This window comes from Stomoxys calcitrans, chromosome 4, assembly GCF_963082655.1.
Source record: "Stomoxys calcitrans chromosome 4, idStoCalc2.1, whole genome shotgun sequence".
Taxonomy (NCBI): Eukaryota; Metazoa; Arthropoda; class Insecta; order Diptera; family Muscidae; genus Stomoxys; species Stomoxys calcitrans.
Genome location: NC_081555.1, coordinates 183,283,138 through 183,427,316, shown reverse-complemented (window position 1 = coordinate 183,427,316; position 144,179 = coordinate 183,283,138). Strand labels below are relative to the sequence as shown.

Genomic DNA, 144,179 nt, shown 5'->3' with positions numbered 1-144,179 from the left:
AGTTTTGTGTTTAATGTTTTTGTTCGTCAACATATTACTCAGTTTGCTCCAGACTTTTTGCTCCTTTGATGATTTTCTAAGTATTCCTTCTCTTTTTAATCTGCATCCTGCGTCTTGTATTTTTAGTTCAACTTTTCACTTTTTGTAGATCTGTAAGAAACCCGCAGCTTAGAATACATCCACTTACTCCCTAACTAGAACGATATTTTCATGTCAGGGTGGGTCGGCTTCCACTGGGTCCACTATCCGCAACCAGTGGACGCGCCCGGTAGCTCACAGCTTAGCTTCTAGTGACAGCGATGAACACATCGAAGCCGAATACACTGTTACCGCGGCAATCGGTCCTTTCGACCAGAACGAGCTTGCTCACCTACAGGAGCCGGATGAGGATCGCCACCTTCACATGAAAATGTGGCTACTACAACAACATACTTTCTTGGTCCTGTGGCTATATATTGATTTCTTTAGAAAAATCTAAACAATTGTGAACCGGAAATTATTAAAAACAATTTTTAATTATTGTGTGATCTTTAACTTAGACCGTTTTGGTTTTACATTTAACCTCACTCCAAAACCTTTTTTTTTTTGTATTATTCCACAGACAATTATGAAACACTTCAAGACTATACCAATCAAGGAAAAGGAAATAATAACGTATTTCGTGTACATGGTCAAGTCGAATTCCAACAAACTAGACCTTTAGAATGGCATGAGTAACGACACAACTTGAGGCACTGGTTTTATGCTGGTGCTCCAATCGCATTAATTAAAACAATTTCTAATAGCTGTAGATGATAAGCAATTGTGACCATTTAAGTCGCATTCGTGTAATATTTTTTTAATAATATATACATACATATTTAAACATTAAAATTACGTTTATTGCATATTCACGTCGGTTCACCAGTCCAGCAATGCTCTCATCGGAATATGACATGTAGGAGGCGTCTTAGCACAAATAACATTTTAATGATTGTGATAAGTTATTGAGTTTGAAAAAATAGAACAATTTGCTAAGACAAAAAAAAGCAAATAAAAATGGGAAAATATGATTTTATTTTATTTTTTCTTAATAGCACCAAAAGTTTTATAAAATTATTTGCTCCTCTTCCTCAGAATCACTTGGCAAATCTGCTGAAATTAAAAAATAATAATAAAAATAATTCTTCCCGGCAATCGGCAAAGCACCTAAAGACATACTTGAACTTGAATTACGTTTTTGGGAAGAAGAAATTTGTTGTTGTGTTGGCGCATTAACTTCTGTATCGAAAGAAATTTCCTCTCGATTCTGTAAGCTTTCAATGTCACAATTTTCAACTCCAGACGTTTCCCATTTGTCACCAGCGGTGTTTTCCACTGAATCTGTAATACGTACATCAATATATAACAATTAACAAATTTTTTTATTGTCTTGTATGTTGGTATGGCAAAATGTTAACCCACCCTGAAAAGTTTCTTCCATTGTGACAGGCTCATCTTCACAGAATCCCTCATTGAATTTGCGAAAAACTTCTTTGTCTTCAAATGTAAAGTTTCTCAATTTGAGAATTAATCGGTCTTCTGCCAGACTTGTTATTGTGTTTTTCTTCAAGCATTCGGTAAAGCCAACATTGCAGCGCGACTCTCTTGCAGCAAGATCTTTTTCTAGTGTAGCCTTTACCAGTTCAACGACATATTTGGCATGGTGTGCAGCTCTTTTAGAGCACTGAAGAAGTAGCGCTGAGCTAGTTAGCGACGATCCACCCAGATTTAGACAGCACAATTCCCTAAAGGAGTTTATGCCAAATATCATCTGTGAGTCGCTTGTCCGTTCCTCAATGACAGTGGGATCAGCCACAGCAATGCGCCCTTCATCAAAGGTGCAGTAACTGACACAAACAGGATAGTGGTGCATAACCATAGGTAAGGGATCCTTTTCAGACTCCTTGTGTATTACCACATCATCCTCGATTATACTCACTTCAGGACGTCTATAGTGCATGAGTGCGCATAGGGTGGCTATAGAACAGCAGTCGATTAGGTTACCCTCATGGTTCAGTACATTTAGATCGACTCGTAATATCCAGACTCGTTCCTCGGCTGTTATACAAAGCGATTCCAAATCAAGACTCTTTGAATCTTTGAATGTCCTTTCTAGAGTTCTATTTATTTGAACCGTCAGTTCACAATTTCGCCCTGATTCAAAGTGAGGGGCGGCCATAGGACCCAGTTCAACGTTTATATAGAACATACCCTCATTAGGACGCGTAGCTTTCGGTTCACCAAGTTCACTGGATACTTGGCCCAGCACCTTCGTTTCTCCTAATGCAACCATAACACTTCCCCAATCTGCTCCATAGTGTATCTTTATATTTCTAAATTCATCATTTTTGCGGCCATCTAAACGCTGGTATCCATACAATAAAATCCATTATAAGTCAACAACGAAAAAATTCGCCTGTTCTCACCTGGTTCTGCTTGATGGCTTGAATAATAAAATTCTTCTCACAGGTGGACAAGGGAATTTCTTTCATATTTAATAAAAATCGAAAAAGATGATACAAACTGCGACAACCGCGTGAAACAACACAAATAAAACAACAATGATTCAAATCGATTATATACAATCGATTAATTGAGTTTGAAAAAGGTAAGGTCACTAGCCCAGCTGATGGAATTTTCCAATGTCTTAAGTTGTAGCCAATACCACTAGAACGTCAAATGCTTTGTTTGGGTTTTAATGCAGAGTTTACATTAATGGTCATTGTAATAGTATTGGTGAAAACAAAGCTGTATACATCACATGTACACATAACCATCAGTCATTACTGAAAAACCAAAATCTTATGGCGCTTTTAGACGGCACATCATGACCGCACTCATCGTGTATACGTGTTGATTACATGTTTTGCCAAAAACGTTACATCAATTTTTTTATTTTCTTTGAATTTATATAATTTTTCATACTTTACTTCTCATTTCTTACCCTTATTTGTCAATTACTGATTACATATTTCTTTGTAAACGGTAATCGGTAGACGTCATTCATCAAAAACAATCTAATGATTTTGATTTTTTAGCCACGACTGATGGTTATGTGTACATGTGACGAAACACCTTTGTTTTCACCAATACTATTACAATGACAACACATTGATGTGCCATGTAAACTCAGCATTATGATTTTTTTCGACAAATGACGTCTGTCGATTACCGTTTACGAAGAAATGTGTAATCAATAATTGACAGATATTGAAAATCACATTATGTGTCAAATAAAGTTATAAAAGTAGAAGTGAAGTATGAAAAATTAACTAAAATCAAGGAAAAGAAAAAATCGACGTACCGTTTTTTGCAAAAGCTGTAACCAACACGTACACACGATGAGTACGATCTTGATGTGCCGTTTAGAAGGGCCATAAGGCTTGTATTGTATAAAAAACTTGCTGATTTCATTCAGTGTGATTTTCATTTCATTATTCAGATAATCCAACTTGAAGCCACGCAGAGGCCAATATAAACAAATTACAATGAACTATTCCTTATGTTTAATATTTGTTGTTGAATGAATATATCTTGGCAATGTGCACCTCTGGCGAAATTTTCGTTACCATAAGAAATACATTGACCGGGATGCACTTTAAAGATGAGGACATGCGAACATCGAGTAAATTTTTTTAATGCTGGTACTACGTTCTTTTTTACGGAAAATTTTCCGAAAATCGTTCTTTCGTTGGTTTGAAAAGGTTACCACATTAGATTGTTTTGGGTTCTTTGACCAAAATGGTGCATTAACATATAAAAATTAATATGGCATCAAACAATTTATCAGCTGCTTACGAGCTGTGTACACAAAATGTGTGTGTGTGTCGTATTGAAATTCATGTATATTTTTATAACTTCAACCAATCATCGCGTTTATTTTGCGTAAGAAAATGGCTTGTTGTACAGCGATTGCGGTTGTGTTCTCAATGAGCGTCCCGAAATGTAAATTTACCCTATATGAAACAACAAGTTATGACGAAACAAACACACTTCGGCAAATTTTTCCGTTTGTTTTTCTTTTTATATGGAGTTTTAACATGAAAACCGAATATAGTACCGGCATTTATTTAGATTTTGGAATAAATCTAAATGTCAAAGGCTTGATAGAATACCTGTGATTCTTTCTGAAATCTTAAAAACATGTTCTATTTGATCCATAAGCAACAAAACAGTGTTATAATGATAAAAATACAAATATAAAAAACATTTGAAGAAAATAAGTTGTAAAACCAAGTTTTTTTCTAAAACAACTTCGACATTTCAATTTACGCCATTTACCACTCAAGGTAGTTTCTTTAGGGGTAGATTTTTGTTGTTGTGCTAATGACCCTACCTCTTAGTTGTACCATGTATATTGATATATCCTCAACGAAATTTTCGTTACCTGTACCGTTACCGAAAATTTCGCTTGGAGGTACGCCGTTCAAATAAAATTTTCTTTGCGTAATAAGATGACATAATAGACATTGGTAAATTTTTTCTTGCAACTGCGTATGAAAATGTATATTTAAATAGAATACAATGGCTCACACACAAAAATATGCGAACAAGCAAGCACAAAAAAGACAAAAACATTCGCAACGAGTTCAGACATCGTTTAGAATTCCTTTCGAACTGTTGGGAAAAAATGTGCCCTGTTTTAGGGCAAAAGAATCCAACACAGAGTTATCAATTCCATCAGAACAGTCGGAACAAAAATTCCTATAGGTTCAAATAAATAACTATGTGAAAAAGCCAGTTCAAAAACATCCGACCCAGAGTTCAGCCACCGTTCAGAATTCCTACCGATCTTTCGGTATAAAAATTAAAAAAACATGCGACTGGACGTTCAGATTTTTTTCAAAACTGTTGGAACAAAAATTTCTACAAACAGTCCAGAAATTGTTCAGAATTCTTTTCAATGCGTCGGAACAAAAAAATTTGTGCGACAAGACGATCAGTTATCGTTCAGAATTCTTTCAGCGCTATCGGAAAAAGAATCCTACAGACAAACACTTCAGAGATCGTTCAGACCCCTTCCTCAATGAACCAAACAGTATTCGGAGTGATTTCGGTAAAATCTTGTCTGAAGAGTTCAGCATTTGTACAGAAATGTCTGACATCCAAAATTTTGTTTACCGGGTCGACACATTTTTTCTCTCAATGTGGGAGCGTATTTTTATCTGTCAGAGATATCGATTTAAAACCGACTAATATCGATTAAAAATTATCTGCTATTTCTAGACAAAATTATCGAAGTTTATTCATCTTGTGGCATCTCTTTTTCCATCATAACGTTGACTTCAGACTTGGTTTAATCGTTTTCTCCTTCTTTGACCGGATAGTTAGTGGCTAATTTTAACAAAACATTCAACAAAACAACATAATATAATATACAAAACAAAAAAGAAAAACAAATAATTACATTTCAGATTTTTTTCTTTATTTACAAGTAATTTGAAAACAAGTTAACCGAAAAGAATAAACGTCACAAAAAAAAAGAAGCGAGCGAAAGTGTTAGTGAGAAAGAGTTACATACACACAAATAAAAACCCAACTACTTACTCAAGAAGGAATTGGGATAAGCAGATATGCATGATATTTGAAACAAATATAAAAGAGAAAACTTACAATTGGAAAAATATTTCGTAGTTTTAAAAAATTACATTTTATTTGTTTGCCACCAAACACTAAAAGAAACACGATAAAATGTCGATAAACAAATTCACAAAAGGCCTTTCAGTGGATGAAAAAGCGGAGATACAGGAGAAATTCATAGAGGTAAGATTTATGTGCTTCATCCACTCACACTATGGCCCCCCACTACATATACCATAATTAAATATTGTGGTTTTAAGTTAAGAGCAAACTACCTTCTTGATGAGTCACTTAAGTCACCATACCTACTTAGTGAAGAAATGTGGTAGGTGTTAGCTGAGGAGGGAGCAAAGCAGAGCCAAACATGTCGCTTGAGTTCCGAAATCGAAAGCTCATTTCTAGCCCACTCGTCACCCGTTAACTTTGTGTGCGTAGAGGGAGTGTACAAGGTAGAAAAGTGTGTTTACAACATTCAACCCCCCATTTGAGGATTTCTTTGTTCGTTCACAAATTCAAGGCCTAACTAACTAACATGCAGTCAGTCCCCACATCCATAATATTCATATACATATGTATTGACAATGTCAAAGGGTGTGAGACGAGGATGAGTTGGAGAGTAACAGCAAAAGCAATACGAAATACAAACAAATATTCACTCACAGCAACTACAAAGCATTGCATTCAGACAACATGGCACATGGGTGTTGCCGGCAAATTTTTGTTCGTACAAACTAAGCAGGCGCAGCATCAGAATGGGGGGTAGCCGCGAAGAAGAAAGAAAAATTCCAAATCCTATCCATCAACATTGCATGCGCTCGCTTTTGTATTTTATATCCGTTTGGGCGACGTATCATCGTGGATTTGTTGTTATAAAAGAGGGTGCCATGGGGGTGATAAATATCATGCAAACGCATGAGTGTATCATTGTGGTATAGTAGGCATAGTGGCCTTGCGGGGGGTTGGTGAAACTGTGCACCATTCTCTTTTATATTTTACTTTTGTCTTAGTGAGACAAGGGGTCCAAGCAATTTACGTTGAAAACTTAAACTAGGAAGAAGGATGTTCTTTTAATAATGTGTATTAAATGTTGGAGAACATTGTTACATTTTGACATCATTTTCTCTGGAAATTTAAATTTCGGAAATATCTGCAAGGCCATTGTAACACTAGACAAAAAAATTGTGTATTCCATGAACATTCCATTTAGGATCAGGGGCATACTTCCCACATATCAATGAGTGCTGTCCGATTCAAGTTTAAGTTCAATGATAAGGGGCCTCCTTTTTAATGCCGAGTCTGAACGGCTGGTCCCACTGCGGCGTTGAGAAGTTTTTACTTTGCTGCCCTACCCTAAATTATACAGTACGTCAAATTGGGTACATCAATGTCTTTCTGCTGCACACGGGTTAAGTTCTTGAACGATCTGCTGATAAAGGGGCTGAAGCTCATAAAAGCTGCATTTATTATCAGATTTTGCTGATATTTGAAGGAGTGAGTTTTTTAAAGCTTCCGATATCTGACCCAAATTTGGTTCAGATCGGACGATATTCCAATATAGCTTTATTATTACCTGATTTCGCGTAAAATTGGAAACAGTGACATGCGAGCCAAATATGGTTCAGATCGGACTATACCATATAGACCGACCTGCCGATAAAGGGTCTGAAGCCCATAAATGCTTTATTTACCACCCGATTTCGCCAAAATTTGAGCATTGGGTTCTAAGTCACATTTGGAAATAGCTGCTATATAGACCGATCTGACGATAAAGGGACTGAAGAGCGTAAAAGCTTTATTATTACCCGATTTTGCGTAAAATTGGAAACAGTGAGTGGCCGTAAGCGTCTTAACATCCGAGCCAAATATGGTTCAGATCGCACTATATTTAGATATAGCTACCATATAGACTGATCTGCCAATAAAAGCCCATAAAAGCTGCATTTATTATCCGATTTCGCTAACATTTTAAGCAGTGATTTGTTTTAATCCTCCCTACATCCGATCTCAGTATGTTTCAGATCGGACTATATTTACATGTAGCTGCCATATAGAGCGATCTGCCGATAGAGGGTCTGATTTCGCTAACATTTAAAACAGAGAGTTGTTTTAAGATTCCCGACATCCAATCCGAATATGGTCCAGATCAGACCATATATTTGCCATATAGACAGATCTGCTGATAAAGGGTCTGAAACTCATAAAAGCTGCATTTATTATCAGATTTCGCTGAAATTTGAAGGAGTGAGTTTTTTAAAGCTTCCCGATATCTGACCCAAATTTGGTCCAGATCGGACGAAAGTTGGAAAGGCTTTTTAATAAATATGTTTTATAAAATCGTCTGTAGTTGGTGCATAATAAAAATTGAACGAAATGTAAGTAGAAAACAAATAGAGTTATCCTAATGACTTTTTCTGCGTTTTGCAGATAAGACTGCGGTGAAAAAAAAAAAAATAATAAAAAAAAACAACCTAACTACCAGGATACCTTAGAAAGTTCTACGTCCAACATTTGACGTCATAGATAGTACTTCGGGATAGTATCGAAAAAAATACTGGTAAAAAATGTGTCGTTTGAGAACGGGTTGATGAGAGAATTTTCAAGGCTTCAGGTGGTCCGGGGGCCTGTTGGTTGGCATTTAAAGTTGGTTACATCGGCCTTTCGAAAATTTGTTTGTTTCCCATTTTTCGTTTACTTCGCACTTTTCTAATGTTTAAAAAATTGTTTAATTCTTCATCTTGGATACCTTTTTTGGAATTATAGCAAATAAAAATAAAATATTTTGTTGCTTTTTAACCAACGTTTCGTCAATAACTTTTGAATTCATCAGGGGATGTATTATTTCCATCTATTTAAACAAATAACAAAATAACGATTATGCACAAAAAGATTGTGTTCATATTTTCAAAAAAAAAAAAAAAAAAAATCTGGATAATGCTTAAAAACCACTACAAAAAAGTGCCCTTGAGGATTACCGAAACTCATCCAGATTTGGTTATATGCAAATTCATTTTTTTGCCCATGAACATTCCACTAAAGATCGGGCAAACTTATCACATATCAATGAGTGCAGTCCGATTCAAGTTAAGGCTCAAGGATAAGGGGGATCCTTTTTATATCCGAGTCTGAACGGCATGCCGTAGTGCGACATCTCATTGGAAAGAAGTTTTACATGGCATAGTACCTCGCAAATGTTGCCAGCATTAGGAGGGGAAAACCACCGCTGAAAATTTTTACTGATGGTCTCGCCAGAATTCGAACCCAGGCGTTCAGGGTCGTAGGCGGACATGCTAACATCTGCGCTGCGGTGGGGAAGTTTGGCCGAACAACAATTTTTATTTGTTTCCTGATTTGGATTGCTGACATTATTTTAAACTACTTTGCCTTATAGAGAGTTGCATCCGTTTTTTCAGTTTAACTGAGTAGTCATTCATTATTATATATTTATATTTAAGAAAATTTTTTTTATAATATTTTAACTTAAATTTAGTCTATTAGTCAAATGAGGTCTTAGGGCTTGGCTAATATTTAAGCAAATAAATAAAAAAGCTACACAATTTTGAAATCATAAAAGTTTTGGGACCATTACCAAAAATGGCGAGTTGGAAAACATTCGTTTTCGTGTTTTTCTTACAATTTTTTCACTTTGTGTGTTCGTTTCCAAAAAAATGTAATCGTACTACACGTGCACTGATTTTTAAAGTGGATTTATTTAAACATTTCTCCAAAGATTATTTTAGTCTTTTAATTTCTCTCATCTATGAAAATAACAGAATATCTACTCATTTTCTCGATGTAAGCCTTTTTTATTTAATGTTAGTTAAATAAAACAAGGGTAGATTTCTCTCCAATTAATAAGTTATGCCGATTCGATTCTTTAATAAACTTCATATTACAAACGTTTTGCCTTGATCAGTAATTCGTATGTGATTTCAAAGTTTGTCAGGAACACTAAATATGTGTCACAATTGATTTCAACAATTATAACGCTGGAGTTGAGTCTAAATGTTGAAAACTAATGTTCATATTCACAAAACTATAAGAAGCGTTAAAGTAGGCTTATTTGACAGATTTCCTTTATAGAGCAGTCAAATAAACCTTCCATAAAGCTGTTTTAAGTTTTGTGAATACATGTTGGATATTCATCCAATATAGTATTAGCATTTAACTAAACCGAAGTTTTAAATCAAATTGGTCAACTGGTCAAATAATTGACATTTTTGTTTAGAAACTCGATCCCATAGATTCTTGACACATGTTTTCTTTTGAATATCACAAGCAAAAAATTAAGACGCACTTATTAAAAGACAGATCAGCGATTTAGTGGTGAATCAATGTATGCCCACACATGCGAAGACAGCATTTATTTGTAGTAGAGTAGTAGTTGTCGATTTTTGTCGATGAATGCATCGCTGATTTCGCCTAGAACTCTTTATACACCTTCAACCACTGCCAATAGTTTATATCGGACCGTGTTTTGCATTCTTTGTTCGACTGAGAATCTTTATGATGATATTATACTGACCCAAATGGCATGATTGAATGATTGTGCATGCATGGCACTGCACTAAACAATGCACTTGCAAACATCTACATCTACATCTACACGAATATTTGTACATAAAGATATCGTGACATCACTTTGAAGCAGTGTCAAGTTAATTAAACAAATGACGGACTGCATTAAAGATCGCTTTCAGCAACACCATTCGATTGAGTCTTTATGTGAGTGACAGTGAGTGAATGTGTACCACCGTCACCTATATTAAATTTGTATGCATGCTATTCGTTTACTCGAATGAGAAGCGCGCGCTCTCGTTTGTAAAAAAAAGAAAAATAAATATCCATGTCCCTTCCGCAATACGTCAGTCCATCCATACAGTACGATTTTCCCAAAAGCCATTGTGGCGACACTCAACTACACTCAGGACAACAAGTAATGGCGCTTAATGGATAATGAATGTTACTCTGGCATGGCACCGTCGAATGCCACGCACACACTCATACATATTATTTATTACTTAAACATATCCACCCCAATGGGAGTTTAATGACACTTGAGAATATAGATAAGAGCCATTTGCTATTGTCGAATATGACATGGAACAGACGTTAGACTTACTCTTTTAAAATGCACGAATTATTTTTAATTTATAAGATTTTTAAGTATGCCATTGATTGCATTACTTTTTCAGTACACGGTAGTAGTCTGTCTACGAATAACGTACAGTATAGAAAATGACCGCTTTCACATTTAAAGGATATTACATGCGTATAAGAATTATTTCGAAATTAGCACGCGTGCCAATACCCCATAACAAGTGGTTAGTAACTTTAAATTGTGACAATAACACTTACCAACACAAAAGATAACAATCATTCGTTTTAGCCGAATAATTTACACGCAACATCGTAGTAATCTAAAGTTTGCCAAAAAAAAAATGGTTAAACAATTTGAAGGATTAACTTAAATTGTCACTAGATATAGAGGAAGCTTTTGACAGACTAGATCACTCGATTATTGTTAATAAAATGCATACTTATTTTGGATTCTCTGGCTCTGCTTGTTCTCTTGTTAAGTTGTATCTTTGTGGACGTTATCAGTACCAGTTTGCAGTGACGGTGTTTGTTCCGATTTACTGCCTGTTATTAGTGGAGTTCCCCAAGGGTCTGTCCTTGGGCCACTATTTATGAATGATCTGTTTGACTTAGTGTCGTCGCATAATTGTTTGCCTTTTGCATTTGCAGATGACGTTCAACATCTGTTTAAGTGTGATTCAGATTTTCCTGATGTACTCCAAAGTGTAATTGACTATTCATGTATGATTCTGTATGATTGGATGTGCATAAATAAATGGTCGATTAATACGGGCAAATCAAAGGCAATGAGATTTGGTATTGGGACAGTTGATGCTTCAATCCGTGTTAGTAATGGTAATATTGCCTTTGTGGATCATGTTTAATTATTTTAGACAGTGATTTGAGCTTTCAGTCTCATATAAACTCTGTTGTATGCAAGTTAATTTCATGTTGAAAAAATTATACAGTTTGGAATTGTGTCTGTCCTTGAAAATAAGAATAAAGCTTGCACATGGGTTAATTATGCCAATTTTTCTATATTGTATTGAAGTTTATTCGGGTGTTCCTGGGGTTGTTATTAGAAAACTCCAAAAATGCAAACGCAAATGCAAATTTTGTCCATGAATATTCCACTGGAACAGGGGCAAATTTCTCACAAATCAATGAGTGCAGTCCGATTCAAGTTTAAGCTCAATGATAAGGGGCCTACTTTTTTTTAGAAAACTACAGCTTATTTTTAATAGGGTTATTCGTTTTGTATACTCGCTTCATATTAGCGAACATGTAACGCCATACTTGACCGACGTTTTGGGTTGCAGTTTTCATGATTTTTTGAAGGCTCGTGTCATCTAGGAACCCGCAATTATCAATACCCAACATGTGTTAAAAATCCACGAACATTTAAACCATTTGAATGGCGTATCTTACAATTTTAAGTTTTTCTACTCCTTATGGTAAAATGTTAATGAGGATAATAAGGATTCGATTTGAGCAAGAAACAATTACGTTCCTCCTCACTAAGGGTGGGGCTTGGTACAACTCCGTGATATTTGTACTTAATCTAATCCATTCTCGAAGAAATTTACTTTAAATGATCAGTTGTTGTTGTTGTTGTTGTTGTTGTTGTTGTTGTTGTTGTTGTTGTTGTAGCAGTGTGTTTTACACCGAGACGGCAGCCCTTGCCGATGGAGGATTCCATCGGGTCAATCCGGTACGTACAACCGGCTGCCATGGGATTGAAATGATCAGTTGTTGGACAATGCTACACATCAAAGCACAGAAATTCGATCGATATTGGAAAACATATTCAAACAATTCGGAGGTTTTTAAGGCGTGTAGTAGCTTTCAAGATGTAATATAAAGCACATAATTTTAATTCATGGCCAAGAAGCTTAAACTTTATTATAAAAATAGGGATGGGGCTTTTGTTTGTGGCCAGTTTGAAAAATAGTGCCTGGGAGGCCTTATTTTGGACAATTTTCTTCGGCTTTCGGGTCCGTATGTTAACAAAAGTGTTATACATTATAAGAAAGTCTATTATGAAACGGCAAACTAAACTGATCATAAATCAAGCGACTGTCAAGTGAAGAGAATTGCGCCCTCTAGAGGCTCAAGAAGTCAAGATCCCAGGTCGGTTTTTATATGGCAGCTATATCAGCTTTTTTACCGATTTGCGACATATTTAGCAAAATTATTGGAAGTCATAATAAAACTCCTCATGCAAAATTTCAGCCAAATCAGATAAGATCGCCACGTGAGAAATCGGATAAGAATTGCGCCCTCTAGAAGTCAAGACCCCGGATCGGTTTATATGGCAGCTATATCACGTTATGAACTGATTTGAATCATACTTAACACAGTTGTCGGAAGTGATACCACAACACTATGTGCAACATTTCAGTCGAATCGGACGAGAATTGCCCCCTTTAGCGGCTCAAGAAGTCAAGTCCCAAGATCGGTTTATATGGCAGCTAAAGCAAAACATGGACCGATATGGCCTATTTATAGTCCCAACCGACCTACACTAATAAAAAGTATTTGTGCAAAATTTAAAGTGGCTAACTTTGCTTCATCGAAAGTTAAAGTGCTTTCGACAGACAGACAGACCGACGGACAGACGGTCGGACATGGCTAGATCGACTTAAAATGACATGACGATCATATTTCGCATATTTCGAGGTATTACAAACAGAATGACGAAATTAGTGTACCCCTTTCCTATGGTGGAGGATAAAAAAATGACTGGAATCAAAATTTGAAAGGATTTTTTTAAATATTTAAAATACTTTCAAATGTTTTTCAAATGATATTTACATTGAACAGAAAGGAGATTATTGAAAAACGGCCACGGTATTCAATTAATTTTGCATTTAGTATGTGCCTATTTTGTAGGTTGCTACAAACCGCATGATCCTTTAGTCAAACTCATAATAGAGTTAAAACTGCCTCGATCAACGGCGCTTCTTCTCTTATTTCTGATTCCAAGTCTCGAGGTATATTTATCCATTAAGTCTTTCCATCGGAGTTCTGGTCCTCACCTTCTGAGTGTACAGTCCCGTTAATATAAAACGACACTATGACCAATCGTAGTAGTTTTTAAACGCTTAACTATATCGAGGGTCATAATAGCGTTTGCATAGTCGGCTTTTCCGTTAGTTTAAAATGTTGTTTAATATTTAAAAGATTTCTGATATTATTGTCTTTTAGAATTTGGATACTAGGCATTAAGGGTGTATCCTGCCCTTCTCTGGATTTTGCATTGTGGGTCTAATAAGTCTACAATACTGAAGACTTTTTAAATTATCCAGTTTCGGATTCAAGGCAAATTTACTACTTGTAGTGAACATGTCGATTTGTAAATATGCGTTCCATTTATGAACAGGACGCAAACTTCTCACATGTGAATGGGTGTCGTCCGACAGTATATAGACTGAACGGCGTGCAGCAGGACGACAACATCTAAGGAGAAGTTTTCACATGGTTAGCTATCTCACTAATGACCCCAACATTAGGAGTTGTTGTTGTAGCAGTGTGTTATGCAGGCGGCAGCCCTTGCCGATGAAGAACTTCATCGGGTCAACCCGGTACGTATAGCCGGCTGCCATGGGATTGATCACCGCTGAAAATGAAAATCTTATGTTTCCGCCAGGTTTCGAACCCTGGTGTTCAGCGTCTTGGGCTGACTTGCTAACCTCTGTGCCGCTGTGGCCTTCAAGTAAAATTTTTTTTCGTTTTTTTTCTCTTTTAACACAATTACGAAGTACTTGCTGTAAGTTATAACATTAGACGGTGACACACCCTTAGAAGCGCACACAAGGGCAATGCATACCGTAATGCTGGTGTTCGGTCAGCGATATTGAACAAATAACAAACAAACTTATAGCAGACACTACGTTTATGGGCTCTTCGAAATGAGCGTTGTCTTGGGATTTACATAATTCCCTTCATACAAGATATGGCCATAGTATGTTTATTTAGAAATTAAAGATATTCCCAACATACGAGCAGGATGGACAATTCGCCAGCCAATAGGCTTGAGTCATAAATGCTATCTCTGGCTTTTATTCTTTGGACAAAATGCCACATGATTCAATCGCTAACCGTCAACTTCCCAGAAGTGTATCACATAGACTGACAAATCTAAATGGCATTTGTAGTTTTCGCTCTAAGTGCACATTGCAGTATACACCCGCTGATTGCTGACTATCTCAGGTGTTGTCACCATTTTGTTTGTTTTGATTTTGTTTTATTTACATGTTAACCCAGACATACATAGGAATTTATCACGTACATATGTACTTGGTACGAAAAAAATTCATTTGGTAGTCTTATCATTCCTTAGCTAGAGCTCATTTAGTGGGAGCAGTATGCAAGAGTAACAAGATTTGGCACAGCTAAATCGTTCAATTGTCATCGTTGTGTGCGTGGAATGGATAATTAAGCAGTGGGATTGCATAATATGACCAGAGAGTGTGGACGGCAACAAAGCTGATGTTTCCATTTGAATGTAAACGATGCAAATGCCCAATATTTGTAGCGCAAGCACACTTCCATGCACAACAAACCGTGGCTGCAGATTGCTTCATGATTTCCAACAATGCGCGGCAAGACATAGTATTTATACAATGGCAGCACCGTTGCTCTACGAATTGTGTGCCATCCTCATGAGCAGCAATAGAAGGAGGCGTAGGCTGTATTGGGACAAGGCGTCAATGTGGTTTTAACCTATCGATTTCAAATGAAATTAGGATCTACGTTGACTTTTACTTTCTTCGTTTCGTCGTTCATACGTTCGTTCGTTCGTTCGTTCGTTCAACTGTGAAACCAATTTTATTATATTGTTGTATCTATAAAAATGCAGCCGCCTGTAATGACTGTCCACAACATCAAAACTCGATATCGACATCTACACACAAAAGCGGATCACCGTACATGTTTCTGGTTTTCTTCTTTACTCTTGCGGTCTGTTTTGCGGAAGTTTATGAATAATTTCTTCGGCTCATTTCATGAGACATCTATCTGCACAAACAGACGTACCAAAGATATGTACGATTGTACTTTTATTTGTGTACAAGCACAAAAGAAAGTTAAATATAAATGCAAGTAAAAAATATTCGCAAATGAGAAGATGAAATGCTCGCGTTAAACGTAAATATGTGTGACTGAATGTGTGCCCCCACCGAAGAAGAGATAGTCAAATCCCCAATTCCCACATCGATACGATACGAATGTGCTTTGCAAAGAATAACAATAATACCGACAATTCAGCGCCAAATTGCCGCAAGGTGCACGTTTTCATTGATTTTTTCACCAGCAACCTGAAATTAATGAGGTTTAAATGCAGTCTAATTTGATTTAATACACAACAAAGATTAAATTCTACACCATGTAATGTTAAATGGTAGTACAATTTGTTAATTTCCAAGCACACAGCAAATGTTCTATAGTATCCCTTTCCTCCTCTTCCTCCTCTTCCTTGACGTCCTTACAGCTTTTGCAGAAGTCGTTACTTGCAACCTTTATTCCGATCAGACAGTGACCTGTCATGATGGACGCAATGACCGAGACGTCTGTTTTAGCCAGCGACAGCAAAGCCGAGCTCTTCAAGTCTGGATGGGGGGCACAAAATTTTAAGTATTTGGAACCCGCATTCGGGCCTGACCCTGAAGGTTTAGCTTACATGTCGATAGAGGTATACCAGACCATGTACCACAGACTTGCAAGTTCGTTTGCTACACAATTCTCTGGAATATATCTGTGTCTCGACAACGTTGTGAGATCTGCAAAAGACGAGGGCAGTTTATTGAATTCAGATATACGCTCATCAGAGATTTAATGGCTGTCTGGCTGCCTGAGAGGACATTTATGCCAATTGTCTTTAAGACAATAATGTCATCTTAACCAATCCACCACTTCTTTAATTGCTAGGATCTCCTCTTGATACACACTAAATTGGTCATTGAACACCCCAAAGCCCATCTGGTCGTCTAGTGTGGAACCATCCGTGTTGAAGTTTACGTACCTTCTATTACCAGGGCTATTCAATCCCATGGCAGCCGGTTGTATTTATCGGATTGACCCGATGGAGTTCTTCATCGGCAAGGGCTGCCGCCCCAGTGTATAACACACTGCTACAACTACAACAACAACAACAATCGGATCGCAATAGGAATATTCATTTTTATCAAATAGCGGCTCAAGTTATGTGTAATACACATTATCTGGAACATCTGGCATTGTATCATGGATAACAAGGTGTTATTGTAGCCACATTTTCATGTGGAGCTGGCGATCCTCTTCAAGCTCATGAAAGCTAAGTAAGCTCGTTTCGATCCAAAGAACCAATCGCCGCGTGAACATGCTGGCCATTGGTTATTTAAATGCGCCAATAACTCGCCTTGTCATATCGAGCATTATAGGCACTCTGTATTTGTGCAAGAGCCAGTGCTACCCGGACTTTCATTGAGACTCTCCGCTCTAAACCGCTGATTGTCCGCTACTGCCATAGCAGCTACTCCGTATGACGCATTCCACTATCCGCAACCTGTAGACGCGCCCGGTAGCTCGCATGACATCAATGAACACCACAGAGATTGGACCTCAATGTTCCAGCCAGTGTTGTGCTCACATCTATCTCGCGCCGGGCAGTGTCGTTGCCGCCGCGTCACCAAAGAGAAATATGACACACAGTTTATTATACCCTCCACTATAGGATGGGGGTATACTAATTTCGTCATTCTGTTTGTAACACCTCGAAATATGCGTCTGAGACCCCATAAAGTATATATATTATTGATCGTCATGTTATTTTAAGTCGATCTAGCCATGTCCGTCCGTCTGTCTGTCGAAAGCACGCTGACTTTCGAAGGAGTAAAGCTAGCCGCTTGAAATTTTGCGCAAATACTTTTTTTTTAGTGTAGGTCGGTTGGGATTGTAAATGAGCCAAATCGGTCCATGTTTTGATATAGCTGCGCTATAAACCGATCTTGGGTCTTGACTTCTTGAGCCTCTAGAAAGCGCAATTCTCATCCGATTTGGCTGAAAGTTTGCACGACGTGTTTTGTTATGACTTCCAATAACTGCGCTAAGTTTGGCGCAAATCGGCATATAACCTGATATAGCTGTCATATAAACCGATCTGGGATCTTGACTTCTTGAGCCTCTAGAGGGCGCAAATTCATGCGATTTGGCAGAAATTTTGTACAACGGCTTCTCTCATGACCTTCAACATACGTGTCTTTTATGGTCTGAATCGATCAATAGCTTGATACAGCTCCCATATAAACCTATCTCCCGATTTTGCTTCTTGAGCCCCCACAAGGCGCAATTCTTAGCCGATTGAACTGAAATATTACACAATGACTTCTACAATGTTCAGCATTCATTTATGGTCCGAATCGGACTATAACTTGATATAGCTCCAATAGCATAACAGTTCTTATTCAATATTCTTTGTTTGCCTAAAACAAAGAATATTGAATCGGCCGAACTTAGCACGCTCTTACTTTTTTTTTTTAATTTGTGATAGGGACTCCGACTTCTTTTCTTTAAGAACTTTTTCTCTTAAAGATAGAAGTTGGAAATTTTAGGAGACCAATGTGTCCTTTACTGATTTATTTTAAAATATAATACGGCCTACATGTCCGTTAGGGCGTCTGACCTTTGGCCCGAAATTTTGACACAAAAATTCATACTCTAATTCAATTGTAGGGCTTCTTAAAGTTCATATTGTATTGATGGGCTACAGTCTATTTGGACTTTTATCAACTTTTATCTGGGCTTGGGCTTTTATCGATTTTGATCGGCTTTTATTCGCTTAAACCACTTCACCCATCTCTACGATCTAGGATTTTATTTTCAATTGTGGTAAGAGAGAGGGCCCCGTTCCCTTTAGATATGCAAAAAATATTTACCACAGTTTAACCATCTGCATAAATAATAGCAAAAGGCCCAGCTAGTTTTACGTCTATAGGGAACATGAAAATAAACAGGCATACAAGATTGACTTGTATACATCAGATAAGATTTGCAATACTAATGGAACACTGCCGTTTGTGGTTTTTGACTGCTGATTTAATCAAGTCAAAACGGTTAATCATTTTATTTAAAAAAAATCGTTAGCTAATGCAAGCATTTATGATCGCAATAAGTACGTTCATTATCGCTATATACGTTAAGAAAGCGATATTGTTCCCAGGAAATTATCTTAGAGACCAATTATATTGAGGCTTTTTTTTTAATAAATTCATATAATTAACTTTTAGCAAATGTAACTAAATATTCCTTTATAGAGAAATTTTGGTTCAAAATAATAAAATTTTTATTATAAAGCAAATTTATAATGTTATCTCGTATACATAATAATATTTAAACAGTGTTCCGACAAAAATAAAAAGGTTTAATATTCAAGTTTATTTAATGCTTTGTAGACCTAAGTTTCGTAAATAAAAATTACCATTTTATTTTATTGGTCCCAACATTTCGTTTAATTCAAGTTCCCGCCCGCTTCGCTGCTCCCTCTTAAATCTCTATTATCTGTTAAGGGTAGGGACGCTTCGCCTTGAATGCGGATATCGAATTCGTGCCATTATAGCCTATGACGCTGAACGCGTTCGGACAAAGCAATGTTTATCCCCTCTTAATGTTGGCGACATTTGCAAGATGTAGCCTATTATATAGCCTATGTTTCCTTCCAGACAAACGTACACAATCTACGAAAATTTAAAAAAAATCTGCCAAGTATCATAATTGGTCTAATGGCGTTTTTGAGGGGTGGCGTGATCCCCTATACTTCGATCTGATTTTGTATGCCAGGTTCGAAATCGTATACCTTTCATTTGAGCCCCATATTGAAATGAACGTCCAATATGTCTGTTTGGGGGAGTTTTGGGGTTGGGGCCAAAATAGCAATGGTAGGTAAGGCTCAAATTTTAATACCATATTCGTATTCTACTCTCCAATACTTTTCAATTGATACCTATATTGTCCCAATCGGTCCACTTTTGATTTTGGGTTGTGTTTTTGGCATAATGGGGAGGGTCCGTCCCCCTTCCGATACCGAAAAATTATATAGCCTATGTTTCCTTCCAGACCAACCAACTACACAATATGCGAAAATTTCGAGAAAATCGGTTATGCCGTTTTTCAGTCTATATACCGAAAAATTATATAGCCTATGTTTCCTTCCAGACCAACCTACACAATATGCGGAAATTTCGAGAAAATCGGTTATGCCGTTTTTCAGTCTGTACGGAACAAATGAACCGAGTCCCATATATCCGTGATTGGCTAAAATGCCCATTTTGAGCGTTTTTGTGGGGGTGGGGTGACCCCCTATACTTCGACATGAATTTGTATGCCGGATTCGTTATCTACTTCCGCATACTTTTCATTTGATACCCATATTGTCCTTATCGGTCCACTTTTGATTTTGGGTAGTGTTTTTGGGGTAACGGTGGAGGGTTCGCCCCCTTCCCTTATCAAAAAAATTAAAAAGCCTATTCCAACTTCCAGACCATATTTGTAATCTACTCCCGAGTACCTTTCATTTGAGCCCCATATTATCATGATCGTCAAATAAACCTATTTTAAGGGGTTTTTGGGGCTGAAATTTCTAGGTAATCGGTTCAGCCGTTTTTGAGTCTGTATGGAGCAAACAAACAAACACAAATTGAATTTTATATATAAGATATTACAGTTCTTTATATAGCAAGTTTGTTATATATGACTAAAACACTACAAAATTGAAGTTTTCTTAAAAATAAATCAGGAATTAAATACTACTCAAAAATAGTTAATCTCATAAATTTAACTTATATTACCAAAAATAATTTATAGTACATATAATAAAAGTTAACATTAATACTTCCCTTAAAAATTAAATCAGGAATTAAATACTACTCAAAAGCAGTTATTATTCAATATTAAAAAACATTATCAATAATAATTAATAATAAAAACAATAAGAAGTTAAAATTACTTCAACATTTAAAATTTTATAAAAAAAAATTTTAAAAATAAACTTCTGAATTTACAAAATTTTACAATAATAATTTATCAGTTTAACTCGCTTAACAAAAACTCATTTAAAGATGAAAACAATTGTATAGAAGTCTTTTCTCATATTTATAAATGTAATAAGAAAATTATAAGATCCATTAAATTACTACGCTTGACTAAAGAACTTGTATAGCTCAGTACGAAATGTATATACGGAAAAGTTGAAATGTCTTAGGTTCAGAGGCAAAGAATTAAAAAGCCGAGCCACTCTGACGTGAAAAGATCGTTCTAATGAAGGGGTAAGTGCAGGTATTCTAAGCTGCGGGTTCTCACAGATGTTCAAAAAGTGAACAGCTCAACTAAAAATTCAGGGTGCCGATTTTTGTATATTTTGCAAAAAAAAAAAAAAAATAGCAAACAACGAATACTTAGCAAATCATTAAAGGAGCAACCCCAAAAATCTAGAACATAGGGGGTTATATGTTGGCGAACACCAACATGAAACACAAATCTTACTGCTGTGTGTTAAACACGAGACGCAGCTTCCTTATAACTGACCCGACAGTACCACAACAAATCTCAGCACAATATAAAATTGAGGGCATAACAAGGGCATTTACTAATGCCTTCCTCATTGGCAATGAAAGGCTAAGCTCCATATTATAAAGCTTACGCAAAGTGTAATTAACTTTAGAAATAACACAATTAATATTAACGTCATACCTCAGGTCATGATCTAAGATCATTCCCAGACAATTGAGACTGTTTACGTACTCAATAACAACATTATTTATGCAGACAACTACAGGCGAACTATTTCTTCCATAGCACATTGCTTTTATCTTTCTGGTCTTTACAGATAGATTGCTAACCCGCAACCACTCCATTAATATAGAGATACTGCATGAGCTATTACCTTGCAAAACTTCTGGAATTTCAGAAGAACTTTTCAATAAAATTTGGACTTCATCAGCAAAAGCAAATGGTAAACAGTTAGGACTTTCAAAAGCAACAAACAAATCATTCATATACATTATAAATAGTAACGGACCAAGTACTGAACCCTGCGGCACCCCACTTTTTACCGCCAACAAATTCGAAAATCTATTATTGCAACTCACATATTGAAACCTATCAGACAGATAAGATTTCAACAAAAAAACACGCAGACTTAGAAAAACCAAAACAAAAGTGCAATTTGCCTACTAATATTCCATGGTCAAGTCTGTCAAAGGTCTTTTCTATATCAACGGACAGCACAACACACTTGTCATGACTACTGATTGTCCTTTGATTATTATCAGTTAAACCTAAAAGGGCAGACGTCGTGGAGCGACCACTTCTAAACCCTGACTGGCAGTCATGTAATAATAATCCCCTCAAAATATGCTCATTTATTTGAGTCTTCATAATATGTTTCATCATTTTCGATAATATGGGCATTGTAGAAATGTCAGTGGCACCATTCTTCCTTATGGGTATAACTTTATCACGCTTCCACGCAGCTGGAAATATTGATGTTGTGAATATGTTGTTAACAAGGTAAGAGGCAAAATCATTTATAAAAGGAAAAACAATCTTCAAGAAATTTAACTGTAATCCATCAGATCCAACAGCTCGCGATTAATTTTACGAAAACGCATCAATTAATTCAATTCTTGATACTGCGCGAAATGAAAAACCCTCATCAGTATTAGGAAGAGTAGGAAAAGTCTGGCTTCGCGATAACTGATATGACAAAAATGTCCTGTGCAAATCATCCACGCTCGCATCAACAATGTCATTGTTTTTCCCAATCCCATACTTATCCAGAATCTGCCACATTTCCTTAGGTGTCTTGCCATCAAATAGTTTTGAATGCGCTATTGACTTAGCCTTCCTAATAATACGCTTAGTTTTATTGCGGCATCTGCAATAAACTTTCCAGTTCACAGTAGAACGATCGCGTTGATAAGTCCGCCAAGCTATATCCCTTAGAGAAATATTATATCGGATTTCATGCCCTTCAAACCAAGCATCTTTTCTAGTATAAGAACACCTCTTTCTGCGAACAGGAAAGATCAACGAATTTCAGCCAATTTATCATAAAGCAGACTTTTTTGTTCATCAACATCAGAAGTCCTGCATTGGTCGGAAAAATCACATGAAGACACATATTCTTCGACAACAGCAGCACTTATATAGCACCAAAATCAATGTATTCATATATTTAAGCTACTTTCACACACTCAACATTTAACAAAATTTTTTGATATCTGAAGGGGGCGGATCTTCCCCCTTACCCCAATTTTCAGAAATGCCAGGTTTCGGTGATGGGTGGTGCGATTTAAGCGAAATTTTGTGTGCTCTCTTATAATAACCTAAAAACAAAAATTTCGGACGAGGTACCTAGCACTCCTAAATCGGACATATGTACCAACCATGGCAGTATGGTACTGAAATTAAAGGCATTTGCGAGTAGAATACGAATCTGACCTCCAAATGTGTGACTAAGTTTCTGGGCGTCCACCCCCTTCCCCACCACGAATTTGATATCAACATTCGGGTCCGACTGCCGAAGGGACGTCCCTCCACCATAAAAACCCCCAAATAGGACGTATTTGCTTACCATGACAATTTGGAACTTAAAGGGAGTGGATCTCGATATAGATAGTTTTTGCAGCATATACCCCAAATCGGACATATTTACCGACCACGTTAAAGTGGGGCTTAAATGAAAGGTGTTGGCGAGAAGAGTACGAAATTGATACTCACTTTCGGGACCGATTTTCTGGGGGTCATCCCTTCCCCCAAAACACCCCACAAACAGCAATTATTTACTGGGAGTAGAATTGGAATCTGATATCCAAATGTAGGACCATGTATTTGGGGCAACGCCCCTTTCCCAAATCAACCCCCAAAAAAGTAAAAACGTTGAGGCCAAGTGTTTGAGGATGCCTCATACCATAAACTCTATTTAAACCAATAGCAATATAGGGTTTAAATAAATGGTATTTGTGAGAAGTGCACGATGCTGACATTTTTTCAGGGCCAACTGGCCAAATGTCCCACTAAATGGGGCATCATGACAATATCGGGCTGAAATAAAGACTTTAAGGAATGGAGTATATCTAACACCCAAACGTTAATGACCCTAAACCCTCCGAGCGAATTCATAGACCAATAAAGATCATATAGGATTCAGATGTAAGTCAAGCGATACACATATACTATTTTCGTAGCATGGTATTTCACTAAAAGCTTTTTAATTGTCGAAAATAAATACTCAAAGGATAATTTTGTTCCATATAAGGTTAAAGAAGGCGCAGCGGAGCGAGCCTGGTTCAGCTAGTATAGTACAATAATTAATTTACAAAGAAATGTCTGCACCTTGACATATTTTGAGCTATACCTTGGTACTATAAACCGAATTTTTGAAAATTTTAGCGTTTGGAATGGTCCTAACATATACTATACTATTTACGGCCAAAGTCAGGTGCCATATAATTCCTCAAAAGTCCCACTAAATAGCGAAAACGGATGTGGGTTGTTTCATAGATATTAGGGCGCAAATAAGCATGATATCTGAACATTAGTTATGCGTATTGGCTAGATGAATATGCGATTCAGCAACGTAGAAAGGGTCACATAAAGCAATTTGGTATCATGAGCATTTTTAACTGGTTGTTTGTTTAATTAACGATGAGTACGTAAATTTACTTGATTGACTGCATATACAAATAAGGTCCAATCCCATGGCAGCCGGTTGTTCACACCGGATCGACCCGATGATGTCCTTCATCGGTAAGGGTTGCAACCTCAGACACTGCTACAACGATGACGACAAACAGGGTCCGATTTAGATAATAGACGGTAAGGATATCGACAGGTCAAATTGAAATTGCCTAGGTTTTATATGTATTAAGTTTGCAACTATAACCCACATATGTTTGCGAGAAGAGTAGCAGTGTCATGTGGGTTATGTTTCATTGACATGCATATTTGTCTAGAAACTGATATGAAAGTTGAACAAATAATACCTGCATTCAGATTCAAAGGGAAACTCTAACGAAGCAGCTCTCAGCAATGGCACATTATGTCATTTGAATGCAATTCATTTCGAATCGAACGAAACTCTGATAAGAAAATGTTTCTTGTACTAGATACTTGTACATACATAGTGTTCGTTTTATTTCAGTCCTTATACGAATAACAATTACGGTGGCACTGTTGCATGTTGTTAGTACTTCATATATATTGTAGTTGTTCATATTGGCAGTTTTCTGGCCGAATGCCGATCGCCGGTCACTGACAACCGACAACCGACTACCAAAAGTGGTAATTAGGCAATTCGTCTAATTTGGTAGCTAACATCATTAGCTTGGTCATAATAATATACACAAGATTCAATAATAGAAAAAAAGCGTGGTGTCTTTGGCCAGTCGGCAGCGCTATCACCAGCGCCAGCACGAGCACCAACACTAAGCCAACCATAAAGCTCAGCATTGGCAATGGTATCGCTCTATAGAGCTATGATGACAACTATAATGTAGTGGACAACGACACCAATGACTGGAGCGGTGTTTCGGTGTTTCGCTTCGTTTCTTCCAACTTTCTAACCTTCTTCTCTTCTTCGGGCGAGTATTGTCTCTTTATTTGAATAGTTGTTTTCTTTTGGGGGCTATTTGTTTTTTGTTGCTTTTCGCTGGTTTGTATTGGCAGATGATGTTTACAGTTTGTTTTATTGGAGTTTCCGTATACAAATTGCCCCCACCACCACCATCGCCATGACCACCGCCACCAGCACCAAAATGAAAAAAAATGGCCAATCGTTTAGCCGTTAAAATAGAAAACGGTTCTCCCCGTTCCTTGCATTGTTGGTTGTCATGCTTTATGTTCTGTGCGATTTTTCTTTTGTTCAGTGGCAAGTTCTGACATGCAAATTTGTTCATGCGTTGAATGGCAAAAAACAAATATCGTGACCCATAATGGTCTGTGTCATAAAAACCAACCAAAGACACACACTGTGCGTGGCCCCATCTAGCCAGCTGTAGTGGCGGTAGCAATCAGCACCGCAAACAGCATTCCAGAGCCGAAATGGGAATAATGTGTCTCTTCGGCTTTAAAGTAATGAGCGAATGAGTGAGTGAATGAATGAGTAAGTTATTAATCAAAGAAACAAGTAATCGAAGAAATGATATAATCCAAATGGTTGGTCGGTCGGTCGGTCGGTCGGTAAGTCTCACTAGCTGGCTCTCTGTTAAAAAGGAAGGTGATAAAATAGTCATAAAATTACATTTAAAGTCATGTGTTGTTTTTTATTGTTTCCCCTCCCCCTACCCAATCAAGCGACATTTTCATAAGTCTCACCTTGATGTCATCGAACAGAGTTATCAATCTTATCAACACCAACACCACAACCAACCACTAACAATGCCATTACCATCACCTTTGCTATTGTGTTTTCTATTGTGAGCCATGAAGGCGACACGAACATCATAGGGTGGTAATGCTGCTCATGATCAGCAAGCGCGAATGCAATTACATGCCTAAATTGGATGTATTCTTTCCAATTACAAGAACATGTATCATCACCTCGCATACATCATCATGATTTTTATTTTGGGTATTTTTAACAACAAGTAGCACTGAGGGAGAAAGAGTTGTTTGATTTTCGAATCGATTGGAATGTGCACAGAATGGGAGGTTTGTGGTGGGTTCAGTAGGTGGCATGAAAAAATAAAATTGATAAGGAAAGAAACACCTTCGAATGTATTGGTTCTGATAAAAGCATATCTCTGGACATAAGTTCACACTCAAATTCTTCCGCTGTGCTTTTCCACCACCTATTGGCCCATTGACGATCAGTTGAGGTTTGCAATCCGTTGTGCTAGGAGGCCAAATCGTATTTGGACTATTGGTGATTGGTGAAAAGTGGAAAACTATTGAGAGATTATTAGTTTTATTATAAACAAAAAGGAAAATGGCCGATATTTTGGATTTGGAGCATCATCAGATGTTGGAGGAGTACAAACAAAACTTGGAGGAATTGCTGCCAACTGTACGCTTGTATTTTAACGTATTGCCAATTATTGATAGCAGTCAGTCATTTGATTGCCTCATCGAAAAGAATAATTTACAACTAGCGGAAAATAAAAACCTTGACGATATTTAGATTTTGTAGTGCGACGACTACAATTCCAATTTCAATGTCTTATCTTATCTGTGGTGGCTATGTGCAAATGAAGAATGGCTTCCTAGCTAGCTGATTAGGCAAAAGCTCATTGATTTTCGACGAATTGCGGTAAAGAGATTCTAGAAAACGTACATGATGAAATGGTAGTTTGGTTAGAGGGTCGAGGACAATTTCTTGGAATAGTTTGCCCCAATGCTCCTATGTCCAGCAATGTCGCATACACACAAGGGAGTGCACAGTGTAGGTTTGTTGTTTGTTACGTCCATGTCCAACTGTTAGACAGCAGGTGAAATGAATAATGTGAATAAAAGCGAGCGTAGGTTGTTTGCTTTAGTAAATTCAGAAACAGGTTTCTTCGATGCGATGATGAATAATTTCGAATGGCACTGTGTCACCCGCTAACCAATTGCGCTCCCCACCATTAAAAACTGTAAATAGATCGCTGTCCCGACCCCTCTGTCCATTGTTATCGTTTTGTTGTTGTGTTCGCCAAGTTAGATGAATGAAATTAAGAAGCAAAAAAGCCAGGCGAAGTGAATGACTATGACTCACTCACTCACTCATGGGTGAGAAGATATTGTAATAGATGACTAAACTTATCAATAATTTATTTATGCGCACCAAGAAGATTGGGTGTGATTCGTTTTGTTGAAAGGAACTACAATGACATTTTGTATGTGTGTTTGCTAATTGTACTCTTTCCTTGGGCTTGTTTTTCATTACAGATTGATGCCAACAAGGATGGCTTCATTGACTTAAGCGAGCTGAAGGCAGCTCTGGATCAAGTAGGCTTCAAATTGCCCGGCTACCAGGTGCGCGAGATGATTGATGAGTTCCAAAATAAGCAAAGAACATCGCATCAGGGAAAACTAAACTTGGAAGAGTTCGAGAATCTTTGTCTGGACCTGAAGTCGAAAGATGTGGCGAGTACATTCAAGACGGTTGTATCCAAGAAAGAGAATCTGGAAACGTTGGGTGGAATGTCGAGTATTTCATCTGAAGGCACCACACATTCTGTACGTCTAGAGGAGCAGTTGGCCTTCTCCGATTGGATCAATTCTAATTTAGGTCACGATCAGGACTTGAAACACCTGTTGCCCATCGATGCCGAGGGTAAGCGCTTGTACCAGTCCATAAAAGATGGCATTCTCTTGTGCAAAATCATCAATCACTCCTGTCCCGACACTATTGACGAAAGAGCCATTAATAAGAAAAATCTCACCGTCTACCGAGAGTTCGAGAATTTAACTTTGGCTCTGGTATCATCGCAAGCCATCGGTTGCAATATCGTGAACATCGATGCTCATGATTTGGCCAAGGGCAAGCCTCACTTAGTCTTAGGTTTGCTGTGGCAAATTATCCGCATTGGTCTTTTCAGTCACATCACCTTGGACAGTTGTCCTGGTTTGGCAGGACTTCTGTTCGATAATGAACGCCTGGAGGACTTGATGAAAATGTCTCCGGAGGCAATTTTGCTGCGTTGGGTGAACCACCATTTGGAACGAGCCGGCATATCTCGTCGCTGCACCAACTTCCAATCAGATATCGTGGACTCTGAAATCTATTCGCATTTGATTAAACAAATTGCCGGCAATGATGTCGATGTCAATATGGATGCTCTGCACGAAAAAGATCTGGTATCTCGTGCTGAAATAATGTTGCAACAAGCAGCCAAATTGAACTGTCGCAGCTTCTTGACACCACAGGACGTAGTCAATGGAGTCTACAAGTTAAATTTGGCTTTTGTTGCTAATCTCTTTAACAACCACCCAGGCCTGGACAAACCCGAACAAGTTGAAGGCCTTGAAGCCATAGAAGAAACCCGCGAAGAGAAAAGTACGTCAATGTTATGGCCACACGATGAGTAGCAGCCCAAACTAACGCATTGCTTTTTACATTTCAGCTTACCGCAACTGGATGAATTCCATGGGTGTTAGTCCGCACGTCAATTGGCTGTACTCGGACTTGGCTGATGGCTTGGTTATCTTCCAATTGTGTGACATAATCAAGCCTGGCATTGTAAACTGGAATAGAGTTCACAAACGGTTTACGCCCTTGCGCAAGTTTATGGAGAAATTGGAAAATTGTAACTATGCTGTCGAATTGGGTAAACAACTTAAATTTTCGCTGGTCGGCATTGCTGGTCAAGATTTAAATGATGGAAACGCCACTTTAACTCTAGGTAAGCAAAACAGTCATCGCAAGGGTTAAATTATTTTTTTATCAAAGCTTTTATGTTTTGTTCTCGATTTGTTCTATAAATACTCATAATTTAAGCCGATTTTTGTTTTGGGTTTTTACAGTTTTCCAACTTAAAAACAGAAACGGTTACACATCGTCATTAGTGCCAAAATATGCACCAATGCGTTGTGGAGAAATGGTCATTTGTTATTTTTAGAATCGTTTATATCCGGTAACTTCTGAAAAATCGTTAAAAAATTTATGTATATGATTGCTATCTATTAAGTCGCATTTTGCCTAGAAAAAAATTTCCATGGATCAATAAGAAAAGAGGTTTTATCAACTAAGCTGAGCTTTTTGGTCAATATGCTGTTTTTCAAATATATAACGTCTTGTAAATGGTCTAAAGTACCTGAGACATTTATATAGAATAAAATAAAACTAACCTCGAGGTGAGGTATTCAATGGGGTGCCAGCATTAAATTAAGGGACACCATATATTCTTGGACCCTTGTTGTTTCTGATTAAGGCAAATTGTTCTATTGATACGATCAGATGTACCGTGTTCTTACACAGAAAAAATAAAAATCGCTTTCAATCACAAAATTTATTGATCCAATTAATTTTTTAATTGAAACTGCTTCAATCACCAAAATTGTAATATCAATCACAGTTTTTGAAAAAGGTGATTGAAAAAATGTTCAATTCAAAAACTTGCATATTCAGTCAAAAAAATAAAATGAAAATTTTTGAAATTCCCAATTAATTTTTTAGATCAATTAAAAATTTAATTGAAAATATTTAAATGTTATATTAAAACTTTTGCGAAAAGTGCGCTGTATATGCGTGCCCTCGATTTCGATGCTACAGTGTTCGCATATGTAAAACTCCTCGAACACGAATATGAGGTTTATGTTTGGGTCTATGATCACTACATAGTAACAAAACACCTACAGGAGTTTTTCCAAAAATGGAATGGAAAACATTGTTTTCCGAATTATATATGAAGAGTAGCGAGGCTGTGAATTTATGAAAATAAATAAAAAAAAATTTGATCGATGCTAAAGAAGCTGGTAGCCGTTAAGGTAGTCGAAGGACTGGCCGTTATTGTTTAATTGAAAAATATTAAATTTCAATCACATTTTAAATATACAATTTTTTAAGGTTCAATTAAAAAAATGATTGAATCAATTAATTTTTTAATTGAAAATTTCAATCACGATCGTAATTGAAAAATGTTCGGATTCAATTAAAAAATGATTGAATCGAATAATTTTTTAATTGAAAATTTCCAAAATCGTAGTTGAAAGAAAATCATAAAATGATTAAACTAATTAATTTTTTGATTGAAAATTTCAAAAATTTCATTCAAGATCGTAATTGAAAAAAAATCAAAAAAATTATTGAGCCGATAAATTTTTTAATTAAAAATTTTAATCACGTCGTAATTGAAAAAAAGTTTAAATTTAATTAAAAAAAAAGATTGAATAAATTAATTTTTTTAATTGAAAATTGCCAACTTTAAAAGCGCGATCGAAATTAAAAAAAAAATCCTGACTCTATTAAAAAATTATTGATTCAATTAATTTTTAAATTGATGTTTATTTTCAATTAAATAATTTATGGAAAACAATTTCAAGGTATTTTTGCTGTGTATGTATTTGCTAAAGGCTCTATTCCTCGGCATGTTGTTGTCATGGCATGTCACATTAAGCACATGTTGAGTTGTACATGTCGTGTGATACAAACGAAACTAACATATGAAAATCACCTTACAAAATAGCACATGTAATTTTTTTCAATTAGAGCGTGCTCTATTCCTTCTGACAGGAGCTTGAAGAAATCAGCTGTTTTTGTTGTCTGTCAAATGAAAGCAACCCCAAATGAAATTGTTTTCACAAATTTATGAATTAACCAGCCTTTTCACAACTTTAATAATAATTACGCAAAAAAAAATCAGATTTTGCTCAAATTTTTAGGTTATGTTGTACGAAAATAACATACAGGTGTGATTTCATAAAGGAAATCAATTTTGACAAACATTTTCAATTATATGTGAATACAAAAAGTGGCACGACATCTACATGCCGTGTAATAGCGCCTTAACGACGAATTATGCGTTGTCAATGGCTCCTAGCTGAGCAAGATCTAATAGACTCGCATTTAATCCTTTTAAGATAAGCCCTTTGACACTTGATACTATTGTCATCAATTTGAAGGCGCGTGTTCTAATGTGTTCATTCGACGGCATCAGCAAAAAGGGAGGCAGAGGATACGTCTCTGAATCATCAGCAGAGGATACGTTCATTCATCATCATATGAATGAATTATACAACAAATAAAGTTAATGTTAAAAAAAACGTAGAGAGACTTGTCTCGCACATCAACAAAAGAGTTGATTAAATTGAGTCAAAAGTACTGAGCATAATGGAATGTATTAATGAAAATATAAAAAACTTTGATGAAAGAATCTTAGTGGCAGAATTAGAGTTAAGAAAATGAAAGAGCATGGAAGAAGAAATAAAATTATTGGAAACTCGGGTTGAAAGACAAGAAGATAATTTATCTGTAGCATAATGAATAATGTTTTTGATAGTATCTGTTGTACTCTAAATATTCCTATACCACTATGCAAGGCAATATACGGTCTGCAAGTAAAAAACAATAACAATTCAATGGATACGACAATTATAGTTCAAATGCTTACGCCATACTTAAAGAACTATTTTTTAAAAATGTTATCGCAATTTGGTGAAGGTGATTCGAACAACCCAATCCAAATCATTAATAATCTTACTGCAAATAATTACAAAACTCTTCAGGACACAATAAAACTGTGAAGAGAAAATGTGATTGCCTCTACTTTCTCATATCGTGGCCTTATTTATTATAAAAACTACATCCGATGGTTAAGCATTGTTAATAGAAAATCCGTCCCATCTAAAACAATTTTTTCGTAATAATCCTGTTAATATTTAAGTATTATGATATAATACATACAGATCATTCTATCAACAACCTATTTTGCGTTTATTTTTGTAGCTTGGCTTAGCATGGCTTATGATGCTCAGCCAATACAATATTGCAACTTTAGAAAAGTGAATTATAATACTCTAATGAGGAAATATTTGTCCATAAATTGGAATAAAATTGTCCAAATGATGTCAGTTGATGTTGTTGTAGCCACAGTTGTATGTAGAAGTGGCGAACCCCTGTCAACCTCTTATTGGCGAGCAAGTTCGTTCCGGTTTATACCACCGATCTCCGCGGGAATGTCATTACCATTGGTTATTTAAAAACGCGAATATCTCGCCTTGTCGTCTCGTGCACCATAGGCACTCAGTATTTAAGCAAGAGCCGGTGCCAGCCGGCCTCTCACTGAGACTCTCCGCGACTGCAGTTGCAGCTACTCCTTATGGAGTATTCCACTATTCGCAACTTCTGGACGCGCCCGGTAGTTCTCAGCAAAGATTCTTGTGATAACGAGGACAGCATACAGATTATAGCTCAAAGTTCTTGTCTGTGCGAAGCTCATAGTTATTTCATGCCGGGGGTGTTGATAAACAGTTAGAGTTCCTTGAAGAAAACGCGAAATGATGCAAATAAATTCCGACAACATACGTCACACAATAGAACATTACAAAACTTGTGGTTGAACCTTTCAATTCAAAATTAGATAAACAAATCTATACAGAAAGCTAAGATAATCCTCTATGTAAATAAATTTAGATGGGCTGCTGTTTCAACAAAGCAAAGGCGCAGTAGCCGAAGATCCAGATAAAATAAATTAAATATTTGTTAAGTCATCAGAAAATACTCTGATCCGTTAGATCCATCCCTGAAAAACTATGGATGAATAGTCTCCATTCTCTTTCTGCATTCGAATTTTCTTGTATTGAATAATGCGATGTCGCAAAGCGCTGTTTATCACTACATCCTATACATCCTAATTTGTAGCATTATATTAAATTTAATACTTCCATGCGTAACATATATTTTCAATACGATATTAGCAACGAGCCAATATTTTAAAAGTTCGAAATTTGCATATTCCCAATACGAAAATCAACAAATGAATATCGTCAAATTGCGATACGTCCTTACTTTTCGAAAGCGCTTAGACGTATAATCTCGCATCAAATAAATGAATATTTTTACGACCACCTTCTTTTATCGGATAGACAATCTGAGTTTCGACCTATACATAACTGTACAACTGCACTAATGGATGTAACTTAAAAATTTTTTGAATACTTCAATCGCGCTTGTATCAAACTACTTATGAGGTCGTATCCATTCTGTCGCAACTGAAGATAATATATCAAACCCTTTGGGAGGAAAATATCGTTTTCTTTTAATCCATGGGAGCTTAATTTTACAAATATACAAATTTATGAAGTTGATGTTCTTATAAACTTAAGCTTTCCCAAGTCACATTTAATTGGATGAAATTCCTAAAATTTCTAAAAAAAATCTAATTTTGTCCTTTTCTCGAGCCCTTTACAAGAAGTAATGCATTAATATCCCATACGTATCAAGATATAGCCCAAATGTCTAGGACAAAAATCCTTGGTACAATTCTAATCAGGACCCTAACTCTTAGGATGACCGCATCTTTGCAGCATCTGAAAAGTTTATTAGAATTTTGAGAACTCTGTATAAAACACACATGTACTCATCAAAACATATTCGATCGCTGTTTGGAAAATGTGATTCGAGAAGAAAAGCTCGCCTTGAAACGGCTAATAAAGCCATAATAAGGTACGTTTACGGCCTAAGGAGGTTCGATAGCTATTCACCATATTCAAAGAAAAAATTCTAAAAAATTAGATATTCAGTTGAAATTTTGCACAGACTCGTATTTCTTCTGTAAGCAGGTTAAGTTCTTAAATGGGTAACATTGGACTATATTTGGATATAGCTGCCATATAGACCGATCTGGCGATTTGGAGTCTTAAGACTATAACAGGCGCATTTAATACCCGATTTCACTGAAATTTGGCATAGTAAGTTGTATAAGGCCGGCCGAAGTCCGAACCAAAAATGGTCCGGATGGGAACATGCTTGGATATAGCTGCCATTTAGACCTATCTGACAATTTTGGGTCTCAGACCTACAACGGGCGTATTTAATATCCGATTACGCTGAAATTCGAAACGGTGAGTTGTATCAAGACTCCCAACATCTGTCCCGAATAAGGTCCAGATCGGGCTATTATTAGATATAGCTGCCAAAGAGACCGATCTTCAGCTTTAGGGTCTAAAGACCATCAAAAGCGCATTTATTCTCTGATTTTGCAGAAATTTGGAACAGTGAGCTGCTTTAAGACTCCCGATATCCAACTCAAATATGGTCCGGATCGGTCCATTATTAGATATAACTGTCCTATAGATCGATCATCCGAATTAGGGGTTAATCATATAAACGGTGCACTTCTTACCCGATTTTGCTGAAAATTCGAACTGTTGACTGTATAGAGCTTCTCGGCACCTAAACCAAATATTAAATTCGGATTATATTTGGATATTAACATGGATATAGTAGTGTTATAATAAATTTAAATAATAAATAAATACATCCTAGTGGTGGTATCAAAATTTCGGCACGGACGAATAAATGGCGGTTACACATCTCAAATATACCAAGTTGTATCCAATAAAAAACCGTCCAAACTGCCATAACAAAACTACCTAATGCATAAGTTATTTGAATTTCGATTTACGTCGCTTCAATTAAGACGTTAATCGGAATATTGCTGTATTCTGAAGATACCAGTAGAGCTGGCAAACTACCCATAATAGCAACATTCGATATTTTCGATAGTTTTAATAATAAATATCGATAGTATCGATACTATCGTTAATTTGCCAATAGTATATATAAAACGAAAATGAGAAGTAAGAATCAGGAGATCGATTTTTACAGAAGCAATACCAATGCACAGACCAAATAAAACCAAGGTTAATAAAGGCAGTTGGAAGTCATGAGAGAAATCGTTGTACAAAATGTTACTCTAAGCCGCAATGTATCTTAAGAGATACATTCAGTGTCGGAATGCTTATTTTTGTTTAGTTTTGCAAAACACTTAACATTAACACTCACACCTAAGCCATTAATCGGCTTGTTGTGCGCTCTTCAATCGATATTTAGTCAAAAAAAATTAAATATCGATAGTGTCATCGATATTTTGCCAGCTCTAGTTACCAGGCCTTTCAAAGCTCTGGCTGATTTTCATTTTCTTGTTCCTGTGCTATCACAAAGCACGCATAAGTAAACGGTTAAAATTTATCGTGTTTTTTTTTGACAAGCCATACACCGTTACGTTAAGTCATCCATTGACAATCGACGCATCACAGTAAATTCCAGTGGCTATTGTATTTTTTATTCATTTAATTTCAGCTTTGATTTGGCAATTAATGCGCGCCTACACACTATCTATTCTCTCACGGTTGGCCAACTCTGGTAACCCTATTGTGGAAAAGGAAATTGTCCAATGGGTTAACAGCAAACTGACAGAGGCTGGCAAGGAGTCTTCGTTAAAGAACTTTAACGATCCCGCAATAGCCGATGGCAAGATTGTCATTGATTTGATTGATTCCATTAAGGCCGGAAGCATTAACTATGATTTAGTTAGAACCGGTGGAACCGAAGAGGTATGCTGTTTTTTTTTTGCAACACAATACTTATGCGTTGCTCATGTGAATTGGGTTTTTTGTTTGTTTCAGGACAATTTGGCCAATGCCAAATATGCCATTTCAATGGCACGTAAAATTGGAGCGAGGGTCTATGCTCTCCCAGAAGATATCACAGAGGTGAAGCCTAAAATGGTGATGACAGTCTTTGCTTGCATGATGGCCTTAGATTACATACCCAACATGGACAGTGTGGAGAATCAGAACAACATAAATAACAGCAATTAAAACGAAGCCATGATGCCAAAAAGAAAAAAAGAAAAGAAACAAACCCAACCAACATCGAGAAGTTAACCACCATTATGAACACAGTAGTCTTTGAAATGAATTGAACCTGAGTGTATTGAAAAGAAGCTCCCAAAAATGCCACGGACCTATACTGAAGAAAACTGAAGATTTCCCACAGTGTATACTTTCTAATATATATGTATATGTTGATTATAGGTACGGTAATATATATTTGATACAAACAAGCAAAACCATATACACACATACACACACACAAAATCACGCCAATTAAGTAATTATGTATTTATATATATTTTTAGATTTATAATTTTGTACAAATGCAAAGCGTTGAATTTGAAACTTTTAAAATGCAATTCAGCGCCATTTGTAAGCTTGTTTTTATTCGACTTACGTTTTTTTTTTATATACACCTACATATAAATGATCTAAAAGTAAATCTTGTATTTTGTTGAATTTCGATTGAAGAAGAAGAAAATTTTGTTTTAACAACAATAACAACCTTATTTTATAAATAAAGGTTAAGCATACAAAATAACTTGAGTGAGTGTACAATATACATATATATATACATACATATAATGATAAAGCAAAACAAAACAAATCAACAACGAGCATGTCATGCCAGAAGTAAGGAGAAGAGGTGTATTTTTCTACGACTATTTTCAAATTGGACAAAAATCGCTCTCTGTTCGGTTAACGAGCGGAATTCAGTTCCTTAAGATCACCACACAAAGTACAGATCAATCGATGGAAGTTGTTGTTTAGCACAAAAACAAGCAACAGAATTTTTACGCACATTACAAATAAATTCAAAATCAAGTGTTAAAGTACCGATGCCTTAGTGCCATTGAGTGAATCTTATGAAGACGAAGTAGATGAGAACCGTAGTGAAGGACAATTCATTTTATTTTTATACGCGAAACAAAGAAGATTAGCTTACAACAAAGTGTGTGTAATGTGCAATACAAAACCAACTACCTAAATTATCATAAACGAATTTTTGTCTTATGCCTAAGTTTAACCATCCCCCGTGACCGTGACCGTGACATGATACGAGTTGTAAAAATCAACACCTAATTTAAGTTTTATTTTTATTTTAATTTTACATAAGTCTACAAAGGTCATAAGAAATTCAAAATAAAGAAGAAATCATCAACCCAATAACTGCATACATACGTACGTACATACATATGTATCTATTCTGTATAAAAGACATAACTAATAAATACATAAAAGAGTATATATATTTGAAAAAAAAAAACACTACAGTTTGAAATGTCTTTAAATAATCTCAGTAGGGCTTTTGGCGCTTGTTGTTGTGGCTGGTGCCGCAGTCGGTGGAACTTTCTCGTAGGTATACAAGACTGTTCGTTTATATATGCGTTGCTCTGCATTTTTTCTATTGCCTGAATTATCTGGAGTTCCTTTGGACTCCATATCGGTATAGCATTGAACGGTTGTTTCGGACCTCTCGTTTTCGCAGTGGTAACACACTTTATTACGCATTGTCTTTCGCATGCATGTTGGAGAAGCTTCATCAACGGACGTTGACTTTTTCGGATATTGTTGGTGGGGCTTTGGGCGGTGTTCCATAGTTTCGGGCGAAAGTTCCCGATGTTGCCGATATCTATTTTCTATTTCATATGCAAACTTTTTTGGGGCAGATTCCTTATTGTAGGAGCAACTTTCAGAAGTTTCGCCATTCCGAACACATATGCGGCACATCTTATTATTTTTTACCATACTCTTACAGCCTTTGTTTGTCTTGCTGGAATGTTTTGTTTCTTCGATTTGCGGCTCGTCCACTTCTGCGGACCGAAATTGTTCCTCACCACTGTATTGTGTACTAGTGTCATGATGTTTTTCTGAGCTAGCACTTGCCGAGAGTGCAGCATCTTCAAAATATTTGCGAACGAATGTATCATAGGCCCTATCATAGTCATACGTAGATTCTGGCGACGTTGATTCGTCAACGTCATCAGTTCTTCTCGGGAATCGGGCTATATTTTTCGGTTCTCCTTTGCGTATATGGTTATTCGAAATCCTTATGCTTGTGCCTGGGGTCGGAAGAAAACTTTTTGAATTTTTCGTATCGTTTGATATTGGACTGTTGATGGTTGGTTGATGGTGGTAGTCCAAAACTAAAGAATCCAAAGCATGCAGAAGTTTGCCAGGTCTTGCATTTTTCCAATTAATGCCTTTTGTTGGGCTGTCCTGCTGTGGAGTTATTTGGGATACGACGGTACACAGAAATAAAACAGCGAATCCTTTTGCTGACACCATGTTCAGCAAGTGCTTTTACTTTCTGCTGCATGCCCTCATAGAAATGGGGCTTTTATAAACATCATTGATGCACTTTGAATTTAATGGAGCAAAACAATTTTAAACGAAGGCTGCAAACCGCAACCAATTACCGGAAATCTCATTAAGGGAATCATGAACTAGAAAATTGAAAAGTTGTCAGTTGTTTCACGTTTTGTTTACAACTATCGCAAAGTATTGTGGGTTTTTGGGATTTGGTTTCTTTGTGGAAATTGGCAGACGGCTCCTAACTTTACGTAATTAATATTGCGCAAAAACATTTATAGACATATGAAAATCTTCAAATTTCCCTCCTCAATTTTTGTCTATAGTCAATAACTTTCACAACGATTTTATTTTACAATTCAAAATTTTTTTCTCCAAAGGGAGTTGACCTTAATGACAATGTATACTTATTTTCGTCTAGCTTAACTACACAATAAATAAAATATATTTCACTGTGAAATGTTCATTCTACAAGTAAACTGAGGTGTCGCACTGCGGCATGCCTTTCGGACTCGCCAATAGAAAGGAGGTCCCTTATCATTGAGGAAAAATTTGAATCGTACAGTATTCATTGATATGGAAGAAGTTGGCCCCGGTTCTTTAATGGAATGTTCATGATCAAATTTGCATTTGCAAGTATTCACAAAGTTATGAGCAAAATTTCAAGGCCTTGGCAGGTCCGGGATTTTGATTTAATTTGTGTTTCGATTTTAATTTTGATGCATGCTTTGGATTGGTGACAAAACTTTAGAGTGAACAGTTCGGAGTGATGAGCAGTGTTGCCGTTCTTCGTAGGTTTCTACCAATATTGGTAGGTTTTTATTCTCTTGGTAGGTGTTTCCAACATATAAATACAAAGTTAATTACTGAAAAAATCGACAGGAATAACTCAAAATTTATTCACTTCTAGTCCTTTCTGTATATGCGTTAAGGGTGCAGAATAAAACCGTGGATGACGATGAGCAATATACTCTTACAAGTGGTTTCACTGCTTCAAATTTCAGGAAAAAGGGCAAATTCCGATATTGACTGACTGGCACGAGTGCACGTAAATGTTGGGTTAGAAATGCTGCTTTTTTGTTGAATGTATTCAATCGTAATACAGGGATATGTTACAGCTGCATTCAAATCTGTTCCATACTCAGATGTTCAGGAGGAGTTCAAGCAACTCACTGTAACGGCGAAAATTTATCGCATTTCTTGGCTCAACACTTAAATCGGGAGATCGCTTTAAACTATACGACTTTATGAAATGACGATTCCTTATCGGGAGATCGGTATGAAAGGTGCTATATTAAGCTATAGGCTATCTTTCAACTTTAGGCTTTAGAGTGATTTCAACAAACAGACGGACGGACATGCCTAGATCGTCTATATAACGACGATCTAGTACAGTTGCAAGAGGAATGGCAAACAAGGCGAACTTTTCAGTGATGGGTAGGTATAAAAATATATAAAGCATTTTTGGGCTAGTAGAACATTTGGAAGGTTTTGAACAGATATGGTGGAGAACTCAATAATTTGATCAAATTTGCAACTTTGAACAGATGTTTTGTAAAGGTCAGGTGTTTTATGAAAAGCAGACGAATGCTAACGGCAAAATGGATCAAATAGACAGAGGTAAGTAAAAAAATGAATATTGTTTATAGGTAATTGTTAAATTTGTTTCATTTTTATTTACTTTTGATGAAAATTCATGGCAGCAGCTAGTGTTTAGATACAGAAACCTCGAAACATGAAGTTGCAATTTTTCCTCAAGCCGGTTGTTTTACATTAGAGGGAAAGTGCAAAACTTGCGGAATTATTTGGAAAATCTTGAAAAATTAAAACATTGTATCCTTCCAGACAACAAGAAAAGAGATATTATCGGTTTTTAAGTGTTTTGATGGAATCACGGATGGAAAGCTACGATGAAACCAAGACTGTTCCTTTGAATTTGTTAAAGAGTGAAGATGCTGTGATGGGATTGAGTGGGTCTAGCTGGGCAGTTAAATAAGTGACGCACTGTGGAATTCGAAAAAATTAGTTCAAATTCCTTTGCCAATTGTGAACGGATACAGATATCTTCAATGATAACAAAGTGTCCGTAGCTGCCACATGAGCAAATAGAAAGCTCCCTTAGCCTCACATCAGTGGTCGTAGCAATTTATCTAGCCACAATATCCAAAAGCATTAGATGGTTAGTCCAAGGTATCTTTGTCAGCACAACAAGTGTACTTTTGTATTCTGTGATGGCATGTAAAGCAGTTGTAGTCCTATGCAGCCTTCGAAATGCATGCGAATTGAAAATGTCCAACGAAAGGAGCGGGAGGAATAGTCCCTCATGCGTCTTGGCTACTGATAAGAGAAGGGAGATCGATCTGTACGGCTGCCCATTTGCTGATATTCGTAGCTTCGTGCACGGTTGTTGTTGTTGGCTCCCTTTCTAGCCTTTTCACTCTCGGGTCAATAAATTGACGTTTATCTAAGGAAAATATCTCAAAACATCACCAGCATTTTTTATTAGCAAAAATTGTTTTCCAAGCTAGCAAATAAAAAACCAACCAAAACAAAAATCAGCTGTTTTTCTGCAAATTTTCAATGGAAGTGGTTCGCTTACTTTTACTTGCAATTTTTTTAAAGAGAGTAAAATGGCTCTTACTCTCCTGCAATTTTTTACTGGCTAATTTTTTACTGGAAAAGTACGTTGTTGAAGCAAATTGAATAACATTTATCAACTTAGACGGGTGTTACATGTCCTACGAATTTGTGCTTAGTTCATTTGTCCCCTATGTAACCCCATAGCCAATTTACTAAAAAAAAGGCCGATTTGGAATTTGGTATTTTTGTGAAAAAATTCGGTCAATATTTATTTTTATTTCTTAAGAAATTTTAACTTTCCTTGTCAAAAAATTGCAATTTTTCCCGTCAATTTTGAATAAATGACAGATAAATGAATGGGTAAAATGAACGATTGGGAATAATCAATATTGGGGGCCTCATTTATTTTATTATTAATAGTTATATTAAAAGTATATGACAAAATCCGCTGTAATAAAACGACAAAAAAAATATTTTTTTTTGGTTGATTCGTAACTCCTCCTAGGGAAAATGTGTACCCACGCCAATGCATTGCATATGGTAAGGAGGGAACTTTTGATTAATGTTATAGTTAATACAAAACTTACGCAATTGTGATTATTGATAGATAAGATTAGGTTATATAGATTTTTTAGGATTTTTAACTAAGTTGGCCGGAGTCGGATTTTTCAAGCCAAAGTAGCAGCCGGAGTCGGCGAGTTTGTTCAACTCTGAACTGCACTCTGATTCCGGATAAAATTTCCGACATCGGAATTCTGGTTTCAGTCAATGCATTGAATGATAGTAGATTTTCGTTTGAATCGTTTGTGTGTTCTTGTACGGTATCTACAGTTTGAATTACGTAGAAATACATGGCAAAGAACTTGACAAATGAGATTCGGCCCGGCCAGACTTAGCTTTTACACGCTTTTACTTGTTTTTTTTTTTTATTTGACGTTTTCTTGGTACCGAAAGAAGGAATAAATATAGCTCCCATATAAACCGATCTCCCGATCATACTTCTTGAGCCTTTAGAGAGTGCAATTCTTATCCGATTTGGCTGAAGTTTTGCAGACATTGTATCTATGACCTCTAACATACAGTTAATATCCTGATATAGCTCCCATATAAACCGATCTTCCGATTTTAGTTCTTGAACCTCTAGAGGTCGTATTTTTTATATGATTTTGCTGAAATTTTGCACAGTTACTGTATCTATTACATGTAAATTTAAACTGATCTCCCGATTTGAAAAGCTGTAGGACGCAATTCTTATCTGATTTGGTTGAAATTAATAATGAATAATGGCATCTGCCATGGTGTCCAACATCTAAGCCAAGTACGGCCCGATTCGGATCACAACTTGATATAGCTCCAATAGCATAGCAATTCTTATCCACTATCCTTTGTTGGCCCACAAAGAGATACCGGGCAAAGAACAACACAAATGTGATCCATGGTGGTTCGGCCGGCCGAACTTAGCACGCTTTTATTTATATATAACTAGCTGATACGGTACGCTCCGTTAGACCCTACACCAAGGTTTGCATTTATCAAATTCCTTGCACTGTTTCCTTTTGTAGGCAGTTTATTTGTAGCAGGGGATGCTTTTCTTTTGATGTACGAAACGCACAATATAATATAAGTCCATCAAGAGGTAATTACGTATGTTTTTGTGTTTATTTGTTTTGCTTGGAACATAATTTGTATGTATTTCAAATCCTTTGTTTCTTAATTAACACCCAATCCCATGTCACTAACAGAAAAGCATTTGAACAAATAAACGTAGCATAATAAACAAAAATACAATTTACAAGAAACTTACAATTAGCCTATAAAAATACTACGAAATAACTTTGGACGCATTAGGGTTGGGAATGTGATTTGCCATTTGTGGATATTTTGGTGTTTTTTGTCGCATGTTACGCATTTCTCTACGTTTCTCCCGGATGAGTTGCTTCGTCTGTTCATTATCCATTTCCTCCCAATCGCCGGCATCTTCATCAACCCAGTCTTCTAATTCAGCCTACATTTAGTGGAAGAAATAATTTTGAGTAGTTTAGAAAGAATCTACATCTACAAAAATACCTACATTCAGAGCTATGGGAACATCTGTTTTAGCTTCCAGTCGAGAAAAGTCTTGTTGATTCGATTGTGTATCGCTGGGCAAGTAGATCTTCTGTTGTGGCTTTATAACGGGAGTCAATTCCTATATGGACAATCAATTGAACAATTGGAATAAGGTCACATACATATTTTATTTCAATTCACATTAACGGCAACATATACCTTGAAAAAGTCTGGCTCGTTTGTTTCAGTTTGGGGAGTTGGGGGCTTTGCAATTTGCTGTCTATATTGTTCAATGTGTTCCTGCACAGAGCGAGGACTATCATCCCAAGAATTCCAATCCCGTTCTGGTGCCATCTGAAAAAATATGATCCAATGAAAGATGTAAATAAAAATGGACAGGAATTACTTACCGACGATGGTCTTTGCGCTATAGAAACGGGTAAGACTCCATAATTTGGTTGTACGACGACTACATTCATGGGCTCAGAATAACTAGGTTTTCTCTTCCTGGAAAAGCAGCATAGCGCCCTTCGGAATAATTGTAATACACTTAAAAGAAGGACTTTAATTTGTTGAAAAACCATGGGGAAAAAATCCAAAGAAATTGATAGCACGTCAGACTCGCTCTCACTCTCTCATTTGTGCAACCACAACCCCCTCACCCACACTTTCATTTTTGAACTCGCAACAACCAGGCGATAACTTAACAATCGATATGTGGAATCGGTTAATCGAATTTGGCGGCGGCATGGTACAATTAAAATCATGTATACAGTAGATCGCAATAGCACGTCCACTTTGAAATTTTATGATCTGGATTTAACTAAATCCAAAAACAAATCCCGTTCGTTACACTGCGTTTTTGGGGATTTAAGTGACATACACAAGCGTACATGTGTGAAGATGAATCCTGCAAAAATGGAAATTATTATTGGTCAATGTAAGCGTACTTCTAATCCACTTAATTTGAATAAATATCTAAAACCCATTTACTCTATGATGCAAGTAATTTGCATTTGTCAACAGGGATGTTTTTGATAGCGTTTTTGTGATCAGCACTTTTATTATGTTCAAGATGTGTATTGGGGTCAGCAATTTAATTGGTGAAACGATTTTTTTAAATTTTATAATTTTAATAATCTTAATCAAATAGGTAGATTTGCTAACACTGAGAAATGAGAAATCTCGTTGCAAAACACGAGTTTTCCGAAATCTCGTCTCAAATCTAGATTTGCTCCAAGTGTAAACATGGTTTAAAATGTTGCGTCATTAGCACAACAATTCAAATCTGCCACAACGAAACTACCCAAGACGGATTTAAAAAGGTGGCCTCACGCAAACAAATGTTAACAGCCGGCCAGGTTTGACGGAGTTAAGTTGTCAGATTTTTGTTTGCACACGCAAGCAAAATTATGGAAAGTTCACTAGGGAGACTGTCGAGATGAGATAAGACATGAGTTGAGGATAACCTTAGTATATACAAAGATGATATGAGTTAGACTCCAGTCTGGACGGGTTCATCCTGCCGTTGTTGAAGAAGGCAAAATATCAGGCCTAGTATTCTATTCGAACTGCCTTGGGAAAGAAATGCATTCTGATTGGATTTCTCTTCTGGTAATTTCTTCTTTTATTCTCACATATGTATATTACACTTTTTTTCTTTTTCATCCACACTTCGTTTTCTCCCTAGGGTATCAGTTGGCCAGACTGGCCTCCGAGTGAACTCATGTTTGATGATGGGCTGCACATTCAACCTATACCACTAAGAATCATTGAATAGTACTAGTTTACATTTAATTAATTAAATATGGTACTCAATTTAAAAAAAAATTTAAACAAGGTGTTAATTGCTTTAATAATTTTTGGGCTAAAAAATTCGATGTTCTTTTGTATCACGGCAAGTGATTGTACGAATTAAATTGTTATTTAATAGTATAAATTGTGCATTCATCAAGATTATATTGTGTTCCCTTTCACTCATATTCATTGCGAAAATAAGTGAGAATGAGTCAAATATAGGCCTCGCTTCAATCATAACATACACTGTGTGACGTGGGTAGACAAAAAATTTCAAGAAAACTAGAAAGTGTAGCTTTTTTATCTCTGCATAAGTTAAAATTTATTTAATTATAATTGTTAAATGGTGAAAAGCGGAAAAATTACGATGAGAACGAAATTGTAGAATGCAAACGTGGTATATATTATATATACAAATATATTATTAATATTATCTTATTTTTATCCATAAAGAGGCGCAGAGGACGGAAGATAACATACATATGTGGATCTAAATTTCGTGAGAGCCATGACATAATCACCAGGTAGTGTACCGTAAACAGCTGAGTAAATTTTTTTTTCGCGAAGTGCATTATGTGTCAACGAGTTTTGGTTGTCTGTGTGTATTATAGTTAAGAACCATAACCCACAAACAACGAAAAATGGCGCGGATTAATAACGTACACAAAATCAGAGTTGCACTAATCACTGATTTTGACAGATAGTGCACTCAATATTTTGTTGCTGGGCAACTGCCACTACGTGTAAATGAATACATCATGGTGAGAGCGTACTGTATGCAAAATGCTTAGATTGGTACTTATTACGATTCATTTTAAATATGCAAATTAAATTTGTAATACTTTTTACAGACCATATCCCCCGTTCATAATAGAAACGACTTTTCTTCCTTTTTTCCGAAGCCTGGGATCATTGAATAAAAAATATATTTATATTTTTAAGCCACATATTTCATGTTTTATACGCAACTTAATCCAATGAAATAAAACGTTTTTTATTCATGTGAAAAATATCAATTACTCATTTTTATTGAAACAGTAGACAAGTAGCTTAAAACAAATGGAAACTTTCAATTAATTGGTTTATGGAGTTAATTACCACTTTAATTGGATTTTTGAGCTTACCATAAATCCAAATTGCTAAATTTTTAATCAATAATACAAATTCCTTTACAAGACCGATTTCAGCAAATTTTTTAATTGAATGTACAAATTTCCTAATTGAACGTAGTTTGTAAAATTTACTGTGCAGGTATATCCTGATTCTACAGCATCAGTGTAAAGATTTTGTCGGGGTCCAACGTCTTGGAAGGCATTCGTAACTTCGTCCACGATAAATTGTGATGGCTGTCCTTTGGCTCTCCTCCTAGCCCTGTCACTCTAGAAATGCACAATAAATGGACTAGCTCACCGCTTTGGTTACGTCGCCAAAAGTGACTGAGGTCCCGCGAGTTACTTAACAGTAGACCACAGTTTGCCTAAGCCGGCACCTAATTTCATTGCTCCAAGTGTTCCAGCCACATGTTCCGCTCATGTTTGTTGACTACCCTGTTCATTTCCAGATTCAGCTCGCTGATTTTGGGGTTAGTGTGGTCCGTGCAACGAATTCCATCAAGAGAACCACTGCCTGCGCTGGGAAATTGGGCCGCACTTAAGGCAATCGAACGGCTGCTGCGTTAATGATGTCTCGCAATTTCCTCTCTCGGCAACTAGCACATTTGAGGGGGGGAGTCATTTCACCGAAGCAGCGATTGGTGTACTCTCTGAATCCGACCTAATCGGCCTTCTTTTGATTGACAAACGTCCAGCGCTCAGATGTTTTGAAGTCGGGTGGTCGGGGAGATGGTCGGATCCCAAAGAAATGACGGCTTGCCAGGTTGAACAGTTATGTTTGATTTTAGTAGAATTAATTTTAATACCAATTATATTTAAATATTGGATACAAATGTGGAGACACTTAATATATGAACTTATTTCTTACGAGTGTGACAATTTGCAGTTGTAATGATTCATGTATTCGTACTTTTAACAAAACTTATGGAAACAAATTAAAAAATATACATTTAAATAATTATTGTCTAGACTCTGCGACGGTATTCAGTTTGGAGCGTCTGCGAAATTTCAAAAATATAATCTCTAAAATCCAAGGGAAAGCACACAGACCCATGAAAAAGTTTAAACAGTGAAAGGTCAAAATATAATCCTGAGTTTTGTCGCGCAGCCAACCGACGACAGGTCCAATGGCAAACATTATATTGCCCTGTAAAAACATAAACAAGCCATAACCGGTGGCGAACCTATACAGAAGACATTTGTCATTATAAATCGAGGCATATTAGTTCATTAACATAAGTTTGTCTGTTGGCCTGTATGCACTTACCGTTCTTTGGGTAAGTACTCGGCAAATATCAGTGGCATGGGCACATGAATCCAAGTTCTCAGAAATCCCATAACGGCCGTTATCGCAGCCATTCCTTGGAAATCGGCCACATAGAGGAAAACTGAAATGTCATAAAAGTTACTCATTGGATTTTATCAGTTATGCGCATACTTTTTTATTATAAATTTTAATAATGGTGTTATTAAAGTTTATGACTTCAATCTGTTACTAACGCCCTCATGATAAGCTGCTGCTGCTGCCATGAAGTACTATGAAGTAAATTAAGTAGTCTTAACACGGGGCATAATCAGCACAAGGAGATGACACTACACGGATTTTCCAAAGATGCAAATAACAACGAGCAAGCATTAGGTGAAAATAGTATTTGCTTAGGGATAAACCTGTGCTGTTTTTTTTTTGTAAATATAGTATTTGCTTTAAAGTGGGCATGAAGCTAGATAACACAGCGGAAATTTGTAATCATAGTGACAAACAAATGCGTTCCATGGCGAAGGGTGTTGATCTCGGACGAACTTTACGCAATACCACACTTGTTGACACTCTATTTGCCAGATCAACAGCAAACACAAGCAAAATAACATTACCCTCAAACGGGCCGAATTTTGGATACCCACTTAATACCCACTGTTAACATTCAACGAACAAGGCAAAAAAAAGTGTAAAAAATGCTTGGTCTTAATGCTTGCTCCTGCAAATGACACCACGGCAGTTGATCTAGAACAGGACTCACAAGAGCACGACAACAAATTTCAGCAGCATAAATCGATCAACACCCATGGCGAAGGGTGTTGATCTCGGGGGAACTTTACGCAAAAACATACACTTGTTGACACTCTATTTGTCCGATCCAAAGGTCTACAACAGTTAAAATGTACAAACACAAGCAAAATCACATTAAACTCAAACGGGCCGAATTTCGGATACCCACTGTTAACTGTCAACGAACAAGACAAAAAAAAAGCGTATAAAATGCTTGGCCTTAATGCTTGCCCACGGCAGTAGACCTAGAACGGGACTCACATGAGCACAACAACAAATTTCAGTTGCATAAATCGATATTTGTGAGTATTTTAGTTTAGTTAGAAATGTGGCCGTTTTGATATGAGAGAAGTTCCCTTTAATGTCGCCTTACAAAATATCATCTGGACTTACCGAAACGTGACAGCACCGTAAAAAATGATCCGGCTAGATATATGTATCTTGAAGGCATTTGAATAAACACGGCCAAAAATGCCAAAAATATACGAGAACCCAAATCGGCCGCTGCTCCAATGGCTATAATGCTAGCAGTATCCGGCTGCAGAGACACAAACAAATGGGGAACAAAACAAAAGGCCGTTACCATTCATTCTATTGTACAATGGCTAGTTCGAACTTACCTTATTGAATCCAAGCTCAAACATATACAAAGGCTGGAGCGTAAAGAAGGCAATGTCCGAGTACAAAGCGAATGAGATTCCCAAAACTATGTTCACATAAATGGGTTTTTTCAAGAGTGTCAAATCCAGGAAATCGACAATTACTTGCCACTTGGATCGGTTATCCGCTTCCGGTTCTCCAGGTCGAGTCTGGCCTGTGACGGAAACAGCAGTGGATGGTCGTCGAGATCCTATAATGTTGATCATTTCAGGAGAAGCATCGCTGACGACAATGGGACCCGACCAATTACCCAAGCTCGTAATGCTGGAACAACGACTTGGGATTTTTTCTCCCATTTGTAGGGAATGTTTTCGTGAACTTGTTCTTCGTACAGAAAGATGATTCTTGTCATCGTCGTTTTGCATGACAGCCTTTGTCGAGTCCAAGCACTGTTCGGGCTTGGCTGCATTTTTTCTGTCCAGATGCTGCAGTTCCTCATCCTCACATGGCACCTCACGCATGTGCCACTCGACTGGTTGCATTAGCAGCATTCCCAAGACCGCATGTGAGTTAATAGCTGCCAAAACACTAAGGCAACCTCTGAAACCATACCACTCGATAAGTTTTTGCATCAGTACCGGGTAGAACATGGAACCCAAGCCAATCAGTGACTGGGAGAAACTCATCCACATCACTCGTTTTTTGACAAAGTAATTGTTGAACGTGGTATAGGAGGTGGGCACTATCAGGCCAAAACCGATTCCTTGCACTAGGCTGAAGGCAAAAATCAAACCCCAGGTTGAGGTGATAAATATTTGGAATAGGCAACCGAGAAAGTAAAGAATGCCACCAAACAAGCCCACGTTGCGTACCCCAAAGCGGATGAATAATGAACCAGAAAACAATCCTGCAAAACTGAATGCGCAAAAGAAGGCACTCGTTATGAAGCCAATTGCACTTGTTTCGGCGCCGATACTTTTTAGAAAGTCACCGAATACCAAGCCGAAAGAAGGCAGAGCAGCTAAACCGCTGACCTGTACGACGTAAGACATAACTTAAGTCTTGCACTGCTTTTGGCAAAATTCACACATGAGAATACTTACGAATGGCATGGCCATGCCGATGCAGATCAGAATGCCCCAGCCACCATCCGGGGGTTCCAAGCGCGTTGCAGTCTTCATGGGGATGTCTCACAGCCAGCGCCAGGGTCGAGATGCAAATGATTTCAAAATAATACTGAATCCAACTTTAAGTGGTCCAATCTCAGATACCCACCCACCCATCATACATCGTTTATCTGCCACACCGACTGCCTAGCTGCTATTTACCTAAAGACGAAAGTCTAAAGGGTGGCAAAAGATAACAAAGATAAGATTTAACACAACGGAAAAGTGATGTGCAGCCATAAACTATTCCAAGTGTAAACAGGGCAAATAAAACGACTCCAAGGCAAATATGGACAAAAAATTGCCCCCCATCAACGAAATTAGTGTAACCTGGACAAATTATCCTCATACATGCAAAGCTATGAACTGAGATGATGTATAGCAGTCCATCATTCGATGGCAGAGAGTGAGATGATATAACTCATCGTGAGACCTTCAATGTTGTTTATCTAAATCAATTAGGAGATTATTATTTTGGAGTTGACGAAACAAGCTAAACCAGGGACGTATCCAGGATTTTATTTGGGGAGGTCGCTGAAATTTTTTATTGTTCCGCGAGCGGAATTTGGCAACAATCAACTGCTTTTGTTTTCATACCAAAACACTTTTTTTTCTGCACTTATTGTTTTCTCCATTTAATTTTTTTTCTTCCGCAAATAAATGAACTATTGAAACCAATAAAACATAAAAAAATTTTTTAAATTTTTTAAAAAAAACATTTCACTGTGCCCACCTCTACGGTCAAAATCTACAGAACTAATATCCTACAGAACTACAGAGCTCCGTATCAATTGCCTTAAGTATTTTAAGTAAGTATTTTAATATGTAACTTAATCTGGGCTACTCGGATTTTAAAGAAAATGTCATTAACCCATTAAATAAGAATGGGTAGGAAAATACCCCAGAATGGAGCTGTGTTAGAAATAGACTAAAACTAGTTAAAAACTATTTTTTCCCGTTATATAAGGCCATATTTTGGCTTTTCGTAAGTTGGCAATTTTCTACACCCAAAAATATCCAACAAAAAATGTTCGCGAAATTCTTAGGAGTGAGATTTCTGGAATCCATTTTATGTCTTTCAAATATTATCTTTATATTGGGTTGCCCAAAAAGTAATTGCGGATTTTTTAAAAGAAAGTAAATGCATTTTTAATAAATCTTAGAATGAACTTTAATCAAATACACTTTTTTTACACTTTTTTTCTAAAGCAAGCTAAAAGTAACAGGTGATAACAGACAGAAGAAAGAATGCAATTACAGAGTCACAAGCTGTGAAAAAATTTGTTAACGCCGACTATATGAAAAATCCGCAATTACTTTTTGGGCAAGCCAATAGTAGTAATATAGTCGGCGTTGACAAATTTTTTCAACAGCTTGTGACTCTGTAATTGCATTCTTTCTTCTGTCAGTTATCAGCTGTTACTTTTAGCTTGCTTTAGAAAAAAGTGCGCGAAATTTTGTTTACATTTGTTTGTTTGGCGTCAACTTTAATATGGGTACCACATGTATTGAAAGAAATTCATTTAACAAACCGAATAAACCGAAAAAAATAGAAAAATTAATAAAATGTAGTCTTTACAAAAATTTGTATTGAAATTTTGTTTTTAAGAAAAATAATTTTAAGGTGGTCCTGGACTGATCATAGTTTTGTCTCTGTAGAATATTATATATATGAAATTTTTAATTTTAAAAAGTTAAACTAAAATTTTTAGACGTAGCCTTCAAAAAGGTCTTAGCACCTCCCCCCACCCCCTTGGCTACGTCCCTGAGCTAAACAAAAACAGCACACATTGTGGCCAATAGGAGATATGGGATAAGTTTGGTTGGGTCGGGTCTTTAAAATCTAATAAAAAAATGTACTATTGATGAACCTATGATGTTCATTCGGGGATCAGTCTATACGACAGACATATCCAAATACATATGGTCCGACGGAGAATATATTCTGTAAGGTTGGCGAGATGTCTAATACAACTCACTTTTAAAAATTTCTGCGAAATCGGACAATAAATGATCGTTTTATCGAGTGGAAATCCGAAGATTGGCATATTTTACACATACATATATGACTGGACTTCATAGGGGGAGACGTCGTGTGATCTAATGCAAATCACTGCTGCAAATTTCAGCGAAACAGGGTAGTTATTGCGCCCTTAAAACCATAAATCGGCAGTTCGGTCTGTATGGAAACTACATCCAATTTTAGACGTTAATAGACATGAACGTCTTGGGACCCAACGCAACTTATTGTTTCAAATTTCATCAAAGGCGAGAGAAAATGCGCCAGTCATGAGCCCATGACCTTACATCGGACTATATCTTGATATAGCCCCCATATAAACCGATCCGCGGATTAAGGGTCTTATAGGCCCATAAAAGACACATTTATTATCTGATTTTGCTGAAATTTCGTACAGTGAGTTGTGTAGACCCTTCGACATCGTTCCTCAATTTGGATCAGATCGGTCCAGGTTTGGATATAGCTGCCATATAGACCGATCCGCCGATTTAAGGTATTGTGTCCATAAAAAGCGCATTTATTGTCCGATTTTGCCAACACTTAGGACAGTGAGTTGTGTTAGGCCCTTCGACATCCCTCTTCAATTTGGCTCAATATAGGCTTTGGCTCATAAAAGGCGAATTTATTGTCCGATGTCGTTGAAATTTGGGACAGTGAGTTTAGTAAAGCCCCTCGACATACTTTTGCAATGTGGCACAGATCGGGGGGCATGGGGTTTTTTCACCAGATTTTGACGAAAGGTGGTTTACATATATACCCGAGGTGGTAGGTATCCAAAGTTCGGCCGGGCCGAACTTAACGCCTTTTTACTTGTTTTAAATACAACTGACTGTACAACATTGCAGCAAAATTGGGAAACACATTTGTCTCTCAATATCACATACATACTCCAGACAAATAATTATATATGCATTGTGTAAAATTGCGCTAAAAATGCACCCCCATAGGATGGGGATATACTAATTTTCGTGATCGTCATAACTTTTTCAGTCGATCTATCAATGTCCTTCCCTCCGTCCGTCTGTCTGTCGAAAGCACGCTAACTTTCAAAGGAGTAAAGCCATGGTACAATTAAGAGGTAGCGTCATAAGCACAACTACAAAAATCTACCCCCAACGAAACTACCTTGATTGGCAAATGCCGTAAATTGAAATGCCAAAGTGGTTTTAGAAATAAGCTATGTTTTACAACTTATATTCTTCAAATGTGTTTTATATTTGTATTTTCATCTTTATAACACTGTTTTGTTGCTAATGTGTGGAATATCGGATAGATAAAACATCTTTTAAAGATTTTAAAACAAAATCACAGCTGTGGTAAGAAGCATTTGACAATTAGATTAACTGCAAAATCAAAACAAAAATAAAAAAAAATTACTCAGCTGTTCGCATGACCTCACCTTATAGGTGCATCCTGGAGTTCTTATTAGTGTAGGTCGGCCATATCGGTCCGTGTTTTGAAAGAGCAGTCATATAAAACGATCTTGGATCTTGACTTCTTGGCGCAATCCATCCGACTTTGCTGAAATTTTGCATGGTGTCTTTTGTTATGACTTCAAATAACTGCGCTAAATATGGTTGAAATCGGTCTATAACCTGATATAGCTATCATATAAACCGATCTGGGATCTTGACTTCTTCAGCCTCTAGAGGGCGCAATTCCTATACGGTTTGGCTGGAATTTTGCATGACGTGTTTCGTTAGGACCTCCAAAAGCTGTGCTAAGTATAGTTCATAATCGGCCCATAATCTGATATAGTTGTCGTATAAATCGATCTTGGATCTTGACTTCTTGAGGCTCTCGAGGGCGTAATTACTGTCCGATTTTGCTGAAATTTTGTACAACGGCTTCTCCCAAGACCTTTAACATACGTGTCTCAAATATGGTCTGTAGCCTGTGATACAGCTCCCCTATAAACCGATCTCCCTATTTTATTTCTTGAGTCCCTAAAGGGCGCAATTCTTATTCGAATTGGCTGAAATTTTACACAATGGTTTCTAATATGGTCTCCAACATTCAAATCAATTATGGTCCGAATCGGACCTTAACTTGAAATAGCTAAAATAGCATAGCAATTCTTTTTTTTATCCTTTCCTTTGTTTGCCAAAAAAGAGACACCGTAAAAAGAACTCGACAAATGTGATTCATGGTGGAGGGTATAAAAGATTCGGCCCGGCCGAACATAGCTCGCTTTTACTTGTTGTATTTGCAAAATTAACATTTGATACATAATACGTTTCAGCTACGGGGAACGGGCGTTAGTAACGTTACATTACCTTTAAAATATCGCTTTTTAAGATCGCCTTAAGGTATGCTAATGTTTTTTACTCTTACTGTTCAACACAGTGGGCATACTTTAACCGTTAAAGAAATTTCATATTCAAACTTTGAATACGAGATGTGTGTAAGTTGTCATGTCAGGATTAGGAACAAGGTTGGGGCAAGCGATCAGCTGACATAAAATTGCTGCATTTTTGGTCGCAACATGTCGTGGTTCACTTAAAAATATTCACAACAAACTTTCTGCACCAACACAATCCTGTCATCATATTTCACTACAATTAATTGTGTCTATTTGTAATTATGACTTAAGCCCGAAAAAAAAACAATTTTGTTTTTTCACACATTTTTCATTTACAATATATTATACGGAGCTTGAAAGTTGTTAACGTGGAAAGCCGAATAGAGTACCAACCATCAGATAAAAATGTACTACTGATATTTGTTGATACCTGGATTTAAGCTATGGCGTGAACCTTTCTAATGCTGGCTACATTTATGAGATATCCATTTTCTTTATCTGCTCGATTGTACCAGGCGTTTTGGGAGTTGAAACCATCCATTTCGTCTTATCTCCATTTACTGCCAGACTCATTTTCACTGACTCTCTTTCGATTCTTGCAAAGACTGCAGTTACTACTTCCGGTGACAGACCTATAATGTCAATGTCGTCGGCATAGGCGAGTAGCATATGTTTTTTTTGTAATTAGTGCGCTTGTCTGAAATCTCGTTTGGTATTAAATGGTTCCGAGAGATTCTTTCCTATTCCTACTGAGGAACGCGTATCAGCAAGTGTCATACTGCAGAGTATCATTAAGTTTGCAGGGATACCAAACTCAGACATGACTTGAAATACCTTTGAACGTAAAGGAGTATCGAAAGCGGCTTTGAATTCAACAAAGAGATGGTAGGTGTTGATTTGTCCTTCTTTGGTCTTTTCCAGGATTTGGCGCAGTTTGAATATCTGGTCCAGGGTGGATATACCAGGTCTAAGGCCGCATTGATAGGGCCCAATTATCTCATTGACTTTAGGTTTTAATCTTTCACACAGTATGCTCTCTGCAGTAGAATGTCCCTGCACCAAAGCCATCGGTTTGATGTTTAATTCTTTGGTAGAATTTCCGGACTTCATTCTGACTCCTGTACATCTCAATTCGCTCTCACTCACGTCTTTCCATTTCCTCTTCCTTTCTGCGGAACAAACGTTTCTCCTCTCTTCTTTTCTCCCGATACCTCTCCTTTGTTGTTATTTTATTATTTATTTAATTATTTTAGAGATTTTAATATTGGTTTTGTATTTTAAAAACTTCAAAGATTTTAAATCTTTCAATGTAAAGTGCGGGTTGGCGATGGTTGATTAATAAAAACAAAATTAAATAAAAAATAGCTTCTTGTTAACAAGGCACCTGTTTACTTCCTATAAATACCTAAAAACCAACCTGAAAATAAATGATTACTATATCAAGTCAACAGAATATAAAAGAAATGAATGAAATTTTTAAACGTCTTCCATAATCTAATCAATAGAGAACGGATACATATGCAAATGCATACATTTTTTGGAGCATCGGAAAAAAAATTTTAAACACAGAAATTCGTTTCATCGAATGTAGGTTTAGAAATTTTTGCATATTATATGCAAACTGCATATATTTCATATGTTTGCATATTTTTGGCATTATTTGTGGACTAAGAAACGCCAGTTATCGAAGATGGCTTAACCGATTTAAGCTTATTTGGGTATCTTAAATTTGGCTCTACAGAATACTAAGATATTACTTAGCACTAGAAAGACCAACCGGTCATATAAATATTTTTTTTTGTTCAAAAATGTATGTATTGGGTTGCCCAAAAAGTAATTGCGGCACAGTGACAAATTTTTTCACAGTTTGTGACTCTGTAATTGCATTCTTTCTTCTGTCAGTTATCAGCTGTTACTTTTAGCTTGCTTTAGAAAAAAAGTGTAAAAAAGTATATTTGATCAAAGTTCATTCTAAGTTTTATTAAAAATGCATTTACTTTCTTTTAAAAAATCCGCAATTTAAACTTTATGTTTATTTGTCAAATTTTCTTTAACAGAAATGCGTAAAGGGTATACCTAAATAGACTTACCGGTCACTTTGACCCCTTGTATAAAATAATACCACTGTTTGTAAATTTTGTCAAAATACTACTTAAACCGGTTTGGTCCAAGTAGGTACATATATAAAAAATCATGGTCTTTCTAGTGTTAAAAACTAAGGTGTATTAATGAAACGGCTTATTTTTATGCAAAACCCCGATACATTGAAAATGCTGAAGGCAAATTTTTAAAAATCTGATCAACTTAAATAATAAGATCAGTCTATATAGGAGCTATACTAAGATATAAACCGATCTGAACCAGCACGGATATCAAATATATAGGAGCTATGCTAAGATATAGACCGATCAGAGACATATTCGGCGCATATATCAAAGATCTAAGCACAACTCGTTGTGCGAAATTTCAGCCAAATCGGATAATAAATACGGCTTTTATGGGCTTAAAACCTTAAATCGGGAAATCGGCCTATATGGGAGCTATACTAAGATATAGACCGATCTGAACCATATTCGGCACAGTTATCTGGAAATTTAACACAAATCGTTGTGCCAAATCGGATAATAAATGTGGCTTTTATAGGCCTAAGATCCTAAATCGGGAGACCGGTACAAAGTTGGACCTAGTAGGTTCTTAGGATACAATTAGAGAAAAATGGGTTTAAAGAGGACATTTATACCCACAAAAGTACTTAGAATCCAAACCATTAAATCATTTAAGGTTCTAAACGTATCTATTTTGGCTCGTACATTTTTTGCATTTATCAGATATGACGTCAAAATTCGTTTTCTTACACCAAATAATGCCTAAATACAAATTTTGGCCAAAATCGGTCCATAAATAAAAAGTGCATATATATCCGCTCTCTACTAATGAAGAAGTACTTTTTTTTAATATATCCGTAACTTAAGCTGTTGATTAGTAAAAAGGACGATATCATAGTGATACTTCTAAATAAAGTTTGCGACTTAAGAGTAGTAGTAACTGAAGAACTACCTGGAAGAGTTCTTATACTTCCCACCAAATAGATTTATTTTGTTTTATTTACGATCAGATCTATGTATTTTTATTATCAATTATGTAAAACCTCCAAATGTATAATGCATTCGATATAATTTATGTATGGCTGTAGTGGCCACAATTTTGATCCGCCCTTTACGGGTTTTTGCATTATAAGTTTCATTAATTGTCTTAACATGTATACGATATGCTCGGTTGTATGTTGTAATAATGAGTTTTGAGGATTTCCTTACTTGTTGCAGACATTCTGTGTTACCATTTATATTATCTTTTATAAGAAATAAAACGAAAGCATTTGTATGGATTACTTTGGTTACGTCGTTTTTATCGTAAATCTTTACACTTTTTACAACAATGTTTCGGAACTTGCTGGTAGTATTGTACGAGTACAAGTTGCTTATTAAGACACATACATTGCGTTTTATGCATATGTAGGTATATTGTCTGTTGGACTTAAACATTAGAAACACAAAAGAGAAAACTACATGCTACACTTATCTACAACATAAACGTAAGTACTGGCAAAAAAAAGATTGTTTGTCACAATCGATACAATCGGAACAAACCAAAAAAAAAATTATATAATTCCTATTTTGTGAATACACCGAACGTACAACGTGAGTGTATCGTTTAGGCCTATCTACATGAAATTGTTCACAACATTTTATGAATAACATACAATACATGAATGTATAAATGAAAATGTGTAGTTGCAGTCGAATCAGCTTGAAGTAATGCTAAGTTTGAAATATGTAACCTTTATTTAACCAAAGTTCGGATAAGTAAATATATTTTCAATTAGCAGAAGTTCGGATAAGTGGAATGCAAAAATTTTTACCATAAAATTTGATCTTTAAACGGAGTTGACATTATTGAACATAATTTGTATTTTATTTACGTAGAGTAAATTGCGGTGCTTTCAGTTAAACGTTATTCAATTAAGCATTTTCGACTTTATAAATAAATGAATGATTTACTTTTGTACATACATACATGCATTTGTTTTTAAATAAATAGCACCAATCGTTAGCATTCTTGCTGCTTAATAATAATATTAAATTAATTTTGAATAATTTCTTAAAAATTTTGAATTTAAATATGTTACTTTAATGTCCGAGTATTTCGTTAAAATTTTTTAAGATTTTTAAGCAATATTTATATTTTTGTTGTCCAATTTTTGATATTTTATCATAGCCAATAGAGAAACACAATATTTATAAAGGACTTCGTAGGACGGGTATGGCAAAATACTTTTGTTGGTGCTATTATATCCACAGGTAGCTACATATATATTGTGACGGCTGATATTTTTCAATTCAATTTAATAACATTGGCCTATAAGATGGTATTTTCGGGTTTATTCAGCTCATTGATCATTTTTAGATATTTCCATTGCGCAGAAAAATGACTTACTCTCAGTATGCAATTGAAAATTGTGGTGAATAAAACTATGCATTTAAAAGGTATTTTTACAATTGTCGCATCAATTTTATTGCTTATCTTAGCGATTTTGTAATTTTGAGAAGAGATATTGTTGGGCGAAACATTTGACAGAGTATATCAAGGAATTCATTTACATATTCTGAATCTGCAACATATAAGCTGAAAGGTGTAAATGTCTCTTCAAGGTATTATTTGAATGCCAAGACTTTTCTTTCTTTCTTCGCTAGCTTACGGGCAAATAAAACGTTTTCCCACTAAATGCTTTGAATTTTAACGTTGATCAAAACTCACTCAGAAATCAAATATGAAAAATGATAATTTGATTTATAAACAAATGTTTCTCTAAGTTCATAATTGTTATTTTTTGTTTTCCAAAACGTTTAATCATTGAATAGATATGTTGCATTCTTCTTCCTTTTGTATTGTCATTCCAATTAACTGATGACATCACATGATTTCTATTTTACACGCTTACCAACAAACGTATTATTAGAAAGGAGATATGACCTTTGCTTCCTAGAATTTTTAGTTAAGCTAAATTTTCAGTGAAGTTATACTTTACTGAGTAAGTCACATTTCTTTTCGCATGACTGGCAAATTACCTAACGAACCTTCAGATAACATGCATATATTCCTAATTTAACGGCCTTATTCACAAAACATAATACAGTCTTAATAAAGATTTATTTCACAGTTCTATAAAGGAAATCTGCCAAATAAACCTATTTCAAATCAACATTAAGTATGTTGATTACCGGTGTTATTAATCTTGGAATTCGATAATTTTTTAATTAGAATTGAAAAACATCAGCCTTGGTAATTGTATAGATAACTATGTGGTAGTTAGTGGTATTACTTATATTAGTTGCTACTTTGGAATCATGTAAACATTTAAATTAGCTGCATTCGTTGTTGTGAATGATGATGAATAATTCTTTTTACTATGATCCATTCATGCTCATATTCTTCCATCAAACCCTTCACAGTTTCCGATTAAAAAAGTCCGCCGATTTGCAACGAAATGGAGTTTAAGCACCCCAATTTGTAGTAAATTTCAAAAATTGCTTACTTCCAATTGAACTGTTTTTTAAAGACATATCAAAAATTCCTGCATAGTAGCTACATGGTGTGGTAGCAATTTTGGAGGTTGATCTTGGAAATAAAATTCAGACAAAAAATAAGATGCAAGGGAAACAAATTGAAAAGGCACCCACCCACTTCAAGAAACCCAATAAAAAAGGACAGTATGCAGGTGAGTCTCCTCAGGGGCAACATTGTATACACGTTTAAAGATAAACGGACTTATTCACATAACGAAATAAGCACATTAAGTTTTGTGAATAGCGGTAATAAAAAACTACGATAACAAACAAATAAATTTAAAATAGAGCCCTACATTAAAAACAATAATGTTATTGTTAAATTTTTACAACTCATACTGTCACGTTGTGGTGATTTGTTTGTCTTTAACAGTCTTGCTACCAAGATATATTCAGTTACAGGTAGTGGCAGTTGTCCAACAACAAAATATTGACTGCACTATTTGCCAAAATCAGTGATTTGTGCAACTCTGATTCTGTGTATGGTACTAGTTCGCGCCAATTTTCGTTCTCGTTGACAGAAAGCTGCTTACGGCTCAGCTGCTTACGGTTTCCATTGATAATTTGAGCATGCTACCACCTCTACTTAACGTTGTCGGACGTCAACATTAGCATAGCTAGGGGAATGGCAAATGAGCCATATCCAAACCGATTTTTCCATTTGACTTTTTCAGCCCCCAGAAGGCGTATATATTAACCGATTAGGTAAACTTGTGGACAAAGGCTTCTGTAATGTCTTCCAACCCATAAAACCAGATGCCTAGATTTGACTTGCTGAGAGCATCCAATGAGCTTAAATGAACTTTGTATTTCAGTTTAAAAATACATTAGTGCAAAGAACATAACAAATGCCATTCATGGGGAGAGTTACATAAGATTCGATCCGATTTTACTTCAATAAAATGTTTGTTCTATAAACAAAATGAGATTTTGGTATATTTATTTAAATTAAAAACAATGCAAGGAAATGGTATTGAATATATCATCTGTTCTAACGATCTGAAAATCTATAAACTATTTCTGATGAGAAGTTAAAATCTATGTAAAATAGGAAAGCAAAAACAATTTTTTTTGTAGGGTCGTAGCCTTCGTCAGGGAAAATGTACACTCCAATTTGCAATGCTACCTGATCGGTTAATCATGTTAAATTCAGTTGGCTTTTACAAAAGTATTACTGCAGAAAATTTGACGATCACAACCCAAAGTAAAAGGCAGGTTTTGCCGTAACTACAAAAATTTTTTTCGAGCGTAAAGCTTTTCTTCTTGTAATCCGTTCAAAAAGGATAGATACGGAAATATCCTTTAATTTGACTTGTAGCATTTGCTAAAGCATTACAGAAACAAATTTTTCACCGAACCGCTCGAAATTATTTCCAAAATTCAATTAAAGAACAAACCAAATAAAAACTCCAAACACGTACATTGAAATAAATTACCAAATAAGATTTTTATCTCACAAAGCAAACGCCCAACGATGAGTGGTAATGCAGCTATTAGTTATGAGATTTTTATAGTACCCTCCACCATAGGATGTGATCTATGACCCCATAAAGTATATAAAGTGGAAAGCACGATAACTTTGAAAGGAGTAAGGCAATTATAATCCACTATCGTTTATTGGCTTATAAAGAGATACCGGGCAAAGAACTATGCAAATGCGATCCATGGTGGAGATCGGGGTATCTTTGGACAAACTTAACATGCTCCTTCTTGTCGAATATTTTCCTCTGAATGATTAATTTTCCTCAAAAACCTCAATGAATGCAGCTATTAACCTACCTGTTTAATGTCTTGCCAGCGTAGCTTGTGTAGTGGATATCTCGATATATTCCGCACAGTAATTAAGTAGGTGAGAATGTCACAAACATGTAGGTATTATAATTATACCTACATGTTTGTGACCCCCCACCCATCACACGGCTGGGTGGGTATGAAGGTAGGTATAGATGTGAGGTGAGGTGAGCTTTGTTTCTCTAATAACTATGAAAAAAATTTTGAACTATCACATACAAATCTACATTAATGTTAATCTTAAATTAAGTATGTATGTATACTGCGCATATAATGCATACACATGCATGCATGTTTGTCTGTTAGTCATGTGGGAAAACTTGGGATGATTTAAGTGTGCCAAATATTCAATGTCGGATTATTGGCTCACATCAGCTTGAAGGGCAATAGGTGTAATTATTACAGTCGCCTTTGTTGCTAGGCTATTATGGAAGTGTCGTTGACATATTTAGAGTTTTTTTCTTGTTCATATAAAAATATAAATTGGCCTAATGTTACATCTAAGAACATCTGTTAACTTAATAGGACCCATGCTATTAGGTTGCCCCCAGTACTATTGTTTGTCGGCCGCAGCTGTGGCTGCTGGATCGATTTCAGCATTTTGGATCTTTTTGCGGCGAGAGTATTCGATTAAGTACTCTATGGACCAGGCAATGCCGCAGAGGAATATACACACACTCTGGGCATGGATGCAAATGGGATAACTGCTGGTGACATCTCGGATCAGCCCTGAGAAAAGAAATGAAAGCACATGAAATTAAACTGTCTATGTGTAAATAAAAGTACTTACCTATCAGGGGACCGAAACAAATGACGAATAGAGCTTTGCCCACTAAATGCCAGCCAAAAGCTGAAGGTAGTTTCTCCAAAGAACAGTACTCAGAAACTGTCAGAGTGAAATTACTGAGTGCCGAGCCTCTGAAGAAACCACATATCGACAGCCATATCATGAGTTGTGTCCAATCCGTCTGTTCAGCCATAACTGCCAAGAAGAAAACAACAAAACAAAATTTTACATAAATGCAAAATACATTTCTTTCATAAAGATATCTTAACAACTTTATATTTGGCACTCTAACTCGGCCAAGAGATGAATTACTTATGTATGTATATCAATATATTTAATATAAAATAGGATTTTAATGATGTTCTTGTGTGTGTAACAAAAAATATTTTGTATAATGTTCGAATGCAATTTTAACAAATCTACATATGTACACTTATAATGTCCTGCTGGTTATTCTCGTATGGTAAATGTAAGGAAGCAATCAAGGCGTACTTAATAAGGTGGCCGCATCAGCACAGCTTATGGAACTTGATATGTCAAATCATTTTTAAATTCGCCTTATTAAAATATAAACCTCAAAATAAAAATTCTCTAAATTGATTGTTTTGTTTGCTGCTGTTATGATTTTTAAACTTAGGTTATATAATGGTACGCGTCTAACAACCTTAATGGCTATCAGCTTCACTCAGGGAACTAGGTTCGTTGTGTCGCCCCCGAAAAAGATCCAAAAAGCTCTGAAGAACACGGACAAAATTTACGGCAGTACAATGCCAGACATTAGAATGAAGAAGATAAGGAGCCAACATGCATGACAATAATGGAAGCCAGGCGGGCTGGAGAAGTTCCCTCCTATCTGCCATTTCAAGCCCCTATTGTAGTCAAGAATGGCGAAAGGACTATGTGCCTGGAAATATTGTAATTTAGACAAGAAAAAAGGTGTTCATTTAGCCATTATCCTGCACCTACCCCGCAATTTCAGGCCAATGTCACAATAGGTGCTCAACCGTCTATAACTCTTCCTCATTTCCACAAATCATGCGTAAGTCCGTCATGTGTCCAGCGCGACGTCATAGTCATGACATTGCAATGGCAATGGCTACGGACCCCTATCAGTAGTGAGAGCGGCAGCTCCACATGTAGGATTGTTCCCCTGAACACACCAAGTAACTTTATATTGGTGAATAGCACCAACTTTGTCTTTTGGGTTTTCACGTCAAGCCCATTGGCCAATCTTGGCACCACGCACTCTGAACGGCCACGAACTAAGATAAAATCGTCCTCCTCTTAGCCAACAAACTTTCCTTTTTTCCATCGCATAATTATCCAAAAGCCTCAAAAAGGGGTACAAAACCGTCCTTGGGGTGTTTGTGCTTTAATCACAATATTCTTATTTGAGTCCCTGAACTATATTCAGGAGGAATCCCCATGTGCACCAGAAAGTCATGCATTTGACATAGATGATGTGACGTCCCTGGTTACAATCGAGACACATGCCTATGAAGTTGGAAACAATTCCAGCCAAATTGAGCCAGAACTACTCTGGTCTGCACTTGGTAGCTATTTTATCGCTACAATAACCTAGTGTAAACTATTTAAACCAGCCTTCTTGCTGGAGCTAATGGGAATTTTCAACATTTTATAATTTATTTTTTTTTTGCTTGACACTCAAATATTAATTAACTCTCTCTTCTTGCTCTGATTGGTCGAAACAAATTTTCCGAAAATCTGAAATGTCAAAGCGAATCGAATTTTCTTCCCATTGTTTACAAATTTGTACATATCAAGTTCCCAAAAAAGATGATTTGTTGTAGCAATTCGTCGATTGTGTTTATTACAAAACGTAGCATTAAGCATTTCAAACAAAACAAGTAAAAAGGTGCTTAGTTCGGCCGGGCCGATCTTTGGATACCCACCACCTCGTGTATATATGTAAACCACTTCGTCAGAATCTGGTGAAAAATGCATACCTTATGCCCCATAGCAGCTACATCGAAATATGTTCCGATTTGGACAAACGACACGGATGTCAAAAAGCCTAACACAAGTCACTGTGTCAAACTTCGGTGAAATCGGATTAAAAATGCGCCTCTTATGGAGCCAAGACTTTAAATTGTGATATCGGTCTATATGGCAGCTATGTCCCAATTTGCACCGATTTGAGCCAAATTCAGAAAAATATCGAAGAGCCTAACACAAATTTCGGCGAAATAGGACAATAAAAGCGCCTTTTATGACCCCAAAACCTTAAATCGAGATATCGGTCTATATGGCAGCTATATCCAAATCGGAACCGATCTGGGCTAAAATGAAAAACTATGTCGAAGGGCCTAACACAACTCACAGTCCCAAATTTCAGCGAAATCAGATAATAAATGTGGCTTTCATGGGCCTAAGACCCTAAATCGGCGGCTATATGAAGATATAGTCCGGTATAGCCCATCTTCGAACTTAACCTGCTCGTTCGCGTACTTTATTTGCCAGCAGAAGAAAGCGTGAGGGCGAGCACAACTTTGAGTATTTGAGAACTTGCAAATTTCTACTGGAGGTTTTTTTTCAGAAGAAATTTGACATCTGTTCACACTAGTTTTGGAAATTGCATTTTCCATCACTACAACACAAATGTTATGAAAACCTACAGTTAAAATTTATTGTCTCTTGCTTCAGCTGGAAAATTTTGTTGGTTTTATAATTTTTTTAGGAAAAAATTTAATATTTACATTTTTACATTACTCAGTGTTTATTTGACACAATTTAAGTATTTATTTGGGCTCACATGACTCGTTTTCGTGACAAACGAGTTGTTTTGCCCTTATAAATTGTAAAGGAAAACAAGTCGTTTTCAGAGCATTTTAAAGGGAAAACGAGTCGTTTGCTCAAAACAGCTTTGGTCTGAACATCGTATAAGATGGAGACAGGGACTTTCATTTCAAGAAGAGCTGTGTACCATAGTGATAGAAGTGAAATTGTTTGGTTTTGAAACTTATACAATTGACGCGTTTTCTACATCTACGGTATGTTTACTAGGTTTTTAGAATTAAGAATATACATAAAGCAGAATTTTGGTAACGATTATATGCCAAAGAAGCGAATCTTCGAAATAAGGATACTATCTTCAAATTTAAGTCGCTATAAACCAATGGACACAACCTTCCTTTTTGAATCTCGTTCGCTGACTGATTCTCATTTTACTTCACAGACGACTCTAAAATTTCTTATTTTTTGAAAAATTTAATTCATTAAGCTCCTGTTTTTTTAGGCATTTATGTATCTTTTACTAATGTACAAGGTTGTCCTTGTCAACTATATTCTGACTTTTGTTAACACATTTTTGTCTTTAAAAATAATACGAAACCTCTGTAATATCAAGAAATGAACTTGGGCATCTTTCAATTATACTTGTCATCTATGGCTCGAATCGAAGAAGAAGTTCGACATACATTATTTTCAGTGCATGTGTCCCAAATTTAAAATTTTTTCTATTTGTATTAAAATGTATGAACTTTGTTCACAATATAAAATGAAATATTTTGATAAAAATTGTATGTTACACTCACTCGCATTTTTAGGATTTGTTTGTTTTTAGGAGACATAGAAAGACTTACTTGATCTTGTTATGGCTACAAATATAATGGATACCAGGAAGACGGTGCGTTTCTTAATATTGGTCCGATCAAAGATTGGCGGTAGAACAATACGGGCGGCAATATCTGTAATGGCGGTTATCGACAGGCAAAAGGCCACATCTTTCTTGTTGTAGCCCAAGTTGGCGAAGAAGAAGGGTGTAACCATTTTGAAATTCATCTCGGCCACATAGAATATTGAAAGGCCAAACAGTATGTTTAGGAACATTTTGTCTTTCAGTAAATCAACATCCATTAGATCGGCAAATCTGGCCCAGAAACCAGGTTTTTTGACTTGTTCAGCTGGGCCAGCATCAGCAGCCGCCTTATCCACTTCGGTAGGTTTCATTTTTATAAATGAATCGCGGTGCCCGCCCATTATGGTGCCGGTGGCCGTACTGACCCTCTTCAGTTCACGATCGTTCTGCTCGAATTCATCATCGCCCACATTCATGTGGACTTGTAGTATGGAACCTGTAAAGTCCATGTATGACAGATTGGAGGTGACCGAATGTTTCCGATGCCGCAGAGCCATACTGACATCGTGGTTGGACATATAGCTGTTCTCGGCAGTCTGTACTCCGGCCAAAGACATAATACGCGGAAATGTTGGCCTTTTGGGTAGCCCCAGGCGAGAGCCATTCATGGTGTTCATTGCCATCTCCGAGTAGTTTTTGCGCATTGAATTTTGCTGTTGATTGTGTTTGTTAAACAGCAGGGTATTCATTTCAGGCAAGGCGTCTTCTTCAGTTCCATCCTCGTGAATGACCTTGAATTCTGGAATGGGGGCAATAACCATCATTTCCTCGTCTACCTTTTCCTCTTTCATATGCCATTTGGCCGGTTGCAGCAGCACTGAACCCACCGTAGCATTCAATGCCACACCAGCCAATAACAAAACGGCACCTCTAAATCCAAAAGCCTCAAGCAGAACGCGCACCAGCTGAGGCATGATCAACATGCCCAAGGCTGTTCCAGCCATTGACAGACCTACCGCTTGACCTCTTTTGTACTTGAAATAGTGGTTGAGAGCTACGAAGGCCGCCGAAGTAGCCAGACCCACGCCAATACCGTTGATGACTCCATAAGTGCTGATAATGTGGGCCATACTGCTAGCCGGACTTGTGCAAGCCAAACCTAAGGCACATAATATTGAACCTGCGATAGCCACCTTACGATAGGAGAACTCTTTGAGAAGAGGCCCTACGAAGAGGCCTGAAAAGTTCATGCATACATCCAAGGTACTAATAATCACAGCTGCGCCGGTGGTGCCTACATCCAGGTCACGCAATAAATCTCCAAACAGCAAACCAAATGAGGGTTCTATTGATCGTGTGGCCAACTGGAAAAAAAATCAAAGAAGAAAAAAAAAACCATCATAAATACCAATAAAACAAGCATACAACAATTTCCCTATACATATGTAAGACTTTCTCCCCAGTCAATTCGTTTACCAGAGACCAGTATGTCTGGCCTCCGCTCGACCGATATCATATCAGAAATTATAGGTCATAAAAAGTATCACATGAAAACAAAAAATATATAAAATGTTTATGATCAAGTCATTTACGATTCAAATGAATGACTTTGATTATGACTAGTAAACGAACGACATAACGATTAGCAATCATAATGCGATGAGGTAATAAATCTGGGATTAATTTCTTTGGATACGAAAAATAGCCAAAAGCCGTTGTTATTACCTTTTATCGCAACATACCGATCACTATCCAGTACAACTTTGACTGAAATTCTATCCAGAAGATCTGAATTGTACTGGATAGGAGTAAAACAAAACACAGAAAATGTAAAAATTCATAACGTCGATACACTTGTCTCCCATATTTGGCTCTTCTTTCCACTCAATTTTTCTACTAATTTTCGAGAAAATTAAACTTGTCACGTAGTGTAGAGATTCCATTATGTGCTAGAAAAAAAAGAGTCGCAGGTATCCCGCAAGGTCATCTTCAAGGAATTAATATGACACACATAATCAATCTAACTCTCGCTGCTGAAGCAGATCCGAATATGAACTGTACAACAATATATATGTATAAGTATATAGTCTACAAGGTTCCACTGAGATGGGCTAACTTTAAATAAATCAAACATACTATCATCAAAAATTAAAAGTACATATACATACGTTATCGATTAATTCATATTTGTCCAACTATCAATATCAATTAACAATTACAAACGATTTTCGATACGTTGGAAACCCAATTCATTATCAATCGGTAGATTACTCCTTAGATTTGTCATAGTTTATCATTGCACACCACCGGCATGCGGGTCGGTGTCGTTTAAATGTATTTCACTTCACTTATCTGTTAAGCGGCTATGCCATAGCCCGATGACGTCAGTTGGTCCGTGCGGTTTACTGCTACTCTCTTCAGTTGTTTTGACGATTAAAGAAATGTTTTGACAAAAACACAAAAGAATACCACACAATTAAATACAGAAGTTCAATATCAACAGTGCAAACATGCAATCACTCAATAAAGTTTACGTACACATGAGTCTTGCAAATGAAATGGCTATATTCCCAACATTAGTATATAGATATTTAATTTTTTTGGCACTGAACTACACAGGAATATAGATCATTAGGTATGAAGCCGGAGAAGGTGTAAATATAGCGAAAACCTAAAAATTTTCCGAAATTCATATCAAAAAAGTTTACGTACATAAAAAACCCGTAATTATTTTTTTTAACACTAAAAGTATTACATGACTTTTGTATTTAGTGGGTCCTCCTCTCATTCGTTGATTGCCGCTTTTAACCAGAATTTGGGTTTCGATTGCCTCTGTAAAGGCTCTCTCTTCTCATAAAGTACATTTTAGGTCTTTTTAAGATGAAATCTTGCGTTTTTTGTTCGCCGATTTGGTCTATTGGTCTCACACCATGTTTTTACGGGTATAAAAAGCTCCAAACACTCAGAACAAATGGAAATCTTGGTTTAATTAAGAAATTTGCATAATCAATTAAAATTTTTGCTGAAATCGGACCTATAATCAAATTTGTATTATTAATAAACGATTTTGCATTTATGACCGTATGATTCAATTAAAGTGGTTATCAACTCAATAAACCAATTTATTAGAAAATTTTTTATTCTTTTAAATAAATGTTTAACTAACCTAATTACAATAAATAATTGGTATTTTTCCTATAAATAAACCATTTTTTACTACAGTCGATTAATTGCGAAAACAAAATGGAATGTATTGCAATAAAATATTTTGTCTTTTTATTAAAAACAAAAAAAAAAACTAATTGGTATTACAAGCGGATAAAGTCTTTATGGTACAAGTAACAAAATCTTTTAGTTGCGTGGGCACTATGTAAGGAAAAAATCCAAGTCTACTTTTTCAACCGTGATGGCATTTTTTACTGCTGTCAATGAGGATTCAAACCAAATCATTCAATTAGCAATATGTACAGGTAGATGAAATATTAGGAAAGGAATTGGACTGTACGTGGGTGGTTCTGGTACATTTGTACACATATAACGTGAACTTATCTGTCGAAATATGTAAATTTGGGACATTGTGACCAAAATGGAGCGTCCTTCTCTGGACGATAACAAATAATGTCTTCCTGATTTCGTCTTTACGACTAAAGTGTTACTGTTTATTTTCATAAGAATAAGGACGTAAATAAGAGTCATTCTGAATTTTACTTATACGTATTGCCTAGATGAATATGTGATTCAGCAAAGTAGAAAGAGTCATATTAAGTAGCTTAATATCATGAGTGTGTTTAGCTGGTTTTTATTTTTAAATAAACGATGTGTACGATAACTTATTTGAGTGACTGTATGTATATAACAACTCTTATCATGACTGAGTGATTATGAAATAACTGCATTTTCTTTCTTTAACACTTGCGGCTATGAAAGAAATGTATGTATAAAAAAACCAACTAAGAGACATGACAAAAGCGCTACTGTAAACAAATTTCAGGAACGTAATTACGATGGTCTCATAAATTTTTCATAAAATGGTCCCATAATTTGGCAACTACAACAGCAGTTGAATCAAACATATACCGTTGTAGTACAATTCTATATTCATTTCCGATTAAGCCCACCATAATAATCGATTGCATCGACCATAAACCACTTATCTGTGTGAGATATTGATTTGCTATAATTACCAGAGTGGCAATTTTTCAACACATGCTGACTGTATACAAGGCAATTGTCGTTAACTGGACGACGAGTATCTTGTAGTCAATAATCGTCATCGATTATCATTGTTTACTTATGTCGAACTTAGTGCATTTTAAAACTGACAGATTTGCATTTATAGAAATTTTTAACAGAAATGGGGAATTATTTGAACTTCGGTTTGTTTCAAAATCCGATTTCGTTTCGATCTATAATATGAAATACGAATTCATTGAACTTATATTGGGATAGATGTCTTGAAGGAATATTTTCTTACGGTTATTTAACGTGAGGTAAAATATTTTATATCCACCAACGAAGGATGGGGGTATATTCATTTTGTCATTCCGTTTGCAACATATCGAAATATCCATTTCCGACCCTATGACGTATAAATATTCTTGATCGCCGTAAAAATATAAGACGATCTAGCCATGTCCGCCCGTTCGTCTGTCTGTTGAAATCACGCTTCAGACTTTAAAAATAGAGATATTGAGGTGAAACTTTGCACAGATTTTTTTTTTGTCCATAAGCAGGTTAAGTTCAAAGATGGGCCATATCGGCCTATATCTTCATATAGCTACCCTATAGACCGATCGGCCGATTTGAGGTCTTAGGCCCATAAAAGCCACATTTAATATCCGATTTTGCTGAATGTTGTGCTAGGCCCTTCGACATCCTTCATCAATTTGGCCAAGATCGGTCCAGATTTGGATATAGCTGCCATATAGACCGATCTCTTGATTTAAAGTTTGGGCCCATAAAAGGCGCATTTATTGTCCGATATCGCCGAATTTTGGGACAGTGAGTTGTGTTAGGGCCTTCGACATTCCTCCTTAATTTGGCCCAGATCGGTGCAGATCTGGCTATAGCTGCCATGTAGACCGATCTCTTGATTTAAAGTCTTGACCCCCAAAAGGCGCATTTTTAATTCAATTTCGCTGAAATTTGACACAGTGACATATGTTGGGCTATTCGACATCCGTGTTGTATACGGTTCAGACCGGTTTATATTTGGCTATAGCTACCAAAAAGCCAATATTTTGATCTACAAAATTAAACAATGACTTGTACTTATTAGACCACTCAATGCCCGTGCCGAATTTGGTCCAAATCGGACCATATTTCGGTATACCTGTTATGGGGACATAAATAATGCATTTTTCACCGGATCATGACGAAACGTGGTTTGCATATATACCCAAGGTGGTGGGTATCTAAAGTTCGACCCGGCCGAACTTAAGGCCTTTCTACTTGTTTCTTAATAGTCTTGCAGCAACTCAAAAATGAAATCGGGATTTTATTTATATTAGGGCGATGCGGTCGTTTTTTTTTTAATCTTGGAGATCATAAGTGCATTCCGTACATCAATTTTTAGTAAAATCGGGCCACAAAGTTATTAAGATGATATTTTACAACGGCCATAGAATTATAAAAAAATGCAAAGATAATTATTTGAAATCGTTTTGTTTTAACGATGCACAGTGGGCCAAATGGCAAAAAAATTGGAAATAAGTCTACAACTTTTTATCTGTTGATTTTAGCCATACAAAATGTTCTAGACATTTGTAGAGGAGGACATAGGCTTTCAGAAAAGTGCTGTTGTTGGTCCATATCTTTAATACAGGGTGAGCTACAGGGTGTCAAAGTTGACCACTTTTGACTTCTCCAAGCTTCTGGGGGCCATAACTTTTGATCTACTCAACCGATTTACATGATTTAGGACTCTAGAGAAAGAGCTTGACAAGATCTAAAAAACTTATGCATAAAGTACCATGCCATCGTGTACTGTTAAGGAGTTATGAATTGTTTAATTTTAAAATATGAAAATTTGGCCTTGGTTTTTTTCAGTGTTTTTTTAATAACTCCGTCAATTTTAAAGCTATAAACTTCATACTTCACACAAATTATGCCAGCATATGTGTGCATAAAATACAAAAGGAATCACGTGAATATCTTTGGCGGTTTAAAAATGGCATCGTTTTCAATATGAAAAATATTTTTTTTGTCAAAAAATTGCAAAATTTTTCAAAAAAGATACTCCCATTTCCTTTAAGTTTTCGCAAACTTTGGCCGTCAAAGCATTATCATTTCTTTCCATTTTCACAAAGTCGAGGTATTAAGAAAAGTTTTAAGTGCTAATTTGGCTAATTTCGATATCAAACAACACCGTTATCTTAAGACCAAAATGGCCAATTTTTTTACTAAACTTCAAAAGTTTCTCACTGGAAAAAAAGTTCCACGGGGATTTTTTCGCTTTTTTTGAACTTAAATGAAAGCTTAAAATGTTCCCAACATTTTAAGGTATGTCTCGCCATATCCTAGCCATAAATGAGATCGTAGCGATCAAAATACTGAAAAAAGTCAATTTTCAAGTAGTGCTATATTCATTGCTAAAAAACAAGTATTACGTCACATTTTATTGCAAAGATGTTAAATAAACTTTTATTTGGTAACACTTCTTCTACAAAACACAAAAAGAATCATGGAAATATCTCTATTCTATTCCATTTTATGGAACCGGCAATAAAAAAGTCAATTTTTCAAAAAAGTCGTTGTCCTAATTGCACATGACACACTATAGCCATATTTACGCAACATACCTTATCGTAAAGGAAATTTTCATACCTTTCCAACGATGTATAAAACATTTCTCAACTCGGATTCTATCTACTCTAAAATTCATTTACACTTCATTAAACTCTATATAAAAATGTCTATTTGTGAAATGGAACCTTATATGGGGCCTACACTAAAACATTGATAGATTTGCCCAGGGTTTACAATACAAATGTGTTAGAATAAAAAAAGGTCTCCTGCCAAAGTTTAAAAAAATTGGAATAAAAATATGTGTTTTAGAGCGAAAACACTTCGCATCGGCGTGCGTTTATATGTATATTAGCTACTCCCAAAATAAAAAAGCATTTTAGTTTTGTATTATTTGATTTTATTCTCTACCAAATAATCTAAGGTATCAAAATTTAAAAGCTCTTTAATTTGAATGGCATCGGGATCGTCCTTATCTATATCGTCACATATTTTTGGTAGCCATTTAGTTCTGATGCTGTATAGTACCGGATCAGACGATAACAATAAATATTGAAGTAAATCATAATTTTGGTTAAATTTGGTGCTCTTTCGGGTATTGAAAAGCCGGAACTGTTTAACATCTCTATTACGGGATTCCTGAGCTTCTTCTGTAAGTTCTCCTAACGGAAGTATGTTGTATTCCACAATTTCCTTGCCATGATGTAAGACTTTATGTACTGTCGGTGTTAAAGCTTTCCACGAATATAAATCAGATAAAATGTTTTTTGTGTCATTACTATAAGCTTCAAATTTGGTTGAATTTATCATCTTTTTGCTATTGATTACAGCCAAAATCACTTTGAATCGTCTTAGCAAGTGTTCATCAAGACCGGTTATTTTAGATGTCGATACGGGGTCCTCAAAAAACCGCCTTGCCGAGTTGCCATCATTTGTGCTTCCGTATCCGTAAAGAGGTTTATCTATTATAAGTCCCTTTTGTTTAAACTCCAACTGGATTCGATTCTTCTCTTCCTGCCTCATTTTGTGAAGATCTTGGTTGTTTCTAGCAGAGACATCGCGGTTTCCAGGGCTAGTCCGATATTTAAGGTCATACGATAAATGCAAACAATACTCCATGAATCGAATTCTACAGTGCAGGGGCGAAATACCGAAATTGAGCGCATTTTCGTTTACTAAATTTTCATCAGACTTGTCCTCGAATTGCCCATTCTTCTTGCCACAAATATTGCATCTCCAATTGGACATAACGCCAGTTAATGCGTTTGCCACCTTTCCATCGATCATAGTGAGTTGTAGTTGAAACGAAACTTTTATATTTCTTCCCAATTGGTTTATAACAATCATGGGTAATGCAGCAATTTCTTCCTTTATTTCGTTCACCAAAGATCGTGTTGTGTTCCGGTCTTCCTTTGTATACTCAAACCGAATTGGGCGACATAAATATTTTGACCCAGGTGTTCTATTTATCCATATATCTTGAAATGCATTTTCTTTCGATGATGAAGATTGGTCCTTGTACAATCTCATTCTCAATGGTACTAATGATGCCATGAAAATTGATGCGAAGTTGGTATCTATTTCTGTTTGTTGCTTATATTCGGAAAATCCAGATGATCCATCACAACCCCATTTGCTGATCAAAACCACTTCGGAATTATTACATGTGTTCAACTGTTCTTCAGTAAAATTAGAAATAATTCTAACAGCTGTATTTTCAACAAGATCAGCAAGTTTCACTCTTGCTTTTAATTCGTCCACGTATATATTTGATGGCACCATTTTCGTCCTGGTGTTGTACAATTTATGTTTTGAGGGTAAACAACCCCATCCTTTTTCACGAAGAGCCTTCCTCATTGTTGAGTATTTGTTTCTTGAGAGGCCTAGGTTCAAAATCAGGGCCAGTGCATCTTCCTCCGTGAATTCTGTAGTCGATTTTGGAGTTGGAATACTTTCTACCATTCTCTTTACCCTTTTCGGAGATGCTAATGGTAAAACATCGACAATTCGTCCAACATTTTTTGGTTGTGTTTTTAACAATGCTGTTTTGAACGTATCTTTTATTAAATTTGGCGGATGTGCCGCCAATAGTTCCTCTTGTTTTTTCTTTTTGGTTTTCTCCGTAACTTCGTCGTATGCTTTGCTAGGCCGGCCGGGAATCAGCGGTTTAATTTCAATAAGTAGATCCGATTTCAGCCACTTCTCATACATTTTGAAAAACTTGATTTTTGCGAATGAACATTCTGGCAACCTTCTCTCAAATGATTTGTAGAATTTTTCAAGTTTGTCTAAAGCGTCTTTATTTAGCCTTATTCCATATATGTGGTCCAAAGTGTAAACAAGTTCCTTAAATGACTCCGTGTATGATTTGGAATCATTTTTGATGTCCCATACAATTTTCGAAAGAGTGGAATACTTCAGTATGACTTCCATAACTTATAAATGTCCTTTACGCCTCTACAAAATATAATGAAGAAAATTTGGATTTTGTTCAAATATTTATGCAATATATTCACAATTAATGACCCATTTCAGGTATCAGACGCAATCGTAAAAAGGGGTCCAAAGTGCCTCTTTTTACTTACTCTTCTATAATTATTTACCTGGACTCGAATTTGGTTAAAAAAAATGACAATGAATTTTTTATGGGTAGGTTTTTTCACATTCATTGATACGGTGGATTTCCTGGGAATTCGACATAGCGAAACAGGTAACATTTGTCTGCATCAAATCTTAACACAAATATATATATATATGCAGGTATATTTCTAGGTTACTTTTTATTCAAAAATCATCAGCTTACATTAAAAATAGATGTAGGTACTATACAAACGCACGCCGATGCGAAGTGTTTTCGCTCTAAAACACATATTTTTATTCCAATTTTTTTAAACTTTGGCAGGAGACCTTTTTTTATTCTAACACATTTGTATTGTAAACCCTGGGCAAATCTATCAATGTTTTAGTGTAGGCCCCATATAAGGTTCCATTTCACAAATAGACATTTTTATATAGAGTTTAATGAAGTGTAAATGAATTTTAGAGTAGATAGAATCCGAGTTGAGAAATGTTTTATACATCGTTGGAAAGGTATGAAAATTTCCTTTACGATAAGGTATGTTGCGTAAATATGGCTATAGTGTGTCATGTGCAATTAGGACAACAAAAACAAAATTTGGGAAATTCGACTTTTTTGAAAAATTGACTTTTTTATTGCCGGTTCCATAAAATGGAATAGAATAGAGATATTTCCATGATTCTTTTTGTGTTTTGTAGAAGAAGTGTTACCAAATAAAAGTTTATTTAACATCTTTGCAATAAAATGTGACGTAATACTTGTTTTTTAGCAATGAATATAGCACTACTTGAAAATTGACTTTTTTCAGTATTTTGATCGCTACGATCTCATTTATGGCTAGGATATGGCGAGACATACCTTAAAATGTTGGGAACATTTTAAGCTTTCATTTAAGTTCAAAAAAAGCGAAAAAATCCCCGTGGAACTTTTTTTCCAGTGAGAAACTTTTGAAGTTTAGTAAAAAAATTGGCCATTTTGGTCTTAAGATAACGGTGTTGTTTGATATCGAAATTAGCCAAATTAGCACTTAAAACTTTTCTTAATACCTCGACTTTGTGAAAATGGAAAGAAATGATAATGCTTTGACGGCCAAAGTTTGCGAAAACTTAAAGGAAATGGGAGTATCTTTTTTGAAAAATTTTGCAATTTTTTGACAAAAAAAATATTTTTCATATTGAAAACGATGCCATTTTTAAACCGCCAAAGATATTCACGTGATTCCTTTTGTATTTTATGCACACATATGCTGGCATAATTTGTGTGAAGTATGAAGTTTATAGCTTTAAAATTGACGGAGTTATTAAAAAAACACTGAAAAAAACCAAGGCCAAATTTTCATATTTTAAAATTAAACAATTCATAACTCCTTAACAGTACACGATGGCATGGTTCTTTATGCATAAGTTTTTTAGATCTTGTCAAGCTCTTTCTCTAGAGTCCTAAATCATGTAAATCGGTTGAGTAGATCAAAAGTTATGGCCCCCAGAAGCTTGGAGAAGTCAAAAGTGGTCAACTTTGACACCCTGTAGCTCACCCTGTATTAAAGATATGGACCAACAACAGCACTTTTCTGAAAGCCTATGTCCTCCTCTACAAATGTCTGTATGGCTAAAATCAACAGATAAAAAGTTGTAGACTTATTTCCAATTTTTTTGCCATTTGGCCCACTGTGCGATGTTAATCGCACTTTAAAGGACGAACGTTAGCATGACCGACGCTGAACGCCTGGTTTCGAATCCTGGCGACACCATCAGAAAAAATTTTCAGCGGTGGTTTTCCACTCCTAATGCTGGTAACATTTGTGAGGTACTATGCCATGTAAAACTTCTCTCCAAAGAGGTGTCGCACTGCGGCACGCCGTTCGGACTCGGCCATAAGAAGGAGGCCCCTTATCATTGAGCTTAAACTTGAATCGTACTGCACTCATTGATATGAGAGAAGTTTGCCCCTGTTCCTTAGTGCAATGTTCGTGGGCAAAATTTGCAATTTGCAAATCGCACTTGTTAGGCAGTATGTCGTATTAGACAACAAAGCATTTACGCTTAATTTTAATGCACCTTTTCTAGTTCTTTAATAAGATTTCCTTTTTATAATGAAAATAAGTAAGATTGCATTAGGCGGACTATCTTCTTTGAGTCTACAACAACAAATAAAGGTAATTCATACCTGCGTTATCCCGCTGTCTGCAAACCTTTTACAAGAAATACATTCGAAAATGTTTGACCTTTTTCTAAAATATATTTATTTTTATAAACACCAAATAACATTTCTGTCTCTCATTTACTGCCAAGTAGAATTTAATGGAAATGTGTAGTGTAATTTTATTTAAAAATATCCAGAAATGAGCTCATTTCGAAGATTTTCTTCTTTCATAACTTATAGCCGAAATAAAAAAATATGACTTAAAAACTATTTAGAAAATAGAATTGTTTACATGGCGTAACTTTTTAGCACCGCACGAAATATTGACAAACAACATTAACATGCGCCTGTACTCAAGAAGAAAATATCTGCTGCCACAAAACTGCAACAACAGTAGTAAAAATAAGTTATTCTTGAGCAATTGTTAAATGAAATCACCAACAAACAAATGCCGTACTATTTACGGTCGACTGTTGCCAAGTATTAGTTATGAGAAAATTTTCCTAGCAAACGATTAAGGCGACTTTTGTTTGTCATTTCACTTTACACTGTTTAATTATCACAACAAGATTAATAGAAACATGTCTACCCATTCAGCACAATTTTGATGTAGTAATTGATATTCTATACAAAAAATTGTATTGACAAAAAAGCTGACAACGCTTCTAATAGGCGCGACAGCAAAAGTGAATAGTGACACACGCTTTATTTGGCAAGAAATAAGGCATAAGAAAGAACCAAGTTGAGCTACCCTTAGAAGATGGTCCAAACTTCATGACATTAGATGTTCATTAGATACTCGCATTGTTAGAAGTAATTGCGCTAAGAAAACAAAAAACGTCGTGGTTAAAATTTACATAGCCTCTTGATAGAACCGAATGTTAGAGTTATGTCTTGAGCTATATTAATATGTGGAGGGTCGTTGACCGTAATTAGTGTGGGTGGCAAAGAGTGTCATCATCAATAATCTTTAGGTGTGGGGACTTCAAAGATCGTACATTGTACACTGGTTCTATTTGTATGGGAGGGTGCGACAAAAATAGTTTTAATTGAGTTATCGGTAAACAGATGTTAAAATTTGGAATCGGACATATTTTACCTGCATAGATATATTTACATATAGCATAGTTATATTTGTCAGTGTGGAATAATAGAAAAATGTCTAGACAAGTCGGCTTAAGTCACAATTTTGAAATTATACATGAAAGTTACAAAGGGATCAAAGGGGCCAGGAAGGTTTGGATTGGTTTACATTTGTACTAAAATGTGACGAAATGTAAATTTTTTCCAACAACTGTTCGAAAATGGATAATTTTCGTACAGTTGTAAGTTGAACGTATCTACTTTCGTACAACTGTACGAAATGTACTTTTCCCGAACCACTTAATGAGCAGGAAATCCGAAATTTGAAATACTATTTGGCACTAAAAATGTCAGATTTGTAACACATATTATTTTCAAGCAACGGGCTTGATAAATAATATATTTTCACCCAACGCATTAAAATATTGCATTGAAATTTTGTTTGTAGCAATTTTGTAAAGCGCTTATTAGATGCTACTAAAAATGATTAAAAGTACTATTATGCCCTAAATATATGTGTCTATTGGGGAAGAAATAAAAGTAAGTGATTTTGGTTGAAGATATCAACATTAGATTTTGTGTAAATATACAATTTCAACCTTGAATCCTTTAAAGGTAACAAACATTTAAAGAGCTGCTTGACTGACTGATTGACTTCATCCACCAGGACAAACCGTTAAGAATGTTGAAAATGGATTTAAAATTCGTAGGATGAGAAAGGGGTTACAAAATTTGTTAATTTTGTTAGAATAAAAATAGTTCAACTTCGCCTACAGCGAACCAAAAAAGCTAGAATAATGCAACTAGAAGCAAGTTGATCATTGTCTTGTAATAAAAATATATATTATTATAATAGAATTAATTAAAAACGAGAATATGGCAACATAATTTCATGAAACAATAACAATCCTACGAATAAGGAAAATTCTTAAATTACCGGCCAAATTTTTTCTGTGTATATTCAAATATGGTTAGATTTGGATCGTATGATATGTTCAAACAAATGATCAGCAGATTCAGCATCACTGCGCTTCTATTCGATTTTCTAATTAATTTTGATGTTTTGGTCAAACGTCCAACTTTGAAATTAAATAGAATGTCCTATCACTCCTGTCGTCATGTCAAGCATAAATCATTTCAAAAGCAAATATCTTGCTGCCGCACACATCATTAAATAAAAATAGCCTCACAATTATGTATCTATATTTGGAAAATATTTTTACGCGTTGGCCACTGCAATTTTCTAGAATCGGAAATATTCAATAAATGACGGTGAGTTTATCATTCAACTTCGGTAATATTTTGTAAACAACAAGGCCATAAATAAAGTGAAGTCGATTTTTGCCATTTTCCTTATAAAAGCACGGATCACCGGTGGCTTTGGTGCAGGCGCATCCTCCTGCAGAGACAAAGAAGGAATTCTGATAACTAATATAGATAGTGTGCTTGGGATATGGAAAGAAAATTTCACCCAGCTGATAGTGCCCGATAATGGTAGAACCGCAGAACCAATCTCTGATAATAAGCCATTATCAGAAATGTTGTTGAGGACTGACTTTCCTAGTCAGATTGAGATCCAAGTAGAAGTAACCCGACAAAAGAACAAAAGGCAATAGAAGCCGATGGGTTGCCGGCTGAACTATTTAAGACTGGAGGCAACACGCAGATAATGCGTATGCATCATCTCGTTTGCGCGATCTGGCTAGAAGAGCGCATACCCGATGATTGAAATCTGAGTATACTATGTTCCGTACACTAGAAAGCAGACAAGATGGAATGTGCTAACTACAGATGAATAGGTCTCCTCCCTAACGCATACAAGATACTCTCGAGCGTTCTGTGTGAAAGATTAAAACCTAAAATCAACGAGTTAAAGCGGCTTTAGACCAGGTGAATCCACCATAGACCGATATTCACACTGCGCCAAATCTTGAAAAAGACTCGAGAAGAACAGGTCTACAATTACCATCTCTTTGTTGACTACAAAATCGCGTTTGACAGCTTCAAAGGTATTTCAAGCCATGACAGAGTTTGGTATCCCTTCACAATCAATAAGACTCTGCTGTATAATACTTGCTGATACAAGTTCCACAGCAAGAATAGGAACAATAGGAATCTGTGATATTAGTTTAAGTCGTGTTTTGGTTTTTATGTTCAATGTTAGCAAAAGGTCAATGTTAACGGTTAAAATTAATATTGTATGATATGAAACAGTTTTTGCTATGTGCATAATTGTGTGGCTGTGTAATTTTATTTAAATAGATGAAATAAAAATTCGTGACCGAAATGAATCACACCAGGTTTGAAAAAAAGAGGTATAATACTGGCAAATAGGTGCTACTTGCTGGAGTAAGTAAGCTGTTTAGAAACGTCTCGATAGACGAAGATTACACTATTCAAGACACTGATACTATACGTGTTGTTGTATGGTTTGGGCATGGATACTTGTAAAAGCAGACGTTGCAGTGTTTGGAGTGTTTCAGAGAAACATTCTTCGTAAAATGTAAAATGTATAATGAAGACTATCGGCATAGTTAAACGTATCAAACTATATCGGTTGCGTTGGCTAGGTAATAAATGAAGCAGCTCCAGCGAAGAAGTCTTTTGAATGTGATCACTGTAGTACACGCAAACCGGAACGACCAAAGATCAAAAACAATTGGTGAAAGACATTTCGAATCTTGGCGTCAGGGATCTTAGAAGGTGCGCAGAAGATCGATGCTCTTGCAACTGTATTCTAAGTTCAGCTAATAGGACAAATGTTCTGTCGTAACCATTTAAGGTAAAGTATTTGGTGTGTGTCTAAAGTTATTTCGCATACGAAATTTTAGTTTTTGTAGCCGTTCAAGGAGTCAAACTATGGGCTATATCTAGACAGTGGCCTATGGGGATATATTTCAGCGTATATCGGTTTATATGGAAGCTATAAAATTTTTCCACAACTCATATATATATATATATATATATATATATATATATAAAGTATGAATGTCAATTATCAACAAATAGCCCATCGTGATTTCGACACACGGGAACAGGAATATGGATATATTGATTTAGAATATCGAGATGACTAGATATATATGCGTTATAGGTTTATGGCGCTGGGGTTGTACCCAAGTAGACATTGTCCTCCACAGAATTAGACCCTTACGAACACCTACTTCTCAATTAGCAACCGTTTTATGGTCACGTCTTTGGTGTGTGCGACCACTTTTATAACGTGTTAATTATACAAACAAATTCAATTAGTTTCGATGATAAATGGCATTTTCCTTTGTCGACATATCGCTACGGGTTCGTGTGTGTTTGTTTCTACTCTCGTTGCGAAGAATGAACATATTCATTTCAAAAATAGTATTAAATCTGTTTTGCAACAATACGATTTGTTTACTTTTCAATTCTCGATAATCAAGCAGATCGGTTAAATGATATAACGGTACACATATATACATATGCATACAGTGAAAACTGGAAAAGACGAATATTAATTGGATCAAATACATATGTAATTCTTATCCGATTTGGTTCTAATTTTGCTCATATCGTTTTGGTATAACTTTTAGCATCTGTGCCGAGTGTGGTTTAAATCAGTCCGTAGCTGTCATATAAACCGATCTCCCAATTTGAATTTCTGAGCCTCTGGAGGGCGCAACTATTTCTCGATTTGCCTGAAATTTTGTAGGTGGAATTGGTCTACGACCTCTAACAGGCATGACAAGCAGGGTTAATATCGGTTCATAACTTGATATAACTCATATATATTTGAAAAAGTCATTCAATGAAATTGACAAATGCGATCCTTGGTGGGGTATATAAGATTCGGCCCGGGCGAACTTAGCGCTCTTTTACTTGTTAGCACAAAGATTGGTTAAGTTCCTCAGTCTAGCCTGAGATGTCCAAAAGATGCACAAATAACATGTGTATACCATGGAGGCCATGTAGTGGTGTAGAAAATTAGTCTATCTCTACAAAAAAAAAACTCATGCGATGGAAGAGAACAGTTCGTGTGAAAGGTGTCAAATGTGTGTTAGTGACGTGCATACATCGTAGACACGTTTTCGCGGTATAGTCGATATAAGTACGACCTACCAATGTATGACCCTTAATATGGTTGAAAAGTCTTCTAACCAAAAACGAAACGAGGTTGGTGTCTTGTGATCTCTGGCTTTGCTTTTCTCATTGCAAAAAATCTTCTATCATTAAGCTCGTCTCTAAAGAGAAACAAACGAGAAATATTTTGCTTGATATTTATAATTTTTTTATTTTAAATGGTAGGTTAATTGATCCTTAACTTTGCTTCTTGCTATTGAAGACAAAAATCTCAAATGATGGTGAAAGTTAGGAAATTGACTTTGGGACAAAAAAAAAACAGTGTTCCTAAGTAAAAAAAGCACAATAGCCCAGGAAATAGAAGCGTCTATATGTGTTTAGTTTTTATACCCTCCACTATAGGATGGGGGGAATACTAATTTCGTCATTCTGTTTGTAACACCTCGAAATGTGCGTCTGAGCCCTCATAAGTATATATATTCTTGATCGCCATTTCATTTTAAGTCGATCTAGCCATGTCCGTCCGTCCGTCTGTCTGTCGAAAGCACGCTAACTTTCGAAGGAGTAAAGCTAGCCGCATAAAATTTTGCACAAATACTTATTATTAGTGTAGATCGGTTGGGATTGTGAATGGGCCAAAACGGTTCATGTTTTGATATAGCTGCCATATAAACCGATCTTGGGTCTTGACTTCTTGAGCCTTTGAGGGGGCAATTCTCGTCCGATTTGACTGAAAATTTGAACGTGGTGATTTGGTATCACTTCCAACAACTGTGTTAAGTATGGTTCAAATCGGTTCATAATCTGGTATAGCTGCCATATAAACCGATCTTGGATCTTGAATTCTTGAGCCAATAGAGCGCTCAATTCTTATCCGATTTGGCTGAAATTTCGGATGAGGTGTTTTTCATGGTGTTGTTCGTTATTAATAAAGAAATTGAACTTAGATATATTCTCTTCATTTTAAAGATTTGGTTCTTGACTCGTTTTCATAGCTCAAATCATACAAATAAGGAAAAATCTTAAATGATGGGCCAACTTTTTTTCTGATCCGGAGGCCACCGTGGCGCAGAGGTTCAAATACTGGCGTGAACATAAAAAAAAAAATTTGCGGCGGTTTATCCCCTTACAAATACTGGCGACATTTGTAGGGCATCCAGCCATGTTAAAACTTCTCTAGTGGTGTCGCTAAGCGGCATAAAAAGTTGGCCTTGTATCATTGAGCTGAAACTTGAATAGAACTGCACTCATTGATATGAGAGAAGTATACCCTATTCCTTAGTGGAATGTTCATGGGAACATAGGTACATATCCAGATTTAAAGTGTTCCAGCTCAGAAGGTCGACTATCAGAATTTTTTGCTTTGTACCTTAATAAGATGTTCGTGAGACATAATACAACTTTTTCAATAGTTTGTGACATTTCAATTTCCAAAAAGGGAATAAATAGAAAATTAATATTCTGGATGTAGACATTTCTGTACTTTTATTGGAGTATATATAATTGTTGTTGCCGAAATATTAAACGCTCTATGATGGCCAATGTACGTACCAACCGTAGGTCTCTGCTGCTGAGTTAACCTCTTCTGATATATGTACATGTACATATGCGTAGAACATTAAAGTAGTCCGTTTTTATAATGGTTCTACTGTCCTCGAGGAGCACATTCACATGGGTAGAGTGAATAAATCAATAATAAAATCGTGAGGTAAATGTGTGGCCGTTATTAGAATATGGCTTGTTATTCCAAATGTTTGCAAATAAAATTAAGCGAATAAACAAAACAACTATAGATGGTGGTAAATACAAATTATTTATTCTTCCATACGTATTCGTGGCATGGTGTGTTTGTTTGTAGAAATTCACACCTATCAAGTAGTACTACATATGAATACATTGTTTTGAGAATTCTGGCCATATAGATGGGAATAAAGAACAATTAATCAGCACAAATAATAGATTTCCTACATATCTGTCATGTCAAATGTGGGGTGCCTTGGAGAGTTTGGTTTTATTTTAATACTGCAGTGTTTACTCAATGGCTCATTTCAGGGTCAGGGCTGCAGAATTGGGAATGCTAATTTCAAATTAAACGGTCGTAATCACAAAGTGGTACTTTGGGTTTTTTTGCTTTCAATCTCCTTCTTCGCATTTCAATAGTCATTCGGTACAGAATACTTGACGTTGTCAGAGTTAATAACTCAAGAAGTGCAAAAAATAAACTTTTGGCCAATGTTTATTTTTGCTAATGGAAAGTAATTTTACGCTATTTTGACTGATTACACACAATAGAATCCGCATAAAAATCCTTATTATGTGATTGCGATAATCAAAAATCCAATTAACGCCTATAAAATGTTCGTGCGATTGCCAGCTTGACGATAAGTTTACGTGCTGCTTTCTGACACATAGTGGGCAATTTAGGCATAAGTAAATATTTTTCATATACATAACCATATATGGACCGGCTTTTGAAAGATTTGTAAGTAGATTTTCCTTAAAGTTTGCTATGCAGAGGAATGCTTATAAACTATTTTTATGAAAGCCACCATAAAGATTTTTTGCTTACGATTATAATACTCTAAATTGCCACTTTTACCATACGCGATATGTTTTTTTTGGATGGGTGAGGTGTGAAATAAACAATAAGAGGATGTATGAAATTTTTTTAGAAATTATCCAAATATGGAAACACGTGATTTGGCTAATGATTTTCTTTCGTTAGACATTGATAACACCACCTCATGCACTGACTGATGGTAGTGTTAATGGAGACGAAGATACTAAATAACAAAGTCCGACAAAGGTATTCATTATAATCCACGCAACATGAATGGCTTTGACATGGCAGTGATAGGTGGAGGCCTGGGTTCGAATTCTGGCGAGAACATCAGAAAAAAATTAAACGTTGGTTATCCCCTCCTAATGCTGGCCACATTTGTGAGGTACTACGCCAATTAAAAACTTCTCCCTAAAGAGGTGTCGCACTACGGCACGCCATTCGGACTCGGAGGCCTCTTATCATTGAGCTTAAACTTGAATCGGACAGCACTTATTGATACGTGAGAAGTTGCCCCCTGTTCTTTAATGTAATGTGTATGGGCAAGTTTTCATTTGCAGGAGTCGATAGGTTACTCTAACGTGGTAAGTTTGTTTGCCTATTTACAAAACGCATGGTTTTTTACACTGAACAAAAGGGTATCGTATAATGTAGTAATAAATTTACCCAAAATTGGTATAAAAATTTGACTTTGTTTTATGAAAATTTTCTCTTCTATTATGAAATTTTGCTAAGCTACAGGAACATATTCAATTTTAAAAGAAATATCAATTAGTTCATATACTTAAAGTATGTATGGACATTTCCTAAAATTTTTTCTTTGTAACCAGTTTAAATAAACATAAATTCTTGTTAAAAAATGCTCGCGGAAGGGAAAATTACATCCTTAATTGTAGTCTGTGTATCGAAAAAAAAAATTGTGGCAAATTTTTGCTACATATAGCTTATTATCATATATTTTGAGCACAAGTTTGATACAAATTTTTTTTAATTAGTGCGAAATGAAATATGTTGTACATGATCCTTAAAATATGTAAATGCACTTTTAAGACATTTTCAATAGCATCTTGTTATAGATATACTCCTTTACAAAACAATAATCATGTTTTGTTATGAATTATTTCATAAATTTTCATTAAGGATTTTTTTGAAGATGCATGTGTCTTGTCTTTTCTGTCATGCCTTAGTATTTTTTATTTGTTCGTGGCTGTGGCGTTAGAAAGTGTTTTTTTGTTGGATACGCGTGTGTGTATTGCGGCGTGTCGATCTTTAGGCCAAGTTTGACATGAGCGCGTTGAGCTAGCTTTGGTTTTGAGCGTCGCGTTGCAAAAATGCAGCTCAGCACATAAATTCCACAAAAGCAACGCGGAAAAGTTAAAAAAATGTTCAACGTTGACGCTTGAAACCGAGCGTCATTCGGTGTTGCCACACATGAAGTAGGATTTTTGGTCGTCAAATTTAAAAATTGTTTACATTTTGAGTGTTACTTTTTTAACATTTGTATTCAGTGTTGCATTTTTCAAAAAAAAAATCATCTTTTGTGTTTCTCCATTACCTGAGCTAGACATATGTCTGTCTGTTACTTCCATTTAGTTCAATTTTCATTCATATGGTGTTCACTTTTTTTTGAGTGTACTGACGAGAATAACAAAAACATTCACCTTTTGTGTTTCTCCATTACCTGAGCTAGACATATGTCTGTCCGTCCGCAAATGCAAATTTTGCCGAAGAACATTCCCGTTCAAATCCCGCTACAGCCTATAAAAGTTGAAAATTTCAGCTGAAATTTAGCACATATTCGATATCCCGGTTTTGGTCTTGAGCCTATAAAAGGCGTATTTATTACTTGATTTCGTTGAAATTCGGAACAGTGAGTTGCATTAGTTCTTCGACCGTTTTCCCTGAAATTTGGATATATTAGTAACATTTGGGTCCTTGATTTTCAAATCGCATATGGTCTAGATTGCACCATAGATCTGCCATATAGACCGATCTCCCGATTTAAGGTCATGGGCGCATAAAAGCCAAAGTTTTATCTGATATGGGCAAAAAATTGAATTTTGAATAAATAACTTTAACCACTCAACATCCCAACTGCAGTTAATCTATTGTAGTTCGGACCATATATGGATGTATTAGGGATCCCAAGTTGGGACGAAAAGTTGACCTTTAGACTTTTATCAAAATAGCGAAAGTTGATTTTTCGACTTTTCGACTTATTTTCATAAAGAATAGGTATTAACAAAGGTTTTTAATGCAACCACCACTCTAATTGTTACATAAGTTGTCTTTTGGCAATTATTGTAATTTAGTTTTCTTAATCGAGAATCGCTTATGACATAATGAAGGCAATGTATTAAAAACTCTTCAAATGTTGGCTTTGCGTTCTGCATGTCATCGTAGACGATAAGTGGGCTATAAAATAAAAATGTTATGATTATTTTTAATTAATTTCGATTAAACTGTGCTCATTTATGATGGTGCATTTGAATCCATTTAAATAGAGTCACCCAGAGTGCCAATTGGATCCAGTTATGAAGCGCGTGATCATCATGTGACATGTGATTTAGCACGAGCTGATCGTTGGGCATACATTTCAATGAACCGCATAACAAGTCGCAGCAAACCAACAACAAAGAAAACCCATTCAAAATCTAAGAAACTTCATGGAAAAGAAATGCTTTCGTTCCTCCTTGCAAGATTGCCAGTGTGAAAGAAATATCAGAATGCAAGTAATCATAGTATGTCAATGTGTTGCAGCACTGACTGTGTGATTTCTACTTTAATGCTGATGCATTTACAATCGGACTGGTTAGGGATGTCAATACAAATAGAAACAAGTAAAAATACGTTAAGTTCGCAGCTATATCCAAGTCTGCAATGATCTGAGCCAACTTGAAAAATAATGTAAAAGGGCCTCACATAACTCACTGTCCCAAATTTCGGCGAAATTGGACTATAAATGCGTCTTTTATGGGCCCAAGGCCTTCAATTGAAAGATAGGACTTTATGGCAGCTATATCCAAATCAGGACCGATCTAGACCATATTCAATATATAATCCGATAAAACCCATCTTCGAACTTAACCTGCTTATGGACAGGAAAAGAATCTGTGCAAAGTTTCAGCTCAATATCTCTATTTTTAAAGACTGTAGACTGATTTCAACAGACAGACGGACGAACATGGCTACTACTTTATAGGGTCGGAAATAGATATTTCGTTGTGTTGCAAACGGAATGACAAAATGAGTATATCCCCATCCTTCAGTGGTGGGTATAAAAATAGGGGAAGATTTCACTTATAAGTCACCCATTTCTTGTCTCTACGATTGAAAGTGGGTAAGTGAAACTTATTATGGGAGTCAACGTTTCTAACCGGCATCTCTAGAATGTCTGCGATTGTAGAAACCATTATCGTTTCACTCAACATGGAATGACAAATTAAACCATTGTTTATGTCCGTAATGGAGCGTAGCGCAATATTAATATGAGGAAGATCAATGCAAACATGATGATAGATTTTCTGTAATCAAGAAATACACTGGTCGAGAAGGTGATTTACTATGTATGCATATTTATCGATATGCCAAGATTCGACACTGATAACTTCGAATGTCGAACGGTGTATGGAACATTCTTTTGACAATACTCTTTTAATGCACATTGCGACAAGTACATGGTGATGCACGAAAAAGTTGCCCAACGACTAGATGGGCCAACCTATGCAACTTATTTTAATTCATTCATTCCTATTACACCAAAACAATAATAACAATTTAATACACTCAGGGAAATTTTAATACCAAACGTACTCATATCAGCACCATACGGTATTGATAGTGCAGCAACACTGTATGGTATCAAGCCAATACCGGATGGTATGGATGCAATATAAAATAATAACTACCATTTGCTACTAGCCTTGTTAAGGAAATTGTACAGCTATTAATGCTAAACTGTTGGTTTTGGTTTTAGTACAAACCGTTAGCTTAAAAACCAATCTCGTTGCCACTTCAATATTCCACTCCGCAATGAATACTGATAGAAAAAGGACGGCACTTTGCCAATAACGGCTGGAATAATTTTATTCGCTTTATTGGAAAATATTTTTAATACCATTTGGTGTCAATTTAATACCAGACGAAGATGGTTATTAAGAATTGACGGCGTCAAATTGTATTATTGTCACTGCTGCAAAAGTGTTTTTTTGCTTTGTACTTAAAATATTGACACCATTAGAAAATATTTGTCATACCCTCCACCATAGGATGGGGGGTATACTAAATTCGTCATTCCGTTTGTAATACCTCGAAATATGGGTCTGAAACCCCATAAAGTATATATATTATTGATCGTCATGACATTTTAAGTCGATCCGAGCCATGTCCGTCCGCCTGTCGAAAGCACGCTAACTTTCGAAGAAGTAAAGCTAGGCGCTTGAAATTTTGCACAAGTACTTATTATTAGTGTAGGTCGGTTGGAATTGTACATGGGCCAAATCGGTATATGTTTTGATATAGCTGCCATATAAACCGATCTTGGGTCTTGACTCTTCTTCTAGAGGGCGAAATTCTTATCCGATTTGGTTGAAATTTTGCACGTGGACTTTTGGTATCACTTCCGACAACTATGCTAGGTACGGTCTAAATCGGTTGAAAATCTGATATAGCTGCCATATAAACCGATTTAGTAGGGTTTTGACTTCTTGAGCTTCTAGAGGGCACAATTCTTATCCGATTTGACCGAAATTTTGCATAAAGTGTTTTATTGTGACTTCGAATGAGTGTGTCAAGTATGGTCTAAAACATTCCATATCCTGATATAGGCGCCGTATAAACCGATCTCCCGATTAGATTTTTTGGGCTTCTAGAGGGCGCAATTTTTATTCAATAGGTTGACATTTTGCATATATCGTTTTGGTATGACTTCCAATAACTGTTCTAAGTATGGTCTAAATCGGTGTATAACCTGATACAGGTGCCATAAAAACCGATCTCCCAGTTTAAATTTTTGAGCCTCTGGAGGGTGCAATTATTACTCGATTTGCCTGAAATTTTGGAGGTGATGTTTTTATATTTGAAAATGTCATTCAAAGAACTTGATAAATGCGATCCATGGTGGAGGGTATGTATATAAGATTATTTTTGTTATTTTTTAATTGTAACTATTATAATAAATAATCGAACTATCGAATCGATAAGAATTATTTTAATTTTTTTTTTAATTTGGTTCATTAGGGGATGGAATATTCAATAATTCAATTCCCATTAACTCCCGGAAGTGGTTTTCATATAAATACCTTTTGTCTGGTATTAAATAGATACCAAATGACACTAAAACTCGATTTGGATCTCGTGCGTCATACGTCCTGAGCTGGCATGTTCACCTTAGGTTAGGTTAGAGTGGCACTTTAGTTTCTAACAAACTTTCTTAAATCCTGTGTGATACCACAGTAGCGTCAGACCAGGCCTCAAGTGGAAATCGAACCCACGGTTACCTGGGGGATTTTGGTATTCTATTTAATAAATATCGTCAATTGCAAAAAAGAAAAACATTAAAAAAAACATTGCTAAAATTCTTTTGAGATGATTATTTAGTCACGTGATGACATCTGTATCAGGAAAACTTCCAAGTGCTCACGAAATGTTGTTGAACTTGAAAAGCTATGGGACGTTTGCAAACAGACGCCTTTGCTACACAATATGAACCTTATCACCATCACCATACAATTGTAAATGGGTGCTGCTTAATTTCTCCCAGACATACGGGTATTGACTCACAAAAAAAACATTTTTAAAACATTCATGGAAAAAAATTAATTGCTTTTGAAAATAAAAGTTGTCAACAAATTCAATTGTTGATTCGATAACGGAACGATAGGTTGCAAAATTCCACGAAAAAAAGAACTTTAGGTAAAATGCAATATTTTTTTATGGTGCACATAAATCAACGCTGCTCAAATGATTATTGATTTATGATTTACAAAAATAGAAAATGTGTTTTTCGTCAAATATTTCCGCAAATATACATTGGACTGACTTATAAGATTATTTAAATATTTTTTATTTTCCGTGTGTTAACTTCTATTTCGAGGTGAGCTTAATGATAATGATCGTCTTTGTTATATTTTTGCCAAACTTTAATTCGAGTAAGTTATCCAGTATCTTTTTGTTAGATGAAACTTTAATTGTTTAATTTAGACTTTTTAACTTTTGCTATTATTGAGTATACATATAACCTGTAAATGCTTCCAGCAGTGTAACTGCTAGGTAATTTTGAAAAGGATACAAAAATATAAAAAAAAATCTCTATGAAACAAAATGGGGACAAATGAATATAAATATATTTTTTCCTAAAAATGTTTGTAAAGTTTTTATAAAATGTTTATCCATAATGGATATATTCAGATATATGTAAATACAAATACCGATATTCCCAAAACTTAATGTAGATTTGAAAATCGTTTATTTCACAAATTTCCTTTATAGAAATGTCAAACATACCTATTTTAAGGCTTCATTAAGATTTGGGAATACAGAATTAAAGATTTACTTAAAATAATCGTAAATTTTTCATTTCCAAAGTTCCAGAGACTGCACTATATACAATGAGGTGTCTTTCGGAGATTTGCCTGAAACACCTTGTTTAAATCAGTTTATGTCCTCGGTCTCCCTGCTTCTGAATACAAAATTTTAATTTGAGTACGATTAAATATGTCAGTGTAGCTCATACGGCTCGTGGGTCATAGGACACCGATTTGCGGAGCATTTTATTCGAATATCCGAATATTTTTTGCTTCTGTTCCATATAGCAGCTCAATTTCTTGATGGTCATTTTGTGGTGAAATGTGATTGCACTCTTGATTTTATATTTAAATAGACCTTTTTTAAGATTTATATCTTGCTGAAGTGGGACCGCTTGCTACCCCTCGTATATTCTACATACTCGCTCTTGGGGGTGGAGTGGCCTCATGCTCTTTGGGTTCCAGATTTTTTCCAACTTCCAAATATATTTCACATGAGCCCCATACTGCCATGGTTGATAAATATATCCGGTTTGGGGGTAGGTGGTTAACCAGGCCCCTCGCCTAAAACAGGTGTCAGATTTGTGCTCTACTCATAAATATCTTTCATTTTAATCCCTTATGTCATGTCATGCCTATTGTCATGATTGGTCCATATATGCCTTTGGTTGGTTTTGGTTGTTGGTGTCGGCCCCCCAGATATCTCACCCCAAACTTGATTAATAAAGTTTTGTTTATAAGTTACTATACGAGTGCAAAAAAATCGCTTCAATCGCCTTGAAAATTAAATTAGGATAACGGGGAAGGTCCGGCCCCATCAGATATCATAATACGAAGTATTTTGTTTTTAACATGGAAACGCCACCATTTGCGAAAGTTTCACGGAAATCGGTTCAGCCCTTTTTGATTCTATACGGAACACACAAACCAACAAGGCAACACAAATTGATTCTTAAGAATTTTCTCCCGTCGAGAATGTCAGCAAAGAATTTTGCAGTGGTTATGCCATACTTAATGCTGGCGATAGTTATGTGTTATTTAGCCAAGCAATAACATGTCTACGAAGTAGTGTCGCTATGTGGCACTCCGCACAGTGTAGCCTCTTCACACAATCGTTGGCCCAACATTTATAGAGCTAAGCTCGTGCTCTAAAATTTGCACAGAAGTATATCCGAGCTTAATATATAACATGTACAAAATATACCAAAAAGGTCTATAACCAAATATAGTTCCCTTATAAAACGATCTGCCGATTAGACTTTTTGAACATTTTCAACAATGACCTCTGTTATGGCCGGAGATGGCCTGTTAGAAACTCTGACGCATATATTTCCGATGCATAATCTATACGTCGAAAACGTCATCAGGCGGAGCGCTGATTATAAAAAGATAGGCGCTATAGCAACAACAATAAATCTACAACAATGATATGATGTCGAAGCTAAACAAGTAGCATAGCTTTTTAGGTTGATGACGTTTACAACTTGTTATACGTTCCATACAAGTATATGAAGTTTACAACTTTTTTATAGTCGCAAACCTTAAAAAATCGTCATACTGATCATCTCTGGTAATGACTTTCAAGTGCCTGCCAAATATGGTCAAAATCGTCATATAACCTGATATAGCTAAAACGTGTTTTGAATTTTACTGATTTCCGGTGTTTTTGTAAAGTTTTGGGTTTTGGTATTTTTTGGCGGACATTTGTGTAATATATTTTAATTTGCTAAAAGCTCAAAAAAAGATCTCAATCTCCACAATGCGGTGGAGAATGTTTTGTATGCGATGGAAAGGATTAAGCCCATATGACGTTGGTCAACATTGTTACAATGTTTCTAAAATCATTTATGGAGAACATTGTAGACACACTTGTACAATATGGAGACACTTCACCATTTATAGAATTGATTTGTCCGTTTTTCTAAAACGCCTGCTGATTTTTTATGATTTGGTACATAAAAAAAATTTCGCCTATGACACCAAAAGCCTGATTCAAATCCCTAAATCAAATCCCGACATGAACATTAAAAATTTTTTCAGCGGTTGTTATCCTCTTACCAATGCTGGTTACATTTGTCAGGTACCTTGCCATGTTTAAACTTGTTTACTAAGTGTGTGCGGCACTCCGTTCGGAATCGGCATAAAAAAGGAGGCCCTTTATCTTTGAGCTTGAACTTTAATCGAACCGCACTTATTAATATGAGAGCAGAATACCCTGTTCCTTAATTGAATATTCTTCTTGTACAATATGGAGACACTTCACCATTTATAGAATTGATTTGTCCGTTTTTCTAAAACGCCTGCTGATTAAAATGCTTTCGAAAGTTATAGAGCAATTTTCAACATTTGTGAACTCTTTTAGAACGATTCCTCCGAGTTGATTATACATAAATAAACAAAGCTAAAATGGACAAGACAACATTTGTATTTGAGAAGTACTGAATAAAATTTGAGCTATGAACAAAAGTTAATAGACTACTCTGTTTATTGTTTGAGATACTTTGTCACGCACTCAAAAAAAAGTGACCCAATGGTCGAGTTAAAATAAACTACTTTCTAATAAAGTTGAACTTCATACAGCGCTAAAGACATTTCTATTCGTTTTTAGTTAATGAAGATTATGGTTCAACGTTAAATAAATGGAAAGAAATTATTCTTTATTCAGTGCATATGATGAACAATCGTGAAAAATATTTTGAACTGAAGTCAACACATTTGTTGGAATAAAATATTCGAAATTTTTACTGTGTGGTTATACATTTGAACAAAATTCTGGCAAAATTTCGGCTTCTATTCCTTTCAGTTTAAGCCAGTTAAATTGTAGATGTTATATTTATTCGAAATGGCCATTATTTTTTTCTTCAATATTTAGGGTGTCGATTAAGTCTTTTTTGGAAAACCCTTGGTCCATATAATAAATCCCCAAGCGGTGATTGACGCACTATTTTTCAGTCCTCCGCAGTGGGCCCATCTTTTTCTAAAGTGAAACTGCTCTGATATGGCCAATACAATCGAAAATGGCCAATATCTTTTTTTCTTCAATACCTAGGGTGTCGGTAAACGCATTTTTGGAAAGCCCTTGGTCCATGTAATAAATCCCCAAGCGGTGATTGACGCACTATTTTTCAGTCCGTCACAGTGGGCTCATCTTTATCTAGAATAACACTCGTGAGAAAAGTTGTTTTATGTATGTGATAATGATAAATATTTATGTAATTTTAAAATTTTGGGAAATTTTAAGCGTTTGTGATATATTTTGGTTTTTTATTGTTGTTTTTTTTTGTGGAATTTGGAGGTAAAATCGTTTTTTTATTAATAAATATTTGCTGTTAACTGTACAACAGAGCTTTGTTAACGTGTTAACATTACGCTGAAAATTTAATTGGTTTGTGTCTCTACTAGTTAAAGTTAACTTTATCTTCACGGACATGTCCATAGCTAAGCTTCACGTGATATCTATGAACACCACGCCAAATATGTCGCAAAGGAGTTAGCACCATATTTTCCCGTTACACAATATTTATAGTTTAGTATACACTGTTGAAAAAGAAATGAAGTGTTCAGTATAGATACTTAGTTTTATTTTCAATCTAATACTTACCATCAAAAGTGTACGTCCGTCAGTAATTAGTAGTATAAATCATTGGTGAAGTCATTAGCGTTAAAATATTCCATCGCTGTATACATTGTAGATCGCATTTCAATTTTAAAAGTTCCTGCAATCAATGAAAAATAAAGTTCTGTAAAACAACATAATCATTTTTGGGTTTTTTAATTGCTAATGCTTACCCAAATTGCAGGCCGTTTAACGCTGTATTTTCGGCCTATTCTGTGAAGAAGCGATGAGAACTAATTACTGCTATACCACTGCAGCATATTAAATTACTTCCTGTAATTATATTCTGAGATGAGAAACGAGATAGAAAACATTATTTGAAAAGAAAGAAGAGATGGATATCGCGACTCACCAAATTTACCTTGATAATTTTATTTCATCTTTTTGCACTTTTTCATTTTTTTCTTGTTACCGTCTACGACTTTTCTTGGAAAATGCGTATAATCAGACTGAGCGTAGTAATACTGTTTGTATAGCACGGGAAAGGTTTGCATGGTTTTCTCTTGTTAACAGTGTGTGTTGCTAACGTCATTTCGACGGCGCCACATGCCCTGAATAGTTAATGACCCAGCATATGATGCTTAACTGTACAGTCCAGGTAAATAGAGGCAAATGTAAAAGGCGGATTTACCTTTTAAAATAAGAATTTGTGTCAATAATAAACCTGTAAATGTTTCTAAGGACATTTTTTTGTGGTTTCTAACATAGATCTATTTATCCTATACAAAGTGACGTCACAAATCAAACCTTCAAACAATACAATTGTAATATTCTAAGTTTTTAATCATGTGGTTAAGGTATGACAGACAAACAACGTGTTTAAAAAGCACCTTTATAATTAGTCTAGGCTTGGTATTGCTTAGAAGTTAATGGATTTAATCATCTCTGTTACAAATCTGTCAGCCTAAATATATTTTAAAGAAAAATTTAGTTAAAACTTGTAACTAATTAAATTTATTCAATAATACTCAAATTAGGGAAATTCATAAACTATTTTGAACGAATATGTATACAAATTGAAGAATATAACATCATGTTTATATTGGGTAAATAAAAAAGATTTGTTTGCTATAGGAATATTTAACTTGTTGAGAAGAAACTTGGTTAAATAAAATGACTTCCCAAACCCAAGTTTATGAACTATTTGCCACTAAGAGTTTTACTTTATTTTATGCGCACCCTTTTTCTGAGTGTGCAAATATTTTTTGGTACATAAAAAAAATTTCGCCTATGACACCAAAAGCCTGATTCAAATCCCTAAATCAAATCCCGACATGAACATTAAAAATTTTTTCAGCGGTTGTTATCCTCTTACCAATGCTGGTTACATTTGTCAGGTACCTTGCCATATTTAAACTTGTTTACTAAGTGTGTGCGGCACTCCGTTCGGAATCGGCATAAAAAAGGAGGCCCTTTATCTTTGAGCTTGAACTTTAATCGAACCGCACTTATTAATATGAGAGCAGAATACCCTGTTCCTTAATTGAATATTCTTGGAATATTTAGTATCGAATATATTTAAGTAAATATTTGCACAAGTGTATTTAAATATTTAAATTAAAATAAAGAATGTGTTAAACCCGTTTACACTGCTCATTAAATCCGGGTTTAAGGCTCCCGTCAGCTGATTTTATAAAGGGAAAACAGATGATCGGGCCATTAAATCCGGATTTAAAGAGCAGTGTAAACGGGGTTTTAGGCCATAACTTACAAAAAATGGTTCTTACTTGAAGATTTCTCAAATTTTCAATTGTTTGGAGACACATTTCTTTAACAAACACATTTTAGCAAATAGCAGTGTTTTTGGATGGATTGAAAAACTCGAAAATTTTCAATCGCGTTTTTTTTTTTGAATCAATTAATTGCGCATTGTTTCGATAAAAAAAATTAATTGGATCAATTCGTTTTAGACGTTTATTTTTTCTGTGTAATGCTGATTCATAGTTTTGAGATAGGTTGGCACAAAAGATTTGACATCTACCTATCATCTTAAATCACAATAAAATATGTTTAGTTTTGTCTGACTGGGAATAACATATATGTACATATATAAAAAATATATATATTTTTTGGGGAAAATGGACTTTGTATTTTGAACACAAAAACATTTAATTAGGCCACCCCCCTATACTATAAAAATATTTACTTGATGAAAGTGTTTTGTTTATTGTTTTGATTCTTTTTTTAAGGCCTGATCTCGACATTTGCAAATATTGTTTTCGTTTCAATATCAAATATTGTTTAAACAAATTCTAATGTATGAATACACATTCATATATGTACATGGGGATGGGCAAGTAAAAAGGCGTTTAGTTCGGCCGGGCCAAACTTTGGATACCCACCACCTCGGGTGGGATATGTAAACCAACTTTCGTCAAAATCCGGTGAAAAATGCTTACCTTATGCCCCGTAGCAGCTATATCGAAATATGTTCCGATTTGGACCAAATACTTATAAGTACAAGTCATTGCTCAATTGCGTATTAAAAAAATATCGGTCTTTTAAGTAGCTATATCTAAAAATAAACCAATGCGCTTTTTATGGGGCCAAGACCCTAAAATCGAGATATCGGTCTATATGGCAGCTATATCCAAATCTGGGCCGATCTGAGCCAAACTGAAGAAGAATGTCGAAGGGCCCAACACAACTCACTGTCCCAAATTTCGGCGACGTCGGACAATAAATGCGCCTTTTATGGGCCCAAAACCTTAAATCGAGATATCGATCAATATCTGGACCAATCTGTGCCATATTGCAGAAGTATGTCGATGGGCTTAACCTAATTCGCTGTCCCAAATTTCGGCGACATCGGATAATGAATGCGCTTTTTATGGGCCCAAAAACTCAAATCGAGGGATCGGTCTATATGGCAGCTATATCCAAATCTGTACCGATCTGGGCCAAATTGAAGAAGGATGTCGAGGGGCCTAACATAATTCACTGTCCCAAATTTCAGCAAAATCGGATATATATGTGACTTTTATGGGCCTAAGATCCTAAATCGGCGGATAGGTCTATATTGGGCCTATATCAATATATAGTCCGATATAGCCCATCTTCGAAGTTAACCTGCTTAACAAAAAAAAAAAGAATCTGTGCAAATTTTCAGCTCAATATCTCTATTCTTAAAGACTGTAGCGTGATTTCAACAGACAGACGGACGGACATGGCTAGATGGTCTTAGATTTTTACGCTAATCAAGAATATATATGCTTTATAGGGTCGGAAATGGCTATTTCGATGTGAATGACAAACGGAGTGATAAAATGAATATGCCCCCATCCTTCGGTGGTGGGTATAAAAACACACAAGAAATCCACTTTAAATTCATAATAACCTATAATAAAAAAAAATAATTTAAAAATGGAATTCAATTCGCTTTTATAAGGCAAGCGAATTGAAGCACTAATAAAAATATCATATTTTAGAGTATTTTGGGCCATGTGTCACTTTTGGAATGCTATATTTGCTAGTTTATTTTTTATTTGTGCAGCGCTAAACTCTACTCGCCTTCACTTTATTACCAAATCGGTTCTTTGTTTTATCTTGTTTTTGTTTATTTATGAGAACGATATAAATATGTTAATAATTGTGATCGTCACCAGCATTCGAGGTGCTACGAAACTATTCTTCATTGGCCACAATTGCCAATTTTATCGCACTCTCGAAATTTATGAACTTCAAGGCAATACTTTGTTACTTAAAACCCATGCACGTGATGTCTTGCGAACAGGTAATCACGGCCTCTGTTAAGATCGGCCGGCCATCACAGGCGGCTATTGAAAGCAAAAAGAAAAAAATATAATTAACTGCAATACGAAACTGGAATAAGCCAAACCAAACAAATAGGCGATAAGGAACCAAGATGAGCAAATATTTGAGTTTCGTAATAGAGTTCAATTAGAAATCAAACGAATTCATTGTGCGGTAGGTAGTAAAAATACGAAAGCACAAATCATAGTCGTAGTACAATTTTAAGAGCGTTTATAGACTCGAGAAAAATGTTGATGCAATTGTTACTGCAGCGTAAAAGGCCAAAGTCAACATTCAGTCTTATCTTGGATGATAAATGTTTCCCTATTCGAATATTTCGTCTCGAGTGTAAGCGTAAATGTTAATGCATGTTTCTTTGTAGTTGGAAGGTGGGGAAGCAAAAATATTGACATAAATTAGATTAGCGAGGCATATATGGATGGTCTCCTCTGTCCGGGGCCAGCAATGTCGCTAAGTTCAATATTAGCAAAGGCTTTTCGCAGCGTTCCGCATAGTATCTATGAAACTACAAAGAATCCAGCCCACATTATGAACACTGATAATAAACTTTGTTGTCTTTTTTTTTTTTTTTTTTGGTAGGAACGCCATATGAGTATAACCCTTATGCCAATAGCAATGCACAGGTACGAGTACACGTGCGACCGGTTCGAGTTCGCTATTGTAAATAGATTTTTGTTTTAAATTGAATGTTCACACAGTGGGCACTTTGTTATTCAATAAATGCATGCAATGAGAATGGAATAAAAAATTCTGATTAATTTATTGTCAAGTCATTCATACGGTTTGTTGCAAGCAATGTCTTGACGACGTAACATATGTGAGGTTCCAATCAAGCGAAAAATGATTGATTTAATTCAACTACTACCACTAAATTTGCCATGAACCTTCCATTAAGGAGCAGGGGATACTTCTTTCATATCAATGAGTGCAGTGGAATTAAAGTTTCAAGCTCAATGATAAGGGGCCTCCTTTTTTAAAGCCTAATGCGGACGGCGTTAGGACGACACCACAAATGTAGCCAGCATTAGTAAGGGTATAACCATCGCTGAAAAATTTGTTAATGTTCATGCCGGGATTTGTTCCCAGGCGTCGGCGTCAAAAGTGGACTATCTAACCTTCGTGCAATGGTGACCACCACTCTTCAACTCTACACTCAGAAAATGCTTATCGTACTTAGGAGGTATTTAACACAGGTTAGTAGTTAAAAATTCTTAAAGAGTTAGAAAACTAATTTTTGTGCAATAAAACTAAGCTTGCATCTCAGATGGAGTAAGTCATTTTGCTTAAACGAATTTCTTTAGAATAGGCTAGAAATTGTTGCTACTTGGGAGTTTAAGTTCAATAAAAGTAAAATAGCCATTTCCATATGAATTTCTTGAGTTCAAAAATAGATGATCGGAACTTAAAAAAAAATGTTCAACTTTTTGTAAGTGTTAAACTAAAATTAAATTGGAAGACTGGGACATTATCCTGTCCGTCCGTCTGTCGAAATCACGATAGCGGTCGAACCCGTAAATCCAGCCGCTTGAAATTTTGTGCAGATACATCTTATTGATGTAGGTCGTTGGGGATAGCAAATGGGCCATATTGGTTCAGATTTGGATATATCTCCCATATGAACCGATCTCCAGATTTGACTTCTTGGAGTCGCAATTTTTGTCCGATTTGGCTGAAGTTTTGTATGTAGTGTTCTGTAATGATTTTCAACATTTGTGCCAAATACGCCCCTGGGAGCCGCAATTTTTGTCCGATTTAGATGAAATTTTGCATGCAGTGTTCTGTAACGATTTACAACAATACTGCTATGTACGGTCCATAGCCTGATATAGCTCCCATATAAACCGCTCACTGGATTTGACTTCTTGAGCCCTTACAAGCCGCAATTTTTGCCCGATCTGGCTTACATTTTTGCACATAGTGTATTGATATGACTTCCAATCACTGTGCCGAGAACGATCCAAATTTGTCTATAACCTGATATAGCTCCCATATAAACCGATCTCCTAATTTGACTTCTTGGACGGACGGACGGGCATGGCTAGATCGACTCAGAATGTCAAGACGACGAACAATATACATACAGTATCGGCCAAAACCTAAGCACCTTAAGTTTGTATTTTTCAATAATAAATACAGATAAAGATAAATAAAAAACATAAACAAAAAACTATAGAGCTTTGTTTTATGTTTTGACCGGTACTTTATATATTTGGGAGGGTCTCAGATCGATATTTCTATCTATCGGGCACGAACACTAATACTAAGGAAATTTGTTGTTCTAAAGATATAATTACAGCGTACCATTCTCTAACGTCAAAAATGCGTTAGTGGCGCTGAAGCAGTATTACATTATTGTATTACTTATACATCCTAAAATTTTTTATATAAATAAATGCGAACGATTTATTAAAAAAATTGTAAAGACAACATTTTTATAAATTTTTTCAAGAGATAAAATTACAAAAAAGTTTTCTAAAGACTACTTTTCGGTGAAAACATTCACTAAAGGCATATTTTTTCAAAATCTCAATAAAATTTTTTAAAGACAATATTTCAAAGAAATATTTTCTAAACGGCAATAATTTTAGACCTGGGCCCTCTTGAAATAATTTTTAAATAAATATTTTTTTTGAAATATTTTTTTTTTTTAATGTTCACTTTTTGATTTTCTTCCAAAAAAAATCTTTTTATTATGTTTTCCTTAAGTGTTATATATGAAACACTTTAATGAAATTTGACGAGTCAAATTTCATGTTTACAAAAAAGTCCAAAGTCCCTAAGTAAGGAAATGGGTTAAAATAGGAAAGATTTTTGTTAAAACTTATTAGCCAGCAGACTTTTTTATGAGAGCAAGTTTTATATTACTCTTACGTTTAGATATTTAACATCAATAAGTGGGCATTTTGGGCTGAGTGAAAAAGTTTGCATAGAATTTACTTTTCGAGAATATTTGAAAATAATTTTCTTTTCGAAGATTGTTATTTTTCAGGAGAATATAAATTATTTATTAATTGAAATTATTAAATGAAAACTATAGGCATATGCCGCAATGGTTGAATGCAACTTTTACCGGTCATCCTTTTCATGAAAAACGGGTTTTCGATCGATTTAAATAGAGTTCGAAGAAGAACTTAGCGACATCATTTAATTTATCAACATTATTTTAAAATATTTAACAATTATAGTTGCTTACTGATTTTAAGCTTTGTGTAAATAAAAGTCCTTTAAAACCAATCGACTGACACAAACAATAATCTGTTGAATTCATTAAGCTAGTTTGATAGCAAATTAAAATGAGCGCAAAAGAACACGGAAAAAATATAAACCTCAATTTGACCGATTAAGTATGGTTTTGACTTATAAAAAACTTTCCAAGAAGGTGTTAATTGCATTATATTTTTTCCAGATAGAAATTGGATTTTTTATATCACTGTTATTGGTAAAGAAGGTATACGTTGAGCATATTAATTGTACAAATTAAATTCTCATTTAATAGTATAAATTATGTATTGGCCAAGATTATATTGTCTTTCTTTTCACACATATGTAATGCGAAAAGAATAAACAATGAGTCTCGATTCTATCATAAAAAATATCAAGAAAAATAGAAAGTGTAGTATTTTTTATATGTCTCCGAAAAATATAATGTTAATAAATACATTATATTTTTCGGAGACATATAATTTCAAAGCAAAAAAATATTGATAAAAACGTTAGGCTGATATAGTGAATAGCGGAAAAATTAGGATGTGAACAAATAGACTGGATGAGTTCCAAACGCAAAAATTTGGAGGTCATTGTAGATTGCAAACGTGGTATTTATAAATGTTTTTAACATTATCTTAGTTTAATAATTTTTTATATTTTTTTATAGATAGATTAAATTGACTTGAAAAACGACTCTGAGGCCGGAAGATAACATATGTGGATCTAGATTATGTGGTCTTGCATGCAAAATGCAAATATTGCTATTTATTACGATTCATTTTAATGGGTCAGTTCCTGCACCCATTGTCTTCAACAATTTCACTATAGCGGAAGAATTTTTGGATCTAAAAAAAAATAGTGTGTGAGCCCCTCCTGAATAAAATTATGGATACCTTCCTGATAGGACCTATATCAAGTAGCTTGTCAAAGCAAATTAAGCTTATATATGGAGTCTCAACCACCAAACAGATGTACATATGTGACAAAATAGTCGAATGAGAAATGATGGATTCTCTATAAAGTTAATATAACATTGAGAGATTTTTTTACATTCGATGGTTTGTATCTAATCTTAAGAGAATGCTAATGGGATAATCGAAAGATTGGTTTAAACAGATTATCGACCGATTTGAACCATACGTTGCACAAGTGTTGGAATTCGCCAGAGTACACTATGTGCAAAATTTCAAAATCAGGGGCCCAAGAAGCCAATTCGAAGGACCACTCTATATGGGAGCCCAATCCAAATATCCACTGATATGGCGCATTTGAAATCCCTGACGACCTACATCAATATGAAGCACCTGTCCAAAATTTCAAGCTTCACGATTTGAACTGGATGGACAGACGTAGTTAGATCGATTCGGAATGTGAAGACGATCAAGAATCTATATACTTTTTCAAGTAACGGTGGGTATAAAAAGTGTTACGGCTGATTCGACTTTGAATGTGTTTTCAGCCAATTGGTATTCTAAACATTGGATCAATCTCTCTTGTTTTCAGATGTTACAAAAATTGTCATCAAGTAAAAAAAAAATACCCTGTGAAGAGTGTAATAAAAATGTTTGCCTAGTTTGTTGTTCTTCTGTCACCCACTGTGGAAGATGATTACATAGATTTCCTATAACAATTCCCATGTTTTTTTGTTTTGTTTTTATTTTAACAGGGATTTACAATAGATGTTTTCAACATATTTAGCTACCAGATACCTTCTGAGTGTGTATATATTTATACATTTTTATACCCTCCACCATAAGATGGGGGGTATACTAATTTCGTCATTCTGTTTGTAACTACTCGAAATATTCGTCTGAGATCCCATAAAGTATATATATTCTTGATCGTCGTGACATTTTATGTCGATCTAGCCATGTCCGTCCGTCTGTCCGTCCGTCCGTCCGTCCGTCCCTCCGTCCGTCCGTCCGTCCGTCTGTCTGTCGAAAGCACGCTAACTTCCGAAGGAGTAAAGCTAGCCGCTTGAAATTTTGCACAAATACTTCTTATTAGTGTAGGTCGGTTGGTATTGTAAATGGGCCATATCGGTCCATGTTTTGATATAGCTGCCATATAAACCGATCTTGGGTCTTGACTTCTTGAGCCTCTAGCGTGCGCAATTCGTATCCGATCAGAATGAAATTTTGCACGACGTGTTTTGTTATGATATTCAACAACTGTGCCAAGTATGGTTCAAATCGGCCCATAACCTGATATAGCTGCCATATAAACCGATCTTGGGTCTTGACTTCTTGAGCCTCTAGAGTGCGCAATTCTTATCCGATTGAAATGAAATTTTGCACGACGTGTTTTGTTATTATATCCAACAACTGTGCGAAGTATGGTTCAAATCGGTTCATAACCTGATATAGCTGCCATATAAACAGATCTTGGGTCTTGACTTCTTGAGCCTCTAGAGGGCGCAATTCTTATCCGAATGGAATGGAATTTCGCACGACGTGTTTTGTTATGATACCCAACAACTGTGCCAAGTATGGTTGAAATCGGCCCATAACCTGATATAGCTGCCATATAAACCGATCTTGGGTCTTGACTTCTTGAGCTTCTAGAGGGCGCAATTCCTATCCGATTTGGCTGAAATTTTGCATGACGTATTTTATTTTTACTTTTAACAACTGTGTCAAATAAGGTTCAAATCGGTTCATAACCTGATATAGCTGCCATATAAACCGATCTGGGATCTTGACTTCTTGACCCCTAGAGGTCGTAATTATTATCCGATATGCCTGAAATTTTGTACGACGGATCCTCTCATGACCATCAACAAATGTGTTTATTATGGTCTGAATCGGTCTATAGCCCGATACAGATCACATATAAATCGTTCTCTCTATTTTACTTCGTGAGCCCCAATGGGCGCAATTCTTATACGAATTGGCTGAAATTTTACACAGGTCTCCAACTTATAATTTAATTGTGGTCCGAACCGGTCCATATCTTGATATCGTTTTAATAGCAGAGCAACTCTTTTCTTATATCCTTTTTTGCCTAAGAAGAGATGCCGGGAAAAGAACTCGACAAATGCGATCGATGGTGGAGGGTATATAAGATTCGGCCCGGCCGAACTTAGCACGCTTTTACTTGTTATAAATATACCTCTACTATTATGTCCATGCTTACATTCAGTTTACTTAGATGGGTCTGGTCTAGCTATCTAGCTGGCCGACTGACATTCATGTTCGTCACTTGGTGTTACTACATTTTTGGCAGAATATCCGGGGCACCCACTATTCGTATTCTGTAGATTTTTATTGTTTTTGGTCGTTCGAACAAATTCGCTTTTGAGTTGTCGTCAACTATATACGGCGCAATTAAAATGCATTAAGACTTTTCTCTGTCGCAGTTATTTCAATGTCAGCATTTACTTCAACGTTTGTGTTGTCGTTTGCAACGAATTTAACAAAGAGACAAAATTGAAAAAATGCTCGAATAACGTCATTGTCCACGGAAAGACGAGTCGCCATGTGTTGAACGCTTTATGCCAGAGTGGGTAATGTTATATTTTCACAAGATACAAAAGATAAGATTGACTCTTGCAAATTCTTTGTCCGAAATGTCAGTGATACTCTATCTACATACAATGAATTGTCAATCAAATAAGTGCATGGGAATTGGTTGGAGCAATTAACTTTTAACGGAATAAAAGTGTTTAGAACTAATATGTTAAAATTCCAATTTAATTATTTTGAATCATTGTGGAAGGTTCGTCTGTAGTTTCCTTGAAGCTCATCTCACTTAAGTTCAAAGATAAAATCGCTAAATGATTTGTTCGTGCAGAGAATCCCTTTTCAACCATCTAATATTGTTATGCCAATATTCTCATGATGTGAAAACTATAAAACATATAATGGCTCCTTATCAAACCCATTCTAATATACACACAATTATATACGATAGCCATAATCGAATTACCCGTATCGCATTTGGTGTTAGGTCGGTTAATGATAGTTTGTCACCAATTATGGAAAACAAATCGGGCAAACGTTTTTAATGAGTTTAAAACTTATCTTGAATTTCGAACTCAACGAATTAAAAATGCGTCAGCGAAAATTTAAATTTGTCAACTGGACTTAACCGATTTTCACACTGACACAATGGCCAACGTGAAGAGATATAAGAAAAGCCAAGTTAATCTATACCCGTTATTAAGGTGACGGACACCTCGCTATCAAAATTTGTTTCAGAAGTAGTTGGGTACTCCAGTGGCAATGAACACATATCGATCAACAGCATTTTGAAGAGGTTCTGGCAATCTCGATATGCCTGCCCTCAGGATTGACTGGGCGGGCGGAGTAATAAACAGAATGCTTTGGCCCATATTTTGTTGGTAGCTCGGTGAGTGCTTTAAACATTGTACCGATTTTATAGCTACCATCATATCAGGCAGGAAATAACGATTGGCAACAAGTAATAAAACCATGGCATATGAAACAAAGAATGAATACGACCTACTTACAATGAAGCATCACTACACCATTTCCTGTACAATGCAAATGTCATTATGAAAGAAAATCCACCAGAAGAGAACAATTCTGTCATTTAGTTAAAAAACACACACACACAAAATGCCTCAAAATTGTGGAAATTGCTAATCCCTTCGTTTAAGACACCGATAATTAAGAAGAAAAATAGCTATATTATTGCTTGTTATGAGTTAATCTAAGCCGTATTTGGTGTGGATTTTGGAGGTTCTACGTTAACCGACTATATGCCGAAGAGCATAAAAAAAAGAAATTTGCAGCAACAATGAAAACCCATTGTCCTCTTTATTGAACTTGACTTTAAAGGAATGCCGAACACATGCTGCTGACCAATTATGTCAATAAATTTAGCAGTGATTTAAATTTTTAGACGTGTAGTTTTCATTAAATTATATTTATTCTTGAAAACGTCCAAAAATAACACCCTATATAAAAGTGTGTGATCAGTTGACTAGATTTTGTAACTTAAAAGAAAATTATTTAAGGCTTTTGTAATGGACATTTAAAAATAGGTCGTGGTTAACTCATTGTTCACAGTTCGATTTGAAGGTGCGGTCCGGGAGTCTGAACATTTTGAAAAACCCTCAGCTTTTAGTATGGGAACACTGATTTGGTTTGTTTTAATTGGTAAAACGTGTTAAAATTTTATCAAATTTCGTTTCGTGAACTTCAAACTCGGACAGACATGGTTAAAGCAACTAAGAATGTCAAGACGCTCAAGAACATATATACTTTATGGGGTCGCAGATCAATATTTCGAGGTCTAACAAACGGAATGACTAGACTAGTATACCCTCATCCTATGGTGGTGGGTATGAAAATACTTAAGAGATTTCTTGCTTTCGCATATTTAAATATCCACTTATGGATGGATATTTCTTTATCGTGTCAATATTAAACTGTTTCTTGTGCCTGGTGGCCATATATCTGTTGCTCTAAATTTTTTTCATTGGACATAGCAGCATTTATGTACCCAAGACGAAACTTTAAAAATCGCACTTCCCGAGTTTGCCATCCGCACTCGACCGAACTGCTCTTTGCTCAGTCAAAAAAAGGAAAAAATGTTGTGTGTGAGAATGTGTCTATACCAGTAACGAGTATACAATTGTAAATATGAGCAAGCCTATGAGCTAGCTTGGGATTATTTTCATAGCTATACTCCAAAATATTCACCCTTTCTATCTAGAGAAAGGCTATCGTAACACTCTTGCCATTCAAGAGTTTAAGGTTTTACAACAAAAGAAAGGCTTGTTTGCCGTAGGCGAAGCTGCTAAAAGGTTCGTAATAAACAAAGTTACATTCAATAACGCTACCTTTATGGCTAACGTTTGATATGTTGAACCAAAACGTTATACGGTTGCAATAAAAGAAAAGCTTCGTAATAGAAGTATTTTTTGTCGTTCTATTTTTTTGCATGTATGTTATTTTAATAACTGTGCCAAGTACGATCGGTCTATAACTTGATATAGCTCCCTTATCAACCGATATCCCGATTTGAGATTTTGGGACACTGGAAGTCGAAATGGTCCGATTTGGCTGAAATTTTGCACATAGAATTCTGTTATGAATGCTAACATCCATGATTAAAATGGTCCAAATAAGTCAATGAGCTGATATAGCTCCTATATAAACTGATCTCCCGATTGACTTTTCACCAACTTCGTTTGTGTAAATTTTTTGAACAATGACTGGTGGTGAGTTCCCAAGATTCGGTCCGGCCAATGAATTTCGATCCTTCTCCACGGTCATATGCCAGTTTTTTTTTTATTGAAGTCAACTTAAATAGAGTAGCACTTTTTATATCCACCACTAACATGGATGTTTGTTCATATAGTCATTCCGTTTATAAGAACTCGAAATATTGATATATAACCCCATAAAGTATATATATCATTGATCGTCTTGACAATCTAAGCCCCATGTCCATCCGTATGTTCGTCAGTAGAAATCAGGTAGCGGTGGAACGCATAGAGATATACTCTTATTTAGCTTAGAAACTTCTTATTTATGCAGATCTTTTGGGACTACATGGGCCATACTGGTTCTGATTTGGATATACAGTGGGGGAAAAATAATAGGGAAAATAGTTGCTTAGAAAAATATTGAACAAAAAGGGCAAGAAAACATGGCTGCTTCTGCTAAAGGCCGAGCCTGATTATTTTTAAACCTGTTGAATTTCGAATTGTGAATTCACGAATGGTCTTCATGGTGATTCTTTCGGTAAATTCACGTGGAAAAAATAATAGGGACACTTATCAAAACATTTTAGTTACTTATGAATTGTCTTCTATTTTTAACTTATAGTCTAAGAAGAGCGAAAAAGAAAAGTTTACTGCACATTCACATACTTTATTGCAATATTCGTTTCGTAAATTGAAGCATTAACACCTAAAAATGGATTGCAGGGTTCATAAAACTGAAAAAAGTGAATAAAAAATAAAAAAAGTATAAAAACCGTAGAGGATATATCATAGATTTTCTTTTGTTTGATGCCCCAGAGGTGTTCAATAAGGTTCTTAGGTTCTCCTTATCATCAATGAGATACCATCATTTCTTACAGCTTTCTAGTGGTGCTCAGGATTATATTTTTTGGGTTTGTTGTGACCTGCATTGTAAACCCTAATTTGCTCCATTGCAAAAATAAAGATTGCGTATGCACACATACACACAATATACATATTGCATAATTTTTCTAACAATTTAACAAAGCGGTGTGTCCACCTGCTCTGAAACACCCTATTCCAAATGAATCTGCGGGAAGTCCCTTTGTGCATGACAAACGCAAATTCTTAATACGTACTATTTTTACCTTACGTTTAAGCATATATGTGATTACAGTCTTATAAAATCCGGTTATATCGCAGCGGGTAACTACCTGCATTTAGCAAATCTTACGAATTTAAATTGCTTGAGGGAATTCCTTAAAAAAACCCAATCACCTAATTCGAAGAAATGTTTTCATCAAAAGTCCTTGACAGTTTGTACACAAGTGATGTTAAGTTTTTGTTGGGTTATTCGTCATTTGATCAGTCGTTGGCATATTTTAAATGCATCTTTTCCTCTCTTGGCTTTTGTTTTCTTAAAAAATGTGCAGATACAATAATTTGCTGAACAACAACGAACGGGGTGATTTTTTAGTTTGCATGTTCCTTTGGTGCGGCTCTGTGTGGGTTCGTCTTGTTATGAGAGTGTGTTACACAATCCTCTCGTCGGTATTCCAAAACACCACACTTAAACACATCAACGCGGATATGTCTGCTGTTCAGATGTGTGTAGTAATTTTGTTCATTCTTGTGCGATACAACACAGAAATAAAACAAAACAAAATAAAAAATAATAGACATGGAGGAAGAACGAAGAAGAAATATTGGATAAATGAACAAAGCAAAACACAGAATGGAATTTTTTTCGAGAGTAACATAAAAATCACGTTTCAGAAGCGTGATCACCATGACTCCCAATCCATATGACAGCGAGACTACGACCACTACTGCGGCAAAAACTACTACTGCTGCTGACTCGTAATGACGACGAGGAGGAGCAGACTAACTGATGTGTTTTGTAGTTAAGGTATGGTAAGGTAAGGTACCTTTTGTTTCAGCCACGTCTTGATTGACAGGTGATGTGGCGCAGGCCAACAAGCACATGCCGTTACATGAGTGGAGGCGTTAAGGCAGAAGAATCGGTAGACGACAAAGAAAGAACACAAAGCGCCATTGTTTTGGTTTTGGGGAAAGTCTTTATGTGAGGTAGGGGGTGCTTACTTACATTGACCAAACTGACACCGAAACAGGCAACCCAACCCCAGCCACCATCGGGAGCCACTTTCTTTGTTGTAGCTTGCGGCTTCATTATGTGATGTGTGTTGCTGTTGTTGCCGTCGTTTGTATGCTTATTTGTGTTGTTGTGTTTATTTAAGACCGAACGCACTTGAACTCAAATTAGATTTGCTTTGTAAAAATCCACGACTTTCGTTCTTTGTTTTTTCTTTTCTATTCTATCGATCACACTATTTCACTTGGTATACACATTTTTGTTGTTGTTTTGTATTGTTCGTTTAGTTTTAGGGGCGATTGGGGTTTGGGTGGGGGGTGGTGATTTTGTATTGATATATCGTGTGGTCTGTTTGTTGGCTTTACGTTTTGTGATCGGGTGTCGAGGCGTGTGTCACTATTTTACTTCCGTTGCCGTTGAGCGGCTGATTGTAACGATAACAAAGCTGGCCTTGGGACTCCTGAACAAACGATGTTTCTTACACAATTCGTTTCAATTCAAACAGCAATCGTTGCTGATGATGTCACAAATTTTGTTTTCACTTATCCCGTATCTTTGACAAAATCATAATAGTCAAATTTTATGGTTCGGATTATACCAAAGCAGGGGTTACTTGGCCACTCACGTAAGTCCAAATGAGATCTGTTTCTTGAGTTTCAACGACTAATTAGAGACCGACCGAAGGCACTACCAATGACCGCAAATCTTGTTATCGGTCTTCAGGTAGCAACAGCTGCTGTTCTTTTGCACATATTTTACAACACTAGTATCTATTTGCTTTTTATTTTTACACTATTTTGCGTTTGTTTAGTTGGTTGTTCAATTGATTTTGATTTTAGAATTTTAGAACTCGTTTGGGAGCGAAGCGTGCGTTATGACGTATGGGGATCTACTTGTGCGCGCGATGGTCACGATTCCATGACTGCAGACACCGCCAGACCTAGCCAGGCAAACAACCAGCTGATGCAACGCGATCCATACGATGGCAGCGTTCAGACTTTCCGATGTTTTGACTTGACTACACTCGCATACACACAAAAAGTCCAACCATAAGGCCAAAAAGTAAACAAAAGAGAGTGAGCAGCACAACTTCTGATGGGAATAATGGCGGTCTGGTTGACTGAATGGCAGATTGCCGGATTGATTGAGTGAGAATGTGCAAATACCAGATTGAGTTTAGTGTATTTCAGATATTCTTTCACAGAACAATTAACGCCAACAAATAATCAAACTCAGTGGGCAGTTACGTATGTGTGTGTGTGTGTGCAATGGCTTATGGTCAGACCCGTCTCAAACAGCTGACTGCAAAGCTGGTATTTGCCGCCGTGTGGATGTAATGCCTACTGACTGACTGGTTGTTGCGGGTATATTTCCGCTAGCTTTGTTTTATTGTAAACACTTGATGATTTGACATTTAGTTTAAGCACTTTGTTGCTGGAGGAGGAAGTTTTGCTTTGATTTATTTTCAACGATAGTTGGAATATATAAATTCGTACCGTTGAATTTTGATTTTTTTTGAAATATTGGCATCAACCACCTGTTGATGTTAGGCTCTTTCGACGCGTAAAATAATACTGAAAATTATTGAAAAAAGTAACCACCAACCAACGGCAGCAACGCCACTCGGCTGAAATACTTTAAAACACACATACACCACACACACACACACGCTGATTCTGAGTTGGTCATACTCGCTCACTGCCATTGTGTGCTGTAAGAACAAAATAATAAATGTATCGAAATGGGAAAATGCAGTCAGTTAGCGAAGAACACAAAAAAGAGCAATTCTAGATACAGAGCCTCGCGCAAACATACAACCACACTCATTCTCCCAGTCAAACAAATCGCCAGAAAATTCCTCTTGTGCGAGAGGAGGAGAGCCATACGCAAACGGTGTCTTGGCGGTGGCTGATATGGTGTGGTGTAAATTTGTTAAAAGCCACCAGCTGGCCGTTGTTGTATCCTCAGCCCAAACATATGGGCTGGCTGGTTGACTGCAGCGCCATTGTGTGTGGCAATGTGTGTGTGCGGATATGTTTTTGTTTGTTGGTTAAACACATTTATGATTAGTTTTTGCTCTCTTTGCGTAATAATCTCTTCCAAGAATTTTAATTTCTCTTTGTGTTCTTTTTGTTAGAAAAAGAGTAAAGTAAATTCGTTTCTAATACTCAATTTTACCAATACATTGATTTTCTTAATAGCCGTATAGTGTTGTCAGTTGGTGACATATTCAATCGTATTCGGGGTTTTTAATTTTTAACATATTAATTGCTCTAAATACGATTTTGTGGCGGAAACTATTATAAACAGGTAAAAACGCATTGATTTTGGCCGGCGGATGCCCACTCCCAAGGATGAATGTAAAAAAAATCATTGTTTGAATTTCGTCCATATCGAGTCATATATACGCACTTAATTAGCATTAGACCTTAAATGGGAAGATCGGTAAATGGGAGATCGTACTATAAGATGACAGCTATGTATTGGGAAATCGCATGGCAAAAATTGTAAATTTGCACATGAACATTCCATTAAGTAACAGGAGGAAAACATCTTATATTTCAATGAGTGCCATCCGATTCAAATTTGAACTCAATGGTAAGTATCCTTCTTTTATAGCCGAGTACCAACGGCACACTACACAGAGAGAATTTTCCTTCACAAATTTAATGATCGGCTTTTATACCATTTTGTTCACAAATATTATAAAAATTTTTATTATATTAATGAAAAAAGTCATTGATATTATGAAAAAAAAATACAGACAAAAATGAGAGAGCTTTAGTCGAGCTGGTGCGCTGTATTGTTTTGTTTCAAAATGTAATTATTTTCAAATGTATAAATGTTTTTAATTTATTGTAAAATTACTTGTTTGTTACCGGCGGTGGTCAAAATATTGATAAAAATTACAAATAAAACACCAACACCTGTTTTTGTAAATTGTTTGATGACATCGAGCTAAACCAAGAAGACAAAGTTATAAAATTTCAAAGGTCAACAATAAAATCACAGAAAATTGTTAATGTAAGAAAATGTATGAATATGATCGTTCCTGAAAAACATGTATTTATGAAACTTGGTTTCATACATGTTAAGAAATTATTTATAATATTAATAATTTTTATCACAAATCTAAAATGTATGCTATTGAAATATGTCCACGTAGGTATACAATGAAAATTGTCTCATTTATGAAAATTTGATGGGGGAATTTTACAAGTAAAGTTCAAGTAAACTACTTAATGTGTACTTGGAATAGGTTCAGCATTTTGTCACTATTTCTCGTTTTGTTGTTGTGCATTTTTCTTCGCAAAACCCAACCGGTCATATTTACTGATAGGGACAATATGGGTATCAAATGAAACGTATTTAGAAGCAGAGTACATATGTATCTAATATAAGAATTTGGTCCAAGGTATATTCGGGGACTCCCCATTGCCAAAAACGTTCAAACCAAAACAATGGGTATTCGATAAAATGTCTTAGAGAGAAGACTACGAATCTGGTATACATATTAAGAACAAAGACATTAGGTACTGCCCCACCCACTACATGCTCCTCAATAGGACATGTAGGTTGATCAATACAATTAGTCTATGAAAGTAGAATACGATTCTGATATTATTATAAGGATCCAAGTGTCTGGGTCATGCCCAGTCCTTCAACAGGATATGTAGATCGCGACAAAAAAAGTACTCATCATTACCATTTGTATTATTATTTGGGTCCAAATGTCGGTGGGACTAACCCCCTTTCCCCAATGACAATAAAACCAAACTTTAATTTCAGTACACCTATCCTCAAAAAAGGGGAAAATAGAAAAAAAAAACATTAAGACCGTTCGGAAAATAGGGCACCAATGGAAGGTCTTTGGTTTTTGCCCACGAGTTTGGATTGACAGAGAAAGGATCTGAGTATATCTGAAAATGTTGTATCCCAAATCAATGTCTTGATTATCAGCTTAACAATGTTTAAAGTAAAAACCACTTTCAAAAATATGTCTTAGGGGTAGCAAAGCGCAGCGAGCCCGCAAGTTGGGTAAAAAAATAATGATATTTTACTATGTACATTTATTGGTAAAAATGATTAAAACACATCGTTCTAATATTTAATTAGCAACCACTTCAAAATAAGTCATCGTTGGTGCCATCTATTAATGAAATAATGCCATTTGCAACAATCAGAAAGTTTGGTTCCTAAAAATATGTGATGATTTATATATGCACATATACACAGAGTAGACACAAATTGATGTTTGAATTAACGGTTTGCTTACCTACTGCAAATTATTGAAGCAAAGAAGGTTGCTATTCAGAAATTTTTTAAGAAAAGATTCACAAAAAGAAGTTTTTTGTGAAAAAGGTCTTAGAAAATCATTTTTTTCCATAAATTAACATTGTAATCTTTCAAAAAGGGACATTGTTAAATGGCCTGAAGTCGCAGAATGTTATTTATTTTTATATCCGTTTGAAACGGTTTAAATATTCATTTCCGATCCTATAAAGTATATATATTCTTGATCGCCGTAAAATACCTAAGACGATCCGGCCATGTCCGTCCGTCTTTCTGTTAAAATCATGCTACAGTCATTAAAAATAGAGATATTGGGCTAAAAGTTTGCACAGATTCTTTTTTTTTGTCTATAAGCTGGGTAAGTTCCAAGATGGACTATATCTTGATGTAGCCCCCATATAGACAGATCCGCCGATTTAAGTTATAGTCCGATTCGGACCATAAATGAATGCTGATCCTTGTAGAAGTCATTGTGTAATATTTCAGTTCATTTGGATAAGAATTGCGCCTTGTAGGGGCTCAAGAAGCAAAATCGGGAGATAGATTTATATGTGAGCTGTATCAAGCTATTGATCGAGTCAGACCATATTAGATACGTATGTTTAATGAAGGTCACGAGAGAAGCTGTTGTACAAAATTTCTGCCAAATCGGATGAGAATTGCGCCCTATAGAGGCTCAAGATCCCCGATCGGTTTATATGGCAGCTATATCAAAACATGAACCGATTTGAACCATACTTAGCGCAGTTGTTGGAAGTGATACCAAAACACCACGTGCAAAATTTCAGTCAAATCGGCTCAAGAAGTCAAGACCCAAGATCGGTTTATATGGCAGCTATATCAAAACATGCACCGATTTGGCCCATTTACAATCCCAACCGACCTACACTAATAAAAGGTATTTGTGCAAAATTTCAAGCGCCTAGCTTTACTCCTTCGAAAGTTTGCGTTATTTCGACAGACAGACGGACGGACGGACATGGCTAGATTGACTTAAGATACCATGACGATCAAGAATATATATAGTTTATGGGGTCTCAGACGCATATTACGAGGCGTTACAAACAGAATGACGAAATAAGTATACCCCTATCCTATGGTGGAGGGTATAAAAATGGTTTTATTTAGCATACACTCAGTGAATACACTGAAACGAAGGGAAGTGAAACAACTTTGAGTTATCCTTGGGGTTATTTCCAGTAATTTGCTTAGTAGTTATATGTTGGAAAAACCTACCAAAGTTTGAGGTCAGCCTATCAACTTCCCAAAAGAAAACAAACCTACCATTTTTGGTAGGAACCTACGAAAAACGGCAACACTGGTCGTGTATTAATAATTTCTTTCCTCGTCAGCGTACTTAAACATTGTTTATGCGTGGATGGCACACATGGTTGGCCAAATTTGTTTTTTCGGCTGTTACACTAGAATGAATGTGTTTTTTTTTCACACGCTTTGTTAGTTTACGCTCGTCCCGAAATGGTTCAAATGGAGAAATAGCACCATATAGATCAATATCCTAATTGAACTTCTGGAGCGCTAGTTTTTGATAATAAAAATGTGTATACCCAACACCAGAGAATTGGGGTATATTTATTTTATTATTTCGCTTGCAACACATCGAAATATTAATTTTCGACCCTACAAAGTATACTAGGGTAAGTGTACCAATACACTCAGAAAATGGGAGATTGATTGATTTTAGTAAGTTTTATTCATCTGCAATTAGTGGCAAATAAAGGGTGATTTTTTTGAGGTTAGGATTTTCATGCATTAGTATTTGACAGATCCCGTGGGATTTCAGACATGGTGTCAAAGAGAAAGATGCTCAGTATGCTTTGACATTTCATCATGAATAGACTTACTAACGAGCAACGCTTGCAAATCATTGAATTTTATTACCAAAATCAGTGTTCGGTTCGAAATGTGTTCAAATTTTGACAAATTTTGTCCAGCGATGAGGCTCATTTCTGGTTGAATGGCTACGTAAATAAGCAAAATTGCCGCATTTGGAGTGAAGAGCAACCAGAAGCCGTTCAAGAACTGCCCATGCATCCCGAAAAATGCACTGTTTGGTGTGGTTTGTACGCTGGTGGAATCATTGGACCGTATTTTTTCAAAGATGCTGTTGGACGCAACGTTACGGTGAATGAACACTGTTCACGCGAAATGCTTGAGAAACCCTACAATTTGCCCGCTTAATTGAACTCCTATAGAAAATATTAGAAATCCCCAATTACTTAAAAAAGATATTAATCACTTCGTCAAGTTATGTCAAAGTTTAACAATGCCATTTCGCCGCAACATAAGCCATGTCAAAATTATGACTTCCGCGCGTAGTCTTAAGACTTCTGCCTCTTTTTGACTTCATCCGCCGAACTGGTAAGATCATTCCAAAGAAATAAAGTCGTAGCTATCCAACCACCCTAATTCTTGTGTGTGCTTTATTTGGTTATCTTTCCACTCCTCTACCTGGAACACAACCTCCAATAACTCTCCTCGAGACGTGAAGTATTGCAGACTTCACATCAACCCACTCAACTCTTGGCTCACGAGACGCTCCCCGTTCCCCCTCTCGCATCCATAGGTGTTGTTCTGATTGGTTCCCAATTCACATCATCATTTTGGTCCATTTCGAACCAGATTCAACCATTTGGGAGAGCCGCACTCTGAGATTTCTATTCCACTGTTCCAGTTAAGCAACGCGCCAAGGAAAACAGGTTGGTTTACATTATTTCTAGACATTCCTAGTGATTCGCAAAACAAGTGCTATTCAATGAGTTTGGTTCTTAACTAAGTAGCGGAAGATTTGAAGAAACTAGTTTTTTTTTATAAAAAAAAAAACACGTGTATCAAAACCAATAGATTTTGTTGGAAAAAATGTCGTACATTTTAAATTAAATAAAGCATGCGTTGGAGAATTTAATTTGCCGAAAATAATTATATTAATATATCGGATGGATGTACCTTTGGAGAAAATATTGGAAATTATTACCACAAGAAAAACTGCAATTTGATGGTACATGCCACAGAATACCAGACACTAGTAAACGTGAAGATTTTTATGCTGCTGTTAAAGGCCATTATATTTGGTGAGTCCCATTGTAAACATATTTAAATAGAGACAAAGCCATACATCGTGGTTTGATATTCGGTTTGCCCTATGTCCCACCAGTGGCCCACCGAATAAACTCTTTATCCATTGTAACATGTTATGCGACAGCAGCCACTGTTACTAGTCATTAATAGCGAGCGCTGTTATATGTATGTCAACGCAGCTTATTTTTCAGCCCATGTTGTTTTTATATTTTTCGCTCCATAGATATTTCGCTTCATAACTTCCATTTCAGTATTACATTTGTTCCATTCCAATATCCCTCTGAGAGCCGCTCCCAAAGATCTCCACTATACAAACAATACGGAGTAGCCTCTACCAAAGGTCCCACCCACTTGGCAGCGCAACTCCAAGTTTCACCAACAACATTGGCTCCACATGTTGGGGTCTCAGTCACATTCTCTTAGTTTCTCCCAGTTTTAGATCGAAAATTACTCGTATTTTTTTATCACTCATTGTTTATCACCTAGCTGGTTTTGTTGAGTCAGCTAGTGCTGGCATTCGCGCATTGGTGTACAATTTGGAGTACGAGGCTTACCTCTCGTTTGGTTAATAATATCACAAATGGCTTCTTTTTAATATATTTTAACATATATTCCATATTTAAAAGGAGAACAAGGTGGTTATAGCTCGTTACTGATGTAAGAGCAGATGCAGTTTTGTTTATATTTTTAAATAATTGTTGTACTTGTTATGTACATTCCGTACCCACGCGTACACTTTTAACAACCGTCGTAGAAAGTTCCATCACTGGTGCATTATCATTATTAAGCCGGGAGATTTGCTCTCTCCACCTCTTGAGTGTTTTTGCTGTGTCCACTACTGCGCTCGAAGGCTCTCTTCTCTCTTACCGAGGTGCTTCCAAAACACTTCCATGTATTTGGAAATCTAAGGTTCAATGAACTTTGATAGAACACATCAGTGAACAGCTGTTTCGTGACGTCACTGATGTGTGAATGCATTGGCCTCCGTATTGATACATCTTATGGATAGTTTTCTGGTTATTGCTGGTTTGCAAGTTTTTTTTTATTATTATCTGTGCTTACTAACAGAGTATAAGTTGATGGACTTCTGTGTATATGGTTCTAGAATTGCATGAGTACCCTTTTATGCCTATCCATATCTGCCAACTACATGTTGCATGTAGCACCATAGATTCAGAAGGGAATATGGTGTACTCTTACATGTTTAACTGACATTTCTTTTCCATATTGTGCTCTATAATAGGAAAATTCCTTTTGCTTTTGTGTATCGTCTCCCTGATTTTCTATATCTGGAGATTACTGGTTGATTTTGGTTTGTTTTCATCTTTTCTTTGAAATCATTTTCGTTTTTCCCCAATTTCCTTTCGAATTGCGGACGTTTTTCCACGATGTCTTTGGAAAAGTTTATCCGTCTTTCGGACATGTTGGTCGAATTTGAGGCCAATTTAAATGATAAACAGAACCCATTGTCATCGAGTTTTGTTATAGAAACTCACAAGGAAGAGGTAAGGGATATATGGGATCGACTTAAGCCTGCCTACGAGCAGTGTCTTTCCGACATCGAGCAGGAATCGCCAGATGAGGAGGATAATAAGGGAGATGATGAAAGGGCTTCGGTACTAGAGACTGTGAAGTCCAAGTTCAAGAGCGCGTTTGCTACTTATTGCCGATGCGTGGAGCAGTTAGGGGAAATGCTGCAAAAGTTGCCTGTGCCAACGGCTCCATCCGTTCCGAGCCAGCCTCAGGGCTTTAAGCTGCCACCCTGTGAAATCCCGGTTTTCAGTGGGGACTACCGCTCCTGGCCCACATTTCGGGATATGTTTACAGCGGTGTGCATAGAAAATCCTCGACTTAGTTCCGTTGAAAAATTGTTCCATTTGAACCAAAGGACTAAGGGTGAACCGAATGACATTGTTGGGAAAGTTCCATTGACCAACGAAAACTTCATTGTGGCATGGAAGAGCCTTTGTTCACGTTACGAGAACAAGAGGGTCTTAGTGAATAATCAATTGAAGTCTTTGTTCGCCATTGCCTCCACTCAATCCGAATCAGCTCAGTCACTTAAGACACTCCAGAGGGATATAAATGCATGCATTTCCATGCTTAAACTTTACGGAATTGACGTCGAAAGTTGGGACCCAATTTTTATATTCATTTGCTCTAGTCGTCTGCCTGATACCACATTGACTCTATGGGAGGAGACACTAGACGACAAGACGGTCATTCCAAAATGGTGTTCACTAGATGCTTTCCTAACGAACCGTCACAGAACCTTAGAATCCGTCTCCGAGATGCGCAGGACGGACCCTGCGCCCGATTCTTCTGCCGAGAAGACAAACCCCAGATCTGTGAATAAAGGTCTTAAAGCATTTCAAACTAGGGTGACAGATTCCAAGTGTCGACTATGCCCTACAGAGGTCCATGTGATCCGCAAATGTCCCAAGTTTTTGACCATGACCCCGCAACAGAGATTGACGGAGATCAAGAGATTCGACTTATGCCTTAACTGTTTTTCGAAGGTGCATAGTGTGAGAAATTGTACCAGCAAGTTCTCTTGTTTCCAATGTTCCAAACGACATAATACCCTACTCCATCGGGAACAGGTTCCCCAGAGCCAACCCAGCCCAAATTCCAATTCTTCCATAAGCTGTACGCCCTCGCCCTCGCATTCTACCCCCTCCTCTATTGCCATACAGTCCACTAGTTCAGAGGGTGAAATAGTACAGTCTTGTTTTGCTGCCCAGTCCAAGGGAGTTTTATTAGGCACTGCTTTGGTGAAAATACGCCACAATGGGTTAGCATATCTGGCTAGAGCGTTGGTGGATTCTGGTTCGGAGGGAACATTTATCTCCGAAAAACTGTTTAACACGCTTAGGCTTCCATTTAAGCGGACTGCTGCCTGTATTTATGGTTTGAATAATTCTACTTCGGCTTCCGTCCAGAAGGAATGCTCCTTCCTCCTAGCTTCGCATAGTGATGATGATTTCGAAGTTTCGGTTAGTGCCCTTGTAGTTCCACATCTCTCTGGAAGCCTTCCATCAAGAACCATTGGTATGAACTTGCTTGCCGACATTCCAAGTATTCCGTTGGCCGATCCCCGGTTTTATGAGAAAGCGACGATTGATCTTTTGATAGGAGCGGATTTGCTTCCTATGATTATGCGATCGGGTATTAAGAGAGAAATCTGTGGATCACTACTGGCACAGGAAACTGTTTTCGGTTGGATCCTTACAGGTCCTATTCCATGTGAGAGGAATACTTCATGTTCCAGGGTTGTATCCTATTTCTGTGAGTTATCCCTCGATGCTGCTATTTCTCGTTTCTGGGAGGTGGAAGACCTTCCCAGGAAGACGTTCCTTTCCGCGTCTGATAGGTTTTGTGAGGAACTATATTCCGCCACCACCACAAGGGATAAGAATGGCAGATATATTGTATCCCTCCCGTTCAAGGAGGATTTTCTGGCGGGTAGTGATATCGGCCATTCCAGAAATGCAGCTTTGGTACAGTTCTTTCGAAATGAGGCACGTCTTCTTCGAACGCCGCAGTTCAAGGACGAATATGACAAGGTACTTACGGAGTACGAATCCTTAGGTCATATGACGAAAGTGTCCGATCCGATAAGTCCCGGTCTTTCATCACATTACTACCTTCCACACCATGCGGGGGTGAAACCGGACAGCACGACCACGAAGGTGCGGGTTGTTTTTAATGCTTCCTCTCGCGCTTCCAACGGGAAGAGTCTCAACGACGTTTTACATACCGGTCCTGTGCTGCAACAGGATCTTGTAGTACTTATTTTGAACTGGAGATTGTTTCGTTACGTATTCAATGGGGACATTACCAAGATGTACCGACAAATCTTGGTGAATCCTGAACATAGGGCATTTCAGCGCATTATCTTTCGACAGGATCCAAACGGAAAAGTTCAAGACTACGAACTAAGTACGGTTACTTTTGGAGTAAATTGTGCTCCTTTCCTGGCCATTCGGACCCTCCTGCAATTGGCCGATGATGTTCGGGGGACGTATCCGCTGGCTTACGAGATTCTTCGGAACTCAATGTATGTGGATGACGCCTTGGTGGGCGCACATTCTATACCAGCTGCAATTGATGCTAGGGGGCAGTTAATTCAGGCACTGGGTTCCGCCGGTTTTGCGATGCGAAAATGGACATCGAATTCCAAAGAGATTCTCTCTGGCGTTCCAACGGAACAGTTGCTTTTCGAGGATTTTTTAGAATTTGATGACCGAAGTACGGCCAAAACCTTGGGCATTCGTTGGAATGCATCGTCCGACTCGTTTTTCTTTACTGCGCTTCCATTTCCTGGACACTGTTCATATACGAAGAGGGAGGTTTTATCCCAAATATCTAGGCTTTTTGACCCTGCTGGTTGGCTTGCTCCATGTATAGTTATCGCCAAATTGATTATGCAAACAATTTGGGTAGAAGGTACAAAATGGGATGAGGAGATTTCGGTACAGTCGTTATCCAGCTGGAAATCATTCCAGTCTTTCTATCCATCTATTAATTCAATTGCTGTACCAAGGTGGTTCAATTATACGACAGACTGCGAGGTCCAGTTCCACGGTTTCAGCGATGCATCTGAGAAAGCATACGCGGCCGCCCTTTACATTCGTGTTAAAAGGAAACAGTCTACTTTCGTTCATTTGGTCTCGTGCAAGACAAAGGTTGCGCCACTTAAGACCCTTTCAATCCCTCGGCTGGAACTTTGTGGTGCTACATTACTGGCCGAGATGATAGACCATCTGATACCGCAGTTACGTGTGCAGAAGTTCTCAATATTCTGTTGGACAGATTCAACCATTGTCTTATCATGGTTGGCCAAGCCCCCTTGTTTCTGGTCCACTTTCGTCGCGAACAGAGTATCCAAGATTACCCAAGTCATAAGTCCACCTAATTGGCGCCACGTCAGATCGGAGCAGAACCCAGCTGATCTCGCCAGTCGTGGGGCTTACCCACAAGATCTCTCGGGAAATGACTTGTGGTGGCATGGTCCTAATTGGTTGGGCGATTCTGAGGAGAATTGGCCGAGACTTGAAGACATCCAGCCAGATTCAATCGAAATTGAGAGAAAAAGTATTAAAGTTCATTTCTCCTATTTTAGCAATTACGAGGACATTCTCGAGAGATTTTCATCCCTCCCCAGGGCAATACGTGTAATTGCCTATGTTTTTAGATTTTTCTATAGCACGCATCCCAAATTTAGAAACGCTTACAGAAGGGAGTCTCATAATGTGACCACTACAGAGGTCGTGATGATTCAAGACCGCCTCATATCCATCACCCAGAAGGCGCACTTTCCGAACGAATATCTAGCTCTCTCGGCGAGAAAAACAATTGCCTCTGCTAGTTCCATACTGAGTTTAAATCCGTTTCTTGATGCCGATGGTATCATGAGGATTTGTGGTAGGCTAACCTCAGCCCCTGGGTTATCCTACAATGAGAAACATCCTATTATCCTGCCTTATAACTGCCAACTTTCGCGTCTATTGGTACAATTTATCCACTCGATTTCTGTTCATGGTGGTAATCAACTGGTACTGCGGTTGATTCGGACACAATTCTGGATCATAAAGGTCAAGAATTTGATAAAGACAACTTTGAACAGATGTAAACCTTGTGTTTTGTACAAGCACAAGTGCCAACAGCAAATAATGTCCGCTTTACCTCCTGAAAGGGTGGACATTTCTCGGCCCTTCACCCACACCGGGTTGGATTTCGCAGGACCATTTGAAATAAAGAGCTATTCCGGTCGATTCTGCCGCATATCGAAGGGGTATGCGTGTATATTTATTTGTTTTGCCACAAAGGCAATACATTTGGAGGCGACATCCGACCTCTCCACAAACACGTTTCTGGCTGCATTCAGCAGATTTGTCTCGCGCCGAGGATGTCCACTTCACCTTCATTCCGATAATGGCACCAACTTTGTGGGTGCATCGAAGGTCCTTGCTAAGAATTTCTTGCAGAGTTCCAAACAATCTATAGAGTCCAACTATGCGCACCAAAAGATAGAGTGGCACTTTATTCCACCTGGAGCCCCACACATGGGTGGGCTCTGGGAAGCGGGAGTAAAGAGCTTCAAAACTCATTTTCGGAAGGTAGCAGCTAACTTTAAACACACGTTTGAAGAATTTCAGACATTGCTCTCAAAGATAGAGGCTTGTTTGAACTCCCGTCCACTATGTTCGATTTCACAAGAGTCGTCGGACTTTTCTGCTCTAACTCCAGGGCATTTCTTAATTGGTGCTCCGATTTTGACACCACTAGATCCGAAGATTTCCGAAGCTCCAATTTCCCTCGTCAATCGATGGCAACGATTGAAGGCAATACACCAACATTTCTGCATCCGTTGGAAAGGGGAATACCTAAAGGAATTGCACAAGCGTCATAAATGGAAAAGACCAACCGAAAACTTGGCAGAGAATATGTTGGTTGTGGTCAAGGATGAGAACTTACCTCCCAATTGCTGGCGTCTAGGTAGAATCTCAAAGGTACATCCAGGATCTGATGGTCAAGTTCGTATTGTGGATATCACGACTGAAAAGGGTATCATAGCACGGCCAATTACGAAAGTGGTTGTATTACCGTTCGATTCAACCTCCTAACTCGCACTTTAGATATATGAAAGTAAGCATCACATGACACTAGCAATCTAAAGTCTTATTATTCGTAGCTCAATATGCGTAACAACAAGAATTCCAACAAACAGTCAACAAAGCGGTCAAACAGCTACGTGTGCAGGTTGTGCAGATGGACTCATCCATTGCGTAAATGCAAAAAGTTTCTAGAAATGAATGTAACTGAGCGAATCCAGGTGGTTAAAACATACGGCTACTGCAAAAATTGTTTAGCCCATTCGCACTCTCAAAACACTTGTTTCACCACCAGTGGATGCAGATATTGCCATTCGAAACATCATAGCTTGCTACACATCTCCAACAGATTGAACAAGGCGAGGATTCCAAACCCAACAAAATCATCTCATCAAGAAACAAAATCCAACAAATGTCCATCATCGCATTCAAATCGAAGTCCTAAAGACAAATCCAAAGCCAAATCCACTCCCACGACCGAAACTAAGTCCACGGAAACATCATTATCTGCCATTCTGAAGCAAAATACATCCACCTTGCTTCCGACTGTGGTCGTTGAGATTGAAGACAGCATCAAGGTCCGATGTCTTCTAGACTCTGGCTCCAAATATAGCTCCATCTCTTCCAAATTGGTCGATCGTCTCAAATTGGTATCATATACTTTGAATCACGAGACAATCTGTCCAGTGACTTTAAGATCTGTCTACGACACATCCATCCAAATTACGTCGACGTTGCGTGTTAATAATCGCATATCCTTACACACTCCTTCCAAATCACTGCCAAGCCTCTATGCTACGAAATTCGATAATATGATGCTAGCTGATGCTGGTTTTTTCAAATCCGGTCCAGTGAACATAATTCTCGGTGCCGATACATATTCCCGAGTTATTCGAGAGGGGATTATAAATCGTTTGGGGTTGCCAACTGCTCAAAACACCATCTTTGGATGGACTATTTATGGCAATTGTTCCATTTAACTCTAGTTCCATATACTTGTCTATTTTTGAAATGGATACCTGAATTCTATTCCATTATTTGCAACGATTGTCGTATAACTAACCATTGATAGCACGAACTGGGATAATTAGAAAAGTGTAAACCATACCCTACTACTTAATTTTAAGCACATTAGTTTTACATATAACTAAACCATTTTGATTGTTAGATGAATTTATCTAAAACTGAATTTATGACAATACTTGTTTTTTCTATTATAACGTCTTGATAAATTGAATTATTAATAAGAGTAAAAAACATACATCTTACTATGTATTATAGCATATTTTTTTTGCTGGAAGAAGTAATGATGACATGGTTGTGGATTTTATTGCAGAAGTACTGCAAGGGGGCCGGAATGTTCACGCGAAATGCTTGAGAAACCCTACAATTTGCCCGCTTAATTGAACTCCTATAGAAAATATTAGAAATCCCCAATTACTTAAAAAAGATATTAATCACTTCGTCAAGTTATGTCAAAGTTTAACAATGCCATTTCGCCGCAACATAAGCCATGTCAAAATTATGACTTCCGCGCGTAGTCTTAAGACTTCTGCCTCTTTTTGACTTCATCCGCCGAACTGGTAAGATCATTCCAAAGAAATAAAGTCGTAGCTATCCAACCACCCTAATTCTTGTGTGTACTTTATTTGGTTATCTTTCCACTCCTCTACCTGGAACACAACCTCCAATAACTCTCCTCGAGACGTGAAGTATTGCAGACTTCACATCAACCCACTCAACTCTTGGCTCACGAGACGCTCCCCGTTCCCCCTCTCGCATCCATAGGTGTTGTTCTGATTGGTTCCCAATTCACATCATCAAACACATTTCGAACCGAACACTGATTTTGGTAATAAAATTCAATGATTTGCAAGCGTTGCTCGTTAGTAAGTCTATTCATGATGAAATGTCAAAGCATACTGAGCATCTTTCTCTTTGACACCATGTCTGAAATCCCACGTGATCTGTCAAATACTAATGCATGAAAATCCTAACCTCAAAAAAATCACCCTTTAGTTAATAAACTTTGATTTGGGAAGTCATTTTACTTAACCAAGTTTATTAATTCTTAGCTTTAATATTTCTATAGCAAACAAAGTTTTTTTTACCCAATATAAACATTTTGCTATTTTGAGTTCAACATATATTACAAACCTATATTCTTCAAATTGAATAAATATTCGTTCAAAATAGTTTACGAATTTCCCAAATTTGAGCAGTATTGTATAGATTTAATTCAAATATAAGTTTTAAACTTAGGTTGAAAGATTTTTTAACAGATATGATTAAATCCAATAACTTCTCACTAATACAAGTCTAGCCTTAATGCAATTATAAAGGTGCGATTTAAACAAGTTGTTTGTCAGTCATGCAATTATCACTCGACTAAAACTTAGTTCACTTTAGTCGAGTGAGGGATATAGGATAAAATATCCATGTTACAAACCATATTAGAAACCTTAACAAATTCTTATTTAAAAAGCAAAATGCGCCTTTAACATTGTTTTGTCTATGGGACAATCTTTCATTCAATGCTCTTAGTGGCAACTACATGCGGTAATAATAAAAGAAATATGCATATGCCATTGAACATCATGCGCCATCCAGAGCAAAATGCATTTCACGTATTCCGGCAACGAAACGGCCTTGTGTGTGCACTGATACACTAACAACAGAGGTAACAGCTGAAAAATACACAAACAACATCCCGAATACCGTTTCGCGAACAAAGTCGCGAACAAAGCCGTGGCCGCTAATAAGCAAAAACGAATAAGTAAAAACATGTGATATGAAACTAATAATAAGTATTTAATAAAAATCAGTTTTTACCATTGCATAAAAAATGTAAACAATTGTGAAATAATGACCGTTTTGCAAATGTGCAAATGCAGGCACGAATATAAAAAATGATATTGCCGGAGCAAACAAAAATGCCTGGTGAATTTTTTTCTATACAAGGTAAATTTGGTGAGAATTTAATTCTATCCCTTGTTTCTGTGGATATAATGTTTTTCTTTTTCTACATAAATTATAGGAAGAAATTTAATATGCCTCAACTGCAACGATTTTGCAGGAATTGGTTATCATCACTATTGCTAAGAAGACAATATACTGCATTAGAGCTTGACTCGTTCTGACATTTTGGTAAGCATTAGAATTAAAAACAAAAAACTTTTATTCTGTTAGTTTACTGGTCTTTTTATACCCACCACCGATAGATGGGAGTATATCCATTTTGTCGTTCCGTTTGCAACACATCGAAATATCCATTTCGACCCTATAAAGAATATATATTCTTGATCGTCGTAAAAATCTAAGACGATCTAGTCTGTCTATTGAAATCACGCAACAGTCTTCAAAAATAGAGATATTGAGTTTAAAATTTGAACAAATTCTTTCTTTGTTCATAGGCAGGTTAAGCTCGAAGATGGACTATATCGGACTATATATTGATATAGCCCCCTCCTAGCTCCTACGACCACAAAAGCCACATTTATTATACGATTTTGCTGAAATTTGACACAGTCACTTGTGTTAGGCTTTTCAACATCCGTGTCCTATATTATTCAGATCGGTCTGTTTTTGCATATAGTCGCCAAAAAGGCCAATATTTTGTTCAACAAACTTGAAAGTAGTATAGATTACTATTTTGTCCATAGGCACTCAATGGACCACTCAATGTCCGTGTCGAATTTGGTCCAAATCGGGCCATTTTTCGATATAGCATAAATTATGCATTTTTCACGTGGTTTATTCCGAGGTGGTGGGTACCCAAAGGTCGGCTCGGCCGAACTTAACGCCTTTTTACTTGTTTTCTTTTTTATTTAACTTTGTTGCAGGAACTTTTTAAATTAAAATGCAAACTAAATTTAGTGCAGCTATGGAATATATTAACGCAGATGTTTTCACAAAGGATTTATACTGATAACTACAGCCGACGCACACCTTTTTTGGTAAGTATTAGACTAAAAAAACCATGTACTTACTTTTCTCTGAATCAATAAAATATTGTGAAGATGGCGTAACGGAACTTCTATGAAAATTAATATGGCGCTTTCCTCTTTGCTGATTTTATACAATTGGGAATTTCTCCAAAGCCAATGAGAACTTAAAATGTGAATGTTTTTATTTGAATTGTTAATGTATATGAAATACATATTCGCAAAGTGTATATATGAAAGACATTAATAAATAACAAGTAAAATGAATACCCACCACCTCGGGTATATACGTAAACCAACCTTCCTAACACAACTCACTGCCCCAAATTTCGGTGAAATCGGACAATAAATGCGCCTTTAATGGGCCCAAAACCTTAAATCGAGAGATCGGTCTATATGGCAGCTACATATATGCAAACCTGGACCAATCTGGGCCAAGTTTCAGAAAGATGTCGAAGGTCCTAGCACAACTCACTGTCTCACATTTCTGCGACACGGGACAATAAATGCGCCTTTTATGGGCCCGAGACCTTAAATGGAGAGATCGGTCTATATGGCAGCTATATCCAAATCTGAACCGATCTTGGCCAAATTGAAGAAATATGGCTAAGGGCCTAACACACCTCACTGTCCCAAATTTCGGCAAAATCGGATAATAAATGTGGCTTCTATGGGCCCGAGACCTTAAATGGAGAGATCGGTCTATATGGCAGCTATATCCAAATCTGAACCGATCTTGGCCAAATTGAAGAAGGATGTCGAGGGGCTTAATTTAACTCATTGTCCGAAATTTTGGCAAAATCGGACAATAAATGTGACTTTTATGGGCGCAAGACCTTAAATCGACAGATCAGTCAATATGGCAGCTATATCCAAATCTGAACAGATCAGGGCCAAACTGAAGAAATATGGCGAAGGGCCTAACACACCTCACTGTTCCAAATTTCGGCAAAATCGGATAATAAATGTATCTTCTATGGGCCTAAGACCCTAAATCGGCGGATCGGTCTATATGACAGCTATATCCAAATCTGGACCGACCTGGCCCAAATTGAAGAAGGATGTCGAAGGGCCTAACACAACTCACTGTCCTAAATTTCAGAAAAATCGGATAATAAATGTGGCTTTTATGTGCCTAAGACCCTAAATCGGCGGATCGGTCAATATGGGGGGTATATCATGATATAGTCCATCTTCGAATTTAACCTGCTTATGAAAAAAAAAGAATCTGTGCAAAGTTTCAGCTCAATATCTCTATTTTTTAAGGCTGTAGCGTGATCCCAACAGACAGACGGACGGACATGGATAGATGGTCTTAGATTTTTACGGCGATTAAGAATATATTGTAATTCATTCAATTTCTTCAATAATTTGAATTTATTTTATTTTCAGCTCTTGTAAAAGGCTGCAGCGTGATTATATCATAAGAAACATATTTTCGGATTTTCTCGCCAGGATTCGAAACCGGAGATTGAAATTCATAGGGGGACAAGTAACTTCTGTGCCACGGAGGCATGCAAAGTATAGATTACTATTTCGTCCATAGTAAAAATAATAATTTCGAAGATAGGCTAGCTACATCCGACTATATATAGATATATCTTCCTTAAAAACCGATCTGCCACTTAGATTTCTGAAGGGAGCAGAATAACCATTTTTATACCCTCCACCATAGGATGGGGGTATACTAATTTCGTCATTCTGTTTGTAAATACTCGAAATATTCGTCTGAGACCCCATAAAGAATATATATTCTTGATTTTATGTCGATCTAGCCATGTCCGTCCGTCTGTCCGTCCATCCGTCTGTCTGTCCGTCCATCCGTCTGTCTGTCGAAAGCACGCTAACTTTCGAAGGAGTAAAGTTAGCCGCTTGAAATTTTGCACAAATACTTCTTATTAGTGTAGGTCTTATTAGTGATTTCTTGAGCCTCTAGAGTGCGCAATTATTATCCGATTGGAATGAAATTTTGCACGACGTGTTTTCTTATGATATCCAACAACTGTGTCAAGTATGGCTCAAATCGGTCTATAACCTGATAAAGCTGTCATATATATCGATCTTGGGTCTTGACTTCTTAAGCCTCTAGAGTGCGCAATTTTTATCCGATTTGGCTTATATTTTGTACGACGGATCCTCTCATGACCATAAACTTACGTTTTTATTATGGTCTGAATCGGTCTATAGCCTAATACAGCTCCCATATAAATCGATCTCTCTATTTTACTTCTTGAGTCCCCAAAGGGCGCAATTCTTATTCGATTTGGCTGACATTTTACACAGGTCTCCATCATATAATTTAATTGTAGTCCAAACCGGACCATATCTTGATATCGCTCTAGTAGCAGAGCAAATCTTTTCTTATATCCTTTTTTGCTTAAGAAGAGATGCCGGGAAAAGAACTCGATAAATGCGATTCATGGTGGAGGGTATATAAGATTTGGCTCGGCCGAACTTAACACGTTTTTACTTGTTTTTAAATGACGACTACTGGATCGAATAAAAAATACAGAAACAAATTTTTTTTAAATAATTTTTATAATTCAAATTTTCTTTTGATTGTCCTTTACCATTACAAATTATTTGTGATTTAAAATACTATATTTGTCTACGCTTTCTTAACTTACAAAGTCGATACTTTGACTATTTTTTCTTAAGGACAGCCACTTTCGTACTTCTTAACTAAACAAGCGAATTTCTGTCGAAATCTGTAACCTCAGTTCAAATATTTTTGTTTACAAGGAGATCCGAGGATTTTATTGATGTTCCTTGACCATTTTTTTAATAGAAAGTTTTACAAATTCTTAGTTGAAGTACATTTACATTGGCCTCTAAATCCGTATTTATGACCTTTTCGAGATTTAAGTGCTAAATCCGGTGTTTTTTGCAGGTTTTATCATAAAAAAATAAATCCCATTTTTTCAGGATTTATATTTAAATCCCAAATAAACCCGATTTCATGGCTGAATAATCGATAAAAGTACCAAAATATGCAACTGTTTTCAAGAACTGTGTATGGATGTGTGTCATATGCACATTCATATATACGCATGTACGCTTGTGTATGTCACTTAAATCACCAAAATCGCAGTGTAAACGGACAAGATTTGTTTTTAGATTTAGTTAAATCTAGATCATAAAAATATCAATGGAAACGTGCTATTAGTTGAGCTTAAAAAACAAAAACAAAAACTGGTACATGCCGAATTCAGGATGTCCGTGTGACTGTCCGTCTGTAATCACGCTAAGAGCTTCAAAATTTTTGATCTGAAATAAAATTTGGCACTTATTAATATATTTTTTCTAACGTTAAGTTTTTGATATAAATACATTACTGTCATATAAACCAATCTCCCGATTTAGTTTTTGGGTGCTGAAATTTGGAAAAGCGACTCCGATAAGTCATAGACCAATTATCCGATTTATCCGAACTGTCAAAAAGGAACAGTGTTACCAGATAAAAAATCCCCCTTCCTTCACATGAGGATATCCAAAGTTTTACCCGGCCGAACTAATGCATAGTGGCATGTTTCTTTTTTGTACTTTTTCACTGTTTTTATGTTGAATTATTTTTCATGCTGTCACATTTGTGAAATGTTAAAATAATTTATTGGTCAGGCCATTATCAAAATTTGGCATTGGTCATATCCATATCTGTTTGCTAACACTAAATGGGTTTTCTGCGCATTGTTGAAAGTATTTAATTCTTATCACGCACATCACTGCATGAACTCAACAAGCAACAATTATTATAGAATTTTATTTTGAATTTTTGATATCGAAATAATAAATGTTATCGTTTTTTTTTTTATTTCAGTTTGACTTAATGACCTCTGCGTCCGTGACGAATGAGCTTGGGTTAGACTTTGCACTTTCACCCAAACATTGAAAGCGCCAATGAGGTAGACCTAAAATGTATAGTTTCATAGTTGCTATAAGAATGTTTGCATACTCAAAAATTTGTGCAAATTTATCTGAGAGCAAGAAAATTTTGAGACTTTGGTAATTGAGAGTTTGAAAATTTCTGCTGGAGGTTTTTATTCCCAGCAGCAATGTGCAGCATCGAGTTGGTGTTTTTGAAAATCAGCTGATTTATTTAAATAAAAAGCAAAAGAGGCTGTTCTCACTCTCATGCCAATTTTACTGGCAAATTTTTAGTAGAAAAGTGCGCGAACATAAGGTCTGTTCCCTTTCGCATTTTGGTCGAAGAATGTTTCAAAAGTGTGTGTGTGTTTTTTTATAGACGTTGGATCATTACCGGGAGTGAATATCCAATAGTTGTTGAAAAATTTGCAGCATTTATTATTATTGCAATACTAATTATATCCCTAAATAGGTTGGCCCTCGTTTTAAAATTGTTGCAGAAAGGACGGACAAATCGAGGCGCATTTATAAGGTGGCCGCATTGACGAATTGCTACACAAAAGCATCTTTTTTGTTTTTGGGAGTTTTTTTATGTAAAAAGTTGTAAACAAGTGGAAGAAAAATCGACTCGCTTTGACATTCACATTTTCGGCAAATTTTTATCGATCAATTAGAGCAAAAGTTTAGTATGGCCTATATATAAGGTGGCAGCATCGACGAATTGCTATAACAAAGCATCTTTTTTGGGGAATTGATATGTACAAATTTGTAAACAAGGGAAGAAAATTCGATTCGCTTTGGCATTTGAAATTTTCGGAAAATTTGATTCGACCAATCAGAGCAAGAAGAAAATAGATCAAGGCGTATTTATAAGGTGGCCGCACCGGGGAATTGCTACAACAAAGCATCCTTTTTTGGGAACTTGGTATGTCAAAATTTGTAAACAGGGCGAAGAAAATTCAATTCGCCGTGACATTTAAAATTTTCGGTAAATTTATTTCAACCAATCAGAAAAAAGTTTATTAATTTTGGAGTGACAAGCAAAAAAAAAAAAAATTAAAAATGTTCAAAATTCCTATTAGCTCCGCACAAAACCATCAATATGGTAGGTTTAATTATAGTTCTCACTAGGTTGTTATAGTAAACTAGCTACCCATAGCTACGAAGAATGCATAGTCTAGATCTCTCTGTACGCACCCCATCTAAGTCGCAGAGTTCATGGGTCTTGACACTCAACAGATTCAAGCAGAAGAAATATAGAACACAACAAACTGCTACAACAACAACAGTGCATTTAACCTTCCACGGTTGACCAGGGTAGTTCTAGCTCACTTTTAATGGGGCTGGGATTGATTCCAACATCATAGACGTTTGTCACTATTATAACCAGGGACCACACATCACATGTGTCAAATGCATGACTCTCTGGAGGACATAAGGATTCCTCCTGAATTAAGTTCATACGATGGTCATGGGCAGGATCAGCAAAAGCCTCCAGTAGGGATATTGTGACTACAGCTCAAAGGCGGTTTTTGTAACCTTTTTTGGGGCTCTTAGATAATTGTGGTATGTTTAGGTCATTTGAAAAGGAGCGGGCTAAAGCTTGTTGGCTACGAAGATGACGTTTAGAGTGTGGTTGTTCAGAGAGCATATAGTATGCTGCTAAGATTAGCTTGACGTAAACCCCCCAACTTTTGTTGGTGCTAAGCGACATCTCCAAGATGAGGTGGAGCTATCGCTCTCACTACTGATAGGGCTTCTAATAAGAAATTGCAATCTCAGGACCCTGAATTGGTTCAGGGTTATAGCTACATGAACACTTTTTATACCCTCCACCATAGGATGGGGGTATACTAATTTCGTCATCCTGTTTGTAACTCCTCGAAGTAAGTATATATTCTTGATCGTCATGACATTATAAGTCGATCTAGCCATGTCCGTCCGTCTGTCTGTCGAAAGCACGCTAACTTCGAAGGAGTAAAGCTAGCCGCTTGAGGTCGGTTGGGATAGTAAATGGGCCATATCGGTTCATGTGTTGATAAAGCTGCCATATAAACCGATCTTGGATCTTGATTTTTTGAGCCACTAGGAGGCGAAATTCTTATATGATTTGGTTGAAATTTAGCATGACGTGTTTTTTTATGACTTCCAACAATTGTGGAAGAGGTGGAAATCGGGCCATAACCTGATATAGCTGTCGTATAAACCGATCTGGGGTCTTAACTTCTTGAGCCACTAGAGGGCGAAATTATTATCCGATTCAGCTGAAATTTTGGATGAGGTGTTTTGTTATGACTTTCAACAGCTGTGCTAAGTATGGTTTAAATCGGTCCATAATTTGGGGCTTGACTTCTTGAGCCTCTACAAGGAGCAATTCCTATTCGATTTGGCTGAAATCTAGCATGGCGTGTTTTGTTAATTTTTACGGCAATAGTGGCTTGAAATGGCAGATTGGAGGGAACTTCTTTAGCCCGCCTGGCCCCCTTTATTGTCATGCATGTTGAGTCCTTATCTTCTTCGTTTCAATATTTGACATGAACCGCCGTAAATTTTGTCTTTGTTTATCCGCGCTTTTTGAATTTATTTCGGGTTGCTCCTGTGCTGGTTGATAAAATTAGGTTATATTAGGTTGAATGGAGAACGGCAAGTGGACAATGTGGCTGTAGAGAACACAGACACAAAAAACGGTGGTCATGGTTATCCTGTGCCTTCTCCCAGTAATTGCAGGCCAGTTGCACAATGAGTGCTCAAATTCTCTTAATATGGCCAATGCGATGCGAAAGTCCTGTCATTGCATTGGCAAGTTAAGACCCCTATCTTTAGAAAGAGCGCCAGTTCCATTCTATCCAGGACAGTTCCCATGAACACACCGAGTTTCGCCCTTTCGATGAGCAGTACCAGCTCAGTCTTTCTGGGCTTTATACCTAGCCCATTAGTCATCTCCAATATAGACAGCATCATATATGCACGCTGAAATATGTCTGTAATAGTATAAGGAGGAGAGAACTGCATCGCATGCCACTTTAACATGGTTTAAGCAGCATAACTTTGGAGCATGGTTTCGAATTCAATATGGCTATTTTTCTGCAAGCTCAACAAGAAGGAATGAAAACTTGTTTCTAACATTTCAACTCAATGATATTCGGTTATGGATAAGATGTTATTTTAATCATTAAGGTAAGATTTTGTATACAACAAAAAGCCTGTGAAGCTCGTCCGGGATAGTCAAACAAAGGACAATGGATAAGAATTAGTATTCTATTCAGTTATATCAGGTTATGGACCATACATGTTTTGAATACCAAGAATTGAAGATAAGAATTGCATCCTATAAGCGCTCAAGGAGTAAAATCGTGAAATCGGTTTATATGGAAGCTAAATATATCAAAACGTCGAGTAATATGGCTCATTTATAATCCCAATCGACTTATTATTCTTCGAAATTCCATCCCAATCAGATGAACAACACACTAATTTTTGGCATAAGGCCAATGATACGCCTTTACAACGACAATAATCTTCATATGTAACTTTGTTTGTAAACTCTTAACAGACTGAGTGGGGCCACTCCCTAGCGGACGCAAACCGTGATCACAAATACATATTGTTTTGCAGATATTTCGGTGCGCTACCACCAAAGTCTTATCTTGACAATTTTACATAATAATTTTTTAAATAATGATAAAAATGCTAATGGTAATAGTTTAGCATGCAAATGTTTTGTGATAAATTGCCACGCGGATATCGGGGCTCTTAACACCATTCTGCAATAAACCTTATAATTTATGGCATGGGTGTTTTAATTGTTTTACGCCATGTGCCATCAATTTCGTACCACAATTATGGCTTTGATGTTATCTACCTTAGGGATGGATCAGACTTAAGTTCTTCAAACACTTAATTAATTGGCTCATAGACAAAAAGAGTCCGACTACATACATTCAAGATGAAGAGCTTTGCAATTGATTACGGGGCTAGCAGTACCACACATATTTGTTTAAATAAAATAATGATACAAATTATGCAGTTATTAACAAAAGAAAAGTTAAAGGTTAAGGCATTTGAGTTTAAAGATTTCTCTTGGAGGTTCCTCATGATCTTTACCATACTGCTCGTTGCCAAGACGTACATATTGGCGGTATGCGTTGACATCGAGGGTGCGTTTAACAATGGGCGGACCGAAAACTAATCCAATCTTTAGACTAGCACCGTTAGCGGATCCTTTAAGACTGAATAAACCATATGCTAAGGAACAGATGGATAAATTGTGGGCCCCATGGCGTAAATACAAGGGAGAAAGTGGCAAAGGGCATTTTTACGGATGCCGACTGAGGAGGGATTTGGATCCGATTGCTATGCAGACGATGTTATAATCCTTCTAAGGGGTAAAGATCCGAACCAGCTATGCAGACTGGGCTAGATCTAGGGATCTCAATGTTGATTCAGAGAAGACTGAAATCTGCGTGTTAATTTGACGCACCTCGTTTCCTCAATAAAACGATTTCGATATCTGACAAGGTCAAATAACGACGAGCCGGGACGTAGACTCAAAATGGGGCCGGAATCCGAGGATAGTCCATTGGCTCTGCAGGAGAGTGATTAGACTAATACTTACATATGCCTCAGTAGTTTGGTGGACTGCGATGGAGAAAAGGTGAGGACAACGCCCACTAGGGCACTGGAGACTATTCGAGATACCCGACCCATAGAAATACAGATTAAGTGTGAGGCAGCCACTGCAGCTATGAATCTTAAGGCATGGGAGAATGGATAGAGGATAGGAGTAGGTCAGTGCGTGGTATGGTCAACAATTAAGGATTTTGTAAGTAGCAAGGAACCTCTGGCTAAGTTTTTCTTTTTCGCTGGGGTGTGTCCATAGTGGCATGGGGTGGATTAATGTCTGCATCCTCTTTTCAACCTAACCTAACCTAATCATATCGTCCCTTAACCCTTATGTAGTGGCAAACAAATTGTATGAATTTAAATTAAGTTAACGGGATTTATGACACTTGCATATTTTTCGTTGTTTCATGAAAGACCTAATTATACCCTACACCACTATTGTGGTACAGGGTATTATAACTTTGTGAATTTGTTTGTAACACCCAAAAGGAAGAGAGATAGACCCATTGATAGGTATATCGATCTACTCAGAGTCACTTTCTGATTCGATTTAACTATGTCCGTTTGTCTGTCTGTCTGTCCGTCTGTCCATGTTAATTTGTGTACAAAGTACAGGTCGTAGTTTTCATCCGACCGTCTTCAAATTTGGTACATTCATGTTTTTCGGCCTAGAGACGAAGCCTATTGAAATTGGAAAAAATCGGTTCAGATCTGGATATAGCTCCCATATATGTGTTCGTCCGATTTGCAGTAATATTGCAATAAAATGGTCTTTTGTAAACCGATTCTCTCAAAATTTGGCAGGAAGGATTTTTTTATGACTCTCGACATTACTGGTGAATTTCATGGAAATCGGTTCAGATTTATATATAACTTATATATATATATATCGCCCGATTTTCAATCCTAGAGCCACTGGAAGCGCATTTATTGACCTCCTCCCAAAACTTCGTACAACGCTTTACTCGACGACTGTCACAGAATGTAAGAAGTTTGCTCAAAATCAGTTCAGATTTAGATATAGCTCCCATATAAATGTTCGTCCGATTTGCAGTAATATTGCTATAAAAAGGTCTTTTGTAAGCCGATTCTCTCAAAATTTGGCAGGAAGGATTTTATTTTGACTCTCGACATTACTGGTGAATTTCATGGAAATCTGTTCATGGAAATATATATATATATATATTTATCTCGCCCTATTTTAACTTCTGGAGTCACAGCAAGCGCATTTATTGACCCATCTTGCCAAAATATTGCAAAACGCTTTCCTCGAAGACTGCCACAGTATCTGAGAAGTTTGCTCGGAATCGGTTCAGATTTAGGTATAGCTCCCATATATATGCTTGTCCGATTTTGAGAAATATCGCAAGAAAGTGCTCAATTTTAAATGGATTCTTTTGATATTTTGCAGGAAGGATTTTCTTATGACTCTCGATATTACAGGTGAATTTCATAGAAATCGGCCCAGATTTAGATATAGCTGTCATATATGTATATTGACTGATTTTCACCCCAAGAGCTACTGCAAGCGCATTGTTTGACAAATCTTGCCAAAATTTTGCACAACGCTTTCCTCGACGACTACCACATTATCTGAGAAGTTTGCTCGAAATCGGTTCAGAATTAGATATAGCTCTTATATATATGTTTGTCAGATTTTGGGCAATTTGCAATAATGTTGTCATTTGTCAACTGTAGTTATTACAGTTTGAACATATTTGCTCGCCGAGAGTCCATCAAAATTGGTTCAAAATTGGATATAGCTCCCACATTGTACTTATAGGGTAGGTGTAGGGTATTATACAGTCGGCATCGCCCGATTTTTGTCCTTCCATACTGGTTTTAGGTAATTAAGTGGTAAGTGCAATTAATATCATTGTCTAGAAGTCTCAATTTAAGTCCGATTTGAATTCGATTTGGAAAAGAGATCACTCGTGCCAAATTCCGTCCATAGCCCACCACATTGGTTCATAGTTGTCTTGCGTTTGAGGTTCTGAACATCATAGAAGCTGCATTTATTATTTCTTTGAAATTTGGAACAGAGAGTTGTTTTTAGCCTCCTCATATCCGAACCGAAAATGGTTCAGATCGTACCACAATTATAGCCATATATATGGTCTAGGGCCCATAAGGGCTACATTTGTTATCCGATTTCGCTGAAATTTTGAAAAGAGATTTGTGTTAGGGCTCTTGATACACTTTCTGAATATGGTCTGAAATTGTGAGTGCCAAAAACTTCAATTTTAAACGCTTGCCCGATATGGTCTAGATCGGACCATAATGTGATATTCATAAATATTGTAGTATTAGTGTCTTGTACAGTGTAATTTTCCTCTGTTGAAAAGGTGGTTTTGTTTCTAGATTGGTAAACCTATTAAGATAGCAGAATAGTTTGTTGTTATTACTAAACCTAGTTCAGTAAAGAGTACAATTCTTTTTATACCCTCCACCATAGGATGGGGGTATACTAATTTCGTCATTATGTTGGTAACTCCTCGAAATATTCGTCTAAGATCACATAAAGTATATATATTCTTGATCGTCATGACATTTTACGTCGAACTAGCCATGTCCATCTGTCTGTCCGACCGTCCGTCCGTCTGTCTGTCGAAAGCACGCAAAATTTCGAAGGAGTAAAGCTAGACGCTTGCGATTTTGCACAAATACTTCTTATTAGTGTTGGTCGGTTGGGATTGTAAATGAGCTATATCGGTCCACTTTTTGATATAGCTGCCATATTAACCGATTTGGGATCTTGACTTCTTGAGCCACTAGAGGGCACAATTCTTATCCGATTTGATTGAAATTTTGCATGAGGTGTTTTATTATGACTTCCAACAACTGTGCGGAGTATGGTTGAAATCGGTCTATAACCTGATATAGCTGTCACATAAACCTATCTGGGGTCTTGACTTCTTCAGCGTCTAAAGTGCGCAAATCCTATCCGATTTGGCTGAAATTTTGCACGACGTGTTTTATTATGACTTCCAACAACTGTGTTGAGAATAGTTTAAATCGGTCCATAACCTGATATAGCTGTCATATAAACCTATCTGGGGTCTTGACTTCTTGAGCCACCAGAGGACGCAATTATTATCCGATTTGGCTGAAATGCATGACGTGTTTTGTTATGACTTTCAACAACTGTGCCAAATAATTGCTCTTAAACAGAATTCGTTATATCTTTTTCACCAGTACCTCTGCCCAAAAAAAGCAAAGCAAAAAGAGGAAACTATAAAAATAAGTAAATAATATAATATAAAAACATCCGAAATATAAATAAATGTACACTATTTATTTTTATTTATTTATTGACATTACAAGTACAACAAGATCGAAGAGGATTGAAATCTCAAAATTTGACAGCAAATGTCAAGCTTATAGGTGTCGGTAATTATTTTATTGTTTCTTCAAAGCAAGCAGCTTTGCAAAAAAAAATAGAAAAACAAATGTAAAGCAAAACAAGTAAGGAAAGGCAAAAGTCGGGCGTAGCCGACTATATAATACCCTACACCACCGAGTATACGTAATACTTTTAATATATAGTACTTATATCCAAATCTAGTCAGACTTTAATTTTGCATACCTGCATGGGAGTTTTGTCTAAATCGATTTTGATGTAGTGATCGGACCAAAATTGTAACTACTACAGCTTTAAAAGTCGATACGCATAAAAGATATATATGGGAACTTTAACCAAATCTGGTTAGATTTTGATAAAATTTTTTGCATGTAGTGTGACGTCAAATAAAACATCTTCTGCTAAATTTTATAAGGATGGGACCAAAACTGTGGCAACTACAGCTTTAAAAGGGCATATCGGATGAACGATATATATGGAAGCTATATATAAATCTGATCCGATTCTGATGAACTTTTGCACACATATTAGGACGTCACAAAAAGCACTTCGTGTCAAATTTGGTAAAGATTGGACCAAAATTATGCCTTCTACAGCCTTAAAAGACCATATCGGATGAAAGATATATATGGGAGCTATATATAAATCTGATCCTATCCTGATAAAATTTTGCACACATATTTGGATGTCACAAAAAGCACTTCGTGCCAAATTGGTAAAGATCAGACCAAATTGTGCTTAGACTAGATTTCTTCGTTTATTCGGTTACAAAGTTCCTTACACAGAAAAAAATAAAAACCGTTTTCAATGACGAAATTAATTGATCCAATTAATTTTGAAACTGCTTCAATCATGAAAATGAAATTACCAATTATCCCATGAAAATTGGATAACTTAAGCACCCAAATTCGGCACGGACATTAAGTGGTCTAATATATTGGGTTGCCCAAAAAGTAATTGCGGATTTTTCATATAGTCGGCGTTGACAAATTTGTTCACAGCTTGTGACTCTGTAATTGCATTCTTTCTTCTGTCAGTTATCAACTGCTACTTTTAGCTTGCTTTAGAAAAAAAGTGTAAAAAAAGTATATTTGATTAAAGTTCATTCTAAGTTTTATTAAAAATGCATTATATAAGTCTCTATTCAATTTTGTAGAACAAAATAGTGGTCTCTTTGGCAGCTATATCCAAATATAAACTGATCTGAACCATATTAAGGTCGGATATCGGGAGGCTCAGAAAAACTCACTGTTTCAAATTTCAACGAAATCGGGTTATAAATAAAGCTTTTATGGGCTTCAGTCCCCTTATCGGCAGATCGGTCTATATGGCAGCTATATCTAAATATAGTTCGATCTGAACCATATTTAGGGGGGATGTCAGGAGGTTAAAAATAACTCACTATTTCAAATTTCAGCAAAATCTGTTAAAAAAATAATTATTTTATGGACTTCAGACCCTTTATCGGCAGATAGGTCAATATGACAGCTATATCTGAATATAGTTCGATCTATACCATATTTGTGTCCAATATAGGGAGGTTTAAAACTACGCTCTGTTTCAAATTTCAGCGAAATCGGATGAAAAATAAAGCATTTAAGGGCATTAGACCCTTTATCGGGAGATCGGTTTATATGGCAGCTATATCTAAATATACTTCAGACCCTTTATCGGCAGATCGGTCAATATGGCAGCTATATCTAAATATAGTCCGATCTAAATCATATTTATGTCAAATTTCTGTAGATCAGGAGATGTCGGGAAGCCTTAAACTACTCACTGTTTAAAATTTCAGCGAAAGCAGATAAAAAATAAAGCATTTATGGACATTAGATCCTTTATCGTCAGATCGGTCTTCATAGCAGCTATATCCAAATATGGTAAGATTTGGGCCGTTCAAGAATATAACCAGCGTGCATCAAAAATACGTATCTGTGCCAAATTTCAGCTCAATATCTCAATTTTTGAAGCCTGTAGATAGATTACAACAGACAGACGGACAGACACACGGACATCGTTAAATCGTCTTAGAATTTTACGACGATGCGAAATATATATACTTTGTAGTGCAATAAATTTATATTTCGATGTGTTGCAAACGGAATGGCTAAATGAATATACCCCCTATCCTACGGTGGTGAGTATAAAAATGATTCAACATTTTCGAAATTTGCAATTAATTTTTTAAATGATCCAATTAAAAAAGTAATTGCGGATTTTTTAAAAGGAAGTAAATGCATTTTTAATAAAACTTAGAATGAACTTTAATCAAATATATAATTGTCATTTTGTTCGATAACCTTTTGCCATCTTCCTGGCAAATTTTGTATTCCACGCTCATAGAATTTCTGGCCTTTATCTGCAAAAAACTGAACCAAGTGCGATTTTATAGCCTCATCATTGCCGAAAGTTTTACCATTTAAGGAGTTCTGCAAAGATCGAAATAAATGGTAGTCTGATGGTGCAAGGTCAGGGCTATATGGTGGATGCATCAAAAGTTCCCAGCCAAGCTCATTCAGTTTTTGGCGAGTGACCAAAGATGTGTGCGGTCAAGCGTTGTCCTGGTGAAATATGACACCTTTACGATTGACCAATTCTGGTCGCTTCTCCTTGATGGCTGTATTCAATTTGTCCAATTGTTGGCAGTAAACATCCGAATTAATCGTTTGGTTCCTTGGAAGCAGCTCAAAATATACCACACCCTTCCAATCCCACCAAACAGACAGCATAACCTTCTTTTGGTGGATATCAGCCTTTGAAGTGGTTTGAGCTCGTTCACCATGCTTGGACCATGATCGTTTTCGACTAACGTTGTTGTAAATAATCCATTTTTCATCTCCAGTTATGATTCGTTTTAAAAACGGATCGAATTCATTGCGTTTAAGGTGCATATCACAAGCGTTGATTCGGTTTGTTAAATGAATTTCTTTCAATACTTGTGGTACCCATAAAATTGACGCCAAACAAACAAATGTAAACAAAATTTCGCGCACTTTTTTCTAAAGCAAGCTAAAAGTAGCAGCTGATAACTGACAGAAGAAAGAATGCAATTACAGAGTCACAAGCCGTTGAAAAAATTTGTCAACGCCGACTATATTACTACTATATTACCGCCAATTACTTTTTGGGCAACCCAATATAAAGAGTATTTATTAAAATTTTGAGCGGTTAGACTTTTTAAAAAAGGAGGTTTTTATAGAGACTGGATTGTGATGAAATAAATAGTTTTTTTGTTTTGGCCATTGACCTTTTATGCATATCGACTATAAAAATAATTAAAAACTAAAAAAAAGTGTAGATGATCAATTCAAAATTCAAAATTTAAATTTTCATTTCTACTTTTTAGTGTTAGACATTTTTCACTAGTTCATAATTATTTGTTTTATTACATTGTTAGTCAGGGTATTTTTGTCAAACGAAATAAAGTGTCATATGCGCATTTAAGTTTTACAATTTGGTTTCGATTCCAATTATTAACAATATGGACACACCCACCTCATAACAACTCCCCCTAACCCCAAACGTTTCCAATCTTTTGACCGCTCATGACAAATTTTTGGCTATATCGCCAAAGGTAACCTTTAGACGTTCAACATGAAAAATGTCAAGATAAGAAATCGTAATTGTTTTGATAAAAAGTTCAAAAATACGCCTCGAGGAATTTATGGCGCAACAAAGAATAGTCAAGAATGAATAGATGCAGATGATGAAATGTCATCAAAGTGGTCAAAACTGTAGAATGTTTTTATGAACAAATGAATCTTTATAGGAGGGGGAAAGAAAGAGGGGCCACAAAAAAGACGAAAACAAATATCCACAAAACATATTTTGGGGGTATGTCTATGCAAAACTGGTATTGAGCGTTTGTCCGAAATATGTCGATCACATTTGGCGCTTTCCGCTTCAACGTGGCCTGAAGAGAGACGGAGAGAGAGAGATACAGATGGAGAAAAGGTCTATGAAATATTCAGAAAGCAGCAGAGCAATGAAAGCGAAACAAACATCCGCAGCGTATCTTTGCGATTTGTTGTCAATCCAAACATCCATTGAATCTACCAAACTTTGAATTTCGATCTT

General features: G+C 36.3%; 8 protein-coding genes and 1 long non-coding RNA gene across 14 annotated transcripts in view; 3 read left to right on the top strand and 6 right to left on the bottom strand.

The window, feature by feature from the left end:
* The window catches only part of LOC106086402 (histone deacetylase complex subunit SAP30 homolog), a 4,484-nt gene extending 3,432 nt beyond the window's left edge, over positions 1-1,052 (top strand). Inside the window, exon 2 of the mRNA XM_013251068.2 lies at positions 602-1,052. Coding sequence (XP_013106522.1) covers positions 602-703 — 102 coding nt within the window. The 3' untranslated portion in view covers positions 704-1,052. The remainder of the gene's footprint in view (positions 1-601) is intronic.
* On the bottom strand, positions 1,034-2,595 carry LOC106086401 (exosome complex component RRP45). 2 transcript variants are annotated; one of them, XM_013251066.2, is made up of 4 exons: positions 2,448-2,595; positions 1,444-2,386; positions 1,201-1,362; positions 1,034-1,134 (listed from the first exon to the last, which is right to left on the bottom strand). In XM_013251066.2, the coding sequence occupies exons 1-4, from the start codon at positions 2,511-2,513 to the stop codon at positions 1,088-1,090; spliced, it is 1,218 nt and encodes a 405-aa protein (XP_013106520.1). In that variant the 5' UTR covers positions 2,514-2,595; the 3' UTR covers positions 1,034-1,087. The 2 variants fall into 2 exon arrangements, with proteins under 2 accessions (XP_013106520.1, XP_013106521.1); XM_013251067.2 differs by having other exon boundaries at positions 1,034-1,131.
* A 2,734-nt stretch (positions 2,596-5,329) lies between these two features.
* LOC106095892 (plastin-3) lies at positions 5,330-36,067 on the top strand. 2 transcript variants are annotated; one of them, XM_059366776.1, is made up of 6 exons: positions 5,330-5,347; positions 5,457-5,784; positions 27,577-28,687; positions 28,755-29,033; positions 35,432-35,685; positions 35,758-36,067. In XM_059366776.1, exons 2-6 carry the CDS (start codon positions 5,713-5,715, stop codon positions 35,950-35,952), a joined length of 1,911 nt encoding a protein of 636 aa, XP_059222759.1. In that variant the 5' UTR covers positions 5,330-5,347; positions 5,457-5,712; the 3' UTR covers positions 35,953-36,067. The 2 variants fall into 2 exon arrangements, with proteins under 2 accessions (XP_059222759.1, XP_013118784.1); XM_013263330.2 differs by lacking the exons at positions 5,330-5,347; positions 5,457-5,784 and adding an exon at positions 26,526-26,716.
* Positions 36,068-37,225: 1,158 nt separating this feature from the next.
* LOC106095893 (uncharacterized) lies at positions 37,226-38,681 on the bottom strand. Its single transcript, XM_059366777.1, has one exon. It carries the CDS (start codon positions 38,254-38,256, stop codon positions 37,255-37,257), a length of 1,002 nt encoding a protein of 333 aa, XP_059222760.1. The 5' UTR covers positions 38,257-38,681; the 3' UTR covers positions 37,226-37,254.
* Positions 38,682-42,500: 3,819 nt separating this feature from the next.
* LOC106095867 (receptor-binding cancer antigen expressed on SiSo cells) lies at positions 42,501-43,559 on the bottom strand. The gene is made up of 4 exons (XM_013263273.2): positions 43,320-43,559; positions 43,129-43,263; positions 42,932-43,048; positions 42,501-42,865 (listed from the first exon to the last, which is right to left on the bottom strand). Exons 1-4 carry the CDS (start codon positions 43,491-43,493, stop codon positions 42,683-42,685), a joined length of 609 nt encoding a protein of 202 aa, XP_013118727.1. The 5' UTR covers positions 43,494-43,559; the 3' UTR covers positions 42,501-42,682.
* A 2,294-nt stretch (positions 43,560-45,853) lies between these two features.
* LOC106095860 (monocarboxylate transporter 9) lies at positions 45,854-49,685 on the bottom strand. The gene is made up of 5 exons (XM_013263268.2): positions 49,569-49,685; positions 48,486-49,499; positions 48,259-48,403; positions 47,086-47,206; positions 45,854-47,002 (listed from the first exon to the last, which is right to left on the bottom strand). Exons 1-5 carry the CDS (start codon positions 49,644-49,646, stop codon positions 46,777-46,779), a joined length of 1,584 nt encoding a protein of 527 aa, XP_013118722.1. The 5' UTR covers positions 49,647-49,685; the 3' UTR covers positions 45,854-46,776.
* A 7,643-nt stretch (positions 49,686-57,328) lies between these two features.
* LOC106095885 (uncharacterized) lies at positions 57,329-111,890 on the bottom strand. Of its 3 annotated transcripts, XM_013263319.2 has the most exons (5): positions 111,801-111,879; positions 110,299-111,738; positions 65,758-67,117; positions 62,159-62,350; positions 57,329-62,097 (listed from the first exon to the last, which is right to left on the bottom strand). In XM_013263319.2, exons 2-5 carry the CDS (start codon positions 110,380-110,382, stop codon positions 61,922-61,924), a joined length of 1,812 nt encoding a protein of 603 aa, XP_013118773.1. In that variant the 5' UTR covers positions 110,383-111,738; positions 111,801-111,879; the 3' UTR covers positions 57,329-61,921. The 3 variants fall into 3 exon arrangements, with proteins under 3 accessions (XP_013118773.1, XP_059223031.1, XP_013118774.1); XM_059367048.1 differs by having other exon boundaries at positions 110,299-111,890; XM_013263320.2 differs by lacking the exons at positions 110,299-111,738; positions 111,801-111,879 and adding an exon at positions 67,479-67,548.
* Positions 94,726-95,676, bottom strand: LOC106095886 (uncharacterized). 2 transcript variants are annotated; one of them, XR_001222819.2, is made up of 4 exons: positions 95,406-95,676; positions 95,227-95,339; positions 95,039-95,153; positions 94,726-94,974 (listed from the first exon to the last, which is right to left on the bottom strand). It is a non-coding gene; the product is annotated as an uncharacterized LOC106095886 (long non-coding RNA). The 2 variants fall into 2 exon arrangements; XR_009398051.1 differs by having other exon boundaries at positions 95,415-95,676.
* Positions 111,891-119,081: 7,191 nt separating the features above from the next.
* LOC131997094 (uncharacterized) lies at positions 119,082-124,322 on the top strand. The gene has a single exon (XM_059367392.1). It carries the CDS (start codon positions 119,082-119,084, stop codon positions 124,320-124,322), a length of 5,241 nt encoding a protein of 1,746 aa, XP_059223375.1.
* Positions 124,323-144,179: the final 19,857 nt, after the last annotated feature.

Bases quoted from the DNA above. Each gene is read 5' to 3' on its own strand.
- LOC106095892 (XM_013263330.2), top strand. From the start codon at position 26,639: ATGGCCGATATTTTGGATTTGGAGCATCATCAGATGTTGGAGGAGTAC. The intron at 28,688-28,754 runs GTACGTCAATGT...TTTACATTTCAG, and splicing joins AGAAACCCGCGAAGAGAAAA to CTTACCGCAACTGGATGAAT. The intron at 29,034-35,431 runs GTAAGCAAAACA...ATTTAATTTCAG, and splicing joins AAACGCCACTTTAACTCTAG to CTTTGATTTGGCAATTAATG.
- LOC106095867 (XM_013263273.2), bottom strand. From the start codon at position 43,493: ATGGTTTTTCAACAAATTAAAGTCCTTCTTTTAAGTGTATTACAATTA. The intron at 43,264-43,319 runs GTAAGTAATTCC...ATATTTTTTCAG, and splicing joins TAGCGCAAAGACCATCGTCG to ATGGCACCAGAACGGGATTG. The intron at 42,866-42,931 runs GTAGGTATTTTT...CACTAAATGTAG, and splicing joins ATGTTCCCATAGCTCTGAAT to GCTGAATTAGAAGACTGGGT.
- LOC106086401 (XM_013251066.2), bottom strand. From the start codon at position 2,513: ATGAAAGAAATTCCCTTGTCCACCTGTGAGAAGAATTTTATTATTCAA. The intron at 1,363-1,443 runs GTGGGTTAACAT...TACGTATTACAG, and splicing joins AATGGAAGAAACTTTTCAGG to ATTCAGTGGAAAACACCGCT. The intron at 1,135-1,200 runs GTATGTCTTTAG...TTTTAATTTCAG, and splicing joins AAAACGTAATTCAAGTTCAA to CAGATTTGCCAAGTGATTCT.
- LOC106095893 (XM_059366777.1), bottom strand. From the start codon at position 38,256: ATGGTGTCAGCAAAAGGATTCGCTGTTTTATTTCTGTGTACCGTCGTA.
- LOC131997094 (XM_059367392.1), top strand. From the start codon at position 119,082: ATGTCTTTGGAAAAGTTTATCCGTCTTTCGGACATGTTGGTCGAATTT.
- LOC106095885 (XM_059367048.1), bottom strand. From the start codon at position 110,382: ATGAAGCCGCAAGCTACAACAAAGAAAGTGGCTCCCGATGGTGGCTGG. The intron at 62,351-65,757 runs GTAAGTCTTTCT...TCTTCTTGGCAG, and splicing joins TGTAGCCATAACAAGATCAA to TTATGGCTGAACAGACGGAT. The intron at 62,098-62,158 runs GTAAGTACTTTT...TTCTTTTCTCAG, and splicing joins TTGTTTCGGTCCCCTGATAG to GGCTGATCCGAGATGTCACC.
- LOC106095860 (XM_013263268.2), bottom strand. From the start codon at position 49,646: ATGAAGACTGCAACGCGCTTGGAACCCCCGGATGGTGGCTGGGGCATT. The intron at 49,500-49,568 runs GTAAGTATTCTC...TACGTCGTACAG, and splicing joins TCGGCATGGCCATGCCATTC to GTCAGCGGTTTAGCTGCTCT. The intron at 47,003-47,085 runs GTAAGTGCATAC...TCTTCTGTATAG, and splicing joins GAGTACTTACCCAAAGAACG to GTTCGCCACCGGTTATGGCT.